We start from the raw sequence: 141,033 nt of genomic DNA on the forward strand, positions 1-141,033 counted from the left end.
ACCCGGGTCCTCTGCCAGAGGGACAATACTTCTAGCCATTGGGTTCTCTCTTCCAGCTCCTCAAGAACCTGTTTATTATGGGGGGAAAGAAAAATAATCACTTTCAGTTTGATGGTTCGATTGTATGACGTCCATTCACCTTGCTTAGGTCTCACCCTACACCTCTGAAACGCTGGACCCACTGAACGACGCCTCATGCCCCCCTAGCCACTGGCAACTATTATTGTAGTCTTGGAGGGGTTTTTGCCTTTACCTTTGCGAGCCTGGGGAAGGAGCCCCCAGGCCCCACAGGCTAGGCAAGTCCCTGTTACTGGTTTATATCACAGGACCCATGACTGCAATTTCAACAGACTTCATTAAGATCTTTCAAGTAGCGCTCTACCAAATAGGCTATGCCCGGAGCCCAGCCACACAACTATCATTCCCATCATTGCCTCATCCGAGCACCCTTCATCCCTTCCCCACTTCTTGGCCTTTTTTCTTCTGAGCTTGGCCAAGAAGCTGGAGAGAGTTGGGTCAAGTGGGAGATCAAGGCCATTCCCAGGAGGAAAATAGGTCAGGACAAGAGTAGTTAAGAAATTGTGTATTGGGGGCTGGAGGGATGGCTCAGTGGTTAAGAGCACAGACTGCTCTCCTAGAGGTCCTGAGTTCAATTCCTAGCAACACAGTGTGGCTCACAACCATCTGTAATGAGATCCGATGCCCTCTTCTGGTGTGTCTGAAGACAGTGACAGTGTACTCATATACATAAAATAAGGGGAAAAAATGTGTTACCAGGGAGAACGTTTGGAGGTCAAAGGGTAACTAACCCTGTGGAGTCAGTTCTCCATCCTTGCATGGGCTCCAGGGATCTCAGGTTACCAGGCCTGTGTAACAAGCACCTCTACCCGTTGACGCATTTGAGTCATTTAATGTCAAGTTTTCGTTTGGGCAAATGAGATGGCTCAGGGAGTAAAAAGCCCTTGACCTATCAGCCGGAATACATGAGTTCAGCCGCCACAAACCACAGAAGTTCAAAACAAAACTAACCAAAGAGGGCTTTGTTTTGGAGACTGGGATCCTTGACATGTAGGCCAGGTTGGCCTTGAACTCACAGAGCTCTGACTACCTCTGTCTCCCGGGAGACAGAACCATGACCTGCCCTCAAAATGTTTTGTTTGTGGTGGGAGGTGAGTCAGGACCTGTGTAGCTCGGGCTGGTTTGGAACTCAGTGGCCCGGACCTACCATGAATTTGCAGCGAACTTCCTGTCTCAGCCCCAGCAGTGGGGCTGTGGTCACAAACCATTATGCCGGGCCTTTCCCTGTTGGTTTGAGATAGGGGTTCCCTACGGAGTCATGTCAGGGTGGGGTTTATGATTCTCTTTCTGAGATTTCACAGGCAGACAGCACACCTGGTCCTCGCGAGTCATAAACTTCCTTTTGTTGGTATTGTTTTTGTGTGTGTGTGAGCGCCTGTTCACCCACATACGCACACGAACAGAAAAGCAAGCTGTTTTCAAATAATTTATTAGGAATTTAAAACAAAATAAAACCTGGAAAAGAAGTTACAGATGCGGAGGGAAGACACCGAGGGGTGGAACTTGCTGGCTTCAAAACACCATGTAACATCTTAAAAAGAAAGTTTTTCTTTTTTTTTTCCTCAAACGAATGAATCAGAAATGTAAATCCAGGTCCCTGAACCCACTTAGGCCCAGTGGGGTGAGAGGGCCCAGGGATGGAGAGTAAAAGAAAAAAAAAAAGAGGAAGCCAAAGTCTCCTGGGGCTCAGCTCAGATGTGTAGAAAAATTAAAAGATAAAATCCGATAAAATGCAGCTTCTCTTTTATTAGGAAATATTAAAAACAAAACAAAACAAAAAAAACCCAAAAAACCAAAAAACCCAACAACAAACAGCCGTGCGTCTCGGTGATGAAGATTATTGCTTTGAGTTCCCGGGGCTTATTGGTTGAGTGAGCGCCTCACACGGACAGTGACTCTCCAAAGGGGGCTTTGAAGGCTGGGGGCTCTGCTGGGGAAGGCGGCTTGAACCCCCCCAGCCTCGGGAGGGACAGAGAGGGGGGTGACAGCAGGTAGACTCAGCCCTGCCACGCCAGGTCTCACTTCACGTTCACACCCTGAGCCCCTGAGCGTCTCTTTCCTCTGAAAGGGGCTCCAGGGTAAGTAGGGGGTTAGCAAGGGCTCTGGTCGCGGGACTGTCCTGGTGGGAAACTTCAGTGAGAATTTGGGGGTTCCCTGAGAAGCCCTTTGCTTTCCTGGTATCTACTTGCTGAAGCGTTTCCCAATGCCTCCTCCTCGTGGTGGGGGGCTCAGAGCAGAAACCATGAAGGTCCTACCCAGGCAGGGGCCAGGAGGGGCCTTTGGAGAGCTAACTCCTTCCCAGCAGTGGCTCTAGGCAGGCCCTCCTCTTCCCTGGCCCCTTGCCCCCCAACCGGGGTTTTTTGGGGAGAGTCCGCCCAAGGCCTTGAACCTGGGGAGGGCCTGAGAGTATGGACCTGCCGTGGCCAGAGCTGAGGTCTGCAAGCTTACAGTAATGGTGTCTGAGGAGGGAGGGACAGAGACAGGGAGGGAGGGGAAACCTTAGCCCTGTGGGGTCAGGCAAATGCTGTTACCCCAAGGGATCTTAGAGAAGGGTAGGGGTAGGGCTTCACCTCACAGTATTTACATATGATACAGGACGGGATGGTTCCAGGGGCTCGGCCTGGCCTACCCCGCAGCCCTGCCCTCCTCTCCCAGGCTGGAGGGAGGAGGCCAGGCACCCACACCCACATAGACACTTTCTTCTCAGCTGGTGGGGGGGCACCTGGCCCCTTGCCCCCTGCGGCCTGGGGCTTCACATTCACAAACCTAGAAATAGTTTAAAAACAGTTTCTTAAAAAAAAAAAAAAAGAATAAAGAGGGAAAAGCCAGAATAAAAACAAAAAAACGAAACAGGTAGGGGCCTCAGTCTGGAACAGGCCCCCTCTGCCAGCCCTCCAGCTATTCAGATACAAAAGCCTTCCTGGGGGGTGTCCTAAAGGGGGCAGCAGGGAGGGAATGGGGCAGACCCGAGAGGGCAGACCTGGTGCGGGGAGGGCAACTGGCTAATCCAAAATAAATAAAAGCGAACAGGGAGAGAGGTGGGTTGGTGGGGGGAGAAGAGGCAAGGTCAGAACAGGGGAGGTTAGTAGGGGAGCCAGACGTCAGGGATGGCAGGGCGGGGACTGGGCCCAGGGGTTGGGGGGCAGGCAGTAGCGGTCCGAGTTGCAGCGAAGGGGCTGGGCTGCGGCTGAGGTGTCCCAATCCCCTTGCTGTCTCACTCTGGTCCTCAGTCAGCTGCAGGCTGGGGTGCTGAAAGACAGTAGCAAGATGGGGGGGGGGGCTCCGGTCTGTCTGTCTGTCTCGGGCACGCATGCCTGCTGTCTTTCCTAATCCCTTCCTAATGAATTTTGTTCGGTTTTTACACTTCCTGTTACACGTTGGGATAGCACTGGGCACTTTGCCCTGATCTCGAATGACCGGATGTCCATCCTGTTCCCTGGGAAGCTTTATCTGAACCCCACTGGAAAAGCACCTCATAAGCTATTTGGAAGTATCTCGTTTGTTATGATCTTACTATGTGTTCACAGGCCTCATTATTATTCATTATGTGCTCAACTACGTTTGCTTGTGGGCGTGGTGGTGCACACCCGTTAGGCAGAGGTGGGCTGATCTCTGATCTGAGGTCAGCCTGCTCTCCACAGTAAGTTCCAGGTCAGCCACGACAACACAGTGTGATTCTGTCTCGAAAAATAGGATGTTCATTTGTGCATGCGTGTGCATGCGTGTACACACACACACACACACACACACACACACACACACACACACACAGAGAGGCACAAGTGGAGAGGAGAGAGCACTGTTGCTCTGTCGGACTACAGGAGCTTGGAGTGACCGTCCTTGAGCTACTTGATGTGAATTCAGCCCTCTGCAAGAGTCGCATATTTCTTTTTTTTTTTTCTTTTTTTTTTCGGAGCTGGGGACCGAACCCAGGGCCTTGCGCTCGCTAGGCAAGCGCTCTACCACCGAGCTAAATCCCCAACCTGTCGCATATGTTCTTAACCACTGAACCATCTCTTCTGGACCCAGGTGTTTTTACGCCTTTTAAAAGATTTAATGTGTGTGTTGTGACCTGCGCTCAAGCCTGTGGCACTCTTCCACCAGCCTCTAGGGTGCTGGGGTCACACACACAAGTCTAATTTATATCCTATTTTAGCAACTGTGTAGGGCTGGAGAGATGGCTCAGTGGTTAAGAGCACTGACTGCTTTTCCAGAGGTCCTGAGTTCAATTCCCAGCAACCATGTGGTGGCTCACAACCATTTGTAATGGGATCCCATGCCCTCTTCTGGTGTGTCTGAAGACAGCTACACTTACTTATATAAATAAAAAAAAAAATCTTTAGTAGCGTGTAATTTCCTATAGTATGCATATATTCTATCTACCTACACTTCTTCCTCCTCCTTTTTTCTTTTTTGAGACAGGGTTTCCCTCCCTGTGTATGCCTGGATGGCTTGGAACTCGCTCTGTAGGTCAGGGTGGCCTTGAACTCAGAGAGGTCCACCTGCCTTCACCTCCTCAGTGCTGGGATGAAAGGCGTGAGCCACCATCGCCAGTCAATCTGCAGTTTTGAAAATAAATGCCTAGAAGTGGTTATTAATGCGTCGAAGGATATGAATGTTTAAAGACCTAGCCGGAGAGATGGCTCAGTGGTTAAGAGCACTTGTGCGCGGCTCACAACTGCCCCTAACTCCAGCTGCAGAGGCTCTGATGCCCCTTCTGGCCTCAGCAGGCAACACACACACACACACACACACACACACACACACACACACACACTCTCACACGCACGCACACATACACACACACATGCATGCATGCATGCACACAGAGCGGGCATATATATATGTGTAGGCAAAATACTCATACAAATACGATAAATTTAAACAAAACCAAACCTGGTTAGGCCTGGGCTGTATCAGTGTAGCTCATCCAGGCAGACATAAGCCCTGCTTGGGTTCAATGCCAGCACAAATTAAAAATCTCCACACATAACACTGTCCCTTGGGAACACAGAGCCAGTTTACACACAGAGCAGTGTTGGGTGACATTAATTGTAAAAGAAAAACTTTGTCAGTCCAATAAAATACGATTAACTTGTAAGACAGGGTTTCAATCTGTAGCCCTGGCTGCCCTAGAAATCGGGGATCTTCCTGCCTCTGCCTCCTGGAGCGCTGAGATTAAGGGCGGGTACCACCAGTGCCACACACACCTCGCTGACACTGGGCTCTTAACACAGGCCTGTTAGGCACATCAGGCTGATTGGCAGCTTACGTTGTAGCTCAGTCTGGCTTTGAACCTGCCTCTGCCTCCCTTGTGCTGGGCTAATTGATAAGCGTTTTTTGTGCAGATGGCATGTGGTATATGCGTGTATGTGCGTGTGGAAGTCTGAGGTTGATGGCCACCTGTCAGTGCTGGGGTCCCAGGGACGGGTTACTGTGCTTATCTCTTTGAGGGGGTCTAGGGATCTGAACTCAGGTCCTCTTGTTCGTTCAGTAGGTACCTCCCCAACACGGACATCTCCCCACAGCTTCCCTGTGTACCCCTAGCTGGCCTAGAACTCAAAGTAATCCTCCCACCTCAGCATCAGATTATAGATAGGTGTGTACCACCATATCTGGCTTAATTTAAATCGGACTGTGGTAGGCTAAGTATCTCTCGTGTTTGCTGGCCGCCTCTGCGAGTGTCCGGGCCCATCTCCTGCTGTGGTCTGTGAATTCTATGGAGCGGGGAAACGGGGCTAGCTTTTGAGATGACACTGCTGAGGCTTGACGGCCCAGTGTCTCCACCCCTCCTCGTCTCCTCACCTCCTGCCGCCTCCTCCCTGCTTCAGTGGTACCCATTGGTGAAGGCTGTCGCAATCAAGGGACCCTGAAAAGAAAAGAGTTAGACTCCTAGGATCCTGGGGTGAGTTCAGACAAACTGGGGGCTACTGCCCTTCCTGGAGGACCCCGTGGTGAGACACAGGTTTTTCTGGCTGGCATGGGTTGCCCTGGCATGGATCGGATGATGATATAGTTCTTTGTGTGTGCAAGGCAGGGCCTGGGAACCTGCATAGAACCGGTGTCCCAGGACGCTCCCATCCCCGGCTCTGACCATACAGAAAGGAGATGGTGTTGCATTTGTACAACATCCTGGAGCCACTGGACAGTGTCCAGGGTAAAGGACACCCTCTTGTTCTTGTGGATACTTTCTCCTGTCACCCTCCCTCAAGCCCCTCCAACCCATAAGACATACAAGGCTTCTCCCTCCCCCAGTTTCGGAGGTCTCCCAGAATGAAGGTGAGGTGGAGGCCATCGGGCCTGGCCACTCACCCCAAGACTGTGGCCAAAACCAGTGCTGGGGGCGGGGCTGGCGGCGCTGATGTAACTGCTGACCCCCGAGTCCTGGTTGGCTGCCCCGTAGAGCTCAGCCATGGGGCCGGGGCTTGTGGTCCCCAGGAAGCCCCCTGTGCGGCTGGGAGTAGAACCTGGAGGGGGAGCCATCGTCCAGGGGTGAGAGCCTGGTAACCCAGAAAGAACAGAGTGATAGCCCGGGTGCCCGAGGCCTCCCCACGCACCCACTCCAGCCCTGGACCGGAGACTGCCCTCCCTGTAGATTGCTCTCGTTCATCTTCTCTGGCCCCCAACCACGCCCCGTCTGACTGCTGGACAGTCTCCTCTCCCTCTGAGCCTATTCAAGTTTTCCTCTCGGCCAAGTACATTTCCTGAGGATGACCTATGTCCCTGTCCCTTGAGACTTCATTTGCCCACTCCCTGTTCCTATGACTGACCAGTGTAAACTGCTGTCCCCTGGGCTACAACAACCCTTGTTTCTTCGTCCATCTGTCTCCCATAAGTGTTTCCTCAGCCTTCCCTGAAGCAGCAGCTGACAACTCTTCTAGTGCCCAATGTCCCCAGAGCCACAGCCATGATCTGCAGGGTCAGTTATACACGCCGACACCCCATGGTTTGTATGCTCTGGGGGACACGGCCAGTGTCACTCTTTGCTGGCTTGTATGCTCAGTTCAGCCAGTACTTGGGCATTAAACAAACCCCTTTGTCAGTGGCGAGAAGGAACCCCTTTTCTTCCTTCTGGACTCCTCTGTCCCCACCCTGTGCTCCCTTCCCAGAAGGCCTCACCTGTCCCTCGGACTACAGCCGCCGCTGCCGCCGCCGCCGCCATCGGACCATAAGCAGTGAGAGGGATGGCTGGAAGACAAAGCGCGTGCACTGAGCTGGAGGAAGAGCGGATGAGGAGAAAGGACCCTACTGCCTGGTAGAGCTTCTCCCACCTAGGCCTCGAGTGGAGAGGGGGTCAAAAGCACAGGAAGCATGGGCAGCCATTCTATACCCCAACTCAATGGTTCCCAGGGAGCAGCCCAGCCTGGGTTCCCATGTTGGACCCTAGAACCCATCTGAGTAGCCAGCATGAGGAAAACAGTCCTGACCTGCTGTGGACAAGGCATTAATTAGTACCTTCTTCACAGGGCCCTCGGCAGGACAGTGGCCATCTGGCTTAGAGGGGCCGGGTGTTAGGTCCCCTTTCTTTTCTTTTTAATTTAATTTTTTATGTATTCACTTTACGTCCTGCTCACTGCCCCCCTCCCTCGACCCTTCCCCCATCCTTCCTCCCTTTCCCCTCTGAGTGGGTGGCAGTCCCCCTGGATATCCCCCCACCCTGGCACTTCGGGTCTCTGTGAGGTTAGGCGCTTTCTCTCCCATTGAGGCCAGACAGGCAGCCCAACTAGAAGAACATATCCTACGGACAGGCAACGGGTTTTGGGATAGCCCCCTACCCTGTTCCGGTTGTTCAGGACCCACATCACCACCAAGCTGCACATCTGCTACATATGAGCGGGGAGGCTTAGGTCCAGCCCGTGTATGCTCTTGGGTTGGTGGTTCAGACTGTGAGAGCCCCAAGGGTCCTGGTCAGTTGACTCTGTTGGTCTACATTCCTTTCCAGAGCTGGTCACTGACTGGCCCATGGCACAAAATCCCGGCTTGTCGTTACAAGCAGGACGGCCTGAGGGCTGTGAGCTAAGAGCTCTCCTCGGGGTCAGGCTAATGAGGTTCCAGCTCTGCCTTGTCCTGCTGCTGTGTGTCCTACATCCTCTCACGGTCCTTGGGGCTTCCCCGACCACTAGGCTAAATGACGAGTGTCCCCTCCAAGTCCCTCAGCCCTTCTTCTGGCTTCCTGTTTTCCATCTACAGCTCATGTATACAATAGGCACTTAATAAATATCTGCACTAAAAGGCTAACAGAGACCTCTGCTTGCTTGCTTTCTTTCTCCCTCTTTCTCTTTCTTTCTGGGTCTTGTTTTTGAGACAAGGCCTTGGCTGGTCTCGAATTCACTTCTCATTCTCCTGTTTCCAACTCTCCAGGGCTGGGATACGGGCATGTCCCACCATGACTAACCGGTGCTATACAGTGAGTGCCAAAGCCAGGGATCTGTGCATGTGAGGTAAACAGACTACCAGGTAAATGAATCCCCTGAAAACATTTAGCAGAGTTGTCCTGCAGGAGACCCAAACCCATGACACGGTGGTGGCCTGAGTTCTGGATTCACCTTCCTCTAAACCCTAACCGGCTTCTCTCTGAGACTCCGCCCCCTCGCCTGCTCTAACCACTCAACTTCCCACAGAACTTCCATGTACTTAACTAATCCAGCCGCCTCTATTGGCTCCTGCAGGACAGGGAAGGGGGCGGGGAGGGGGCTTATCTGCTCGTTTATGTGTGTGTCGACCCCCACCCTCCCCCCAGATGCCTGGCCAAGCGTCGGCACAATAAATATGTACCAAACACATAAAAGAAATACTCAGACCTCTGTTCCAAGCCAAGAAAAAAAGCTCAGACGCCACACTCCAAAGGGCCGCAGAGGCTGGAGTCCCCGTGTGCTCCTCTGCCAAGACACCTTTCGGCACTGACACTTCCTGACTCAGGCCTACGGGGCGGACAATGGGCACCAGGGTCCTGGGGTTCTAGCCCTTCCTAAAGCAAACTCCTAAGTAGCCAACGTCGCTGAGCGCTTATCGCAGAGGATTATTTTTGGCATTAATAAATATTTGTTAGCCTCGCTGGCCTGTACATTTGGTTAAGAGTGGGGCCCCGGGCGGGCCTGCTTTCGTGCCCAGTAGCCTGGCGGTGCGTGCTGCACACAGAAGGTCCACACACAGAGGTCTTACCTGAGGAGAGAGGAAGCCCCGCCCCCTGCCCCCAAACGCCAGGACCCCCCCTTTTTTTTCTTTTTCGGAGCTGGGGACCGAACCTAGGGCCTTGTGCTTGCTAGGCAAGCGCTCTACCACTGAGCTAAATCCCCAACCCCTCCAGACCCCCTTTGATCCTTGCCCTGCTCCCTCTTCCCCTTCCTTCACCCTCCTTGTCTCTCTTCTCCCTCAGAAAGAAGATCTGAAGCAGCTCCCCACACACAGCCAGGGTCGGGGCAGAGTCCGCAGGTAGGGTGGAAGAGAAGCGGGTTGGACAGAGAAGCCCCTCGTGGCCCACCTCACGTGCACACCACTCGGCCTGGCCCAGCTCCACAGAGGAGGTGTTTTTCCCTCGTGGCCAAACGCTTTGGCCTTATTTTCCTAGAAGGAGCCCCCGGGCTTCCCTGGGGTCAGATGGGGCCATCAGATGCATGTCACTTGGGCCCAAGTATCTCGGTAACTTGGGGTGTGTTAACAAAACGAACAAGGACTGAAAAGTTCTCACGAGACTAAAGTTGGAGGCTCTGGCTTCTCGGGAGAAATGAGATGTGAATGCTGTATCTGCGGGCCCCCTCGAGGGTGGGCTGGCACTGGGTCCAGGCACCCCCGGTTCTGCGTATCAAGTCCCTCTTAGCCCACTGTGCTCCACGTTTGTGACCCTGGCCTGTTCACCACTGGGTACCAGAGCCTCCATGGTGCCTGGCACACAGGAGACACTAGATAAATATTTGCCAAAAAAAAATGAGTGACTCTACCCCCATCTGTCTGGCTTGGCCTCCCGTCCCACCCTCAAGGGCCATGCAGCTGAAGCAACTGGCCAGTGCCCAGGTATAGCCTGCCGCGTCCTCACAGCTGTGGGGCTGGTGGGCAGGAGGAGGTCCTGCCAGCTCTACCCCGGGAAGGGAAGGCCCCTCTCCCCTTCTCTCTCCCCACGTGGCCCTACGAGATGTACAAGATCCGAGCCACTGACCTGTAAGCTCGGGGAGGACTGGGGCGCTCGGGAGAGGGGTCCGCTCTACACGGAATTCTAAAATGAAACGTAAAACAGCTTAGGAAATCGTACGGGAGCCCCTCTGGCATGGCCGGGGGTGGGGGGGAGAAATGCACCCACAGGGACCATGGGCGAGGGGGATAGGCCATGCACAGGACTCAAGAACTGGGGGTGGAAAGTGCACAGTCCCAGTAGGTGAGGTGGGGCAGAGGGGTGACAGACAGACAGACAGACAGGGAGGAAAAAGGGAGAACTAAGGAAACTTAGAGGTGCCTCCTAATCCTGGACTCAAAGCAACGCCAGCAGTGGGATTCCCGAGGTTTGGCGCTGAGAACTGAGCCCAGGGCTTTACGCAAGGTGGAGAAACTCTGTTGCCGATCTGCACCTGGGGCCTCCACTCTGTTTTGTTTTCAAAGGTCTATTTTTTTAAAAGATTTATTTATTTATTATATATAAGTACACTGTAGCTGTCTTCAGACATACCAGAAGAGGGCATCAGGACTCTACAGATGGTTGTGAGCCACCATGTGGGTGCTGGGAATTGAACTCATGACCTCTGGAAGAGCAGTCAGTGCTCTTAACCGCTGAGCCATCTCTCCAGCCCTTTAAAGGTCTATTTTATTGTATGACTGTTTCCGCCAACAGGAATACATGTATACCATGCGTGTGCCTGGGGCTTTTGGAGTTCAGAGGAGTGCTTTAGGTCCCCTGTAAAAGGAGTTAAAGGCAGCTGCAAGCCACCGTGGGGGTGCTGGGAATTGAACCTTCGTTCTCTGGAACAGCCAGTACTCTTTTTTTTTTTTTTTTTTTTTTTTTTTTTGGTTCTTTTTTTCAGAGCTGGGGACCGAACCCAGGGCCTTGTGCTTCCTAGGCAAGCGCTCTACCACTGAGCTAAATCCCTAACTAGCCAGTACTCTTAACTGTTCGTTCCTAGTGATACCACTCTCCAGCTCAATCTTGGTAGCAATTCTCCTGTCCTCTGAGTGGCACAATAGGATCCCCGAGAGGGTTGAGCATCACGTGTACCAAGGACTTCAAGCTAAGCAGTCCAAGGGCAGGGGACGTAAATGCTTAGGGACCCCTCCAGTAAATGAGACCCAAATGGGCTGGGCTGGGTAGCTCAGTGGTAGAGCCCTGGCCTAACATTCCCGAGGCCCTGGGTTCAAGGCCTGTGACCGGTCACAGCACGGAAGGAGTACAAGGTGGACCTGAGGCCAGCCTAGGCTCTGTTTCAAAGACTGATGGCCAGTGCTCGGGATGTGGTTCTGCCAGCACGCTGGCTTAGCATGTGTGTGAGGTTCAGAACAGTCCCCGGGGGAGCTGAAAATGACTTGACACTAGGTCTGGGGTTATCTTTATGCTGGCACTTTAAGGTTCAGCGTGTAAGCTCTCGGGCTCTCTCCAGCACTCGGTATCTCGTAAAGACTCAGCACAGCACCTTTAAGTACATTTGTGAGGATGGGACTCCCAGTGGCCCTCGGGGAAACCCCCACTACGAGTCCAGTGCTGCCTTTGGAGGGAAGGGCAATTCTGGAGTTGGGCAGGGATGGAGAAAGTCAGAAGACAGGCAGAGAATGAAAGACCTGGGCGAAACTGCACCATGCAGGGCTAACACCAGGAAGCCCACGCTCTCGACGTTGGTGGAGGGGGTGGGAGGATTTTTTTCTCCTCAGACATGCTCTTCCTTCCAAGCATCCAGCCATGCACTCTAGACGCCACCACCCCGAGGGGGTCACACTGTCTGGAACTGGGGACATGCTGGTGGTGGAGAGTCACCCTCGGGGACTTACCGGGGAACTGGTAGGTGTAACCAGGGGCAAGGCCTGTGTAACTCCGGCTGGCGTAGGTCGTGGCTTGGAAACCTGGGTAACCTGATGGGACAAAGGGGCCGTGTGACATACCTTGCCCTCAGCTGGGGCACGGCCAGCTTGGATCTGAGGTTGCTCATAGCCTCCCTGTGGCTTGTCAGAGAAAATCCTCAGGTTTGCACAAGTCGTCTGCACACCAAGCCCCGAGCTAGGCACGGTGTGTACATTTTATAATCTCATTAAACCTCGCAAGCACTGTAGCAGGGAGCACAGTGAGGGGCCTCAGTGTACAGACGAGGAAACTGAGGCACAGAGAGCGGACACTGGACAAGAACGATACAACCCTGTCAGCCAACTCTTCCCACTCCGGCTCCCGTCTTCCTCTGCTCCTCGACTCTCACACTCCGCTCCTTCCAGCCTCTGCACCCTGACTTGCTGCTTCCCCAGTGTGCAGAGCTTGGCCCAGGGCCTTTGTACACACTGTGATCTCTGTCTGGGGCACCCACACGAGACCACTGAGGGCTTGCTATGCTAGTGACTGACAGATCTCCCCACGCAAGGCCTTCTGCACGGAGGCTACAGTTCCTCCAGTGTGTCATCCCACGATCTGTCTGAGGGTGGATATTCTATCACCCAGAAGAGAAACCCTGTCATGGGGCTGGAGAGATGGCTCAGGGGTTAAGAGCACTGACTGCTGCTCTTCCAGAGGTCCTGAGTTCAATTCCCAGCAACCACATGGTGGCTCACAGCCATCTGTAATGGGATCTGACGCCCTCTTCTGGTGTACCTGAAGACAGCTATAGTGTATTCATATGCAATTAAATAAATAAATCTTTTTTTGTTTGAAGACTTATTTACTTTATGTATATGCTGCACTGTCCTTGACACACCAGAAGAGGGCATCAGAGCCCATTACAGACGGTTGTGAGCCATCATGTGGGTGCTGGGAATTGAATCCACAACCTTTGGAAGGGCAGTCAGTGCTCTTTTTTTTTTTTTTAAAGATTTATTTATTTATTATACATAAGTACACTATAGCTGTCCTCAGTCACACCAGAAGAGGGCATCAGATCTCATTACAGATGGTTGTGAGCTGTAATGCGGTTGCAGGGAATTGAACTCAGAACCTCTAAGAAGAGCAGTCAGTGCTCTTAACTGCTGAGCCATCTCTCCATCCCGATAAACAGATCTTAAAAAAAAAAAGAAAAAGAAAAAGAAAAAGAAAACCACCAGCTTCATAAGTTCAGCATGGGCGGTGCGTGGATGGGTGTGAATGCACTCAAGGTCTCAGAAGCTCACCAGAGTGTCCTTGCCTGTCACTCTCTGCCTGATTTTATTTTGAGGCTGCGTCTCTCACTGAGCCTAGAGCTTTCTCACTGTCTACACTGGGTGGCCAGGGGACGCTCAGCACAGAGGTTCCAGACGTGTTTCCAGGATAGAGCTGGGGAGAGGAACCCACTGTGACTGCCAAGCACACGCTCTGCCCACTGGGCTGTCCATCTCCCCAGCACCGACGGACCGACCGCACTATTACTTTTCCCCTAAGTTGTTGGGAATCGAGTAAGCCCAAGACAACAGACGAAGGTGTTTCTCAAAGTGCTGGGGACAGCGACCTGCCTCATTCCAGCCCCAGCAGGTCAAGGAGGACCAGGGGCTGGGGAAGGAGCTCATTGGGTAGAGCACTTGCTAAGCAGAAATGAGGTAGTCAGAGTAGGAGGAGCCAGAGTTTGAGGTGAGTTCTAGGCTACCCTGGGCTACATGGGTCCAACTCAAAAAATGAAATAAAAGAGAGCCAGACATGGTACTGAACACCTTCAATCCCAGCCCTCTGAGGTAGAGGCAGGTGGATCACTGTAAATGTGAGGTCAGAATCGTGCAGGACAGCCAGGGCTACAAAGTCTCCAAGCAAACAAATGAAACATCATAATTTTAAAGAAAAGGCCTTCTCCTCAAACGACTCAGGAAAAACTCACACACGCTGGGCCGGAGAGATGGCTCAGAGCTTTCTTTATAAAACTTATTCTATTACTATTATTACTTAATCTTTTGAGGCAGGGTATCAGAATGTAGCCTTGGCTGTCCTGGAACTCGCTCTGTAGAGCAGGCTAGCCTCCAGCTTTCAGAGATCCACCTGCCTCTGCCCCCTGAGTGCAGGGATTAAAGGTGTGCACCACCACCACCGGCATAATTTATATTTTTATACTTATACTTATATTTTATATTTTTATATTGTAGTTTAATTAGCGTGTGTGTGGTATGACTGTGTGAGAGCCCTCAGATCTCCACAGAGGCCAAGAGGCATCAGATTCACAGGCATGAGCTGTTAGATGTAGGTGCTGGGAACCAACCTCAGGTCTTCTGAGGAAGATTGAACTCTGAGCCACAAACCCATCTCTCCAGCCTCGTCCTGGACCAAGCCGGCCACTAACTCCCCCTGGCCAGATGTTCATCTTTTCCACGTCTGTCCTTACATTTATTAATGTGTCTGTGCGCGTGTGTCTGCTCTGTGCACACTACCTGCATGGAAGTGAGGGGCTGCAGGGTCCCCCGGGACAGGAGGTGACAGCAGGTGTGAGGGCAGGGAACGAGACCCAGGATCGCTACAAAGTAGCTACTACAGAGAGCTGGGCAAGTTCTCCAGCCCCTATTTATTCTGTGTGTCTGTGTGTGTATGTATATGTGTGCATACATGTATGTGTGTCTGTATGTGTGACTGTGTCTGTGTGTACATGCATGTCTATGTGTCTGTATGAATGTCTCTGTGTGTGTATAAATGTGTGTGTATGTATGTAGGTGCGAGAGTGTCTCTGTGTTCGTATCTGTATGTATGTGTCTGTCTCTGATGTATGTATGTGTGTATGTATGCGTGTGTCTGTGTGTATATGTATGTGTATGTATGTATGTGTGTCTGTCTCTGTATGTGTGTGTGTCTCCTGTGTATATGTATGGGTATCTGTGTCTATGTGTCTGTCTGTATATCTCTGTGTGTGTCTGTGTATGTATGTATGCATGTGTGTCTGTGTATGTCTCTGTGCGCATATGTGTATGAATGAGTGTGTCTCTATGTTTATGTGTGTGCATATGTATGAGTATGTGTATGTATATGTATGTATGTATGAGTATGTGTACGTGTGTGTGTATGTACGTATGTATATATGTGTGCATCATGCCCTCTCACATGTGCTCCCTAAGGGCTGGGCATACATATAACACCTCACAATCTAGGCACTTTTCTTTTTGAAATTCACTTTTTTTTTAAAGTTTTTTTTTTTAATTTAATGTATGAGTATCTGCATGTACACCTGTGTGCCAGAAGAGGGCGCCAGATCCCATTGCAGATGGTTGTGAGCTGGGATTTGAACTCAGGACCCCTGGAAGAGCAGCCAGTGCTCTTAACCACTGAACCATTTCTCCTGCCCCTCCCCTTTTTAATTAAAAAAATACTTTTATGCAAATATGATTTCTTTTGTGTGCATGAGTGTTTTGTCTGCATGTCTGTCCATGCACCTCAAGTGCACAATGCCATGAAGGCTCGAAGGAGTCAGACCCCCTAGAAATAAAGTTACAGATGGTTGTGAGCTGCCATGTGGGTGCTGGGAATTGAACCTGGGTCCTTCGAAAGAACAGCTAGTGCTCTTAACCACTGAGCCATCGCCCCAGCCCCTTGGGTGCTTTTCAAAGTGCAGCTGACTCTTAGCTGATTTTCAAGGCTAATGGCCAGTCCCATCACCTATTCCAGGGAGCCTCCTATGGTTGTTTAGGTGGCTCCTTGATCCTCCCACGGCCTCCAGTCCCTCTATGGAGACTCTCCTGTCTTTCAGTTGGACCACAGCCCTGTGACGACAGATCCTACCACTCAAAAAACCAAACCAAACCAGACAACAACAACAACATAAAAATTAGCTGAGTGAGGCGAGGAAGCCTTCTTCAAGCCTCTGTAAATGCTACTCTTGGTGTGCGGTACCCTCTCTCTTCCTCCTGCAGCGGGCATCCACCCGACCTGCAGACTCAGCTTAACTCTTTTGTGGTTTCTGGTTCTCCAGAGTCTTGGTCCGATTCTCTATGCCCACACCCTCTTAGTAGCCTATACTTCATCCTGAGCTCAGGAAAATCATTGCTGGAATTCCTGGCGGGCATAAGGCACTTAACACCGGATGGAGACAGAAATCCTGAGTAGACAGGAGGCCAAATAATATGGAGCGGCTGCAGTACATCAGAACTACCACAAGAGGGCAGTGCTCCACATCGATCTGCCCACCTTGGGCAGGCCGGCCAGATCTGTGACACAGTTTTCTTTACTCTGACTCAGACAGAAGGGCAGACCATGGAGGAGAAGTCACACCCACACAGCCTGCCCCCCCACCCCCACCCCCCCGTCCCCCGCAGAAGCACCAGAGGCAGGACTAGGCAGGAAGAAGCCACAGGTGTAGGCTTGGCACCTACCTAACATGCCAATACCCAGCATGAAGGCGTCCATCCCGTAGGGCATGACTCGAGACCGGCCCCGGGCTGAGCCTGTCGGGGACATCACCTCCTTTGGCTGAGCTTTCTTGCATTCCACCTGCAGTGAGAGCTGAAGGTCAGAGCTTTCCTTCCTATGCAGGCCTCTCTATCCTGATTCCAGTTACCGTTTACAGAGCTTGCTACAGAGTGCTTGCCACGTCTAAAGGGCTTTACAAACGTGGTTTTGGCCGCTTAAGGATTGCGCTGGACCTACGGTGATAACTGTTTGACTTATTCTTAGTTTTGATTAACTTTAATGATTTTATGATATGGTCTTATTGGGTAGCTCTGGCTAGCTTGCAACTTGCTATACAGACCAGGCTGGCCTTGAACTTGTAACAATCAATTCTCTTGCCCGGAAGGCTGAGATTATAGCTGTGTTCCATCACAAGGAGCTGCGATTCCCATCTCCTCTCTCCCTCCTTTCTTCCTCCCCTCCTCTTCCCCCCCCACCTCTCTCTCTCTGACACAGGGTCTCTCTGCATGGTTCTGGCTCTCCTGGAACTCGCTCTGTAGACCAGGCTGGAGTAAAAGGCATGCACCGCCATTGCCACCAGGCCAGGGATTCCCATATAAAAGCAGAAACCTGAGCTACCCCAAGGTACTCACTTCCTGTCTGCATCCTGAAAAGTTCAGGATGAAGGATTCTGCTGATTTCTGGGAGAGCCCCACCTCTACCTATTTACAGAACCCCAGAGCTTCCCTGACTGCCTCCTCCTGGATCAACGTTCTCCCCGAACCCCAACCTCTGAACCCCGATCCGTCCCATCTCACCATTTTGTTGTTGATTTCGTGGAAGTGGATCTCACACACTTTCTCTACGATGTCCTCACTCTCGAACGTGACAAACCCGAACCCTAGAGGGTTGGACCAAGGGCGGGGCAGGGTCAGAAGCAGGGCTCATGGTCATTGCCCAGCCCCACGCCACATACACCACGGCTCATCTCTTGCGGGCAAGTGTCTGAGAGTTAATGAAAGGCTCTGCCTGTAGCCTAAGAGCATCTCAACTACTGGCTGAGTCAAGGTTTCAAGTCCCAAATTACAGATGAGCAGGCCGGAGGCTCAGAGAGGTGAACTAACATGTCCAAGGTCACACAGCAAGTTAGACAGAGGTCCCAGTGGGGCTGGAGGGACAGTGGTAGCTAAGAGCACTTGCTGCTCTTCCAGAGGCCCCAAGTTCACTTCCCCCATGCTCTCATGCATGGGACAGCTCACAACAGCCTGTAACTCTACAGAGAGAGAGAGAGAGAGAGAGAGAGAGAGAGAGAGAGAGAGAGAGAGAACACACATGCGCACGCACACGGCAACATGGCATACGTCTACGCAGACACACATACGTAAATAAAAATTTTTTGGTTTCTCGAGACAGGATTTCTCTGGGTAATCTTCACTATCCTGAAACTCGGCTCTGTAAACCAGGCTGGCCTTGAATTCAGGCCATCTGCCTTCCTACCTCTGCTGGGATTAAAGCCTTGCCCCACCACTGCCTGGACAACCTTTTTTTTTTTTTTTTTTTTTTAAAGCGGCAGAGCCACCATAAAAAGAGTCATCCATTGCAATTGGAGCACTAAAGGGTCTTAGGTGCTCACCCCGACCCTCAATCTCTATCCAAGCTGTGCTCGAGTTCCTTATACAAAATGGCATGTTTGCACAGAATCCACGCACGTCCTTCTGTGAACTGTGAGCGTTTCATCCCCGCCACGAGGACTCCATACATCCTATTACACTCCGAGGTTCGGAGAACGGAAGCAAGAAAAACATCTGTACCTGCAAAGTACAGATGTAACTCGGCACTTGGGAGCTTTCTCCTTCCTTTTGTGGAAGACAGAACTAGGGTCTGGTATCTCTTACATTCTCAGCCCTTTAGATACCATTTTGGGGGTGGGGTGGGGTGGGGGTGGAGGGGGAGTCATTTCAATCCGAGATTGCCTGACCCCGAAAGAGCAAAATCCACAGAAACAGAAGGACGGCCTCAGCTAACAGCCTCTTATCCCCTCAGCTTCCCACGCACAGCCCTTCCTATAGTGTACACGGAAACACCATTTCACAGACACTCGGGGCACTCTATAGGCAATGCTTGCCCAGTCCCATGCACATTTAGCCGCCCCTGCCTCCCACCTCTTACACAGCCATAGCTCACACCACTCTGCTCCAAGAAGCTAAAAGCCACTGAGAAACCATTCCTCTTCAGGGAGTACCCCAGGGGCTGGAACAAAACATCCAGGCAGGACACAAACAGTAGAGAGGCCCAGAAGTGATCAGGTTGGGGGCCAAGGAAGGGGTCGGAGGAGGCTGGGCTTGGCTTGGTGTGGAAGCAGTGGTGAGCCAGACTGCCTCAGGCTATAGAGTGGAGCCTGACCCAGGGGCAGCCAGGCCTCAGCTCTGGTTTCTAGGGATAAGGTAGGCCCATGCGGGAGCAGGGCCTGGCCAAGGGGGGTGCGGGGCCCCGTTCGGGGGGGGGGTGTCCTCAGCTCCTCTGCAATTGGCAAGGTTTCTGATGCAGGAAAGGAGGACAAAAGCCTTCTGTAAGGCCAGACCCTGGAGAGGATGCAGATCCTCGGGGGATAGGGTGTCGGGAGGCAACATGAAAGGGCAGCTGTGACCTGCAGCCCCTGGCTGACCAGGGCCCTGGCCCAGCCTGGAAAGGAGGAGGGGCCACTCACCTCTGTGCCTGTTGGTAGTTTTGTCGAACATCAGCATGGCATCATCCACCTGAAACACAGACTTCTGCGTTGGAACCACAGACAGCAGCCCCCCGCCCTTGTCTACCCCTCCAGGAGACAATATCCTAGACTCAGATTCTCAGCACATCAATCTGTATTTATTAGACTCCAAAAGGTACACTCCCGCCTCTACCATCCCAGCAACCCCTGCAAAGGCTCGTTCCCACTGCATAGCTCAGAGAGGTGAAGTCGCCTGCCCAAGGCCACACAGCAAGTCCTGCATGAAGCCAGGGAGGGAAAAGGCACAGACCGAGGTGCTTGAGAGAGGGGTACGGGGAGCAAGACTATGAGGCGGGGAAACGAAAGCCTCTTCTCTTTTTGGAGGCCAGCAGCCAGACTCCCTTCTGCTACAGCCCTGTTCTCTAATTGAGGTTTCCTCTGGCTAGAGGCTGTAATTAAAGCTAGTAGAGTTCACTGACTGAGCTGCCTGCCTTGCACTGGCTGGGGGAGGGGAAAGGGGAGGGAGGGGGAAGGGTCTACATTAGCCACACTCCCTTGAACCCCAGCCGTGGCTCCTAGCTACTCCCTCCTGGCATCCTCTCAGACACAGGGACAGGCAAGGGCAGCCTCACCTTCTTGGGGTACATCTGACCTCCCCCACCGCACCCCTCTCCAACCACTGGCCTGACCCCAAATGGTGGAGGGAAATCCTTAGACCAGGAGGCACAGCCTAGTCCCACAGAACTCCAGGATCCTTCCTTATCTGTCTTCTGTCTTTCAGGTCTCACCAAAGCAGACCCAGAACTAGCGTGGGTCTCCTTGGGGAGCCCGGAAGCTCTCCTTAGCGGCCAATCTAGACCAGGACACACTGAAGTAGGAGGCAGTGGGGTTCCTGGAGAATCTCAGAGAAAATAGCTTCCTTCTTCCTGGTGCAGAACGCCATCTTCCACTCTCAAGCAGACGACCACACTCTTATCCCTGACCCCAAAAAGGCAGTTAACCCCAGCTTCTGTGTTTGCTGGCTGGGTGTCCTTGGGTAAATGGCTTTAGGTTTCTATAGCTTTGATCCCCCAGTCTGTAAAATGGGTATATTACTGATTATTTCCTACAAGAGCTAAGAGTAAGGCGTACATAGGATACTCGACTCCCAGGGCTGGGGTTCAGGGTGCACTCAATACGCAGCAGCTGCTGTCTTTATTGTGCAGGGACCCGCCCACAGTGGCAACAGAGGAGGATCCCCAGGTTCCACCAGGACAGGGGCTTCAGTTCTTATCATCGCTATTCTACTGAGCATCCTGACTGTTGCTCAATTAATTACTTTTTGAATGGATAAGTGAATGAACAGAGAAACCAGCCACACCTTCCTCCTTAATCCAGCAGTTGAGTCTCTTGTCTGACCCACAAACTGATTCAGGTCAAAGCCAGTCCTTCCGGTTCCCTTCCACTCAACATCCCTGGTCCCCAACATCCTTCAAGCGGGGCTTGGCTGGACTGACCCCCATTGCCGTGGTGGGGTTGTGGCCAGAGTAGACCCCCTTCCACACGAGGAGACTGGCTAAGGGGTCCAGGGTACCCCCACCCGTGGTGTCCCCCTCCTGAGGCCGGCTGAGGGGAGGGAGGCTCCCGGCCCAGTGTCCTTAATAGGCTTGGTCTCCATGGGAACCTGGGGGCAGGGGGGCTCGGAGGGGGGAGGGGAGGCGACCGAGGCCTGCTGACCAGTGGGAGCCGCCAAGTTCGGCGGCGGCTAAGCCTGAGTGGCAGCCATGGCGGCTGACCATTGTTCCCCCCTCGGTGGCGGCCCCTCGATCCGGGCGGGGTGGGGGGGCAGCCGCGGGGCCCTTGGCATTCCCGGCTGTCCCCCTCGCTCCCTGGCAGCCTATTCTCCAGCTCCCCCTGGCCTCCCCGGGCCGGTTTCACATGCCAACGCCGATTTAGGCCCGAACAAAAGACGCGGCCGCTGACGGCTTCTCCTGGGGCCCGGTTGCCATGGCAACGCCGGCCCCGGGGGCAGGCGGCCTCCAATCACAGCTGCTGGATCAGATTAGTGCGGGCTCTAATGCTCGGTGCTCAGACACAAAGACACCCCGCCGGAGCCGAGCTGGGCCTGCAGCTTCCCAGGAGCACCCTTCCCTCTGGGGCCCAGGCTCTGCTTGCCCTGCGTCTTGGACCCAGATCCCCAAGGAGGGGCCTGAGCCAAGGCCTCTCTGGCCTCAACACGTCAGCATCCTCTGGCCTGCAGACCCCCCACCCAGCCACCGCTCGCTGACGATCTCCCATGCCCGGTCCAGCTTGGCCTGATGGGGAATCCACGTACTACCAGGGAGAGCACGGGACCCGGACCACCTGAAACACTCCTCCTTCATCCACCCCTGCACTTCAGACAGACCCCTTAGCCATTTCCCCCTCGAGGCCCTGAGGTTTACCCTGCCTGCTTTTGTATAGATACCTTTATTGTCTGGGTGGTACCACACCCGCCTCCCTTTCGCGGACTACCTCTTCCAAGGCCCAGAAATTAAACCTCGACACACCCAGGAGCCGAGAGCTAGCGACCTCTCTGGGCTGGAGCACACTTGGAGTGTTTTCTTCACTTCCCATACCTGGAGATCAGAGGCCACCCCCAGCTCCCCACCTGTTTAAGCAGGGTACCCCAATGCAATAGGAGTCTTTACTGCTCTCTTATCATTCTCCCTAGGGAGGAGAAGGGGGGGGGGGAAGGTGCAGCTGCCTGTAGCTTGGACAGGTGCAAGCTCCCAAGAGGGCAAGGGGAGGGGAGCGCTGGATTGAACTGGCTACAGAATCGCCTCCTCCCTCGGGGGAGTGAAGAGAGGCAGGAGAAAAATACAGAGGAAGGGTAGAAAGGTAATGAGAGACTATTGAAGAGGCCCAGAGTCTGAGGCCCACACACGGGTCCAGATCCCAAACTGACTTGGTCTGACCTCACCTGCAGGAGGAGCCAGGCCCTTGTCTGCCATTTACTGTAACTGGGATGATCTGACTGCCACCCCCTGCCTCCTCTGGGGCTTTCCCCAGCTTCAGCCAGGCACCCACAGTGAAAGACCTACCTTTCCGAACTGCTCAAAATAGTGCTTCACGTCCTCCACCGTGGTGTTCACAGACAGCCCCCCCACAAAGATCTTCTTAGTTCGAGTGACCATCTGTCGGGGAAGGAAGGAGAAAGTGGGCATCTGAGTCCCGTGGCCTACCGCCACCAGCAGGGGCTGTGGAGGGGGGGTTCCCCCCTGCCTGGACGGCAGCTGACAAACTCTCTGTGGCCCCAACTTCTCCAAGGCCCCCTTCCAAGCTCCCCCTTGGACTCCTGCCTCTAGGCCTGTCATAGGCAGCTGTGTGCCCCACACCCTGGCTGGCTTGAGTGTGCCTCCCTCCCTGGGGTCTGTGTATGGAAAAATGCCTTCCCTCAGGAACTGTACAAGGAAGTGGTGGTGTGGGGCGGGGGGGGGGGGGGGGAAGCAGGCCAAGGGCCTAGACTCACTGCCTAGCATGAAGACTGCACAAGTTCTCCCAGGAGACACCAAAGCCACCAAGGGGTGTCACCAAACCTAGCACCAACATTTCCCTCATCAACCTTCCTCCCAAGCCAACCTCTGGCAGCCCCTGTTTTAGGAAGACCACATGGTCCTAATTACCTCAGGAGCGCATGGCTAATCCGAGGCAATTCCCAGCCCCATCCTAACACTAAGGCACCTTCTGTCACCAAACTGCTTAATGGAATTAACCCAATTCTGACCATGTGCTCCCTGGTGTGGTTTCCTTCGAATACCTGCCCCATAATTGCTTTCAGACCCTCAACTGGACCCTTTCCAAGGATGCCCCCTTTCTTGTCTCCTAAAACCTGCTCCTTTCTCTCTGCCCCCAGCAGAGACCTTGATGGAATTCAGGGCTCAGAATCTCAGAGGACCTGGGTTGCCATCAAGGGAGAAACTGAGACCTCCAGGAGAAGGAACATCCAGTCTCAGGGTGACCTCAACCAACAAACATTAGGGTCCAGACTCCTGGTACTGCAACTTGCCCTCTTCTTCCAGTCCCCATTTGCTTAAAACCTAAGATGTGGCCAGTTGCCATGGCGTCTGGGATCAAATCTAAGGTCCTTGCCCTGCATCACAAATCCTGCAGGCTGTCTGCTCAACGGCCCAGAAATCTTTTACAGAGCCACAGAGGTTCGAGTTAAAAACACAACAGGTGACCAGGGTCTGAAAGTCTCCGGCCTCCCTTCCCCCTCTGAAAGCCCAACGCACCTCAAACCAGAGACAGGAGGGTAACATGGAATGATGAGGCAAGCTCCCCCACCCAAGTCTAGGGCAAGCCCGCCCTGTGTGTGTTGTGCTCAGCACCCACAGGTCGTGAGCTACTAGGCTAGAATCACACTCAGTCCAAACTGTACTGGCTTCAAATACAGGACAACAAAGCCACCTCCCTCTGTATCTGCTGTCCATCCCGGCACACGGGTGGAAGGAGTAGTGTGTCTTAATTCTGTGCAACAGTCATCCCCTCTCCTTAGCCCTGCCCATTCGAGAAACACTCCAATACTCCAGAGCATGCTGGGAAAACCACTACCCCCCCCCAGCTTGCCCAGAATAAAGGAACTTTCCCAGCAACCTCCTCCCTGCCCCTTAGCCCCATCACACACCTACCTTAGGCTGTGCTCTCCGAGGAAAGGCCACCTTGGGGTCAATCTGTAAGAGAGGGGACATGTTTGGAGTCTTGGGGATCGCGTATAGCCTCGGCGGCCACACAACCTCCAGCTTCCTTCGTCTTAGGACACAGAAGTAAGAGAAACCACAACAGCTTCAGGTAGGACGACACAAGTTGTGGGGTCCTAACGCCACACACACACTACTTTCTAGCTGGGATGAGACCCTGGTTTAGTTATTCAACTCCTCAGAACTGCAGGGTCAAGTCCGCCTGCTAAAAGGACAACTAATACCTTCCCCACCCCAAAGGTCCGTCTGCAGATTACTTCAGACAGCGCTCACTGAGCATGTGACACGGTGTCTAGCCCATAGCCGAAAACCAAAACAATGTGGCCCAAGTCTTATTTCACCCAATATCGGACACACCGGAGGTCTCGACAGACTCCCTCCCACAAGGGTGCATCATTACCCACTGCCTAAGTGGCGCGTGTAATTCTGACGTCACCAACGGGACTTTTGCAAGACTATCTAGTCTTTGCCTGAAAAGGACAAGGTCAGAGCTCAGACCCACCAGGATAAGGCTTAGTTCTGTCTCCCTACTACCTCCAACCGCTGACGGCCCTCCTTAGGGGCTGCAAGCAAACAGCTCCTGTTGGACATCGAGGCTTCCAGGGGAAGCAGAGAACAGGGAATGAGACTTAGAAGTCCTGGGCTACAGGCCAAGTTTGGAATCTTGGTAGCTGCATGGGCCTCTCTTAAGCCTCAGTCCACCCATCTGCAGAGTGGGGACAATCACACCCACTCCGCCGAGGGCAGCTGCGGGGGAATCAGACGAGATAAAGGGTGAAAGCGGTCCTTTGTCAACGTCCCCTTCGCTGCACAAACAAAGGTGCCATTACCAGGTTACCTTTGCCCTTGACAAAATCAGGACGCACCTGGGTACCGATCCTAGGCGCTTCAAGCCACACTGACAGACAGTAAGGAACAGAACACGAGACGGTCTGTGACCGAGACAGGGCCTGCGAGGCCTGGTCCTGAAAATCCTTGCCGTTCACATGGACGGACATCATTTAGAAGTTACCAGCCAATCACAGGCGAGATCTATCTTTTCCCCAAAGTTCCTTCTGTTCAAAACTCAGTATTCTAGACAACTGGCCCTAGCTTCCCTCTGCCCACATGGCATGAACCAGGAAGCAGCCTTCTGCCAGCTCCCTTACTGGAATCCGCCCAGAGACGGATCTCCAAAGCCCGTACTAGGGCAATGTCCCCCCTGTAAGCAAGGCCCTGTGATCTCTAGGGAAAACCAAACCCACCCACTGCTCATCCGAAGTTGTGATTTCATACCTCCTCACCCTACTTCTTCCAGATGCAGCCTCGCTCCCCAACCACCTACCCACAAACCTCAAACAGCCCTCTGCACAGACCCTGATAGAGAGATAGTAGACAAATCATACTCCCCCAGACCCACATACAGCAAGTCCCCAACACACCACACACACACACACACACACACACACACACACACACACACACACCACCTCCACTCTGACTCACAGCTGGCAACTTAAGTAAAGACCAACAAGTAAATAAAAGGTGAAATTCAGAACCCAAAATAGACTCTTTTCCCGCCCCCTTCCCCAGCCCAGAGATGCTAAACACAGACAAAGCCCTTGCAGTTGGCAACTTCCATATCCTAAGGGATGCCCACCTCAGCATCCTCCCCCTACCCCCTTATCAATCTTGGACTCCTCCGGCCTCCCGCCCTAGCACTCAGCTTCCTGAGAGCAGCAGAAGCCATCGGTGCATTCTGAGGACAGGGGACTGATGGTAGGAGAGCAGGCAGCAGATAATCGCCAAAAACAATAGGCCACTGTCTCTTCTTTCTCAGCCTGGGTCACTCGGGCTGAGCCAAGAAGATCCTTTTAGAACAAGCAAAGTGGAGGCCTGGCCTCCTTTGCTCATTACTGTGTGCAGGAGTGGGAGCCACTGGGCAGAGATAACAGGAGCGGGGACAGACAGTAATTTAACAAATTCTTGGGCACAACCAGCCATTGTTGCAGGTAAACAGGAGCCAGTAACTGGCCCAAGCAGGGAGGCCCAGGGCTGGGGAAGAATGGGGGAGTGTGGAGAGAGGTCACATTGTCCCGGCCCCACTGGCAGACAGACACCCCCCCCATCATCAAGTGAGCCTTCCTCTGCTTTTCTCTTTTTCCTTCTGGAACCCCAGAGCTGGCCTCCGCCAGCGCCCCCTGCAGGGTCCAAGACACTGGGAACATGGGGGAAAGAATCAAAATGTTCCAGGAGTTTGAATGACAAACAGGCAGGGTCTCCTAAGATCTGGTCGGCAGAGCACTTTTTTTTTTTTTTCCTTCTATGCAGGCTAGCTCCCTGTTCACAAATCCCCTGTAAGGATAAAGAAGGTGTGTGTCCTCTACAAAATCGAGGAGCTCATTGACCAAAGTCCGGGAAGGAGGAGAGGGGAGTGCGCACGGGGGTGGGGGGTGCTCTGTGATGCTTTGCCATTGGTCTGGAATGGAAAAGGGGGTGTCACAGAGTCAAAGAGTAGTTAGATTTCAGAGAAGCCACTGTGGGTTTGTAACTGTAGCCCTGACTCACTCAAGCTGGGGTAGGAGAGGGACCCGGCCCCACCCCAAAGCCAGAAGTACCAAGATTAGCACTCACAGAGAAAGGGTAGTAGTTGCTTCGTCCCTCACCAATACTCAGGTGGCATCTTTTCCCAGGCCTGAGATTTTTTTTTTTTCCTTTCCTCCCTCTGTCCCCAACTCCACTGACAAACTTTCAGGGCATGACAGCTCTCGCACTCAGAAAACTCCATCCAACTGTCCCCACGAGAGAGAGTCCAGGATCTCTCTCCTCCGGCAGCCTCCCTCTCCCAAAGGACCCCCGAAACCCCGAGGGCCACTCACTGTTTTGGAGTCGAGCTCGTGCCGAGATTGCGCCAGCACTTTATCCACCCCCGCCTGGTCCATGAAAGTGACGAAGCCGAAACCCCTGCGCCGCGTAGTGAGGGAGAGGCAGATGGTTACAAGGACAGCGAGTGGCCGCGGCGGGAGGGGCGAGCCCGGTGGCAGGAGAGGTTTCCGGGACTCACCTGGATCTTTTGGTCAGGGGGTCCCGCATCACCAGACACTCTTTCACCTCCCCGAACTGGCCGAAGTATTCGCGCAGCCCTTCTGTAACCACACACTCGCCTTCGGACCAGCCCAGGCCCGGAGCCCTTCCCCCTCCTCCACCGTCCTTTGCCCCCGGTGACCCCGGCGCGGCCCCGCCGCCCCCGCGCCGAGCTGCCCGCGCGCGCGCTCTCCGCGGCCGGCCCCCCCACCCCTGCCCTCGCCGGGGGGTTCCCGCGGAGCCTTCCTGGCGCCCACCCGGGCCTCGGCAAGGCAAGGGCCGGGGCCGGGCTGGAGTGGGGGACCGCTCCGGTTGGGTTCCCGCCGCTCCGGGAGCAGCCTCACAAAAGTTTGAGCCGCAGGTGCGAGCGGAGTTGGAGCTGCTGCCGGCGGGTCCCGGGGGCCCAGCCCGCCCCCCGATGCCCCCTGAACCTCCCCCCCACCCCCACAACTGCTCCCCAACCCGCGCCGGGCCCGTGCGCGCTCGCCGAGCGTGCTGCGCTCTCGGGGTCCCCGGGGCGGGGCGCGGAAGAGGGCACGAGGGCGCCCGGGGTCAGCGGGGCGCGGGGCCGGGCAGGGGTGTACAGGGTTGGGGCGCCGCAAGGGGTGCAGGGTGGCGGTGCGGGGGCCGGCGGGCGATCCCCGGCTGGCTCACCCTGCGTGGTCTGCCAACTGAGTCCTCCGATGAACATCTTGCTGCGGGAGGAGCAGAGACACAAAGGGCCCGCGTGAGCGCCGGGCGCCAGGGAGCAGGGGGCGCGGGCCCGGGCCCCGGGGAGGCCCCGGCCCGACCCGGATCGGCCATGTTGGCGGGGCCGGGGCGGACGCGGGCTGGGCAGGCCGGGCCGGGCCGGGCCGGACCGTACCAGGGGTCGTGCGGCGAGTCCGGGGAGGCGAGGCCGGGCTGGGGCGCGTCAGTCTCCATCGGGAGCCGCGGGCGGCGCGGGCAGCGGAGCGGCGGCGGCGGCGGCGCTCGGCGCGGGGCAGATGAGGAGCGCGGCGAAGGGGGCCGGACGGACAGGCCATGCTGCCCCCTCCCCCGACCCCGCTCGGGCGGGCGGGCGGGGACGGCCAAGGGGAGGGCCCGCCGGGGGCCGACCTGCCGGCTCCTCCCCCCGCCGCCCTGCGCGCATAAAGCCCGGCGCGCGCCCGGGCGCCCGCGGAGGCGGCGGCGGCGCCGGGACCCCCCCTCCCTCGGGGTTCCTGTGTGTCCAGGGGGCGAGCGAGGTCCCCTGATTCCTGGTACGGGGCTCGGGCCTGGGGCGCGGCCGCACCCCTCACCCACGGCGGCGCGGGGGCCCAGCCGCTGGGAACGCCCTCCCGGGATGAAGCGCTTCCCGGTGCGTTCAAGGTAGCTCGGCTTTGGATCGGGAACCCTCCCTAGTCCTTCCTCCCTGGTCCCCGCTATTCAGAAGATGTCCCTAATCATCCTGGGTCGGGTTGGAGATAGCCCAGTGCCCCCCAATCCCTACACCTTCCAACTGGTAAGAACCTCTCCTCCCAGTTCGAGCGAGAAGCCGCCCTTGGACCCCCCCCCCCAGTTTCTTCTAATTTAGAGTGCCCTGACAACGGTCTCCAGTCCATTCCTAGTTTCCCACTTCCAATTTGGGGAGCCCTCTCAGTGCCTCGCGCATCCCGAGTGGGGAGCATCTATCAGTACACTAGTAGAATCTTTCCCAGTTTTGTTTGCCCCTCCTCAGCCCTTGCTGTCCAAATTAAGTGTGCCTTGCAACTCCCTAAATCCCTTCTCTCCACACTCGGGACCCCTATGGTCTGTTGAGAGCATGCCCAGCTTTGAGCCAGGTTTCTCAGGTGGTCACCTCTCCGCCTTTCTGTGGGCAGCTCCTCCTGTCTCACTCCCGGCCCCTTTCGGACTCTCTGGAGTGGGGGGTGGGGGTGGGGCCTGATTCCAGACACTCGCTGGTTGGGACCCCAATGAAGCAGAGAGAGAAGCCAGTGTCTCAGAGATTCCAGTTTGGGATCCCGGTTGACGCATTTGTGCACCTTCCCTTCCGAATGACCCTCTTCATCTGGGGTCCTAGCTCCCTTCAGCCTGATTTGGAAGAACCTGGGCTGCCTATCCACCGAGTTTAGAGTTAACTTTCCTCAGTAACTCATTTCCCTCTATGAAGCCAAACTCCTGTCTTCTTCCCTCTCACGGCTCTTTAGCATCTCCTCTGAGTACTTTAATCCCATGTCTTTTCAGTCACCCCCAAACTCCTTATCTCCAGCCTGGGAAGACCAAGAAAATCTCTTAGACATGGTGAGAGGCAGGTCTACCCTTCTGACTCAAGGCCAAGGGATACCTTCACTTCCCTGGTTGAAGCCACGTTAGAAATGGTCCAAGCAGGAGGCTAAGGTGTCTTTACAAACCCCTCCCTACCACCTTGCTTGCATCCCTGCCTCCTCTCTTCCTTACACCCTCCCAGTGTGACCTAGTAGTCACCTCTGTACCCACCCTGTACTCGTTCACCCTTGTGATAATGTGTGCCCCAGCCCCAGCCCGGCATCCCAACCTGGAGGTGCTATCCCGGTCCTCTTAGTAAACGCCCCTCCCCCACCCATCACACCGGGGAAGAGAGTGAACCCCTTTTAAGTTTCCTTTGGAGCCTTGTGAGAAAGCTCAGCAGGTACATCCTGCCGGGTACAAACAAATGTCCTTCTTCCTACTTGTCTCTTCCTACCCTCCCAGTGTCTCAGCATCCCCTGGATTGGGAGGTGGGAGGTGGGATGGGGAGCACCCTATACTTACTTACCTGAGCTGGAACTTGAGGTGTGTCACGGGAGAGAGAGAGAGAGAGAGAGAGAGAGAGAGAGAGAGAGAGAGAGAGAGAGAGAGAGATGAGGGTCAGCAGGTAAACCACTCCCTGTGCCCGGTGTCAGTGACCTGATTCTTCTTAGAACTTCCGGTTCCTTGTGTATAACATGTTCTGAGACGTGCCAGGAAGGGCAGATCTGTGAACACCGGTGTACTCCCGCTCTTGGCAGGTGGCTCAGAGGCCGGAGAAATAGTAGGCATTGTTTGTTCGGAGCCAGCCATGAGTGTGACGTAGCAGCTTGAGAGAGCATCCCTGGTTGGTATCTTCATTCAGTACCTTGGAGCAGAAAACCTGTATTTCCTTGTGTCAGTAGCTAGCTGGTGACTCGAGTCCACTCCCACTGCAGGATCCCTGCTAACTAACTGGTTCAGTTCACTTTGCTACCAAGGGGCAATGAATCCTTGGCAGGGTGGCCCTTCCGGGACAATGTATGACCCTTATAGTAGATTAAGGGTCTGGGCAGTATTAAGGGGGAAAAAATGATCCTTCGATCACTAGGGCCCAGACTCGACTTGGGAGATTAGAAGCCATAGCCCCAGGTCCTTCTCTCCAGTGCTGCGTACACAAGCCTACTCCACAAATGAAAGAATTTGCTCTATAATGCTTTTCAATCCTCTTGAGAGAGACATCTCTCTTGGACAAGTGACATCGCACCCAGCAACCGAGATGGTGTAACCAGTATCAGATATTTACAGAACACCCACCTTCTAGCCACTACCCCAAGTATAGAGATCGCCACAAGAAAATAAAAAAAAAAAGAAAGAAAGAAAGAAAGAAAGAAAGAAAGAAAGAAAAAGAGATCGCCACAGCCACAGTTACGATGGTTGATTTGTGCCAACAGATACCAGATGAACACATAGGAGCCCTGTTAAGTGATGTGGAGAAGGAATGGGGAGGTTGGGAGGTATGGGGAGATTTACTTATTCATGTAGCCTGGCCTGCCCTGGAGTTCATGATCCTCCTGCCTCAGCCTCCTGAGTGCCAGGGTTACAGGCACGAGACACCATACTTGGTTCGATGTCCAATTTTGATTTCTTATGTCTTATTTAGTGTGTGAGCGCACACCCCGTGGCCCACAGAAGGAAGTCGGAGGATAATCCTCAAACGTTGGTTCTTTTCACCGTGTGGGTCCTAAGGACCAAACTCAAAGTCAGGTTCGGCAGCAAATGTTTTTTGGTGTCTTTGCTGGCCCTAGTTCATTTTAAGCCAGCAAATGACTCATAAGGGGATGACTACGTGAATCTACTGTGTTATCTGGAACTTTTTGGTTTGGTTGGTTTTGGAGACAGAGTTTCTCCTTGTATCCCCGGATGTCCTGGAACTCACTCTGTAGACCAGGCTGACCTCAGACTCAGAGATCCGCCTGCCTCTGCTTCCCAAGTGCTGGGATTAAAGTGTGTGTCACTACCACACAGCTCTTTCTTTCCTTCCTTCCTTCCTTCCTTCCTTCCTTCCTTCCTTCCTTCCTCCCTCCCTCCCTCCCTCCCTTCCTTCCTTCCTTTCTTTGTTTTTTCTTTTGGGCAAGAGCTCTCATGTAGTCCAGGCTGGCCCAAGGAGCAAGGATAACCATGAATTTCTGACTCCTCTCTACTTTCTTCCCAAGTGCTGGGATCATACCCAGGGCTTTGTATAAGGCAAGACAATGCCATCTACCGAGAACCATCCAGAGTGCTGCCCCCAACTTCTTTGTTGGAGACAGATTCTCACTCTTTGCCCAGATTGGTCTGAAAACCGCTGTGGAAGCCAGGCTAGCCTCAAACTCGAGGCAATGCTCCTGCCTCACGATTCAAGTGGCTGGTATTACAGACACCGTGCCTGGCCGCAGACGTCGAACGTCAGCACTTATTTTAAGGAGGTGGCCATCGGATGACGCTGATAGCTGGGGTCCACCTAAGGCAGGTTTTAGGGAGACATTACTTTAAAATAAACTAACAAACTTTTTAGAGCAATTGCCAGACTGAAGGCTAAATCACAAGGTTTGCTTTCGGTTTGTTTGGGTTTTTTTATAGGAATTAGTTTAAAATGTCTTTGATTTATTGTTGTGTCTTGTGGGAGCTTGCGGGCACACTGTGCCACACATGTGAAAACCGAAGGGCAACTTTAGGTGTCCTCTCCAGAGCTAGCCCAGGGTTAGCACCCCCCCACACACACACCTGGCATTTTTTTTCTCAACTAATGCATTTATTCACTTTCCATCCCGATCACTGGCCCCCACATCTGGCCTCTTTAAATGGTTCTTGGCTAGAACTCAGATCCTCACGATTGTGTTAGCAAGTACTTCACTGACAGAGGCGTCTTCCCACCCCCTGCCTTTCATCCTTCTGCTCTGTCTCATTTTGAGACAGGGTCTCACAGAGCCCAGGCTGGACTTGAGCTCCTGATCAGCCCACCTCTACCTCCCAAGTGCTGGTATTACATAGGACCAGTTCATTTTACAACCTCCCCTCATTTAAGAAAGTACAAGTGGGTATGATTTTTAGAGTGATTTTGGGCTCACAGCAACATTGATCAGAAGGCACAGAAGCTGGCCTATACGCCTGGGCACACAGGACAGCACCACCCATGTCAACATGGCCGCCATGGACTCTTCGTTTGTAGCAACAGGCGAATGTGTACAGACACAGTATCAGTGGAACTCAGGTCTCCCTTGGTGGTCACTGCTGGGTTGCAATTCTAGAGGTATAGAATGCACAGCTGTGTATCTGCCAGCGTAATATCAAATAAGGTAGTTTTGCTGCTCTCAAGAGTCCTCCAAGTTCTGCCTTTTACCCTTCCCTTCTCTACACCTTCGATCTCCTCACTGCTTCCACGGGAGTTTCTCCTCTAGAACGCCTAGCGCTTTCTAGAAGGCATATGGTATACATTGCCATCCTTGAAGTAGTAGCAGGCATTTGAGGTCCCTCCATATATTTTCACTTGCTGATATTCATTCATTCACTCATTCATCATCCACTTAGTTTTAGATAAGACCTCATCACGTAGTTCACCTGACAGGGATCTCTCTGTAGACCGGGCTGCCCTTGAACTCCTAGAGATCTCTGCCTCTGCCTCCCGAGAGCTTCGAGAAAAGGTGTGTGGCACCAAACCCAGCCCACTCCTTTTTGGTGCTGAGTAATATTCCATTTCCTGCTCGTTCCTGCTTATTCACTGTGGCTGCTTTCAAGTTTAGGCAGTTTATAAAGGAAGCTGCCGGAGTAGCTGTGTACAATTTGGAGGGGAGGGGTGTTGTACAGACATAGGTTTTTAATCTGCATTTTGTTGTTCTAATTTTCCTCTCCTATTTTTTCTTTTTCTCAAGTTTCTGGACCCCACCAGGAATTAATGAGCTGGGATAGTAAGAGCAGGTCACCGGGAGTCAGATGACCCCGTAAGGTTGGTCTCAGGATCCCGGCTGCCTTGGATGGGTCTAGAACTTCACGAGGAAGCCTCCTAAGCTCGGTGTCTTCCCAGGGTTGCTTTGGTGCTGAGATCGTGTCTTTGGAAGCACCCCGAATCTCTGAAGTGTGTGGGAAGAGAAGGGAGCTCTCTGTGCATTCCCTGGTCCAGTTAATCTGGTCCAGTTCCAATTCAGTTACTATCAAGACAGAAGTGGACAGCTCCCAGGAGTCCCAGCATGTACAAGTAGCCCTCTGGGTTCAATCCCCAGCACCGAGGGAAAAGAAGAGAAAGAGAAAGGGACCATGTGTAGCATTATCCTACCTCGAGATCTACAGATCAATAGGAGAGAGCTGACAATTTAGCAGTAAGCTCTTGTGGGCTGCACAGAGGGCTCATCCATTAAAGGCACTCGCTGCTCTTCCAGAGGACCTGAATTCGATTCCCAGCACGACGCACATCTAGAAGCTTATAACCACCTGTAACTTCAGCTCCAGGGATCTATCTGACTTCCCCGGTCTCTGAGGCCACCTCCACTCACATGTACGCATGACACAACACACACACACACACACACACACACACACACACACAGATTAAACACACAGATTAAAATAAATATTGTTTAAAAGGAAATAAGCCCTTGCATTTACAGTCTGTTCATATCTGACAGGGGTATCAAGATAGAGATGGTCTCATCTATAAATGATGCTGGACAACTGGGTATCTGTGCACAAAGAAATGAAGCAGTGCCTCACCCCACTGCACCCTCAGATGCTGATCCCAAATGGATCAAAAACCTAAATGTTGGAGCTAAACTATAGCAGAAAAGTAAATCAATTAAACAACATCAGAACTTAAAATTAAATACCCGTGCATCACAGCAGACACACACAAAACTGTAGGAAACTACATAGCTATGCACAAGTACATGAATTTAATTTCACTTTTTTCCCCCCTGATACAGCCCCGGCTGTTCTGGGACTCGCTCTGTAGACTGGGCTGGTCTCAAATTCAGAGATCCTCCTGCCTCTGACTCCTGAGTGCTGGGATTAGAGGCATGGGTTTTAATTTCACTCTTTAAAAGAATGTGTGTTTCAAAGAACTCCATCAATAAAATGAAAAGACAGTGGGAGGATCTAAGAAGATGGCCCAGAGGGCGGAGTGTTTGCAGCCAGCCTAAGAAGATCTGGATTTGGGTCACCAGCTCTTAGGTAAAAGCGCGGTGGAGAGGGCAGCTTGCTTCTGTAACCCCCGTAGGGGGATTGGGATAGATATCAGCAACCTGAAAGTTCAAAGTTCAGAGAGAGAGACCCTGCCTCGAAATGGGAAGTGAATGACAGTCAAGGCAAAATAACACAAACCTTTAATCCCAGCACTCAAGAGGCAGAGGCGAGCATATCTCTGTTTGAGGCCAGTCTGGTTTACCTAGTGAACTTGAGGAAGACTGCCAGGGCTACTTGGAGAAACCCTGTCTCTAAATAAATACATAAATAAATAAGCAAGCAAGTAAAAAAAGAAAGAAACAAACGGAAGAAGGGAGGGAGGGAGGGAGAAAGGAAGGCGGTGACAGCCAATAGAAAACATCCCGATGTCAAACTCTCGCCTTCCTCTACCCCCACACCTGCACATACATGTGCGCTTATGCATACATATGCTACACATACACATACACACTAAATAATTGCGTAATACAGGATTCATGTCTAGAGTGAATGTACAACTCATTAACAAAAATGTAAACGGCTCAATTAAAAATAGGCAGGCCCTCTCATAGGATAGCGTCTGCGTGCCCCAGGGAGCTTGCGGGGATACCTAGTGAACTTGAGGAAGACTGCCAGGGCTACTTGGAGAAACCCTGTCTCTAAATAAATACATAAATAAATAAATATATCCCCACATGCTGTCTATCCCAGCATGCCCCGCGAAGGACAGCAGCTAAGGGCTGAGGATGGGGGCCAGCTGCTGTGAGGAAGGAGCTGGAAGTTCACAATGCCATCTCTGGGCAGTTTTATTCCAGAGATACCATCTGAGCTTGGGGGCTCATGAGGGCCGAGGTCCTGTAGGCTGAGAATTCGAACTGCCATTCTGAATGACTTACCATGGACGAGGTCTTCAATGCGCACAGACATTTCAGCATGGACCACAGACCCCACCCGTGTCACCGACAGCAGGGTCCGTAACAGGCGCCAGCCTTTGAGTTCCTTAGAGGCAGTGAGTGGTGGAAAGTGTTTCCTGAGAGGCCCTCAGGGGCCAGGCTACTGTCCAAATAGCCGAGTTCAGGGTTCGAAGCTCGGTGCTATAGCATGTGCTCGGCATGGGTGAAATCCTGGGTTTACCTCAGCATTAAAAAACAAACAGAACCCCCCATCCCCCGGGTCAGCAAGGTGGGTGAGGAGGTAAAGGTACTTGCTACCAAGCTCAGTCCCCCTAACGGTAGACAGAGAACGGAAGCCTGCAAGTTGTTCTCTCTCTCTCTCTCATTTCTCAAATATATATATATATATATATATATAAATTTTTTTCTTTCTGGCTAGCCTGAAACTCATTGGGTAGATCAAAGAGTTCTGCTTCTGCCCCTGAGTGCTGGGTTATGTGACATATCTTTTGTTTTGTTTTGTTTTTGAGACAAGGGCTCTCACCATGTAGCCTTGCTTGGCTGGCCTAGACCTCACAGACATCTACCTGCCTCCACTTCCTCAGGGCTGTTCTGTTTGTTTTTTTATCATAGTTTTTGAGACAGGATCTCGAGTAGCACAGGCTAGCCTCTTCCTTAAATTTATGTTTTATGTGTGTGTGTGTGGGCACACATGCGCCCACATGCGCTCGAGTGCGTGTGCATGCATGCACATATATGTAGAGGTAACATAGGAGTCATTTCAAAACTTTTCTCCTTCTGCCTTGTGGGTTCAGAGATGAATCACAGTTCATCTTTGGCCACGTCGAACTGAGCTGCGCCACTGGCCCTCCGCTGGCCTCTTACTCACTGTGTCCCTGAGAGTGACCTTGAAAATGCTGCCCTTTCTCACACCAGAGCAGGGGGATTCCAGGGACGTGCCACCACACCTGGCTTCAGCTTCCTCTCTGGAGTAACGAAAATGTTCTAAAATTGATTATGGTGGCGTTTCAAAACGCCACCGGTCTATTTTAAGAGTGGAAGTAGGTGAATTGGGTGGTACGGGAGTTACGTTGCAGTAAAGACGTTGCCAAGAAAATGTCCTTTTACCGACCCTTTCCCTAATCCAGCGCCTATCAACAGAATTAATGTGTGGCACCCTTACCACGGCGGCATGCTTTTTCCTCGTTATTATTATCTGAGCATGATTAGGACTTGCTCGCCCACCAGACACGCGGTACTAAGCACCTCCCAGGATTTTCCAATTCCCTCCTCCTGGCAGTTCTATTCTCTTTTTTATTTCACTGAACAGGAAAACAAATGGTGGAAGAAGTCATATAACAAATGATAACATCTCAATGCAAGGATTACTGAGCGATCACGAGGTACCAAGGCCCGGACCGCCAGCACTTGCATTCATTCAACGCTGACAGCTACTCTGAGAGGGACTCATTTTACAGACCGAGAGACAGAAGCATGAAGGGGCAAATATACCCCTACAGCTCTGGTTGGCCAGTTGTGATGGTTTACATCTGTAACGTCAGTACTTTGGGGCAGAGACAGGAGGATCATTAATTTGAGGCCAGCCTGGGCTACATAGTGAGACCTAACACCAAACAGCAAACCTCAGAATGACAGCACGTGGGTGAGCGGAGGATGTCAGACATGTTCGTGATGCCTTTATTTCTATCATAAACCACTATACCATGTTATCCACCTCTAAAGAATACACAATAAACCTGTTAATTATAGATGGTTCTGGACTGTCTATTGTGCTAGAGCGAGAGCCACCGAGAGCGGGGACCCCGTGCCAAGCACATTTGAATCCTTCCCCCTCTCCATCTTTTGGACCAGTGTACTTAATGCAACATACTTCGTTAAGAATTAGCCCAGGGGTTGGGGATTTAGCTCAGTGGTAGAGCGCTTGCCTAGGAAGCGCAAGGCCCTGGGTTTGGTCCCCAGCTCCGAAAAAAAGAACCAAAAAAAAAAAAAGAAGAAGTTCAAGGTCATCTTGGGTACCATGGGGTGGTGAGGGAGCCCGTTACGGCCGCGCTCTCCAACGGAAGCGCAGATTTACATCTGTCCATGTGTCACTTAACAAAGGCAGAGGCAGCACATTCTGCGAAGTGAGTTGTCGAGGAGTTTGTTGTGTGGATAGCAACGTAAATCAACGGCTCCCAACCATCCTAACGCTGAGACCCTTTAACACAGCACCTCAGGCTCGGTGGTCCTGTCATTGTTACTTCATAACTGTAATTTCCCTACTGTTACAAATCATTGACCCCAAAGGGGTCAAGACCCACAGGCTGAGAACCACCGATCATAATGGTATAGCCAATCTCTTCATGAGTTTCTTTGATGTGGTCAAGAGAGTCAGGCCCCGGCGTGAGAACACAGCCAACTATTTCAAACTTTAAAAATAGTTAATATCCACATACGTGTGTAATTTCTTTCTTTCTTCTCCTTCCTCTTCCTCCTCCTCCTTTTGGTTTTTTTGAGATAGGGTTTCTCTCTGCATCCCTGCGGCTGTCCTAGCATTTGCCTGTAGACTAAGCTGGCCTCGAAGTCACAGAGATCCACCTGCCTCTACCTCCCAAGTGCTGGGACTAAGGGTGTGCACCACCACCACCAGGTGTGAGTAATACCCACTTCCCATTCCTTCCCTTTCAGTTCCTCCCCTCCCGCACACCACTGTCCTTTCCCGATCTCAAGGGCTCTCTCTTAACACCTACTGGGTCCCTTAGTGCCGTGGTTCTCAACCTGTGGGTCTCCACCCCTTGTCAAACCTCTGTCAAGAAAAATATTTACATTATGAATCATAGCAGCAGCAAAAGACAGTTATGAGGTAGCAATGAAACAATTTTATGGCGGGAGTCACTGTAGCACGAGGAACTGTATTAAAGAACTGTGTTCCCGTCTTTCTGCCCCATCTTCTGAGATGATCCCTGAGCCTTAGAGGATGGAGGTGTAATACAGGTGTCCCACTTAGAGCTGAGCACTGCACATTCTCATCTTGTCTGCACGTTGGCTGGCTGTGGGTCTCTCTCTCTCTCTCTCTCTCTCTCTCTCTCTCTCTCTCTCTCTCCATATAAATTTAAATAGAAGTTTCCTGTATGGGTGGATACTGCTTATAATACATGAGATCCTGGATACCTTTCTATGAGTTGCCAATCAGGGGAACACCAAAGGCCTCTAAAACATACAGACTATGGCCATTGTTCTAGGTCGCCTACCAGACTAGATGGTAAGACCTTATTGCTAAAGATACGTTTGTTCACAGAACACAGAGAAATCGCACTAGAGCTGAGCTAGACACCTCCTCCCTGCTGACTAGCCTGCGTCATGCTGGAAGTGATATTCAAGCAACTGGAGAAGAGGAGTCATCTGTGGTCTTACTCAGGGGTAGACTCCGCATGCTCTGAAAGTGACCACCAGGCAAGATGCGCAAAGTGCGCTAGTGGTTCAGCTGTCTGGGGAGCAACCAGTCACTTTCCGATTGGCTTTGAGGCCTGTTCCACAGGAGGGATTTATGCCTCCTACTGTGGTTCTGATCAAGAGTCCAACGCTGGGGAGATCACAAACCTCAGAGGGAAACTATTACTGGTGTTTTACTAAATGCATGTCGTCAAACTTCCTTCAGGACATGAATGTTTCCATCCACAGATTGGTGATGCTCTTAGAGAAGTTGCTGTTTCCCCAGTCAGAAGTTAAAAATCGAGATTCCTAACTGGTCAAAGTGGTTGTTGAGTAAGTGCTTATTCTTTTTTTTTTTTTTTTTTTTTTTTGGTTCTTTTTTTCGGAGCTGGGGACCAAACCCAGGGCCTTGTGCTTCCTAGGTAAGCGCTCTACCACTGAGCTAAATCCCCAGCCCCGTAAGTGCTTATTCTTAAATGGGACTTCTCCATCATGCATACACACAGGCACAAGCATACACATGCATACACACAGAGACACACATGCACGCACACAGACACACACATGCACATGCACACCACACACAGGCAGGCACATACAAATGGACACACACAGACACACACATGCACATGCACACCACACACAGGCAGGCACATACAAATGGACACACACAGACACACATACATGCACACATGCACACATGCACACACACAGACACACAAGAACATGCACAAATACAGACACACAGGCAGGAGTACACACAGATAGACAGGCACAATCTCTCTCACACACACACACATACACAGAGGCAGGCATAAGCATACACATGCATACACACCCTGACATATATGCACGCACATACACAGGGACAATCATACATATGCATACACACACACACACACACACATACACACACTGACAGGCACAAGCCCCCTCCCCACAGACTTACAGGCACACAGGAACACACACACACACACACACACACACACACACACACACACACACGGCTTGGGGAACATCTCAGAACACCCATCCCAGCACAGATGGGGGAGCCTCATGAAATCCCACCCCAAGCTGAGGGGCTATAGGCAGTGGACAGATGCTGGTGCTGGGGGGGAGAGGGGAACTGTAACTATTGATAAGTTTCCCTTGATCCATTAGATAACTCTACACCAGTGTACGAACAGATTAGATTAATCAGCAACGGGGCTGCCAAGTGTCCGTGGGTGGGAAGACCCTGAGTTCACTCTTCAGTGCCAAGAAATGAGTGAGTAAATTAACCAAGGGCAGCAAGAGGTTCAGTGCGGCACAGCGAACAGCAAGCCAGCAGCCTGTCAAGATCCTGCTTAGGAAGCATGCATACTACACACGTGTGAGACGTAACACGTGTGCCGTGACCCTATAATGACTGGCTGTTCTGAGTAGGGTGGCGCACCCCTGTAATCTCACCGCTTGAAAGGTGCAGGCAGCAGGGCAGGATCCAAGGCCTACCTGGGTTTTACCAGACCCCGTCTCAAAGACAAAAGCAAAATAAAGCTGGCGGGGGTGGGGGTGCTTTTAATCCCCGCACTGAGGAGGCAGAGGCTGGCAGATCTCTGTGTTCAAGGCCAGCCTGGTCCACAGAGTGAGTACCAGGACAGCTGAGGATATGAAGAGAAGCCCTGTCTTGAAAAATATACAAAAAGCAAAATAAAGTATAATAAATAAATAAATTAATATAGCAGAGCTTGACGGCACTTTTTTGTACAAGTCAGGTTTGCACAGGGTCTCTTTTGTGTAGCTCAGACTGATCTTAATATCCCAATCCTCCTGCCTCAGCTTTCTATGAGCGTGGAAAGAAGGGTGTTTCAACCAAATAGCTGCAACTGTACTTTTTTTTTTTTTTAAAGATTTACTTATTTATTTTATGTGAGCACACTGTAGCTGTCTTCAGACACACCAGAAGAGGACATCGGATCCCATTACAGATGGTTGTGAGCCACCATGTGGTTGCTGGGAATTGAACTCAGGACCTCTGGAAGAGCATTCAGTGCTCTTAACCTCTGAGCCATCTCTCCAGCCCTGTACTTTTTTTTTTTTTTTTTTTAAATCAGGTCATTGAAAAAAATCACTGCAATGTAGTAGATTCTCTCTCTCCCCCCCTCTGTCTCTGTCTCTGTCTCTCTGTCTCTCTCTCTCTGTCTCTCTCTCTCTCCCCTTCCCTCCTTCCCTTCCTCCTTCCTCTCCTCTCTTCTGTCTGTCTTCTTGTCTTCCTTCCTTCCTTGTCTTCCTTCCTTCCTTTCTTTTTCTTTGTTTCTTTGTTTTTCTTTCTTTTTTTCTCCCATACCATTCCAATATTCAGTGGAGGCAGAGGCTTTAACGAGATTATTCAGGGAGTAGGGCTCTGCCCGCTCTTGCAGAGGACCAGCGTTCAGCTCCCGGCACCTCCATGCTGGCTTACAACCACCCGTAACTCTAGTCCCCATGAATCCGACACAGTCCTCTGGCCAACAAGGTGCCCACACGGCACACAGACCTACCTGCAGGCAAAGCACTAATACACGTAAAATAAAAACAATCTTTTGTTTGGGAGACAGAGTCTCACTATGTATCCCTAGATGATCTGGAGCTTGCTGTGTGGACCAGGCTGGTCTTGAACTCACAGAGACCCACCTGCCTCTGTCTCCTCAATGCTGGGACTAAAGGTGTGCACCACCACACCCCACCTTTGTGTGTGTGTGTGTGTGTGTGTGTGTGAGAGAGAGAGAGAGAGACAGAGAATTGCCTAGGTTTTCATGCCTGTGTACATGTGTGTGTCTGTGTGCATGTGTGTGCCTGTGTGCATGTGTGTACCTGTGTGAATGTGTGTAGGCCAGAAGTTAGCACCTAGCATCTTCTTCAGCCACCCCCACCTTGTATCACTGATATGGCAAGGCTGGCTGATCTGTGAGTGTCGGGGAGCTAACTGTCTCCCATCCTGGGAGACACATGCCCAAGGTTTTCTAAGAGTGCAGATGATCTGAGCTTAGATCCTCATTGCTTCCTGGAAAACACTACCAACTGAGTTGTCACCTCAACCCTGGTGTCTCATTATGTAAGAATACTTCCCACCCATAGGTGGTACATGCCTAGCATCCCAGCTCTTGGGAAAGTGAGGGGGAAGGACTGTAAATCTCAGGCTAGCCTGGGCTACATAGTAAGATCCTGTTTCAAACATTTCCTTTTGATGGAAGCTTCACCCTGATTTCAAGCCTATGTACCTGTTCCTTCCTCCACAAGATTAAGCAGTACTGCACCTTCTCACAGATTAGAACTGTGTTAGAACTTCACACACACACACACACACACACACACACACGTACAATAGATACTCGTTGTGTATTTTGTGTTAGCATAAATGTGGATTTTGTTTTTCTGTAAATGTGGGTGCATCCTAGCGTCTGAGTAAACATAGTAAAAATGATTTGAACCGGGCTATGAAAGTATAAAAATTACACTTGAATTTTTTGCAAAATTTTTTTCTTTCTCTGGGGTGTGTGTGTGTGTGTGTGGAGTGTGAGTGTGTGTGAGTGTCTGTATGAGTGCATGAGTGTGTGAGTGTGTGAGAGTGTGTGCATGAGTGTGTGTGTGCATGAATGTGTGTGAGAGAGTGTGTGTGAGTGAGTGTGTGTATGTGTGTATGTGTGTGAGTGTGTGTGTGAATGTGAGTGTATGTGTGTGAGTGTGTGAGAGTGTGTGAGTGTGATGTATGTGTGAGTGTGTGAGAGAGTGAGTGTGAGTGTGAGTGTGTCTGTATGAGTGTGTGCATGAGTGTGTGAGTGTGTGAGTGTGTATGAGTGTGAGTGTGTGAGTGTATGTGTGAGTGTGTGAGAGTGCATGAGTGTGTGTGAGTGAGTATGTGAGAGAGAGTGAGTGTGATGAGTGTGTGAGAGTGCGTGAGTGTGTGAGAGTGAGTGTGAGTGTGAGTGTGTCTGTATGAGTGTGTGCATGAGTGTGTAAGTGTGTGAGTGTGTGAGAGTGAGTGTGAGTGTGTCTGTATGAGTGTGTGCATGAGTGTGAGTGTGTGAGTGTGAGTGTGTGTGAGTGTGAGTGTGAGTGTGTGAGTGTATGTGTGAGTGTGTGAGAGTGCATGAGTGTGTGTGAGTATGTGAGAGAGAGTGAGTGTGATGAGTGTGTGAGAGTGTGTGAGTGTGTGAGTGTGTGTGTGAATGTGTGTGTGTCTGTTTGTCTGTTTATGTCTTCTTTTGTTTTAAGCATACTGTTTTTGAGATCTACCTGTACTGTGTGAGCCAGTCATCCGTCCTTTTCCTTCTGTGTAGTACTCCATCGCATAAGAATGTTATTCTTCACTGGTTCTGCTGATGGACGCTTGTCCTGTTTCTCATTTCTGGCCTTTATGAATACTGCTGCTGTCGAAGCTTTTAGGCAGTCTTTAAATACTCTGGTTCAATTCATTTTCACTATGCTTTTTGTTTGTTAAGACGAATCCATATTTACAGGAAAAAAATCCATATTCACGCTAAAACAAAATAAGTCCACTTTACCCTCTGCAGCCCCATGGTAATGGTTTGTCAGTCGATGTAAATCTTCCCAGGTACTTCCTTTGTGTATAGAACCATATATGAACCTTAATGAGATCGTCGCCCCTCTGGCCATTCCTCCCTTAGCAATTCCAGGGGATACTGCGGAGTTTTTTGTTCGGTTTGGTTTGGGGACTTTTTTTCTTTGTTGTTTCTTTTGAGAGGAGTGCTCGTGTAATGAGGGCTGGCCTCAAATCCACCATATAGCTAAGAGAATGACACTGACCTTCTGACCCTCCAGTCTCTATGTCCAGATTCTAGGATTACAGTAGCATGTCGCCCTGCCTCACCGCAGAAGCACGCTTGCTTGATTTGTTATTATTAGCTATTTGTGTGTGTGTGTGTGTGTGTGTGTGTGTGTGTGTGTGTACATCACAGGGCATGTCTGAGTTAGGGTTCATTGCTGTGAAGGGACACCATGATCATGGCAACTCCTACGAAGGACAACATTTCATTGGGGCTGGTTTACATCGACTGAGGTTCAGTCCATGTACATCATGGCAGGAAGGATGGCATCGCCCAGGCATGGTGCTGGAGGAGTTGAGAGTTCTCCATCTCGTTCCAAAGACAAACAGAAGACTGGCTTCTAGGCAGTTAGGAAGAGGGTCTCAAAACCCACCCAACAGTGACACACTTCATCTAACAAGGCCACACCTCCTAATAGTCCCACTTCTTATGGACCAAGCACTCAAACCACCACAGGGCACATGCTGAAGTGAGAGGACAGATTTCCTCTTTCTACCATGTATTCCAGGGATGTCAGGCTTGCGGGTCAAATGCTCTTACACTCTGTCTTGTTAGGGTCTCACTGCTGTGAGCAGACACCGTGACCAAGGCAACTCTCACAGGGACAACATTTAATTGGGGCTGGCTTACAGGTTCAGAGGTTCAGTCCATTATCATCAAGGTGGGAACATGGCAGCATCCAGGCAGGCATGGTGCAGGAGGAGCTGAGAGTTCTACATCTTCATCTGAAGGCCGCTAGTGGAAGACTGGCTTCCAGGCAACTAGGATGAAGGTTTTAAAGCCCACACTCACAGAGACAAGCCTACTCCGACAAGGCCACACCCACTCCTAGAGGGCCACACCCCATCCAACAAGGCACACCTCCAAATAGTGCCACTCCCTGGGCCAAGCATATTCAAACCATGACACCTCTGAACCATCTCACCAGCCCTAACCATGTAATTCCTCTCCCCATCCTCTCCCCAGGGGAGCTGTGTGATGGCTTTTGCCTATAATCCCAGCACTTGAGAGGCTGAGTAGGAAGATAGCAGAGAGTTTCCTGTGAGTCTGGGCTACACATAAGTTCAAGGCCAGCCTCGGCTACAGAACGAGACCCTTTCTCAAAAAGAAAGGATGGGGCATAGAGGATATATGTGTTTCATATGGGTGCTTGCTTAACATGCACGAGGCCCTAATTCCCAGCAGCAGCAGCAGCAGCAGCAGCAGCAGCAGCAGCAGCAGCAGCAGCAACGAAAATATGCAAGCGAGCACACACATACACACACACTCAGACACACACAGACACACACACATGCACACACTCACAGACACACACAGATACACACACACTCACATACTCACACACACTCACACACACATATACTCACATGCACACTCACACAGACACACACATGCACATACACACACACTCACAGACACACTCACAGACACACACACAGACACACACAGACACACACATATACTCACATGCACACTCACACTCACAGACACACACACATGTATACACTCACATGCACATACACACAGACACACATACACACACACACACACACACGTACACACACACACTTTTAGGCCATGGTCCGTAAATTCATGCATGTAAAACCTTTAGATACTGAGGGCTTACTGTATTAGGCACATCTTGCCCTATCCCCCAATTACCTGTATCCATGGCAGACATTGATAATCGATCATAGATTTCCATCCTCGCCCAGCTGCAGCCACTGCCAGTTAGTAGAAAAACTGAATTCAATTTCCCATCTCGAGTATAATTTGGCCACTTTCCATTTTGCCCATGAATAAACTAGGACTCTGGGAGGGGAAGAGCCTGCTTCAAGGTCAGAGACAGAGCCCCAGGCTCCGGTCTCCCTGTCAAATGCTCTTTTCACTGTATTCACTGACTCCTAAAGCTATTTTCCCTGGGACCACTGAAAACCTGGTCTCTAGGGAGAAGGCAGAGAGTAGGGGACCCTGCCCTCTGGCCAGCCCCTTCATCTCCAGGCCCTGCCTGAAGTGTAATGGGAGCCCCTGCCAACAAACAAAACATCGTGGCAGCCCCTCCCCCACAGGCACCAGCAACAGACCTGTGGTTTCTCTTCAGATTCCCAAAATAAACACTGGAAAAAAAATTTTTTTTTAAATAAAGGAAGTGTGCTTTTAGCATCTTCGTGTTCAGTCCCTGAACTGTGGGATTATTAATTGACCAGACTAAATCAAATAATTACAGGCAGGAGGCAACTTCAGTGCTGAATTTCGAAAGCACTGGCGCATGTGCACACAGGCACACAGGCACACACACCCGCCCTCACCGACACATCACACTCGCTCTGGTTGTCATTGAAAGCGACGGTGAGAAAGTGGGAGAGTCAGCAGGTCTGGGCAGACTGGGTGTCCTCACCTGGGTGAGCAGAGTCATTGAATTCCCTCACGTCAGGATGGGGCAAAAAAGTGAAGGGGGAAATTTGTGATGCTTGAGTCTGATACACGTGGGCTCTTGAGAGGGCAGGCTTCGTGACCTTACCTGGCCTGTCTCAGCCTCAGTTTCTTCACCTGTAGGATGGGCACAAGAACATACGCTGTATGTTCATATACCCATAGGTATATGTCACCATAGACCAGTGAGACAGCTCAGTGGGTAGGGGTGCCACAAAGCCTGACCAACCTGAGCTCCATCCACAAGTCCAACATGTCAGAAGGACACGAATGACTCTTGGAAACTGTCCTCTGATCTCTGCACACGCAGTGTGGTACATGTGCCGGTGGGTGGCATGCATACATGAACATAAAGATGTGTACAATTACTATGCGTCAGTTAAAGCTTAAGTCACAGAGCTAGGGGTTGTGGTCGCTGATGACGGTGTTGGTATAGTGTGCTTACCCCAGCTACTGATGGAGTTAAGGCAGGAGGCTTGCTTGAGCCAAGGAGGAGTTAAAAGCTCACCCACCCCGGAGCAATAGAGTGCGACCTCTTCCATCTCAACCAAACTTGTATGTGTGCACACAACACCTGGGTCTGTGGACTATCTCAGTGGGACAAAGAATTTCCAGTGTGTGTACTTCTATGGATTTGATACCTGCAACCAATAAAATAAGGTAAACCTAAAAAATACTTTGAGAGAGAGAGGCAGAAAGAGATAGAGGGAGGAAGGGAGGGAGAGAGAGAGAGAGAGGAAGGGAGAGAGAGAGAGAGAGAGAGAGAGAGAGAAAGAGAGAGAGAGAATAGAAACAAATTAGGGAGAGCAGAGCAGTGTGGAGGTTATGTCCACTAATGAGGTCACTCCTGCCCCCCGGCCTTTGCACAGCTCTTCCGATGCAGGGATGGGAGATGAATCTAGGGTTCCTTAGAACTCCAGGTTCTCTCTCTTTTTTTTTTTCTTACTTTTTTTTTTTGGTTCTTTTTTTTCGGAGCTGGGGACCGAACCCAGGGCCTTGCGCTTCCTAGGTAAGCGCTCTACCACTGAGCTAAATCCCCAGCCCCCCCTTTTTTTTTCTTTTTTTTTTCAGGTTCTCTTATTGGACCCATGGCTCTGTATCCCAAGGAAGGTTGTCTGGTCTTCAGTGTACCAGTTTCAAAATGGTTGAGCCATGGCCATGGGGGAGGCTCTGCCACTTCCCCTGACTTACAGGAGGACCCAGATGAGGAAGGGTCCAGTCCAAGGTGGCACGGCTAGCTTGTCTGGAGACCCCATTGCTGCATCTTGAGACTTTCCATTCAGGGGACCGATTTCACCTTTCCTACGCCGTGACAGCTACGTCAGCAGAGTCCCACCCCCCACTCTCACCCCGATTATCTTCCCACCAGTTCTTACGGAACTTAGCCTCCAATTAAAGAACACTTCGTATAAATTATAACAGAGGGTCCTCGGGGAACCTGAAGGCTCAGAGGAAGGAGAAAACGCTGGGAGGGAGAGGAAAGAAGGAAGGCATTTGAGCAGAATCAGAGAGGCAGATATGGAGGACAGAACACTCCTTGTGGCTTAGCGGAACTGGTGTTCTGCCCTGCTTCTCCCCCTACACACACTCTTGTCGCTAGTACCCGCCACGGTGTCATGGTGCTCTGTCTACAAAACTCAGCCAGGGTCACTGACTGGCACAGGATGTAATATATTCCAGCAGAAGATGGAGACCGTGGTCTTGGCTCTTGGGAAGTGAAGGGGGAAGCCTTGTGCGTTCAAGATCTTCCTCCACTGCATGGTGAGTCTGAGGCCCGGCTACAAGAGACTCAATCTCAAATGAACAAACAAACCTCAACAGAACAGTGCTAACTGCTGTCCTTGGGAGTTGACACTGCCAACCACCACCAATCCCATCTTTCCCTCCCCTCTTCCTGACCTGGGTAACTCTAGCAGACATTTACAGAATATCCCATGGGCCTGCTAGGCAATTTACACCAACTGGTCTGGTTAGTTATTCCTCAAAATAAAAAAATAAAAATAAAAATAAAAAGGCTCGGGGGAGGGAAGTCTGGGACTCAGAACCCTGTACACCGAGTCTGTCCTCCACTAGGGACTGACACCCTCAGCTCCTGTTACCTTCACACAGCAGAGGATAGCCAATCCCAGAGAGCAAGCAAAGAATCCCGAGGCCACACAGCGAAGCAGCAGGGAGCCTGGATATGAGCGCCCACTCTAAGTCACACTTGAATCCAATTGCTTCTGTCTGTCTGTCTATGAAGTGAATCCAGGAGCTGCCATCCATCCATGATTTTAGCCTAGTGTGGCTACAACTGGCCGGGTCCATGAATGAGCCAAAGGTGTGAGAACCTCACTTTGGTTCCCTAGCAACTAAATAAAAATCAAGGTTGGCCGTGCACGTCTTAGCACAGGGGAGGCAGGGACAGGGGGATCTCTGGAGCTCCCTCACCAGATTGTCTTCCTGAATCAGGGACCTTTGGGTTTTGTGCACAGTTTGCATCAAAAATTAAGATAGAGGGCTGCAGAGATGGCTCAGGGGTTAAGAGCACGGACTGCTCTTCCAGAGGTCCTGAGTTCAAATCCCAGCAAACACACGGTGGCTCACAACTGTCTGTAACTCATATTTTGGGGTATCCTACACCCTCACACAGATGTGTGTGTGTGGGAGTGTGTATGGGTGTGTGTGTGTAAGTGTATGTGTGTGTATATGTATATGTACACAGTTATATATAGTCAAACAGCAATGTACATAAAATAAAAATACATTTTTAAAAAATTAAGATGGCGAACGATAGAGGTGGATGCTTGAGATGGGCCTCTCGGCTGTGCACACACACAAATAGGTACACAGGCATAAACACACACACACACTCACACACTCACACACACACACACACACTCACACACACACAGAGATAGAGAGAAGTAGGGAGACTACTTAGTGAGATGGGACAGTAGGTGACCTTCCGGTGTCATTGTGCTGGCTAGCTGAAACCCCTCAATAGCTCCCTTACACCGTTAGAGCAAATCCCAAACACTGCCAGTAGACGACAATCCCCATGGCCCCACCCGTGCCTCATCTGCCCTGCAGCTGTTGACCCACCCCCCTTTAATCAAGTGACCTTGTAGAGCCTGGAAATCACCAGACGCATCCTTGACCCAGGGCCTTTGAACAACCCTCTCCCTGGATAGAACATCCACCCCTTCCATTTGGGGCAGACACTACTCTTCTTCTGGATTTTCTGCTGTCTGCCTAGAGCCGTGGTTCTCAACCTTCCCCAATGCTGCAAGTCTTTAACGTAGTTCCCCCGTTGTGGCGGCCCGCCAAACATAGTTATTTTCCTTGCTACTTCATAAGTTTGCTACTGTCTTGAATCGTGATGTAAACATCCCCGTCTCCTGATGATGGTTCTGGGAGACCCCGTGAAAGGATCGTTCAGCACCCAACGGGGTCACAGTCCACAGCTTGACAACTGCTGGCCTGGAGCACCCTTCCCCATTCAGCAGTATCCTCCTGCTGTGGACAAGCTCCCCTTAGCCACATCCCCCCTCGCCTTTCTTTCCCTAGACTGTGCCTCGCAGACTCCCTCTGCCTTTTCAGTGTCCCGGATGAATATCCCTTCCCCACAGAGACCCCTCCAGGCCTTCCCTTCTGCTCCATTTTCCTTTGCCCCTTTCGTTTCCCAGGAACCTTTGCTGCAACTCTGTGTTTCTGCACCCATGTGAGTGTAAGCGTGTCACATGATCCGTGAATGCCTGTGATTCTCTTTCCTCCTGCTCCCCTCCAGCTCCTCTACACAGTCTCGATACGTAGCCCAGGCTGGCTTAAAAACCCAATACGTAGCTGAAGATGGACTTGATCGGGATCCTTCTCTCTCTATCTCCCCACTACAGCGGCAACCAGTGGGGTGGGACGCAGGGTTCGCATTAGACAAGCGCTCTACCAGCCCAGCGACATCTCGGCCCCTTTAAATCCTTCCTGAAAGTTAGGGCTATTTTCTCCTGCTCCCCGTGGCGTGGGCTAGCTCGTTAGGCACTCTATCCATCTTGAAGGCACAGTGCGGTAGACACATCGCCCTCCTTAAGCCTTTGGACGTAATAATAATGACCGCTGTGCTTTATTGAGCCCTTGGAGCGGCCGGAGCAGTTTCTCATGCGATTTCATTGGCTCATCGGATAACTTATGATGCTGTCTTAATTACTAGTATATCCGTAGGACGGATGAGTATCTGGGGCTCAGAGGCATGCCACCCCTTGGCTAAAATGACAAAGCCTCTAAGAGGAGGAGCAGGGCTTCTGCCCAGGGCTCTTCCACACCTCTGCACTGGGCCTACGATTTGGTGCCACCTCACAGAGGGTGGGGCCGGCTGCTTCGGTCCTTGCCGTCCTCTCCTGCCCTCTCCTACACCCAGGGGTTTGTGCCTTGAACTCTAGAGCTGCCATCGGGGGATCAGCAAGCTTGTGAGAACAGCTCCTTAATTTAGTATCACAGCACTAAGAAAGAGCAGGCAGCAGGGTCCAGATACCTGCCCTTCTGACTGTGACCCAGAAGAGAGATGCCGGGGCCAAAAAGTAGAGACTTCCCAGGTCTTCTTTACTATAAGTGACCCAGCTGTCCCCACAGCAGTGCTGATCTTGCTGGGTCATCAGCAACAGCAGGCTCCAGAGAAGCCGGGAGCCACGCAGAACGATCCAGCAGGAAAAGCCTAGGTCGTTGATTATATATATATTAAAGTTTGTACAGTCATACTTTTTACAGGTTTCACGTTTGGTGAGAAAAAGCAAAACCAAACAAGAATATGGATATTTTGGGGGGGGGCTAGGGTGTGGATGTGCACATCTGTAATTATAGCATTTTTGGGAGGTGGAGGCAAGAAAATCAGGAGCTTCAAGGTCATCTTCAGTGAGATAGCCAGAGTGAGGCTAGCCTGGGCTACACAGCAAGACCCTACCTCAAAAACAGACAGAACTACAGGCTGGAGGAGGAGATGCCTACTGCACAGAAGTGCTTAACTGACTGTGTGAGACCAGAGTTCAAGTCCACAGATCCCACATCAAGCCTGGGAGTTTTTATAAGTCTCTGTAACCCCAGCTCCTACAGAGGTGTGAGAGGTACCAATCAGAGGCTCCTTGGAAGTTACTCAGCTGGCCTGACCCACACAGCAGGCAAACCACAGAGACCCTGTCTCAAACAAAGGGGAGGTGGGCGCTCACATCCAAGTTGTCCTCAGACAAGCAATGGCATGTGGGCGCCCATATCCACATGCATCACACACATGCACATCGTATACATACATAGAGACACACACACACACACACACACACACACACACACACACAGAGGCATGTGAAACAACTTCAGAATGCAAGAATTTGGTTTGATCCAGACAGTGTTGCTGCACACCTTTAATCCCAGCCCTTGGGAGGCAGAGGCAGGTAGATCTCTGAATTCAGTCTGGTCTACAGGGTGAGTTACAGAACAGCCAGAGCTACACAGAGAAACCCTGTCTTGAAAAACAAACAAACAAACAAACAAACAAACAAACAAACAGAACTTAGGTTAGATTCCCCAGCACTTTAAAGTTTCTTTTTCCACTCCATCAACAGTTGCTCTGTTTTAAATTTTTCAAAGTAACTTAGCTGCCGTGGTACTGGGGATTGAGCCCGCGGCCTCACCAAACATTTTGCCGATTTGAGTTCTATGTTCCAGCATGAGAGAGGAAAAGGCAGTGTGCTGATGTTTGCTGCACATAAGCGGGGGCTACAGAGACAGCTTGACCCGGGAAATGTCCGCTTTACAAGCTAAGGATCCAAGTTAGAGCCAGGACACCTGTGTAAAGCTGGGCCTAGAGGCTCAGGCCAGTGATTGGAGTACTGTGGAGTCAGAGACAGGAGGATGCCCGGGGCTTCCTGGCCAGCACATCTGGTTGAGTCAGCAAGCTCCTTGCTAAGGGAGAGACCCTTCTCAGTGAGGCAGAGGGACTGAACAGGCAGCTCAGTGGATAAAACTCTTGCCATGCCAGTGCGAAGACAAGAGGTAAGGTCCTCAGAGCCCACGTGAAACCTGGCGTGCCTGGACAAGTCAGAATAGCCAGAATGTGTGAGTTCTTGGTTCATGTGCAGTCCCTGACTCAGAAAATAATGTAGAGAACAAGTGAGAGAGACATCTGATGTTAGCTTTAGTGTACGTGGGCATGTGCACACACACACACACACACGCACACGCACGCGCGCACACACACTTGCACATGCACACACACATGCACACTTGCAAATGCACACACATACACACGCACACACACAGGTAGGCATGCACACATACACATACACACATATACACACAGGCATGCACGCACACACATTCGCATACAAGCACACTAGCGCATGCATGCACACGGGCATGTACATATACACATACACACAGATGCCCATGCAAACACACATACACATACACATATACACATGTACACAGGCATGCACGCACATGTGGGTGTATACACACACAAATACACATGGGCACACACACGCACCTGCGTACACACACATGCCAACTCACACATACACACATGCACATGTGCACACACACGGGCATGCACACATACACACACATATGCATAACACAAATTTGTGTCCACACATTTGTAAACACACACATACACATACATTCACACACTACACACATACACCAAAAAGCACAAACAAAAGCAACAACAAAAAAGATAAATAAAAGCAAAACAGGGATCAATGAAGACACTCAACACGGACCCCCTAACCTACACACACTTGTTAATGCACACCTGCACACACGTGTATACACACATAAACAAAAAACCAATGCGAAGCAAGCACAGATCTGCTTAGCTAGACAGAAAGTGCCACGCACTTCCGTCTACTCGAAATACCAAAACTGGGCTGAATCTCAAGAAGCAGAAGGCAGGTCAGGAGCTGCCTGGACTCGACGGGTTGGAGAAGCAGGAGCCATAGCCATCCCTGAGGTGAAAAGAGGTAGAAGTGGAAGGAATCGGTGCTGCAGAGCACTGGGAAGAGGCCACGAGGCACACTCTGAGGTGGCTAACTAGGGGCTGAGCATGCACAGCTCCGAGGTAGAATGCTTGCCTAGCGTGTCGAAGACCCTGGTTCAAAGCCCAGTAGCAGAAAGAGGGGGAAGCAGCCCTGTTTGCCCGGTATGCTTGCAACCCTAGCAACAGAGGCTGAGGCAGCAGGAACGGGTTTGGGGAGGTGGGTTACAATAAAACGTGTACATGTGACTTCAGGTGCCCACAGATGCCAGAGGCATTGGCTGCTCTGGTGGTCCAGGCACTTGTGAACTGTGCGTGCTAGAACAGAATCTTACACAGATGGGATTACACTCTACTCACCAACCTTCCTGGTGATTAACATACCAATTAAAATCTCAGATCAATAGATTTTCCTCCCTTCCCTTTTCATTTTGGAGCTGGGGTCTCACTAAGTAGCCACGGCTGGCCTGGAACTTGCTATGTGGACCAGGCTAGCCTTGAACTCACGGAGATCCACCTGCCTCTACCTCCTGAGTGCTGGGGTTAAAGACGACTCAAGTATCCACTTAGCCTATTCTCTCTGGCTCTTCCACAGTGGTCCTGACCGACCCACGATTTCCCTCGATTTCCCTCGAAGATGAGACTCCTTCTTGTCTGCCTCAAGGCTTAGCCATGACTGTGACCTCCTCCCTGCGGGTGACTGACCCCACAGGCTGCCTGTCTTGACTTAGTCCCCCCTGTCTTTAGGACCAGCTAACTGTCCAGACTCCCTTTCTGGCAGGGATAGGCAGCTACCTAAACTCGGTGAGCCTCAGTCTCCTCAGATGTCTTGAGGAGGTGAACAGAGAGAGAGAGAGAGAGAGGCAGAGCACGCAGGGCACAGCCCAGGGCCAGATGGTGTCATCTGATCTCTCGGGGAGTAAAGGTGGGTCTGCGGCCACCTGCTTTGGGTAGGGCATTAAAGCTGAGGAGGGAAGGTGAGGCCGAGCTGGGCGGCCCTGGGAACCCGGGAGAGGCAAGGCTGGAGTGGAAACGTTTAGGAGGAGAACAAACGGCTCCTGAATGGGAGCTTTTATTCCTGCCGCAGAGGGCTTTGTTCCCCCAAACACGTGACGCACAAAAGCCTCTACTTGAATTCGGGAACCCAAATTGGTTCTCAGGTGGGGGAGGAGTGGGGTGTCCGGGATTTCGGGATTCCTTAAAGGGACAATGCCCTGGTTTGCCGGTCTCAGGGTTCAGTCCTCATTGTCTTGGGGGGGGGAGGGGGGAGGGGAAGGGAGGGGAAAGGGGTGGGTGTGAACTGGACCTGTGGGGGCGGGGCGGCTGTTCAGAAGAGGATGAAGAGGGGAGGGGGAGCGCGGGTTGAGAAGAAGCGGGGAAGACGGAAGACAGCCCTGGCCCCCTGCCTGAGAAACAGAAGGCATTGAAAGGGAGAAGAGAAAGGAGAAGACAAGTAAAAAAAAACGTGGTTAGAAAGTTCTTAGTGCATCCACCGCCCTGCCTGGCCCAGGCTCGCCCTGTTTCCCAGCCCCGCAGCTGCCTGCCCTGTAGTTTCCTCCAAGCCCCAAGCTGGATCTTGCCTCTGGGCCGCTGCAGTTGCCCTTTCTCCCCCCACCTGACCCGCTTCCCACCCACCCACAGGATTACACTGATCCGGTAATCCCAGACGCCACCCCCTCAGAGGGAAAGGAGAAACCTGCTATGCCTAGTCCATCTTGTGCCTAGCTCTCTCCTGGAGGTCACTGCAATGCCTCTCCCAGTGGTGACACACCAAGACACCACACCGGGGCCTGCCTGCCTGGCTAAGTGGCTGACACTGCTCTAGTCCTTTCTCCGTGGAAAAACCATTGTTTTTAGAGTCAGGGGGACTTGAGCCTGTCTATAAAACTTTGTAGGTGGGTGTCTTGGGCAAGCCTCTGACTTCATTTTCCCTCCCTCCCTCCCCTTCTATGTCCCTCTCTTTCCGCCCTTGTTTTGAGACACCATCTACCTACACAGCCTAGTCAGGCCTTGCACTCCTGATCCTCCTGCCTCAGCCTCCTGAGTGTTGGGATTACAGGTATGGAGCACCCTGTCTGACTTGAGAGGTAATTTCTGAATCAGGTTTTTGTTTGCCTGTGGTGCTGGAGATCCAAATTAGGGTCTTGAGTATGCTAGGCAAGTACTCTACCACATAAGCTATACACCCAGGCCTACCCTTGCCCTGAGCACGACTTGATCAATAGTATTTACAGATGATACAATTGTCTGAGGAAGGAAGGAACACACACAGGATTTGCAGCCAGTTCCTCACCCCAAAACTTGGGTTTTGTTTCTTTGACTCCTGGACCCTCTTTGGTTCCTGAAGCTTCGAAACCCAGGAGGCAGCACATGTTGAGACCCAAGGGTCACAAGGAAGAACTGGAGGGACTTACCCCAGACCCCTGCATCAGCATCGGCCCAAAGCCTTACTATATTGTAGGTAGAGAACTGAGTTCTACACCACTGACTCTGTGGTTTGATTACCTTAAAGTTTATAACCGAGACCAAGTTTCACGGTGTACACCTTTAATCCCAGCACTTTCCAGAGGCAGAGGCAGGGAGATCTCCGAGAGTTCAAGGCCAGCCTGGTCTGTGGAGTGAGTTCCAAGACAGCTAGAGCTGTATAGTAAGGCTCTCTCTTATTCTTTCCCCTCTGGGCTGGAGAGATGGTTCAGTGGTTAAGAGCACTGACTGTTCTTCTAGAGGTCCTGAGTTCAATTCCCAGCAACCTCATAGGGGCTCACAACCATCTGTAATAGGATCTGGCTCCCTCTTCTGGTGTGTCTGAAGACAGCTATAGTGTATTCATATAAATAAAAAATTTTTTTCCATCCAGTTGCATGTACACAAATTAAAATTAAAAAGCAAAAAGGTATTTTTGAAAAGCTATACTTGAGGCTGAGGATATGGATTGCTACTTAGTATAGACAAGTCCCGAGATTAATTTACAGCACCACATAGACCCAGAGGTCCTGGGGATACATCCTTGTGTTCCTAGCATTTTGGGAGGCGGGAGGATCAGAAACTTAAAGTCGTCCTTGGCATTACTGGGAATTAGAGGCCAGCTTGCAGTTACAGGCACTGTGTCAAAAAAAAAAAAAAAAAAAAAAAAAAAAAAAGGTTTTTCAGAGTCTCTCCTGTGTTTTCTAACTGCCTAGGGAGCTGGGGCAAGAGACTCCTTTGATCCCAGAACTGAAGGTCAGCCTGGGGTCAAAGTGTGTCCAAGCCCCTACCTAACTCATACAGGGGTCTCTGTCTGGATGGTCTGATGGTTGTGCCAGAAAAGAACTAAAGGTGGTGGAAAGAGAAAACCCAGTGAACTCTGTGCTGGGGGCACATCTTCAGCCTGGGGATGAGTTTCGGGGGTACACCACACTGGACTGAAGGGGAGACGCTGGAGCGCCCCCACCCACATTGTCTGAACTGAAGGAGAGAATCCAGGGTGCACCCATACTGTTCTGTGCTGAAGGGGAGACTCTGGGGCACCCCCATACTGTCCAGGCTAAAGGGGAGACTCTGGGTGCCCCAGACTGTAAGGGATTGTTGGCAGGTCATTTTCAGCCCGGAGCTCCAGACTGGGCATTGGGCGCAGAGGCCCTCTAAGAAGGTTGTGCCCCGGTGTCTCCTCCCTAAGTAGCTCACTAAAGAAAGCTGGCTCGAAATGGGATTGTGCAGACCCAGCTTTGGGATGCAGGATCAGGTCGGGATTGGTCCGCTAATCCGCTGAGATCATCAGTTTCTGTGCCCTGTGCTCTGTGCCCTTCAGGTAGCAGGTAGCGATTCCGAGCGGCTGCCACTGGAGGAGGGCCTGGCTTCTATAGGCCTTCTATAGGCTTTGCTTCCTGCTTCCTGCTTCCTCCCCTCTTCCTACCTGTTATCCTGTAGTCCTGTCCCCCACCCCACCCCAAAAGTACGTCTAAGCTCCACCCACCTTCCAAATAGCCACTCAGCTTTGAGGTAGGTACCAGTAGGGCACAGCGGTGGGAATGCGGAAGCACACAGTTCATCTTTATACCCTGCTCTGTTCTGTAGGTAGGAGCCACATCCCTCTGGGGCCAGGCTCAGGAGACCAAACTGTGAGGTACCTTTGCCCTTTATCATGCCTTCTTAGCAAGTGACTTGGCCTCCCTCTGCCTCTGTTTGCCCATCTGTGAAATGGGAGTGTGACAGTAGTATCTACCTCAAATGACTCGATCGGATGAGGCAGCCATCCGATGTGCCTGGCTCACCAGTTCGGGGTGAAGAACTTGATAGGAGGGCCTGTGAGGTGGCTCAACAAGCAAAGGTTGTGGCCACCCAGTGTGACAAACCTGAGTTTGATTCCCTAGATCCTGGTGCTGAGAGCAAAGAACCAACTCCCCCAAGCTTTCCTCTGACTGCCACACATGCACACCACAGCGCACACACGTCCCCTGTGATGAGTAAAGGAACAAATGTAAAGTAATATTGAAAACAGTCATAAAAGCCTGATAGTGACTCCCCATGCAGGCTAGCCTTGGTTCGTTTTTTTCTATTGTTCTTGATTTGAGACAGGATCTTATGTAGCCCAGGCTGGCCCGGAAATCACCGCTGCCTCATGGGGACTAAGATGGATGTCTTCGGCTTCTGGGTCTCTAGTGTGCTGGGATTACAGCAACACTGTGCCCTGCTGTGTATTTTTCCTAGTGTTATCCCATGTTGCCTCCTAACTACCTAGGGAGATAATTAACACCATCGGTGGACAAACCTAGGAGCAGAGGGTCTCTTTCGTTTGGGGTTCACTCTAAGCCATCCTGTTCTGCCTTCTCCCCACACCTGTGCTAGCCGAGACTCTGTGCATACTGGGCAAGTGCTCTGATGTTCTATCTCCAGTCTTGTTTGTTCTAGTAACTTCTAATCTCCAGTAAGGCTTAAGACGGTGGCTCTGCAGAAGAAGGCAGTCTCAGGACTCCCATAAATCCATTACAGTTTCAGGCAGAGTTCATGCGCAGGAGGAGAAATGAAAGTAGCAAGTGAAGTCTTTGAACCCGCCGTCTTTTTGCTTTGGTGAAATATATTGAAGCCGTGGCAGTGACTGGTACAGATGCAGTCATAGCCAAACTGGAAAGGGGAAAGGCCTTGTAGGGCACCTTTGATCCAGCAGGCAGAGAGGCGAGCAGATCTCTGAGCTTGAAGCCAATCTAGGTAAGCATAGTGACACCCTGTCTCGAAAAGAAAACCCTCCCGGGAAAGAGTTGTGGCTACCCATCCCTCGCCTGCAGAGTGGGAGAGCAAACTGTGACACAGGCAGGCAGCAGGAGACTCCTCAGCCAGTGACAAAGGTGGCTCCAACACGCGGCATGGAGAAAGCCTCAGCCGCTCTCGGCGCTGACGAAAACACCTGGACGCATGGTATGGACTGGACAATTCCACTCGGATGATGCCTCGAACCTTCTCGCAGAGGTCACTCGGGTGGCTGCTCCCTGGGAAGGGAGTTCCAATCAGTCCCCGGGAACCGTCTAGTGCAAAGAGAACATCCTGGTGTGGATGCAGTCCTCGGCAGCCCCCATAGGTAAAACTTGGCCAGCAAATTTGTCCAAGTTTGGGACGGGAATACCAGCTCCATGGTTAAGATGGCTTGCTGCTGTTCCAGAGGACCCAAGTTCAGTTCCCAGCACCCACCCTAGATGACTCACATCTTTCTGCCTGTAGTTCTTGCTCCGGGGTATCTGATGTACTCTTCTGGCCTCTGTGAACTTATACTAGGTCCTATGGCATTTGTGTGAGCGCACGCACACACATCCACATACATGAAGAATACATCTTTAAAAAAAATCCATTCACATTAGCATAGACATATATGTTATTTATTATATGACTGTTAATATTTTCAATCTAGCCAAATGTGGTAGCATCCACCTTTAATCCTCATACTCGGGAGGCTGAGGCAGGTGGATCTCTGTGAGTTAAAGTCCAGCTGACCTACATAGTGAGACCTGGTCTCAATAACAATAAAAGTGAGGGTGATGATGATAGTTGCTTATTATTTATTATTTTTTTTATTTTATTATTATCTGTTCTATAATTCTAGCACTTGGGAAGCTAAGGCAGGATCGTAGGCTAGCCTGGGCTACATAGTGATATCCTGTCTCAAACAGCAACAATTTTTTTTTCCACTTAAAAACAGAACCTGGGGGGCTGGGGATTTTGCTCAGTGGTAGAGCGCTTACCTAGGAAGCGCAAGGCCCTGGGTTCGGTCCCCAGCTCCAAAAAAAAAAAAAAAAAAAAAAACCAGAACCTGGGAAATGGAAACACGAGGACCAGGAATTCAAAGGCATCCGTGGATATGACCATGTCAGTTCCGGGGGGGAGGGGGGAGGTTTGAGAGGAAGGAGGGAGAAAGAGAGCGAGGAGGAAGTAATACATGATAGTTTCTGTCTGGAGGTGTGGTTCAGCGCTAATAGAGTTCAATCCCCAGCATAATAAAAAATTTGATTTCATTTTAGTCCAGCTAGGTAGTATTCGAAAGCCTATCATCCTAGCTCTTGGGAGGCCGAGGCAGCATGTTGAATTTGAAGCCAGTCCAGGCCACACTATAGGTACCAGGCCAGCCAGGTTTACACCGAGTGGCCTGGCTGGTGGGGGAGCGGGAGGCGGATGAGGGTGGAGTTCAGAGGGTGTGTGCAGAAGTGGCCAAAACACAAAGCAAGCTCACAAACAAAATCCCACAGGACGGTGGTAAACACCAGCCTCCCTGTCTCCTAGGACGCCAAATAAGATCCAAGATACTTGAGTGAAGTTTACATGTCAGACAACACGTGGTATAAGCATTCCCCCCCCACACACACACACACACTATTTGGGATTTTTTTCTTTTTTCTTTCTTTCTTTTTTTTTTTTTTTTCTTTTGCTTTTATTATCTGTTGTAAGCAAATCGGGCCTCCTCGATTTTCGCTTACTAAATCCGGCGATCGCCACCCTCCTGGGACCCCGCCCGGTCGCAAGCCCGTGCCCACCGCAGGGGGAGCGCCCCCGCGCAGCGCCACAGTCACGCCGGCCGCAGCCTGGCAACGCGGCCACAAAGGGAGCCCGGGAGGCGGAATCTTTCCACATGCCTGATCAATGGGGGCGCGGAGACGGCGGCGCAAACAGGCCCGAGACAGCCGCACAAAGAGGAGGCCCCTCGGCCGCTCCCGCCTCGCATTGATCCCTCTCCTTTGTGGCTCGGACAACGGGAGAGGCGCCTCGTGGGGACTCGGCCTATTCTCATTAGGGGCGAAGGCCCTCGAGGACCCTTGGCCCCCAGCCCTCAGCAGCATCCCTTCTATAGGCTCCGAGACGCGGGTCCAGGGGGTGGGGGTCCCGAGTCTATCTGGGGACAGGGTGGGGTGGAAAAGTGTCACTAGTGCAGCCACCCAGACTCCGCCTCCTGAGTGAGGACCCCCCAGACCGCTCTAGCAGGTCTGCTGTGTCCCCCTGGTTACTGGCAGCCCTCCTCAAATCGCCTACTTTTATTTATTGAGTAAATATTTATTGAGCGTTTGCTCCAAGCTGTTCCCATTCCCCTCCCACTCCCCAAACCACCCCCCCAAGACCACTTGAACTGGCCACAGTCCCTTCGGGAAAGTATCACCTCTCTGGGAAAGCATCTTTGGCCCATCTCCCACCTCAGGTTGGGCAGAGCGCCCCCTCCCCCTCTATGCCCTTTCTAGCTCCAGGCTCTTCAATCACAATAGGGGCAGCTAACAATTACCTAGCCCTTACTATGGCTACAGCTTCCAAGCGTTTGACATGGCTGGCTCTGGTTTTTTCTTTTTGTTTGTTTGTTTTTAAGATGGGACTTCAGTGTGTATGTAGCCTAGGCTAGGCCTGAAGCCTGTAGCCCAGGCTGGCTTCAAGTTGGTAATCCCCTTTGCTCTGCAGAAGTGTACCATACACCCTGCTCCGGGGTTCCTATAACTCATAGAACATCCCTCCAGATTTGAGCTGCTGTGACCTCCATTTTTGAGAGACAGAAATGAAGGCTGGTATGTTGGGGGAGGGGTGCGGGGGGGTTACCCAAAGCCACATAGCTAGTAAGGGGAAGATCTGTTATAATGGGCAGGGCAGCTAGTCCATCCGTCCACTTTTGTCTGTTCGTCCAACAGACCTGGTGACCTTGGCATCCAGCAAGACCAGAGTGGCCGTGTCCTAACTCTTGATCTTAACGACTTGGGTTTAAGAATCAAACTGAGGGCCAGGGCCTGAGGGTGTGGTGTGGCTCTGTGGTAGAAGTGCCTAGTATGCTCTGGCTCTGGGTCTGTCCCCAGCACTGAAAGGGGATGGTGGTGGCGGTGGTAAAATTGTTGCTGAGCCTGGAGTGGTGGCTCACACCTTTAATCCCAGCACTGGGGAGGCAGAGGGGAATCTGCCCACAAATGAGGTTGAAGTCAGACTCTCAAATAGTGTAAAATGCGTCGCAGGGATCCGGAGGAATCACAGCTATATACTTCCTTGTTGAAAAAAAAAAAAAAAAAAAAAGCAGCTTCGCTGAAGTATAATTTTCAAGCAAGGCAAGACACCCATTCTGAGTGTCCAGTTCGATGAACATTGACAAGTACATCCTCCGGAGTGGCTCAGTCAGATGAAAGACATTTCCATCTCCTTGAAACTACCCCGCGTGCCCCTGACAGCCTGTGTCCTTTCCTCCTGTTCCCAGGCAACCCTTCATCTGCTTTCTGTCACCATAGATTAGTGTGCGCGTTCTAGAACTCTGCAGACATGGAATCCTACAGGAACTCCTCCGCGTCTAGCTCGTTCTGGGGATTCGGTGCGGTGGCCGGCACTTGTTCCATCTCAGCTTCTCCATCCAGACAGCGAAGGTGGACACGTCCTGGTTTCGCTGAGAACAGGCTCACAAGAGAGCGCTAGATCTGTATACTGCAGGTGCTCAATAAATGCCCTCGCTTACTGTGCCTCTTCTGTTGAAGAGTTGGAGTTGCTATAAGTGTTTGTTTTGTTCTGCCTTCATGAATCCAGATTTGGGGGAATGGGAGGGGGAGGGGAGAGGGAGAGAAACTTTCCCAAGCTGACACAGTCTGGAAAAAGTCAGAGTTAACAGAGGAACCCAGGCAGCCTAGTCCTGGAGAACGTATTCTTTGTTTCTTTTCTTTTTTCTTTTTTTTTTTTTCCGGAGCTGGGGACCGAACCCAGGGCCTTGCACTTGCTAGGCAAGCGCTCTACCACTGAGCCAAATCCCCAATGCAAACATATTCTTTCTTTTACTTGAAGACAAGGTCTCCTTGAATTTGGTCTGTAGCTGAGGATGACCTTGAACCCCTGATCCTCCTGCCTCTACCTCTCATGTTCTGAGATTACAGGCACACACCAACCATCCCTGATGTACACAGTACTGGAGATCCATCCAGGGCTTGGTGCATGCTGGGCAAACACTCTTTTATCCACATCCCCATCCTGTCCTTATACTTTTAAAAGAATTATTATTGTGGGCCCGCTGTGGTGGAAGTGGGAACCCAAAATTGAGACCAGTGTAGACCACACAGAGACACCAGAGAAGATGTCCTTAGAGCGGTATCACTCGTGAAGACCATGCCGTCTTTCATTCTTCACTTTTAAACTTATATCATCGAGATGCTGTCTCACCGGGTAGCCCTGACTGTCCTGGAATTCACTCTGTAGACCAGGCTTGCCTTGAACTCACTGAGATCCTCCTGCCTCTGCCTCCTGAGTTGCTGGGATTAAAGGCGTGCGACTCCATGCCTGAGTGAAGGCCATTTTTCTTTTTCTTTAAGAGGTCTCTGGGGATGGAACCCGGAGCCTCACACATGCCAGGACTGCACTGCTGCACTCTGGCCAAGAGACCTCACAGAGAGGCCTCGTGCTAACTGCCTCCTGTCTTCTCCAGCAACCCCTCTCATGCTGCCTTTGGTCATCTGTCTTCTCTAGGGATGTGGTACAATGTAAAGAATATATATATATATATATATATATATATACATATATATATACACACACATACACATATACATATATATAATATGTGTCTACTGTTATATGCATGTGCTAACATATAACTGTACTATTGCTAATAAACATGCATGCATATGTATATGTGTGTACGCTCACCTGTGTGTACACTGTGGATGTGGAGGTCAGAGGTGGCTTTAGACAGCTTACTTTTTAGAAAACAGCTTCTCTTTTTCAACCCGGAGCAAACCTGTTTTGGCTAGACTTAGGACTTCCTCCATTCTCACTACCAACACCACACCGGTACTGGGATTATAGCGGCGGCCGGGGGGGGGGGGGCTGCCACACCCAGCCTTTAGGTGGGTGCTGGGGATCCAAACTCAGGTCCTCATGCCTCCATGGCATGTTCTTTACCCCCGTTAAGCCACCTCCGCAGAGGCTCCATACACTGCCCGTACATCAGCTCTTGCAACTCCCCAGGCAGGATGGGAAGAAGAAAGAGCTCCCATTTTACAGGTGAGGTCACTGCGAAGGAGCTGGCTTTGGCAAGCCGCGCAGATATTGCGGCCCAAGCAAGGACTTTGGCAAATCTCTGCCCTCCTGTTCCCGGGGCCCTCCCCAGAGCTCCCCCCTTGACCTGGCTTCTTTCTGGATGCATCCTCCTTGACCGCTCCTCTCCACAGGTTTGCCTCTTCCGGCCCATGGATTCTAAATTTCCACAGTGACCCCTCCCCTCCCCGCACTTTGTCTGGGCAAAGCTACAATTTCAAACCGGGTTGAGTTCCTCCGGTAAAGGGGCAGGGACAGAGGCCCTCCCCTCGGGTCTCGTCCCATAAATACCCCCTGTGTGCAGCGCCCAAGGGCGAGGGTGGGGGGGAGACAGGCAGGCTGATCTGTAATTAGAAACTTTTCTCCCTTCCCTGTCAGGAGAAGGGAGGGCCCAGGTCTGGCCCAGTCATCTTATTTGTCATGAATTATTCAGGAGATGGGAAGTGGAGTAGCCTCGGAGGGCCCCTCTGTTTCCCAGATCCTTCTCTGGTCCTGCCCTGCACGCAGCGCAGCATGGCTCACTCAGCCCTGTCCCTCTCACCCAGTGAATAAACAAACCCCCAGCGGGCAGGCAGGCGGCTTTGCAGACAGGGTTTGCATCAGGTCTCATGGGGCGCGGAGGATGTGGTGGGGGTGGGGATTCCCTTCTCACCTGAAAAGAGTTGGCATGGAAGGAGAGAGACAAGGCTAGGAAGAGAGAGGCTGAGCTGGATTTGAACTCAGAGCTCAGGGACTGAATGGCACTGAGGTCACGCAGTGTTACGAGAGCTGCTGGAGAGAAAGAGAAAGGCAAAAGGTACTTAGCCGCCATTTCTGCTTGCTCTTGCTAAGTCTCCCCAAGGAGGAGAAAAGGGATGGTGTAGGAAGCAAGGGAGTATTGGGGAGGGGGCTACTGGAGGACGAGTACCTATTAATTTGTTGAGACACGGACTCTCTGTACAGCTTTGGGTGGTCTGAAACTTCTTTTCTAGGCTGGCCTCGAACTTATGGTGATCTTCCTGCATCAGCCTCATAGGTACTGGGATTACAGATGTGAGTGGCCACACCTAAGAAACTCTTATTTTAAAAGAGTCAGCAGGGCTGGAGAGATGGCTCAGCGGTTAAGAGCACCCGACTGCTCTTCCAGAGGTCCTGAGTTCAATTCCCAGCAACCACATGGTGGCTCACAACCATCTGTAAGGAGACCTGATGCCCTCTTCTGGTGTGTCTGAAGACAGCTACAGTGTACTTATATATAATAAATGAATAAAAAAAAAAAAAAGAGTCAGCATACACTCGCCAGGACCCCAGAGAGGGAGGAGAGAGAGAGAGAGAGAGAGAGGAAAAAAAATAAGAGATTCCTATAAACCTTAAGGAAGATGCTACTGTGCCCATTTAATAGATGTGGAAATTGACAGACACTAGGGGAGTTTATTGGAGGACAAACTGGCTAGTAGAACAGGAAGTCAGCCCGAGCACGTCCCTGCATGGCACACCCTTGGCCACCAGTCCTGTGGGCGGCAAGGTGGTGGCAAGGAATGCAGACCCTGTGTCCTCACGGTCGGTCTTGGATTGTTCTTCCCTTGATGACAAACTTTGGGTGTGCAGGTGCCACCCTAAAACAAGGGCTCTGTGGTCATCGGAATGAGGCCTGCCATCTTCACATTCCATAAAGGCTTGCAAAGTGACCTCTTAGCAGGCCCTGGGCATCTCCTTTGACATGAAGCTATCAATTCCTAGAGAGACAGAGACAGAGAGAGACAGACAAGAGGCAGAGACAGAGACAGAGAGATACAGAGAGACAGAGCTAGAGAGACAGAGACAGAAAGAGAAACAGGGACAGAAACAGAGATAGAGAGAGACAGAGACTGTGCAGTTCCCAGAGAAGCCAAGAGTTTAGATTTGGAAAATAACTACCTAAGTCCACGCCTTACTATCTACACGGACTTGGGCCAATTCCCTGAACTCTGAGTCAAGATAAGGAGAAGTAATAAACAAGGGCTGTGAAGATACAGAGGACAATGCACACAAAGTATTCGGCTTGCCGAGCACATATGAGTGCCTAGCACATAGTGGGTGCTCAAACAATGAGGCCATCCTTGTACTGTCCTCTTTATTGGTGGCTTTTCCTTAGGAGGATTCACAGGAATGAATCGGCCCCTGCTGTTGCCTCTAGGAAACCCCTCTCCCCTGGGCCAAGCCCTACCTTCGCTTTCAATGGAGCTTCTGCCTCACAGTCTCCGCATCGAGGTTGGATGGCCCAACCTAGACACGAAGTTGGTTAGAGCCCGTGTATGTGATCGATTAGAGCCAATGCGAGGGAAACTGAGATTTAGCTCCGGGGAGCTGCAATTTTCCCACTGGGAAAGGCAGGCAGATCTGGTCAGGACACTCATATCTTTGAGCTCCTGGATCCGAGTGTGGGCAAGTAAGGAATAATAATTATTACAGTGTCTCACGTAGCCCAGGCTGGCCTCAGACTTGCTACGTAGCAGAAGAGGACTTTGAATAGCTAACTCTCCTGCATCTATATCCTAGGTACCAAAACCACAACCCCGTAACGCCACACCGGGCAGAATAATTGTTACTTCATTTATTTACTTTTGAGACAAGGTCTCACTAAGTTACCCTAGCTGCCCTGGAACTCACTCTGTAGACCAGGCTGGCCTCGAACTCACAGAGAGCTGCTTCCCTCTTCCTCCAGAGAGACCAGGACTAAAGGCGTGGGCCACCACCACACAGGGCTACGCTATTGATATTTTTGTCATCGTCGTTGTTGTTGTTGGAGTTATTTTTTCTCTCTCAGCCAACCAAGAACTCTGATGAATATACCTGATCCAGCAGTCTCACAGTCTCTCAGTCTCTCCACATATATACAGCAACAGATCGATATAAATATAAAAGCCATAGAGGCATCTTTCAAATGACAGTGTGCGTTGGGCAACTCAGTCCTAACTATTACTTTTGTTCCCCACGGTTAGGTCAGTAAAGAATTCACAACGCACAGGTACAAATTAAGGGCCTTTACTCACTAACGCAGGCTGTCACTCAGGCTCAGACCTAAGAGTCACCGCTTGGCTTTCTCCACAGTCTTCCTTACTGCTTTGAGGAAAACATTTAATTCCTACTCTGGGCGTAGGCTATGCCTGCTTCCCTGTATGAGTAGATGAGTTGTTCCTGTCTGCCTTTTGTCTGTGCGCTGGTGCTGCCAGAGCCCTAGTTGTTTATAGTTTGAGACAGAACCTTGATTAGCCTTTAGTATCTCCCACTTCTCTCTAAGACTCCCCATTCCCCAGCCCTGAGGGGTTAGTCACCTCTCTCCCACAGAGAGAAATGCTTGGTCTCCCCTCCTGGTCAAATCTGGCCACCTGCAAACCCAGACTTATCCTCTAAGTGCCTGGAGAGACACTGATGGAGACAGTAGTAGAAATCTGTAGAAAGCAGGGTGGAGGACAAGTTGCCCCAACCCAGAAGCTCCTGGGTCAGACACAGGGTGGTTGTAGGGTAGTAAAGAAGACATTGCTGTGTGACTTGGGGCAAGTTACTTTACCTTACAGGGCCTCAGTTTCCTTGCCTGTAAAATGGTCAGGATAGCATCTGCTTCTTCTTTTCTTTTTAAGGTTATTTATTTTATTTATATGAGTACACACTGTTGCTATCTTCAGACAGATGGCTGCGGGCCACCATGTAGTTGCTGGGAATTGAACTCAGGACCTCTGGAAGGGCAGTCAGTGCTCTTAACCGCTGAGCCATCGCTCCAGCCCCCAGCACCTACTTTTTTTTTTTTTTTTTCCGGAGCTGGGGACTGAACCCAGGGCCTTGCGCTTGCTAGGGAAGCGCTCTACCACTAAGCTAAATCCCCAACCCCCCAGCACCTACTTCTTAAGGCCAGCGCTTAACAAAATACTTTCCTCTAGATCAACGGCACTCAACCTGTGGGTTGTAACCCCTTTGGGGTCTACTGATCCTAAGAACACTGGGAAGCAGACGTTTACATTATAATTCGATACAGTAACAAAACTGCAGTTATGAAATGGCAAGGGAAATAGTTTTATGGTTGGGGTCACCAGGACATGAGGAAACCGTGTTCAAGGGTTAAAGCATTAGGAAGGCTGAGAAACGGTGCTGTGGAAAATCAAACTTCTCTGTGCTTCGCTCATCGGGAATGGGTACCGAAGTCTGGCGACAAACCCTTCAACGTTACGCTAAAAAATCCTCCCTTACATGGAACCGCAAAAGGACTCAGTTGGCAAAGGTGCTCGCTGCCTCAAGACGTCACTCCCAGGACCCACGGGGCAGAAGCGGGGAAGGTATCTCCACAAGGAATCCACGGTGGAAGGAGAAAATCAACTCCTCAGAGTCTTTTCTCATTTTGTTTTTGTTCTTTGAGACAGTATTTCTCCGCGTAGCCTTGGCCATTCTGGAAATCACTACTTAGACCAGGCTGGTCTCGAACTCAGAGATCAGCCTGCCTCTGCCTCCCCACTGCTAGGATTAAAGGCACGCACCACCACTGCCTAGATGAAAGTTGTCTTCCAGCCTCCACGTGCAAACTGTGGCACACGTGTACTGGGATTTGCACCAACGCATGTGAGCATGCACACGCATCATATTTATACAAACACACAGTGAACGACAGGCACGCCTGGCGCTATTTCTCTTCCTTCCCCTCTTTTAAGTACTGTTCTGGGAATTGAACCCATGGTCTCACAGGCATGAGAGGAGGAATTCTACCATAATTTCTTTCTCTTAACTATAATTACACAGCCTCCACTGTGGTAGGAGACACCAGCCCCCCTTGTGGAAGGCCAGATAGAACAAAGCCTAAGGTGGTTGTCAGCTTGGGAAAATGAGTCATTCCACAGTCCGCATGATACCATTGGTCAATAGAGAGCCTGATGCTCCAAGAATCCAGATCTGACCTTCTCTAAGGAGGTGACGTAGTGGGGGCAGGGGGGGGGAGAAGGAAGAGGATGAAATGGAGGGAAGACGGGCTTGTATGCAGTCTCAGTGGAGGCTTTGAAGCTCCGATGGGTCCATGAGGGTTGACCTGAGTGGATGTGAAGGGGCTGAGCAATTAGACCTGCGCGCGCAGCATCCATGGCTGTGAGTGACAGGGAGCAGGGGGCGTGGCTTTCTCCATGGTCGGTGAGTCACAGAGATTGACCTGTGTGAGCTGTCAGTGAACCAGCATCACCTCCAGGAAATGGGAAATGCGTGGCTCCGTCTAAATGATACCTCAGGTTCTGACCCGCGACGGAGTCATTCTTTCCTCTCATCCTCAGACGCTAGTGTCCCTTAAAAAACAAAGTCAGGGAACAGGAACCCCCGCGTTCTTTGACTTGATCTTCTACCCACTCTTTGCTCCTGGCGACTTGTTCCAAGCTCAGGATCCCATTAAGCACAACTTTGATTGATAATTCACAATATTAACAAGCATTTATCCCATAGATGTGATCCAACTATAAATACTTCAAATATTTTATAAGTATATAATATTTAGATAATATAAATATTTGCAGTAACCACTGAGATGGACTTCTGTGATTACGCCTCACAGGTGAAGAAAGCTATGTGAAAAGAGGTTGAGGGATTTTAAAGCTTGTTTTGAGACAGACTCTCTGTCTCTCTGTCTCTCTATCTCTCTGCCTCGGTGCCTCTCTGCCCCACCGACCCCCTGGGGTTGCTTTGAGTCAGGGTTTCTCTGTGTAGCCCTGGCTGTCCTGGAACTCTCTCTGTAGACCAGGCTGGCCTAGAACTCACAGGCTGGCTTCTGCCTCCCTTTAATCCAGGAATAAAGATGTGCGTGCCCCACAAGTGCCTTTAAACTCTCTGATCTTAACCACACAGAGGTCCCTCCAGGCTGCAGACCCAGGATCATAATGCAGACTGGCTACAGAACTCAGTCTTGGCTGGTCCAGTGCTGTTCCTTCAGAGTCCCAGTTAGTCAGGAAGCTGAGGCAGGCAAGACCAGCTTGGGAATCCTTGAGATCCCATTTGTAAAAAGACAGACAAGAAACACCAAGTGCAATTCCAGGACTTGGGAGATGGAGCAAGGAAGATCAGGGGTAGAAGGTTATTCTCTGTGACACACAGCAAATTCGAGGGCAGTCTGGGATACACAAGACTCTGCTTTAAAAAGGAAGGAAGGAAGGAAGGGAGGGAGGAAGGAAGGAAGGAAGGAAGGAAGGAAGGAAGGAAGGAAGGTAGGTAGGGCTGGAGAGAGGGCTCAGTGGTTAAGAGCACTGGTTGTTCTTCCAAGGTCCTGAGTTCAATTCCCAGCAACCGCATGGTGGCTCACAACCATCTGTAACTGAATCCAATGCCCTTTTCTGGTGTGTCAGCAACAGGATGCTTATATACATTAAATAAATAAATATTTTCTAAAAATCCCAACATTCAAGAGGCAGAAGTGGTGGATCTTGAGAGAGAGAGAGAGAGAGAGAGAGAGAGAGAGAGAGAGAGAGAGAGAGAGACTGGTAAGATGGCCCAGTGGTTAAGAGCACTGGCTGCTCTTGCAGAAGTCTTGGGTTTGATTCCTAGCACCCACATGGCAGCTTGCAACCATCTTTGACTTCAGCTCCAGGGGATCTGATGCCTCTTCTGGCCTCCTCAGACACACATGCAGGCAAAACACTGGTACACTTAAAAAGACAAATTTAAGAAAGGAAGAAAGGAAGGAAGGAAGAAAGGAAGGCCTGGATAGTGCATGCCTATAAACTTTTTTTTTCCTTTTCTTTTTTTCGGAGCTGGGGACTGAACCCAGGGCCTTGCGCTGGCTAGGCAAGTGCTCTACCGATGAGCTAAATCCCCAACCCCGCATGCCTATAATCTTAGTGTTTGCAGGCTAATACAAGAAGCCAGCCATGTTACATAGTGTCATCCCTTCTTAAACCAGAACTAGGGGGATAAGGAGAAAGCAACAGGTGAAGGGACAGAGAGAGGAAGAGAGGAAGAACCTTTAGTAGCAGTAGTAACAGTAGTACTTTGGTTCTTTTGTTTAACAGTCTCTCCGTGTGGCCCTTGCTGTCCTGGAGCTCACTCTGTAGACCAGGCTGGCCTCCAACTCAGAGATCCACCTGCCTCTGCCTCCCAAGTGCTGGGATTAAAAGCGTGCACCACCATACCTAGCTAAGAACTTTTTAAAAAGAGAGAGATTTATTATATTTTAAATTCTGTGTATGTCAGAGGGAGTTTTTTGTGTGCGTTTTTCCTCCCAGCCCCAAGCTTATGAAAATAATGTCTCTGAGAGCCCAATATATCCACAAATACCTAGGTCAGATAGCTAGATATATTCTCCGACTGGTGTATAACTTAGTAACCCAATGATTCTATTCTAAGTTCTGCTACGTGGTTGTTTTCCTGGCCCTCCGCTACATGCGACCGGCTTCCTCTATGTCTTGGGCCAACTACAGGCTTCCACTTTTTATTAACCAGTCAGAGAATATCGGGGAGCTTTCCTTACAGTACATAGGTTAGCACAGTGCCTCAATATCAGGGTGCTATCTGGACCACGGCACAGAACTCAGCTTCTGAACACAGATTATACAAAACTAACCGCAGTATGTGTCTATGTGCGTGTGTGAGAGCGGGTGTCCTGGGGTCCAGGAGGGCATCGGAGTCCCTGGGGCTGGAGTTACAAGTGGTTGTGAGCCACCTGACATATATGCTGGGAACTGACTCTGATTCTGTGCAAAAGCGGTTAAGTGTGCGGGAACCTTGGAGCCTAGGAAAATTCTTTAATTTTTTTTGGGTGGGGGGAGCGGTGTCAGCCTACCATGGTGCATGTGTGGAGGTCAGGGGTTGGTTCTTTCCTTCTTACCCTTTCAGGTTCTGAGGATCAAACTCAAGTTGTCAGATTGATGGAGGATTACCCAGTGAGCCGTCCCTCCAGCCTGAAAGGAAGTGCGTCAAGTGTAAGTGTCTTTGTCACGGACGTTATCACAGATGGTGGATACCTATGAATCCGTGGGTGGGAGAAGCATCAGGATACACAGACGATGGGTGACTACCTAGGCGGTGAACGCCCGGCGGCGTTCCTGGATCTTTCCAACCTCCGCTTGACTGTTCATCCTTGACACAAGAGCCACTGGGTGTGTATCTATAGGGAGAGCCACTTGGTCTGTATCTGTAAGGAGGGTGGCTCAGCCCTTATAAGAAAAAGATTGAGATTTTACCTCCAGCCTAAGAGCGATGACAGGACAGAGTGACAGGACAGACAGAGCTCGGAGGCAATAGTAGAAACCCAGACTTGCCAGCTGTGTAGCCCGAGGAAGCTAAGCCTGTTCTACTGCAAAAGCTGAGCCTGTTGCTCAGGTAGCCAAGTGTAAATCAGATGTGATAAATACACCCATAATCCCAGCACTGGGGAGGTTCAGGGTATGCCCTGCTCCATGGTGACTTTGAGGCCAGCCTGGGCTATATGGAACCCTGTCTCAAAACAATTAACAACCAGGAGTAGAAACTTCCAGGTCAGATGCTCCCTCTCCAACTCTCTGGAGCAGGAGCTCCCAGCAGGCATTTAACCTTTGCCCCTATGTGCGACCAACTCTCCTCCAGTCCCCATCGTCCATGAAGTTTCTCCCTCTTCTTCATAGTTTCAGGATTCTGCCCCAAATTCTGTTCCTCGGGTCTCTCCTCTTTCTTCCTTCACCTATGGGTGTCGGATGCTCCATTCCCTATGACGGGATGGTGGCGGCTGACCATGTTTATGGCTCTGAGATTCCTGTCTGGGCATGCAGTCCTTAACTACTTGGCTTTTTTACGATGGACAGGCAGTACCCAGCCCTGGAGGGGGAATGCACAACTGGGCTGTGGTTCTGAAAGACTTTTTTGCCCCCCAGCACAGGGGCTCACGCTGTAGACCAGACTGGATTCAGAGACCCTCCTGCCTCTGCCTCCAGAGCATTGGGATTGAAGGTTTGAACCACCACTGTCCAGGCTATAAGACTCGTTTTGGAACCTGAGGGTCACACAGGAAAATCTTCTGAGGGAGCGTTTGACAGTCTACTTAGGCTGCGTTCTTTCCCTGACTTTGAGCCCTTTTCCAGGCTTCGGTATTTCAACCTGTAAAACAGGAGTCTGAACTTGCAAATTCATAAAACGAGAGCTGGATTGCCTGATTCTAATCTCCGCCGAACCACTTGCCAACCACATGACTTTGGGAAAGGAGTTTCCGTCTCTGCCTCACTTTCCCCATCTGTAAAATGGGGATGATAAGATCGCCAACTTCACAGAGTTCTTGTGGGAAGCAAATGACTTTGTACACGAAGAGTGGAAGGCATCAAGCCAGGAACCAAGGAAAGGCCCAGTAATTGGTGGTGGTTGCTACAGTGTCAGAGAAGAGGAAGCAGGCAAGTTGGCAGGAGGATGGAATCATTTAAATACTAAGTGTTCCCTCCAGCATGCCAACCTGACCTCCCTGACTCTAATTTCTTGCCATCTTGTTACATAGCCCTCACTGGGTTGGGACTCACCATGTAGACCAGGCTGGCCTCGAACTTTCAGCAATTCTCTGGTCTATTGCCTCTCAGCTAAGAAGCCTAATATTCTTGGTTCTTTTTTTTTTTTTTTTTTTTTTTTTTTCGGAGCTGGGGACCGAACCCAGGGCCTTGCACTTCCTAGGCAAACGCTCTACCACTGAGCTAAATCCCCAGCCCCAAGAAGCCTAATATTCTTGAGAAATGATTTTGCAAAGGGTCTCACCAGGCTAGTACCCCAGGCTAGCCTTGAACTTTTTTTTTTTTAAAGATTTATTATTTTATGTATGTGAGTACACTGTTGATGTCTTCAGACACATCAGAAGAGGGCATCAGATCTCACTTCAGATGGTCGTGAGCCACCATGTGGTTGCTGGGATTTGAACTTAGGACCTCAGGAAGAGCAGTCGGTGCTCTTAACCACTGAGCCATCTCTCCAGCCCTAGCCTTGAACTTAATACCTAGCCAGGGACGACTTTGAACTCCCGACCTTTCTGCTTGTAGCTTGCAAATTTTAGGATTACAGGTATCCACCACCATGCCTGGCTTCCTTGGCTTTTCTCCCTGCCGCATCTCCATTCCCCCTCCCCTACATCCCCTCCCTCTCCCCCTCCCCCGCTCCCACCCCATAAAGGTTGACTATGTATATATGCCAGCCTCGAGCCTGAGATTTTCCTGGCTCACCTGCCCAAGTACTGGAAGACAGGCATGAATGACAACCGCTCCAAGCCGGACGATACTTTTTACGAGCCCGGAAAAAACATTGCTTGTAATTTTGACAGACGGCCTTGAGGCCAGTACGTGGAAAATGGAAGCAAGACAATCAGTAGTCCGAGGTCATTCTTGGCTACATTAGGGAGTTCAAGGCTGGGGTGAGACTTAAGACGCCCTGTCTCAAAAGAAGTAAAACCACTCTAACCCCTTTCACCCACTGTCCTCTGTGAGGGAGGACACTATTTGCCATGGAGAAAAGCTAAGTGGACTTAGACTCCTGAGTTGGCTGCAGTCACACAGCCTTAGAAGCAACTTGGTGGTTCATGAATGGGGGTACACGGAAGTAAAATGCTAACTGTTGTTGCCCTAACTTAGAGTGACTAAATTGTTTCCCCAGTTGCTCATCAAACAACTGAAAAACGTACAAACATATCAAATGACCTACAGTAGCAAGTGCAAGGCAACTAGGTCTGTATGTGGAAGGGATCGGATTGTAAAAATAGCAAAAGATTGGGCTGGAGAGATGACTCAGTGGTTAGAGCACTGGCTGCTCTCCCAGAGGTCCTGAGTTCAATTCCCAGCAACCACATGGTGGCTCACAAACATCTGTAATGGGATCCGATGCCCTCTTCTGGTGTGTCTAAAGACAGCTACAGTGTACTTATATATAATAAATGAATAAAAAAAATAGCAAAAGAGTGAGTCTCACACAAACCCAGTGGTTAACGGTGCCCGCTGTCCTCCCGGAGAGCCTGGAGTTCCGTCTCCTGCACCACACCACACAGCTTGCAGACGCCTGGAAGACCAGTTAAGACCAGCTCCACATCGTTCGAGGGCACTACACTCCCTTGCACAAAGCCACAGACACATACACACGTAATTAAAAATAAAAATAAAATCGTAAAAAAAAAAAACCCAAACCTCGGAAGAAGATTCCATTTATACACAAACATTTTAAACAGCGACGACTGGTAACGGGTGAGTCGTTGGTGGCTTTAGGTTTCTAACTTTGTATATTGGGGTTATTTATGTGCATTTTTTCCATTTGCTTTTTTTTTCTTTTTTTTGGAGCTGGGGACCGAACCCAGGACCTTGCATTTGCTAGGCAAGCGCTCTACCACTGAGCCAAATCCCCAACCCTTCCATTTGCTTTTTAAAATTTTTTTGGAATGGTAATGATGTAATTTTCTCTTCTCTTTCTCCCTCTATGCCCTACCAAAAACCTACCCCTCCTAGCTCTGTTTCAAGCTCATGGCCTCTTTTTTCATTAACTGCTCATATCTACACATGATATACATCACACGCATATACATCAGGTGATACATACCCACATGTATATACATCATATGATACACACATGTATATATGATACACACTGCACATATATATCATATGACACACACCATATTATATATATGATACATACCATATGCATGTACATATGATACATACTACATGTATATACATCATGATACACATCACATGTATATACATCATAGGATACACATCACATGTATATACCTCATAGGATACATATCACATGTATATGCAATCTATATACATATCCCTACATGTAGAAGCAATGACAGACTAAATGGTGGACTCTTCACTAAGGAAGACTATTCTCCTGCTCTTGGTGTTAGTCACCTGTGATTCCTTGTGTGGGGTCAAGGCCTCCCAGTCTCCCATGTGCCTTCCACTTCCTCCATATCCTGTCTATTCAGGTGCTCCTTGTTCTGTTTGTGTGTAGGCAGCCATGTTGGTGAGACTTTATGGATGTAGTTTCTGACATCGCTAGGAGACGATCTCACAGAAAACTCCCTGCTCCTCTGACTCTCACCAATTTCTTATTGTCCTTTCTTATGTGATGATTCCCGAGGCTCTGAGCCTTAGGCACAGGAGTTGTATTTTGGATGTATCCATTGGGACTGGGCTCCACAATTCCGAATTTTGATTGGTTGAGGTTTTCTCTAATGGCTTGTTATGATGAAACCTTTTACTTGATGCAGTGTGAGGACTACATTTATTAGGCTAGGCCCTAGAGAAGAAGCTCTATTTTTTTTTAAAAGTTAAACTCTGAGAAGTTGGTGATTTTACCATCCCCATTTTACAGATGGGGAAAGTGAGGCAGAGAGGGAAATTCCTTTCCCAAAGTCATGTAGTACAGTGGAGATTAGAAAATCAGACAATCCAACTCTCAATTTGTGAATCTTCAAGTTGAGACCCCTGTTTGACAGGTTGAAATACTGAAGTCTGGAAAAGGACTCGAAGTTAGGGAAAGAACATAGCCTAAGAGGACCTCCCCCTTATGTTCCGAAGTCTCTTGCCAAGATACAGATCTAAGGAGACTATAAAACGCTCCCTCAAAATTTTTTCCTGTGAGACCTTTGAGTTCTGAGAAGAGCCTTTCAGGCAGGTTGGTGGCACAAGCCTTCAATCCTAGCACTTGGGAGGCAGGAGCAGGCAGATCTCTGAATTTGAGGCCAGACTGGTCTACAGAGTGAGTTCCAAGACAACCAGGACTACACAGAGAAACCTTGTCTTGAACCCCCTCCCCCAAAAAAGGAAGAATAAGAAAAACAGAGACAGAGACAGAGAGACAGAGAGACAGAGACAGAGAGAGAGTGTGTGAGTTGGGCATGGGCATGGTATACACTAATAATCCCACAACTTAGAAGTTGGAGGACGAAAGATTAGGAATTCAAGGTTCTCTTTGGCTACATACCAAGTTCAAAACCAGCCTGGGCTACATGACATGAGACCCTTCCTCAAAAAAGTGTATGTAAGGAGCTGGAGAGGTGGGTCAGTGGTAAGAGCACCACCGGATGATTTTGCAAAGGACCTGGGTTCCCAGCACCCACACGGAGGCTCACGGCATCCCAGGGGATCTGATGCGCTTTCCCGGCTTCGGTGAGCATCAAGCACACAGAACTGTCTACAGACCAAATACTCATACACATAAAATAAATATGTTAGAATTAATATGCATGTATGTGCATGCACGTGTGCACGTATAGAGGGTGGGGGCTGGAGATATAAGGGCACAGTAGCAGAGAGAGCCCTGGGTGCACAGACATACTCGACCAGAACACCAATAACCAAACAAACAAACAATAATAATAAATTTTAAAGTAAAAAACCATTAGCAATGAAAAGTCCTTGCTATTAGTGAGGAGACAGAGATATCTTTATTGGGTTTTACTATTTTATTTTATTTTATTAGACAGGGTCTCACTATGTAGTCCAGGCTGCTCTGGAACTTGTTATAAGCTAGGCTGGCTTTAAACTCATAGAGATCCCCCAGTCTCTGTCTACCATGTGCTTGGATTAAAGGTGTGCCCTGCCACCCAGCAAGAGATATATTAATAGAAGAATCTAGAAAGAGATCCATGTAACAAATCCATGCAAAAAATGCATTCAACTGTTTTGTCTTATTTTATTTTTTAATGTATACATTTATTGTATATAAGTACACTATTGCTGTCTTTGGACACACCAGAAGAGGGCATCAGATCCCCTTACAGATGGTTGTGAGCCACCATGTGGTTGCTGGGATTTGAACTCAGGACCTCTGGAAGAGCAGTCAGTGCTCTTAACCGCTGAGCCGTCTCTCCAACCCATTTTATTTTATTTTTAAGACGAGATTTCTCTGCAACAAACCTGGCTGTCCTGGAACTTGCTCTGCAGTCCAGGCTAGCCTCCAACTCACAGCTATCCACCTGCCTCTGCCTCTGCCTCCTAAGGGTTGGGGCTCTAGGTGTGTGTCACCACCATTCAGCTGACCAATTCCTTTTTTTTTTTTTTTTTTTGGACAAGGAAACATTGGGCTGCAGGCAGGGTTTCGAGGTAAAACTCTAGATTTCATCCCGAACATTATGTAAATAAAAAACACCTAGTACATGTACTGATACAGGAAGAAAGGAATGATGGTGTATTACTTAACCCCAGTTCTTGAGTGTGCGGGTAGGGGACAGAGGCGGGGGTCTCTGAGTTCAAGGACAGCCTGGTCCATGTAGGGACTTCTAAGCCAACCAGTGCTATTTAGTGAGACCCTGTCTCAAAAAAGAATATCAACTAAAAGATGTGTGTCAATTACAACTTAAAGACACGGTCTATAAAGAAATCCTGAAAACACTTCAGCTGTGTCTGTCTCTTACTGAACGGCTGTGTGTCTGTCTGTGGGTCTGTCTGTGTCCTGTTGGTTCTCAATCATTCCTTAGAATCTTCATTGGTCTGCCTGGCCGTCAGTGTCTGTGTCTTTGTTTGTTCCAACTAGATTTCATTCACTTGATGAACTTCTAACTAATGTGTGAGGATGGCAGACTTCATTCAGTGTTAACCCTCCAACGAGCTGGGCACAGAGGGGCATGCCCGCGACCCCTAGCACCTAGGGGCTGGGGATGGGAAGAAAAAGAGGTCACGGCCAGTTTGAAGTATTTGAAACACGCATCTCCATACAGGATCGGTGTCCGGGATGGAGCTGCTACAGAGCATGCGCCCTGCGGCAGATTTGCAACTTTACCGAAAAGAATGGAAAAGGAAAAAGAGAGGAAGTTACCTACGGCAGATGTGGTTTCTCAACATTTCACAATCTGGATTACCGGCTGGAGATTTGGTTCTCCGGTAAGGGCCAGGACCCCTATCTTGCAGAGGACTAGATTAATTCCCAGCTCAGAACCTCAACCGCCTGTAACTCCGCTTCTAGGGCATCCCCTCACCCTGTTCTGAACTCTGTGGGGCACCTGTACTCACAACACACACACACACACACACACACGAACAGCACTGTGGCTCAGTGGTGGGGGGCTGAGGCCCTGAGTTCCGTCGCCAGCACTGCAAAAAAAGAAAATCAAGAGGAAAAACGAGCTAAAAAAAATTTCAGAGGGTGCTCCTCCAGACTCACCCTGGGGTCAAGGGTGCTAACTGTGCGATGGGAATGAGTCCATGGTTTTTTTTTTTTTTTCCCCCTAAAACGTGTTATTTGTACTTCGGAAAAGAAACAATGAGAGGCTTTAAACAAACAAACAAAACCGTAATTAACACACGCATACACACGCCTCCTCCCCTTTCCTTGGCTCAATCGGCAACATCCATTGATACCGCCCACTCTTCCAAACTTCTTGCCCCCCAAAGAAAGCCACTTGGGAGCTCGCTCCGGGCAGCTGCGCCATGCTCGCCCGGCTTCACAGACAGCAAGGCTGGGGCGGGGGCTCGCCGCCCTGCCCAGGGGAGCGGAGCAGGGGGCTCTCGCCCGCCCCGCCGCTTTCTCTCGGAGTAATTAAGAGTGAAATCCCGCTCCCGGTGACCCCGCGCTCCAGGCCGGCCTGATTTACACATGAAAGGTCTACCCCAGGCTGCGCTTTCTCTCTTTCACGTTCACAATGAGGAGCCGGCCTATAAATAAAACCTCTGAGAAACAAGAGGCTTCAAAAATGTCTTTGTGTGTGTGTGTGTGTGTGTGTGTGTGTGTGTGTGTGTGTGTGTGTGTGTGTGTGTGTGTGTGAAAGAGGGGGGTGGAACGACAGACAGACAGACACAAAGACTGACTAGGAATAGTTTCAACAAACTAGAAAGAAGACTAGAGAAAGCTCGTGAGATAAACATCCAAGTGAGTGAGATAGCCCAGGCTCTGGAGAGCCTGTTCAAATCCCAGAACGCACAGGATAGTAGCAGAAATCAGAACTGACTCCTAACTTCCACACTGGGGCACACACAAACTCATAAACAAATGAAACTTTGTGTGTGTGTGTGTGTGTGTGTGTGTGTGTGTGTGTGTGTGTGTGTTTAAAGGGGGTCAGAAACTCGGACTTGAGGGGAAGATTTCTCCAAGATAACCCACAGAATTAAGGGCTCAGACTTGGAAGCACCTTGGGAGCAAAAGTGTCCCAAATTAGCCCTTAGACGGCTTCACAAGTCACATGATTCACAGAACTGTTCTCTGACTGGAAGAACTTTACTCTTACCCTAGTTTTATTTAGGGTTCCCCCCCCATGATTATTTCTGCATTTTTTATCTGTTATCTGAGAATTTTATTTATTTATTTATTTATCTTGTGTTTGTTTCCCCAGTACAGGATAGCCCTGGCTATCCTGGAATTAGACCAGGCTAGCCCCAAACCCACAGAAATCTGCCTGCCTCCGCCTCCTGAGTGCTAGGATTAAAGGTATATGTCCCTATACCTGGTCTGTTCTTTGGAGATTTTGTATGAAGTGTTTTATTTAGCTTTTTTTTTTTTTTTTTTTTTTTTGAGATGGCGTCTCCTATAACTAGGATGGCCTTGAATTCCTGATTTTTTTTTTTTTTTGTCTCCTCTGTCTACATACAAAGGAGGTGGGAATGTGGGAAGGAGGGAGGGAGAGAGACTGTGTGTGTGCATCTGTACTGCTATGCTCAGCTCGCATAGCCCAGGCTAGCCTCCAATTCCCCACGTAACTAAGGATGATCTTGAACTTCTGACCCTTCTGCCTCTACCTCCTATGTGCTGGGACTACAGGGCATCACAGCATCTCCAGTTTATATGCAGCGGTTGAACCCCCTGTTAGCACAACCAACTCCCCCCAACCATGAAAACGTAAGGTTCCTGCATTCACTATGTGTTGTTGTATCTGTGCGAGCATACATGCAGAGCTTTGAGCGTGGAGGCCAGAGCCAACCCAATGTCTTTCTAGCCTGTGGGTCTTGAGGATCAAACTCCGGACATCGGGCTTGGTGGCATGCACCTTTCCCAGCTGAGCCCTATTGCCAGCACAAACCTTTCAAACACAGTTACAAATAATCCCCTCGACTCCCCACAGGGCCTCACTATGTAGGTCTGGCTAGCCTGGAACTCATTATATAGACCAGGCTAGCTTCAAAGCCCCAGAGACCTGTCCACCTCCATCTCTCAAGTGCTGAGATTAAAAGATGTGTACAGGCCATGCCTGCCTTGGCATGGATTCTTGGCCGTCCTGCCTAACTATTCAACCCATTTGAACAAAACAAAAATGAGGTTTCCCGGGAACCTCATTTCCTATAACAGGCAGACACCAACAATAGCATTGCTAGAGCAAAGATTCGGTGAAGCTGGCTTTGAACTCGGTATGTAGCCCAGGCTAACCTTGAAGCTCTTATTCTCTTGCTTCAGTCTCCCCAAGCTGGATTTACAGGGTAAGAGCTACCCTGGTCTCCCCAGGCTGTATTTACAGGAACAAGCTGCCCTGTCTAGGTTATAGAATGAATGGGATCAAACCCTGGGCTCTGTGTGTGCTGGGCAAGTGTTTGCCAAGTGAGCCTCAGCCCCACGAAAGGCTTTGACCCGTGACTTCTAGAGCTCCGGAAACAACCCCGCTGCTGCCATTGCCTTAGCAAAGTCCAGGCAAGGGGCAGAGACCGGCAGATTCTGAAGGGCAGATGGTTTGGAGAGAGCCCTGGGGAGCAGACAAGTCGGCCTGCATCTGCTTGAGATGGGGGCGGGGCGGGGCGCAGGGTGTGGATGGGTCCCCGCCATGCTGCTTCACAGCTGTCTGTTAGCCCCAGTGTCCATGTCTGCAAAGTGGCCGGTGACTCTACCCCGGAGCCTTCTGCTCTGGTGCACTCATTAACTGATAGAAGGGCCTCAATGGGGCTGCTCCGGACTAGTTAACTCTCCAATACCTTTTCTGCTTTCCTCTCAAACGTTTACTGCCCGAATTCAGATGCCAGTGCCGAGCTCTTAATAGCAAACAACGGCCTCCCCCACCCCCACGAGTACACACGCCCCCGAGAGCGCTACACACACACACACACACACACACACACACACACACACACACGTATCTGGGTGCACCCACTCTCTGCATGGCCCGTCTTTTTCTGTTGTTCTTTTCTAGAGAAGAAATGGGTCCAGAGAGATGTTCACGCAGCCTCGAGGTGGTACATGAGTCTGGGATGTGAACTTCCGTTAACTGGAGGGCAATGCTCAGCGGGCATGTTGGGGCACACACCACCAGGCTCACACACACACACCCCTCCAAAGGGCCTGAGGAAGCAGGCCTGGGGTGGAGCCCCAAAATTGACATTTCTCACCAATTCCCAGGTCATGTTGCTGTTGCTGGCCCAAGGTATACTGAGAATTCCCTGACACCAAGATTTCCCCACTGTCATTATCCCAATTAGGCAGGCTGTATCCTGCCCAGCCGGGTAGGGAAGGCTGGACTCCTGGAACTGGAAGGTTGTTAGAATTCTTTTGGCACTCAACTTATATGATCCTGTAGCCTTAAAGTCTTTACAAAGAAAAGCAGAGAGGGAAAGAGAGAGAAAACAAGAACAAAACCAGAGCCAAAACAAAACCAACTTTCCAGGGGAAAACGAACTTTCCAAGGGAGTTGTTCTTAACCTTCCTAAGGCCCTGACCCTTTCAATAAAATTATCCCTGCCAATACTTTATTATAACTGTAATTCTGCTACTCTTGCAATCTGTAATGTAAACATCTGTGCTTTCTGATGGTCTCAGGTGACCCGTATGAAAGGCTTGTTTGACTCCCAAGTGGCTGGTAACCCACAGGCTGAGAACCCCCATTCTAGGAGCTGGGACACAGCTCATTAGTAGAGTGAGACCATTCTGACGTCCAGCCCTAGCACCAAGCAAAACTCCTGCCCGCTTTAGAGGTGTTGAAGCGAAGACAGGGGAGTTGTAAGGCCAGTGTGCTGGTACTTTCCACATGTAATCCCAGCCCTCGAGATGGGGACAGGAAAGCCAGGAATCAAGGCCAACCTCAGCGACCGACATAATGAGATTGAGGTTAGCCTGGGCTTCATGAAACCCCGCCTTCAAAACAAAAACAACAAACCACAAAAATAAAAATCATTTCAAAACAGGGAAGATGGACATGACGTAGAGGAGGAGCAGAAGGCGGGGTGATGGCGTGTGTGCGCTTTGTACCCCTAGGTTCTCAGAGACGAGAGGAACATTTCAGTCAGCTGATAAACTTTGTAACAAAAGGCCAGCCACACACAGGGGCTCGGTTCTGTGAGCTCAGCTACCCTGGGGGCTAAGGCAAGGGGATGGAGAGTTCAAGGCCCACCTGGGAGAGTGAGAGATACCCTACCTCACTAAGAGAAGGCTGGAGAGTACGGCTTACTGGACAGTGTTTGAATAGTATGTTCGAGGGCCGAGGTCCAATTCCTAACACTAAAAGGGAAAGAGAAGGAGTGGGAGGGGAGGAGAAAGAAAAAGAATTAGAGAGGGAAGGAGAGACAGAGGGAGGGCAGACCATTATGCTGTTCTGGTCACCCTAACTATCCACGGCAAAGGCTTTATGGTTCTAGAGTAGAAGTTTGCTAATTCGAGTAAGAAATCACCACAGGAGTTGGACATGATTTTGTATGTGTGTGTGTGTGAGAGCGTGTGTATGTTTGTGTATGTGTGTAGGTGTGAGTGTCTGTGCATGTGTGTATGTATGTGTGAGAGTGTGGATGTGTATGTATGCATGTGTGTAGGTGTATGTCAGTGTATATATGTGCATATGTGTGTAGGTATATGTGAGCATGTACATGTGTGTGCATGTGAGTGTGTATGTACGTGTGAGAATGTGAGAGTGTATGTAGTACCAGTACTTGGGAGGTAGGAGGAAACAGGACTGGGAGTTCAAGGCTAGCCTCAAATGCATAGAGTTTGTGGCTACCTCAGGCTACTGGAGACCCTGTCTCCAGAACAAAACAAGGCTGGCAAGATGGCTCAGTGCTTAAGGCAGCTGCTGCAGAGCCTGATGACCTCGGTTAAGACTGCGGGCCCCAGTGGTGGAAGAAGAGAACCAACCTCTACACGCATGTGTGCCTGCGCACGTGCGCAGGGAAATACATGTAAATGAGAAACAACAGAAGGAATTTGCTTGCTTACTACGTCAGACCACGCACCGGCTCTCGTCTGTATCCTGTGCATTTCAGGACGATGCGATGCTCACAGGGCTGACCGGTTCATCTCCAGTGTGAGCGGCTGCTGATTTCAGATGTGACTTTGTGTTTTCCAGACGCCGGCTGAATTGGGGCTGTTATCAGGTCCCCGTTATTGAATCATGGAACCGTATATGACGGATTGCTGAGACACAATTGGGGAAAAGAAAACGAACTTTTCTGCAAATGGAGTTGGATGCTCTGTGGAGATCAGAGGACAGATGGCCCCAGGGCTTGCTGAGGAAGCAGCAGAACCTCAGTTAAGCTCCTCGGCATCCACGTAAAACCTGGGGACAGCCACATGTGCCTGCAACCCTGAGCGTGGGGGGAGGGGGCTGCGACAGGATTGCTTGCACATGTTGACCAGACAATCTCCCTGCCAACTGTCGGGGGTCCGGGTTCACTGGGACCTCGAGGAACAAAGCGGGGGCGGGGGGATCCCAACATCCTCCTCTGGCTTGCGTGTGCACACACTGAGGCTAAGGGTCTGTCCACCCTCCTCTGATCCCAGCACTCGGGAGGCAGAAGCAGGCAGACCTCTGAGTTTGAGGCCAGCCTGGTCTACAGAGCTGGTTCCAGGACAGCCAGGGCTACACAGAGAAACCTGCCGTGTGTGTGTGTGTGTGTGTGTGTGTGTGTGTGTGTGTGTGTGCGCGCGCACGCGCGCGCGCGCATGTGCATGTGTTAGGGGAGGGATCTGAGAATGGTGCCTGCAATCCCAGCGCTGAGGAAGTATTAACAGACAGTTCCCTCCCCAGGGCTCACTTTGCCCAAGTCCCAGCAAGAGCTCTTGTCTCAAAAACCAAGGTAGGGCTAGGCATGCAGCTCAGTAGGTAAGATTGCTTGCCCAGCAGAGTGCTCGCCCAGCATGAGCAAAGCCCTGGGTTCAATCCCCAACACCACATAAACCCTGTGTGGGGGTGCATGCTGGTACTCACAGCAATTTAGAGGAGAAGGCAGAGGGGTAGGAAGCTCTAGGCTATCCTTGGCTACATAGCAAATTTAAGGCAAACCTGAGTTACACGAGAACCTGTCTCAAGAAGAAGAATGAAAATAAACTCGAGGTGGGTAGTTACTGAGGAACGCCACCTGACGTGAGCTCTGGCCACACACGCACACACTTGGGAGAAACTTGGGGGTTGGAGAGATGACTCAGGGGTTAAGAGTGCTGATTGCCCTTCCAAAGGACAAGGGTTCAAATCCCACATGGCAGCTTACCATGACTTCCAGTCTCAGAGGATCTGATGCTCCTTTCTGGCCTCATGTAATGTACACACACACATACACTCACACAGATACACATACATACACACACACACATGCACACACACAGATACACACACACATACACTCACACAGATACACACACACATACACTCACACAGATACACATACATACACGCACACACACACAGAGATACACATACATACACATAGATACACACACAGACACACACACAGATACACATACATACATATATACACACACGCACACACACACAGATACACGTACATACATATATACACACACACGCACACACACACAGATACACGTACATACACGCACACAGATACACACACAGATACACACACATACACACACATACACACATACACACACACACACACACAGTTCAGCCTGGCATGGCTGACCTTGGCTGTCCATTATCTGGAATGAACTAAAGCCTAAGCAGCCGGGCACCCCTGAGAAGAATTTTTATTTTTATTTATTTATTTGACTGGATCATCTAGGCCACATCTTACGGTGGCAGCCCATGCAAAAAGACCTGGTTGGTGGAGGCTGGGGTGGCTCACACTTTTGATTTCAGCACTGGGGAGGCAGCAGCAGGTGGGTCTCTATGAGTTCAAGGCCAGCCTGGGCTACAGAGCCAGTTCCAGGATAGCCTTGGCTACCCAAAAGCTTTTGCTCTTTGCCTGCCTGCCTTCACTCTTGTTGGCAAGCTCATCTACCTGAGCTTGATACAGAGACATCCCTTTGCTGGTCCCAGACCCTACTTCTTCAGGATCCCAACGTAAACTGAGGATCAACAGCTAGGATTTCTCTGGGCCTCCAGGAATAGATATGGACCACTCAGACATCCAGTTTCCTAGACTGAACAACTACCAGATACTTGGACTTTCTCCTGGGAGACAGTCACTGTTGGGCTCCAGGGATCACAGCCTGTAAGCCACTCCAGAGACTCCCCTTTTAGTATAGATTCATTCTAAAAGTTCTCCTGTAGAACAGTGGCTCTCGACCTTCCTATTGCAGTGACCCTTTGATACCGTTCCTCATGCTGTGGTGACCTCCAACCATAACATTTTTTTTTTTTGGTTCTTTTTTTCGAGCTGGGGAACGAACTCAGGCCCTTGCGCTTCCTAGGCAAGCGCTCTACCACTGAGCTAAATCCCCAACCCCAACATTATTTTCATTACGACTTCATAACTGTAATTTTGCTACTGTTATGAACCGTAATGTAAATATCTGATTTGATAGTCCACCCCTGTGAAAGGGTCGTCCAACCCCCAAAGGGGTCATGACCCCCAAAGGTTGAGAACTGCTGCTCTAGAGAACCCTGACTGTGACACCCATACACATAAAAAATAAAATAGCGAGTTAAAATGAAAAGACACAAAGGCTGTAACAGACCCCCAGTTGACACATGATGGATACACTATGAAGGTACCCACATTCACACTGTGTGACTATGTTGTGTTTGAGTGTGTGTGTGTTGTTTTTGAGTGTGTGTATTGTGGTTTAGTGTGTAACTATGTGCGTGGGTTGTTGTGTGTGTGTGTTAATGTGTGAAGTGTGTATGTTGTGTATTTGTGTGTAAGTATGTGAGTAGGTTTTGTGTGTGTGTGTGTGTGTGTGTGTGTGAGTGTGTGTGAGGGATAGCGGCTCATCACTTCACAGTTTATAAAGCACTTTGTGGTTAATGAAGCATTTTCTAGTCATTTCCTTTCATTCTCAGACAGCTCCAGGTGCAAGGACTAGAGCTTTGTGTGTGTGTGTGTGTGTGTGTGTGTATGTGTATGCATGCACATGCATGCATTAGTCAAACCCTTGATCACAGACCCACACTACCTGTCCCATTTCGTCACACCTTTCTTACGTGGAGAGAAATGGCGGAGGCATGCAGAATAGCACAGCCTTTAATCCCATTGCTCAGAGGCCTGGTTTATACAGTGGATTCCAAACTAACTAAGGCTTCATAGTGAATCCTCATATATAAAACAGAAAGAAACATTTCCTGCAGACAACCAGGACTGTGTCTTAGGGTTTTTAATCCCTCCGATAGATATAACACAATTAAAAGCAAGCTGGGGACAAAAGGGTTTATCCAGCTCACACTTCCACTGCTTGGCCCTCCACTGAAGGAAGTCAGGGCAGGAACTCAAACAGGGCAGGAACCTGGAGGCAGGGGCTTATGCAGAGGCCATGGAGGGGTGCTGCTTACTGGCTTGCTCCTCATGGCTTGCTCAGTCTGCTTTCTTTTTTTTTTTTTCTTGGTTCTTTTTTTGGAGCTGGGGACCGAACCCAAGGCCTTGCGCTTCCTAGGCAAGCGCTCTACCACTGAGCTAAATCCCCAACCCCCTCAGTCTGCTTTCTTATAGAACCCAGGACCACCAGGCCAGGGATGGCCCCACCCACAATGGGCAGAGCCCTCCCCACATCAATCTAATTAAGAAATGTCCTACAGGCTTGCACACAGCCCAATCTTATAGAAGCGTTTTTCTCAGTAGACGTTCCCTCTTCTCTGGTGACTGTAGTTTGTGTCAAGTTGACGTAAAATGTGTCAGAACAAGTGACCCTTGCCAACATGACACACAAGCACATCACTGTTAACCCTCAATCTTTCCTTTCTTGTTCACCTTTGCACTAATACCATCGCAACGTAAAATATTCCAAGTCTTAAAACCCCCACAGACTTCACAAATTCAAGCAGTTTAAAATTCAGTCTATTTAAAACTCCAAAGCCTCTTTTAGGACCTAAAAAAAAAAATCTCTTTAATAATTCAGTCTTTCAAGGGTGGGCTCCTGTAAAATAAAAAATAAATTAAATACTTTCTTACTTCAAGAGAGCAGAACCAGGGCGCACCCCCAATCAAAGCAAAGCAAAAACAAACTCCAACTATAAATAACCCAGCATTGAAAGTCTGAATCAACTCCTGGCCTTCTGGGCTCTTCCGAAGGGCCTGGGCCGCTTCTCTGGCTCCGCCCTCTACAGCACACACAGCTGGTCTTCTGGGCTCTGACCCGCTCCCCTCCACTGCTGCTGCTGTTCTTGGTAGTCGTCCCATGGTGCTGTTTTCTCATAGAACCCAGGACCACCTGTCCAGGGATGTTCCCACCCACAGTGGACGGGGCCCTCCCTATCAATCACTGATTAAGAAAATACCCTACAGGTTTGCCTATAGCCTGCCATTATGGAGACACGGTCTTAATTGAGGCTCCCGCCTCTCTCTCACAACTCTAGCTTGGGTCGAGTTGACTTAGAACTGTCTAGCACAGGCCTCAGCTGACTACGCTGCTTCCTGCTTGTCTAGGTATTATCTCTCCATTGTCAAGAACACCTACTTCACACAGAGGCTCAGGAGTGCCTCCCACTTGAAACTCCCCTCAAGGCCACACTGAAGACTTCTAGGCCCCAGACAACCTGGATTCAAATCCCGACATAGCCATTTTCTCATGTTCTCTTTGCTTTTCATTTTATGTAGACAGTGTCTTGTTATGTAGCCCAGGCTGGACTCAGAATCCCAATTCCCCAAACTGGGGATAGTGAAGGAAATCTTCAATCCCAGCCCTCTTGAGGCAGAGGCAGGTGGACCTCTGGTGAGTTCAAGTTACTGGTCTACACCATAAGTTTAGGGCTAAGCAAGGCCGCATAGAGAAACCTTTTCTCAAAAATAAGCAAAGAAGGGGTTGGGGATTTAGCTCAGTGGTAGAGCGCTTGCCTAGCAAACGCAAGGCCCTGGGTTTGGTCTTCAGCTCCGAAAAAGGAAAAAAAGAAGCAAACCATGGTCCTGCTCTTGGGGCTGGGGGGCTTCAGGACTTCTTGCAATTCAGGGATGGATGGGATTTAGCTCAGTGGTCGGTTGCCAGGGAGGAAGGGGAGAAGGAAGAAGGGGAGGAGGGAAAGGACGAGAAGAAGGAGAAGGGGGAGAAAGGAGGGGGAAGGAGGAGGAGAAAGTAAGACCACTCTTGACTGAGAGAACGGCATGAACAAAGGCCCTGGGGTTGGAAAGGGCTCAGGAAGGTTTTAGACACACAAGGAAATTTACTGCCGAGGACAAATGAGTGTCTTGGGCAGTGATGGACAGGACTAGAGAGATTGTATGCATCAGGACTTGGAGGTCAGAGTCTATGGCTGCTGTATAGAGAACAGATGGGAAGGGGTGAGGCTCTATGGAGGGAGACGAACCTGGAAACCACTGTCGTGGTCCAGGCAGAGAGAGGAACAACAGCCAGCCAGCTGTGGCTAAGCAGAGGTGGGCTGGAAAGATCTGAGAGACACTGGGGGTAAGAAACGCGTAGGACTTGGTTGATGAGATCGGGGTGAGTGAGGAAAGAAAACACTGGTCCCCAGTTGCTGGAAGGAGAACACTGGTGCCGTTATAAAAACCATCAAACCAACGGCAAGAGAGGCCCAAGGCTAACACTCGAGGGGAGGCAGGCATAGAACACACAGCCCTGTGTTTCCCACAGCAACACGAAATGTGAGAAAAATGTCGGCCGAGGCCCTAGGAGGCTCTGGCTGAGAGTCATCGGGGTAAGGAGATTTCAGTAGATGAGGCCCTGGCAGAGACGCAGGAGACTAAGGAGCTGGGAAGGTGACTCGATACAACGTGCGCTCTCTCTCTCTCTCTCTCTCTCTCTCTCTCTCTCTCTCTCTCTCTCTCTCATTGTCTTATTTTACTTTTATGGATCTTATTTTTAGATTTGCTTATCTTATATGTACATATCTTTTGCCTGCACGTATGTATGTGAACCACCTGCAGGACAGAGAGCAGTTTCAGGTCATGAGCAGCCATGCTGGGAATAACCACTGAGCCACCTCTCCAGCCCTCCTCCTCCTCCTCCTCCCACTCCTCCTCTTCTCTTCCTCCTCCTCCTTCTCCTTCTTCTCCTACTCCTTTTAAAAGATTTTATTTATTTTATGCATATAAGTACACTGTAGCTGTCTTCAGACACACCAGAAGAGAGCATTGGACCCCATCACAGATGATTGTGAGCCCCCATGTGGTTGCTGGGAATTGAACTCAGGAAGAGCAATCAGTGCTCTTAACCACTGAGTCACCCCTCCAGCCCTCCTCCTATTTTTAAGGTTTTGTTTACTCGGTTTGGTCTGGACTCTGTTTTTCTGTTTTTGTTTGTGTGTTTTGAGGCAGGGTCCCATGTAACTGAGGATGGCCTCAAACTCTTTGTATCGCCAAGGATGAGCATGAACTCCTAATAGATCTACCTTCTGAACCCCAGGGCTACAGGGGTGTGCTGCATTATCCAGCTCACAGCATCTTGTAAGGAACACCTCTGAGCTCTGCAGGGTGGGCAGTGTTGCCCAGTGGATAGAGCACTTGCCTAGCATGTATGAAGACTGGGTTTGCACCCCAGCACTGGGGAGTTGGCAGCAAGAAGATTAGAAATCCAAGCTCATTCTCCGCTACAGTTGAAAGGCAAGCCTGGGCTACAGGACACTGATGGGGATGGGCTTCTGTTCTTCTGTTTGTCTGTCTCTTCTTCGTTTTAACTATACACTGTCTTATCTACAATTACTGTGCATGTGCAGGTGTACGCAGGGTGCACAAGTGTGTGGGGGTGCACAGGTGTGTGTGGTGTACAGGTGTGGGGGTACACAGGTATGTGTGTGGGGTGCAGGTACACAGGTATGTGTGTACAGGTGCACAGATGTGTGTGTGTATGTCTGTGCAGGTGCACAGATGTGTGTGTGCAGGTGTACAGGTGTGGGGGTACACAGATGTGTTTCTGTGCACAGGGTTGTGTGTGAGTGCACAGGTGTTTGTGTGCAGATGCACAGGTGTGTGAAGGTGTATGGGTGTATGGGGAGGTGCACAAGTGTGTGTGCAGGTGCAGAGGTGTGTATGTGTGGGTGCACAGATGTGTGGGAGGGATGCACAGGTGTGTATGTGTGGGTGCACAGGTGTGTGCAGGTGCACAGGTGTATGGAGGTGCACAGGTATGTGGGGGTGCACAGGTGTGAGAGGTACACAGGTGTATGGAGTTGCACAGGTGTGTGTGTGCAGGTACACAGGTGTATGGAGGTGTAGAGGTGTGTGTGGGTGCACAGGTGTGTGTGTGCAGGTGCACAGGTGCGTTTGTGCGGGTGCACACATGTGAGCACATGTGACTAGAAGCCTGAGGATAACGTGGGTGTTGTTCTTTAAAGACTGGGGATTTTTCTTTCCCAGGCCTGAATGTCACAAATCTCACCTACTAACCTAGGCTGCCCTAGGAGTCCTCTGGTCTGATTTCCCAAGTGCTGGAATTATATGTTTTCACTTCTCTTCGTTTCTTTTTTATTGTTTTATTTTATTTATTTATATTTTTTTCCACATGGGTTCTAGGAATTGAACTTGGGTCTGAATAAGGCAAGCACTTTATTCTTTTTTTTTTTTCTTTTCTTTTTTTCGGAGCTGGGGACTGACACTTTATTCTTTATTACCTGAGCTATTGCCCAGATCTCTGACCTATACTTATTAAAGAAGGGGGAGGGGTGAGATGGCTCATCGGCTAGAGGTGCTGAGCATCGAGCCTAAAATTCCTAGCTGGATTCCCCAAGACTGACATGGGGGAAGAGACCACCAACTCCCGCAAGCTGTCCTCTGACCTCCACCTGTGACTTTGGAATCCCTTTCTCTCACACCACAGAGATAGTGCATAAAAGTTAGAAAGAAAGAAAAAGAGAAAGAAAAGAGGAGGAGGGAGAGGAGGAGGGAGAAGAAGAGGAGGGAGAGGAGGAGGGAGAGGAGGAGGGAGAGGAAGAGGGAGAGGAGGGGGGAGAGGAGATGGGAGAGGAGGGGGGAGAGGAGGGAGAGACTCAGGAGGCTAGGGCAGAAGGATGGAATTCAGGTTAGCCTCAACTATGGAGTGAGAGAGACCCTGACTTAAAAACAAACAGGGCTCAGGCGGATCGGTGGTTTATCCTGTGTGGGGCAAAATGGAGCTCGAGGCCATGAGTAGGTATACCAGCCCAGTGAACCCGGCTGTCTTCCCTCACCTGACTGTGGTACTTCTGGCATGTTCTTTTCTGCCTAGTTCTTTGTTTATGAGGTCACCTCTACCAAGTACACGTGCCATATTTACAAAGAGCTCCTCATTTCCTTGGTGACCGCACTCTTCATGGGCTTTGGAGTTCTCTTCCTCCTGCTCTGGTTTGGCACCTACGTATGAGTCTCCAAGGTACCCACCAGGCAGCTCACCGAGCCTCTGCTTTTGTAAATGAATTTTTTACCATTGCTACATGTCTCACCTGTTGTTTATAATAAAGGCAGTTGTGGGTTGGGGATTTAGCTCAGTGGTAGAGCGCTTGCCTAGCAAGCACAAGGCCCTGGGTTCGGTCCCCAGCTCTGAAAAAAAGAAAAAGAAAAAAACAAAACAAAAACAAAAACAAAAAAACAATAAAGGCAGATGTGTGACATAACAAACAAAAACAAAAACAAAAACAAACAAACAAAAAAAACCAAACAGGGCTGGAGAGATGGCTCAGTGGTTAAGAGCCCCGACTGCCCTTCCAAAGGACCAGAGTTCAATCTCTAACACCCACATGGCAGCTCAGAACTGTCTGTAACTCCAAAGGATCCAACACCTTCACACAGCCTCACACTTAGGCAGAACACCAGTTCACATGAAATAAAAACAAGTAAGTCATTTAAAAAAACAACCAACCAACAAGCCAGAAGCTGAGAGATGGCTCGGGCCGCTGCTCTTTCAGAGAACCGGGGTTGTTTTGTTTGTTTGTTTGCCCCAGTCCCCACTTCAGACAACTTACCACTACCTGAAGCATCAAAGGGAATCCCAAGTAGGGGAGAGAACTAAACTGTCAAGTGAGTTCTGAGTTATGCAGAATTTCAAAAAAGCTTCCTTCCTTTTGCTCTGTGTCCCAGTTCCAGGAGGAGGGGAGGGGCTTTTAGTATCTACCTCCCACTCCTACGGGACATGAGGATTCCCAGATCTCTCCGACAGGCTCTCGAGTAGCCCAGGCTGGCCTTGGATTTGCTATGTAACAGTAAATGCCCTTGAGCCCCGGATTCCTCTGCCCTCACCTCCTGAATGTTGGGGTAACAGGTATTCACCACCTCGGCTGTTCGTATACAGTGCTAGGGACAGAGCGCAGGCCTTGTGCAGTTGGGCAACTCTGTGCCAGACGAGCTTCGTCCTGAGCCCTTTCATTGTTTATTTATTTGCTTGTTTGTTAATTTTTTAAAAAGACTTATTTATTTATTTCATGTATGTTGGTACACTGCCACTGTCTTCAGACACACCAGAAGAGGGAGTCAGATCTCACTTCAGATGGTGCTGAGCCACCATGTGGTTGCTGGGATTTGAACTCAGGACCTCTGGAAGAGCGGTCAGTGCTCTCAACTGCTAAGCCATCTCTCCAGCCCTGTTAATTTTTTTTAAAAGATTTATTTATTTATTACATATAAGTACACTGTCGCTGTCCTCAGACACACCAGAAGAGGGCATCAGATCCCATTACAGATGGTGGTGAGCCACCATGTGGGGGCTGGGATTTGAACTCAGGACCTCAGTGCTGTTAACTGCTGAGCCATCTCTCCAGCCCCAATTGGTTAATATCTTGCACTGCCGGGGATTGAACCCAGGGCCTCCCACATGCTAGGCGGTTGCTATAACGCCGAGCTACATCCCCAACCTTCTTTATTGTTGTTTGTTTGTCTCTTGTTTTTGATACAGGTCCTTCCCAGGAGGCCCCAGCTGGCCCTGAGTTTACAGTGTTCGTTCTGCCTCTGTCTTCTGTTGCTGCGTATAAAAGCACGAACCACACCGTGTATTGCTTTTACTTGTTATTTTGAGACAGATCTTACCAAGTTGCCCACACCTGCCTGGCACTCAATCTATAGCCTAGGCTGGCCTTGAACTTGTGATCCTCTTGCTCCAGAATACAGAGTAGTTGGAATTACAGGCCTGACTAGAACAATTTAAGATTCCCATCCCTCACACATCCAGGGATTCGCTATGTAGACCAGGCTGGCCTCACACTGACAGAGATTCTCCTGTCTCTGCCTCCCCAGTTCTGGGATTAAAGGCGTGCGCCACCACAACCGTCTTCCCCTGGAATTCTTGCTTCTCCTACCTTAGCTTCCCAGGTACTGGGATAACAGGGGTGGAGGTGGGGGGAACACCACCATGCCTACCTTGAAGACTTCTTGTTCCAATGTGGGGAAGATGAGAAGCCTCAGAAGAAGGCCGGAAGAAAGAGTCCCCGAGGTTGAGCTGGCCTCTCTCTCCCTGTATTCCTTTCTCAGGTTTCACTTCCCTCCATCTCTCCTTCCAGGAACCTGAGAGGAGACCAGCCACGTTGAAGGTCGAACGCAGGACTTCCCTGGCCCCGGCTTTTGGGCGGCGCCCGCATATGAGGAGCCTGCCACCCACTGGGAGCGAGCGGTACTGCAAGCGCACATGCTCGCGGCCCGCCCCTCCCCAGTTCTTCGCCTGTTTTCACTCTGCCCAAAGGGCTCTTGTCCTCATATGACTTACAGTCTAAGGGAACTGACAACAACGACAGAAATCCTGGTAGCAGCTTAACAGCCCGTTTTTTTTTCCCCCTTTGGTGGAAGGATTTTTTTTTAAACGACACAAAGTGTATACATTCGTAGCAGAATATTTAAAAAGAGAAAGCCCAAATATAGCTTTCACTAAAGTGTGCGTGGATGCACAGTATTCCTCTTTATGTCTTACAAAACCGGAGGCATTCGTGATATCTCATAGGCAGCCTTTCTGTTTAAAAAATGTTTAAATACAATTTGGTGGGTGCTCATTCAATGTATTTCCGTAGACCATATTTTTTTTTACATCTTTTTTTTTAAATTTTTATTTTGCTTGGATATTTTATGTCTTTACATTTCAAACGTTATGCCCTTTCCCCCCTCCTCCATACCCTGACCCCTTTTACATCATTATTAATTTTATCTAGATGAGTGTTTTGCCTGCCTGTGTACCGTATGCATTCACAGTGCCCATGGGAACCAGAAGAGCACGTTGGGTTCCCTGGAACTGGAATTGTGGACACTTCTGACGCACTATGCACGTTCTGGGCCCTTCATTATCCTCTGTGAGAGCAGGAATCGGTCTCTACCATGGAGCCACACCGCAGTGCTGCAAAACAAACACATCCTCGCATGCCGTCTATTCAATTTTGTTTTCTTTTTGAGACAAGATCTCACATAGGTTAGGCTAGCCATGTAGCTCAGGATGACCTTGCATTTCTGATCATCCTGACCCTTGGAATGCTGGAGTTGCTGCACCTTGATGCCCAGCTATGGTAAGTGCTGCGGGTCAAAAATCAGTGCTTCCTGTACAGCGGGCAAGCACTCTACCAGGTGAGCCACATCCCAGGTGGGCGTGGTCTTTCACTGATTGTAACTGTCCATGGTTAGCAGTAACAGTGTGCATCTGGAGGCTCGGTCAGGAGGATGTCACAGCAAAGCCAGCCTGAATTGCATAGTTATTTTAGGCTAGCCTGGGCTACAGAATGAGATCCTGTATCCGTTGGGCAGTAGGGGCACAACGTTTAATCCGTAGCACTGGGGAGGCAGAGGCATTGCATCTCTGATTTCGAGGATAGCCTGGTCTACGTATCGAGTTCCAGGACTGCCAGAGCTACACAGTGAGACTCTCAAAAAACTAAAAACAAAACAAAACATAGAACAACAAAGAAAATAGCTGCTATCATTTACTGAGCAAGATACCAAATGCTTCACATAAACCACAGTGAGTCCTGCGAACACCAATAAGCAGGTGCTATCCCGTCTTTTGTTCCATGAAAGAATCCAGGCCCCAGATAAACGATTTATTCAACAAAAGCAGCAGAGCCAGGATCTAAATCCAACTCCATCTTCAACCCTGTGTTATACCTGCTCTGTGCCAGTTCCCGCCACCCTGCCCCCCGGGGAACTCAGGAGCTCAGGTGGACATGAGGACACAGACTCTTCCTACTAGAGACAGAGAACTTCGACATCACTGGGGCCTAGAGGGCAGGAAGTAATCCGGAGAGGCTGCCTGTAGGAGGCGGGGAGCTGGAGACTGGCTGGAAAGACCAGGCAGAGTATAGAGTATCAAGTACACGTCCAGAGCCGCTGAAGGGATTCAAGAGTGGACAAGTGTGAGGACCTGAATGGCAAAGGGGGAGGAAAAACAACTGAGCAAGACAGGGGCACACTGCGTAGCCCTGGCTGTCCCAGAACTTGATATGTAGACCAGGCTAGCCTCAAACTCTGACAGATCTACATGCCTCTGCTGCCTGAGTGTTGGATTAAAGGCACTCACTACCACACCCTGCTCACTGTATGTATGTATGTATGTATGTATGTATGTATGTATGTATGTATTCTTTTGAGAGAAGGGGTCTTGTCGTATGGTGTGGGTTGGTCTCAGACTCACGCAAGTTTGAGCTCTTACTCGGCCAGACACTCTTCTGAGGACCCTTGAGTTACTGACGTAGTGTTTCTTTAAGGCGCTATTAAAAATCACATATTTATTTGTGGGCACACACGTGCACAGCACGCATGTGGAGACGAGGGGACAATTTTCAGGACTAGCTTCTCTCCCTTCCACCACTCGAGTCCCAGTGATCAACGTCTGTTCATCATGCTTGGCGGAAAGCACCTTCCCCCCTGAACCATTTCAGTTCGAATCTTGGGAAACAGTATTTATCTGTGTGTGTGTGTGTGTGTGTGTGTGTGTGTGTGTGTGTGTGTGTGTGTGTGTATGTGTGCTGGTGGGCAGGCAGAAGAGGGTGTCAAACCCCTTGGCTGTGCAGTTGCAGGTGCTTGTGGACACCAGGCTTCTTGGTTAAGAAGTCCAGGGGGGGGGGGCTGGGGATTTGGCTCAGTGGTAGAGCGCTTGCCTAGGAAGCGCAAGGCCCTGGGTTCGGTCCCCAGCCCCGGAAAAAAAAAAAAAAAAAGAAGTCCAGGGGGTTGGAGAGATGGTTCAGGGCTTAAGAGCACTGACTGCGGGGTTGGGGATTTAGCTCAGTGGTAGAGTGCTTGCCTAGCAAGCGCAAGGCCCTGGGTTCGGTCCCCAGCTCCGAAAAAAAGAAAAAAGAAAAGAAAAAAAAAAGAGCACTGACTGCTCTTCCAGAGGTCCTGAGTTCAATTCCCAGCAACCACATGGTGGCTCACAACCATCTGTAATGGGATCCGATGCCCTCTTCTGGTGTGTTTGAAGATGATGACAATGTACTTATATATAATAATAATAAAAATATATAAAAAAAGACGTCCAGGCCTGAGATTGCACAGGTGCTCTCACTGGCTGAGCCAACATCAGCCCGTGACACAGTAAATCCTCAGCCCACAAGCGGGTTTTCCCAGGTGCCTTGGGAATGAGTAGACATGTGGCAGACCTGAGACTTGAACTTGATGTCAGTGGTCCACGTCGTCCTGTCTCCTCGCTACAGAGCTCATCACATGAGCTGTCATACCGGTTAACTTGTACTTCCTTCTAGACTGGCCACTGCTGGGTCCCCGTTGAAGGGGTATATTGAGACCGTGAGGAATCATAACCATGGGGTCCAGTTCAGTTACACAAGGACGAAGGCGGTGGTCACAACGTGCATGTTTCCCTGGGGACCTGCTGGAAAGAGGCCTCGGTACCTTCCAGGATCAGTCTCCTGGTCCGGGAATTTAAAAGTGCTCTTAGCTCTGAGAGGCTGTAGTAAAAATAACAGGCAGGATGCCCCAGATAGGATTTCCTCCTAAGTGAGGGCTGTTCTCAGCCAGGGTTATCCCAACATCCTCTTCCACCATCATGAGCTGCCCCACCACAGAGCTATTCCCCTACTGGCTCCCCATTGCAGAAAACCTTACATCAGAAAACATAGCCGGCTCCAGCACGGGTGGAAACACCACCGGCCGCTGGAGAGGATGATGTCAGACCCGAGCCTGCCTGGAAATGGCCTTGGGAGGCTCCGTACACGGAGAGGCCAGGCGGTCCCTCGGGAGGCATCGAGAGATGGCATTTGTGCAGAACTGTCACCTCAGTGCCTCGAGAAGACATTTGATGGCCCGGTCCCTTCTCAAGGGTGACCCGAAATATTTCCCGCAGAAGTCAGAACATTTTTTTATTGGATTTTTTAAATTTACATTTCAAATGTTATTTCCTTTCCCAGTTTAGCATTTTTAAATGGTTATTTTGACTGGCTTGTGTTAATGGTACCTACTGGTAGGGTTCAGTGTGATATCTCCACTTGAGTACACAGTAGGCTCTTATCCATCTCTCTTTATCCCTCCACCACCCCTGAAAACCCACATCCTTCTCTGTCTCTAGTAACTGACTTTTCTCTTAAGTTCATCCTCCTGCCTCAGCCTCCCAGTGCTGTGGCTGTAGGCTCATGCTACCAGGACCGATTTTGCTAAACCCTCCCAGTTCTGATGTGCATATCAGCTCAGCAAAAGGTTGGTTGCATGAGCTCCCGGGAGTTGACCCTGTGCTCCCTAAAGCAAACCCTGTGTGGTTCGGAGGGTAAAAGAACAGGCGGGGGCAGCTTCCCTGAGTCCGACCCTTAGCAAACACTGAGGTCTGGGGGTGATTCTCTGAGTCACGGTCTCAGGTCTCTGTCTCATTATCTGAACCTATGAGAACAGCATTTATCGATCGGGTGGGGACTAACATAACCAGTGAGGGCCTGTTATGTGACAAGCGCTGGGGATCACACCAGTAAAGAACTCCGAGTCCTGGTTCCCATGGTGTTTAATAGGAAGGCAGACACTAATTCTATAAATATTTAATGTAACAGACGGCAGCAAGTGTGACGGGGTAGGTAAGGTGCTGGAAGGCAGACGGACGGAGTGTCAGCATAAGGAGGAGTTGTTTTGCTTAAGGATGGTCAAGGAAGGCCTTCTGATAAGATGCTCGCAAGCACGGGGAAGGTGGGTAGCACACACACGTAATCCCAGCACTTGGAAGACTGAACTTTATGAATGGGAGGCTGTACAGTGAGACCCTGTCTGTCTCAAACACAAAGACAGCAACAACAGGCCCACACGATCGGCTGTTGTGGGGCCTCTGACCTGTGATCCTAGCACTTGGGAGGCTGAGGCAGGGAGACTGCCTAGAGCTCAAGATCAGCTGGAGCTGCATAGTTCCGGGTCATTCTGGCTGCCGAGGGGACTCCAAGTTAGCCTGGATTACAGAATGACACCCTGTCTAAAAAAAGCTCGAAAGCAGAATCAAAAGTGACCTGTCTAAAACAAAGCAAAGGGCAGGCGATATGGACGAGCAGTCAGGAGTGCTTGCTGCTCTTGCAGAGGATCCAGGTTCTATTCCACGCACCCTCAACCATTGAGGGTCACCGTGGCTTGTAACTCTAGCTCCAGAGTGTCTAGTGCCCTCTTCTGGCCTCTGTGAGCACTACACATACATGGTGCACATATAGATAAGCAGGCGCACACACAGAGATATACATACATACACATATATGTCTACATGTGTATATGTATATATGTACACATAAAATAATATAATTTTTTGAGACAGGGTTTCTCTGTGTAGCCCTGGCTGTCCTGGAACTCCCTCTGTAGACCAGGCTGGCCTCGAACTCACAGAGAACCACCTGCCCTCCGACTCCCAAGGGGTGGGACTAAAGGCATGGCCACCAAGCCCACCAAGTATAAATAAGTAATTTTTTTAAAAATTTTTTTAGAAGAATTGTTTATTGTATGTATATGAGTACACTGAGCTGTCTTCAGACACACCAGAAGGGGGCATCGGATCCCATTACAGATGGTTGTGAGCCACCATGTGGTTGCTGGGAAGTGAACTCAGGACCTCTGGAAGAGCCATCAGTGCTCTTAGCCACTAAGCCATCTCTCCAGCCCTAAATAAGTAATTTTTAAAAAGAATAAAATCAGGGTGGGCTTCAAAGGCGAGTCAGTGAACTAAGCATGTGGTATGTATATATAACAAGGTTTAGATCCGCTTCATCAATGGTGACGCCATTGCTCTGTGGTGAGCTCCGTAGGCTTAGGTTTTTTTAATTAATTAATTTATTTTTATGTATATGGTGCTCTATCTGCATGTATACCTGCGTGCCAGAAGAGGGTATCAGAACTCATTACAAATAGTTTTTTTTAAGATTTATTTATTATTATATTTATGTGAGTACACTGTACCTGTCTTCAGACACACCAGAATATGGCATTGGATCCCATCACAGATGGTTGTGAGCCACCATGTTGGTGCTGGGAATTGAACTCAGGATCCCTGGAAGAGCAGGCAGTGCTCTTAACCATCTCTCCAGCGTCAGGCTTAGATTTTTCTAATCACACTTTATTTAGGGTTCTTGAACGCTCCGAGCTCCCTTCTAACCCACTGACTAGCGGTTGGGGAGAAAGGTTAATGGGAAAGGGGGTTGTGGACCTTTTAGTAGTAGCTCTTTGGGCGACTCAACTCTTTGTTGTCAGGATACCAGCAGTTCAGTCCAACAGCAAACACCAAAGAGGAATCGTGGGCAGCGGCTTAATCCGCAGGAATCATAAGACGCTGCTGAGTTGGCAAGAGTGGACAGAAGCGGCAAGAATTGGCCAGAATACTACAAGTTCTTTGGTGCCTTTCGCTGGCGGAGACCAAGGAAGCATTGCATGGTGTCGCGACGCAAGAGTGACCTCTCGCTGTTCATGGGTTTCCATTTATACACTTTCTTAACATCATGTGTTCTTTCCAAGCATCTGTTTCCGCAAAACATCCTCTCTCAAGACAGCTTCCTGAAAGACATCACGAGGAGACACAACTGGGTTTCCGCTTCAAGCCGTTATAACCGCAGGGCGAGGAGTCACGGGATAGAAGAGCCAGTGGCTCGATGGTCAGCTAGCTGAAACAGCAAGCGTCCGTGAGACCCCCCTCTCGCTAATACGAAAGGAGAAGAGCCTTAGAGGAAACCTTGACATCCGGTCGCCATTCAGGCACCGTCCCCCAAGCCTTGAGTTTAATAGGGACCGATTAATATGACTCTCTGGGGCAGAACTCTTTTTTTTCCGGAGCTGGGGACTGAACCCAGGGCCTTGCGCTTCCTAGGCAAGCGCACTACCGCTGAGCTAAATTCCCAACCCCTGGGGCAGAACTCTTGCAGACAGAGAAATAAGTATGCACAAAGGTCCCCCGGAAGAGCATCCCCCGGAATGTCTATGGAGACATAAAGGATCTAGTGTAGCAAGAGAGAAGAGATCTGACTCCATGCACAGTGGATTCACTGATGGACTGCACAGCAAAGGCATTTATGTGCAGGGCTGACGTGAGGAGTTCAGTCCACAAATCCCACAGGGCGGCAGATCAGAGTTTAATAGACACACACACACAGACACACACACACACACACAGACACATAAATATGTTTTTAAATATATATGTAGTGAGTGACGGAATAGCAGTGACAAGATCTAAAAATGATGGGGAGTGCGACAGGAATAGAATTGCCAGAACAGAGCAGGTAGAGTAAAAGCATCCTGTTCCAAGGCTGGCGACATAGTGAATTTGATGCTGGCTTGGTACACTTGAGATGCTGCCTGAAACAAAATAGAATTTTAAAATGTTTACTATAGGGCTGGAGAGTGGCTCAGTGGTTAGGAACATCAACTGCTCTTCCAAAGGTCCTGAGTTCAATTCCCAGCAACCACAGGGTGGTTCACAACCATCTGTGATCGGATCCCATGCCCTCTTCCGGTGTGTACTCAGTAAAATAAATATTTTAAAAAGCTGTTTACTATAGATTTAAGCACAAGAGTGAGGGCTCAAGATAATACACATTCAGTAAGTTCGATGAATCACACCTCTAATCCCAGCACTTGGGAGGCAGAGACAGTTGTATTACGGTGAGTTTGAGGCCAACCTGGTCTATGTCGTGAGTTCCAGGCCAGACAGGGCTACATAGTAAGACACACTCTCTCTCTTTTTTTCTTTTTCTTTTTTTCAGAGCTGGGGACCAAACCCAGGGCCTTGTGCTTGCTAGGCAAGCGCTCTACCACTGAGCTAAATCCCCAACCCCAGTAAGACACTCTCTTAAAACAACAACAACAGCCGGGTTGTGATGGATGCATGCCTTTAATCCCAGTGAGAATTAGAGGCAGGTAGATCGATCTCTAAGTTCGAGGCCAGCCTGGTCTACAGAGTGAGTTCCAGGTCAGCCAGGGCTACACAGAGAAACCTTGTCTCAAAAACAAAACAAAAAACAAAAACTACTCCCCATTCTTTGTACCTACAGTCTTATTTTTCTTGACTGTCTAAGTTCAGTCATCCGAGGCTATGCATAGATTGTCTGACGGTTCCTGAACTTAAGGGCTCCTGTTCAACCTTCACACCTTCCAGGATTACAGGTGTGATCCACCATACCTAGCCTTGCCAAGAGTTCTTAATCTGAGGCATAAGGACCCAAGGGGGCCTGACATATAGTTATCTTTCTCCCTGACACTGCCTGTTAAACTATGAATGGATTTTTTTTTCTTTTCTTTTTTTCAGAGCTGGGGACTGAACCCAGGGCCTTGCGCTTGCTAGGCAAGCGCTCTACCACTGAGCTAAATCCCCAACCCCGAATGGATTTTTTTTTTTTTTGGTTCTTTTTTTTTTTTTTTTTTTTTTTTTTTTTTTTTTTTTTGGAGCTGGGGACCGAACCCAGGGCCTTGCGCTTCCTAGGTAAGCACTCTACCACTGAGCTAAATCCCCAGCCCCCCGAATGGATTTTTTTATAAAGCTTTTTTTAAAAATTTATTGGAGACAAGGTCTTATTGTGTAGCCCCTCCCCCTGACCTCCCCCACTAGCCAGGAACTTGCTTCATAGACCAGGCTGGCCCAGCATTTCTTTTGTAGACCAGGCTGACCTCCAGCTCAGAGAGATCTGCCTACCTCTGCCTCCTGAGTGCTGGGATTTAAGGAACGTGCCACTATACTCTGCAAGAGTTTTATTTTTTGCACACAAGTACATGCCTTTGCGCCATATATGTACATGTGCACTCAGAGACCAGAGAGAGTGCGATTCCCCTGGAGCTGGAGTTAAAGAAGGTTATAAGTCACCATGAGTATGCTGGGAGGGACTAGAACACAGGTTCTCTGGAAGAACAGCCAGTGCTCTTAACCACTGAGCTATATCTCTATGGCTCTGCTATGAATGCATTTATGTAGGTGAGGTTTAGGGGCTCGAGATGGCTAAGTTGGTAAACAGCACTTACTGCTCTTGTAATGGAGTGTAGTTTCATTCCCAGCACCCACGGGAATGAGCTCACAACTGTTTGTATCTGTTCCAGAAATTCTTTCGCCCTCTTGTGGCATCTACAGGTACTACACACACATGATGCACATTCACGAAGCTCAAACAGTAAGACACATATACATTTAGATAAGTCTTTAAAAAAAGAAAAAAACCTAGTTCAGGGGGTTGGAGAAAGGTGCTATAATTTAAGGTATTTTAAATTATTAAATACTTACAGCTGGAAAGATGGCCAGTGAAGGACCCTTGCTGCTCTTGCTGAAGACCAGTTTGGTTCCCAGCACCCACATGTGGCAACTTACATCCCTTCATAACACCAGCTCTAAGGTACCTGGCACCTTCTGCCTCTGAGGCACACACACACACACATGACCCAATACACACAAGATCCAATACATAATTAAACGTACATCTTTTTGCTGTATGTATGTGTGGGTTTTTGAGACAGGGTTTTGTTTGTTTTTTTTGTTTTGTTTTTTTGTTTTTTTGTTTTTTTTTTTTTAGAGCAATACGAGGTTTTAATGAATGCCCCTTGAAGAAATCTTCTTTCCTACCATTCCCGATGTACCAAGGAGGAAACCAAAGCAAGGCAAAGGGCAGGGGTTGCCCAAGATCACACAAGCAAGTGAGGGCCAAAGGTGGTGCCGGAATTCTCCACCTTTGAGACAGGGTTTTTCCGTGTAGCCCTGGCTGTCCTGGAACTCACTTTGTAAATCAGGCCGGCCTCCAACTCAGAGATCCACCTGCCTCTGCTTCCTGAGTGCTGGTATTAAAGGTGTGTGCCACCACCATCCAGCAATACACCTGTTTTTTTTTTTTAATTGTTCATATAGTTCAGTATGGCCTTGAACTCATCAAGCATGAGTCTGCTGCCTCTACCTCCTTTTGTTATTTTGAGATAGGGTCTCATACCATAGACAAGGCTAATCACAGACTCTATATGTGGTCCAGAGTGGCCTCTAATTAGAGATTCCCTCCTCGGTCTCTCAGAACTGTGCCATATACACATACATTTTAAACTTGGGGGTGTGTGGGTGGAGACAGGGTTTCACTTTACAGCCCAGGCAAGTCTCTAACTCACAACAATCCTCCTGACCCATCTCACTCTTGCTGGGATTATGAGCCACCTGCCACCATGCTTCCCGTGTTGTGTTGTTTTTGTTTCATGGAGAAGGGTCTCACTATGCAGCCCCTGGACAGCCTGGAACTCTCGGTAGAAGAAAGAGGCTATCCTGGGATCAGTCCCATCGTCTTCCTCCAAGATGCCACCACACCTGGCATTCCAGCCTTTTTAAAAAAAAAAACTTTTATCTTTAAAAAGGCGTTTAGACAAAAAGAAAGAAAAAAGAAAGCAGATATTTAAAAAGTTCTACAGACGAAATTTAACAGATGTTTGTAGAATTCGAGGGAGAGAGCAGGACCATTGGCCAATCGCTGAGGATATGGAGCTGAAACAAAGTCCAGATTTTCTGGCACCAATTCCAGGGTTCTTTCTGGGTCCAGGAGCTATTCATTGACTCATTAATTCATGGATTCATAATTCATATATTCATTAAATTGCATAAAGCACCTGCTACTTGATTTCGGGTAACTCTGGGAATGCAGCGCTGGCAAAATCTAAGCACCACGGACTTTACAGTCCATATAGGGCGTCACAGAAGAGAATAACAACGGTCTTTAAGAGTGATGACAAGGGTGTCGGGTGCCTTGGAAATCGCGGAATTAGAAGTCAGCGAGGAAAGGAGAATGGCGCTTCCGATAACGTCATTTGTTCTCGGCATTTCAGATCCTGTCCAGGGACTCCAAAGAAGGTAGCAGTTAAAAACAAAACAAAAAAATATCTCACAGAAGCTCTATTCAGCGAACATCCTCACCCAGCAGCAGAGGAGGGAGGTGGGGCACAGGTATGAAGCGCATGCGCAATCTCACTCGTGCCGCCCCGAGGGTTTGGACCAGGACCGAAAATGTGCGCAGGCGCTACAATTCCTGGCCAGTGAGAAGGCGTTGCCCAATGGAAACTTCGTTTGGCGTCTCTGTCCCGCCCCCTTCGGGGACCCCCATTTCCGCTTCCGGCGCGCCGGGGTAGTTCCAAGATGGCGTCGGCGGTGCTGAGTGCGTCTCGAGTCTCTGGGCTGCTGGGCCGGGCCCTCCCACGGGTGGGGCGGCCCATGTCGAGTGGCGCCCACGGCGAGGAGGGTTCAGGTACCGGGGCTCGGGTGGGCGTGGGGGCCTCAGTGGCTGGCACGCGGCCTGGCGGGGCCGTGACCTTGGCGGGAGGCCTTGCGGGAGGGAGCGGCCGAGGCTGACATTCTGGCCCCGCTGCAGCTCGTATTTGGAAGGCCCTCACCTACTTCGTGGCGCTGCCCGGGGTGGGAGTGAGCATGCTCAACGTTTTCCTGAAGTCGCGACACGAAGAGCACGAGAGACCCGAGTTCGTCGCCTACCCCCATCTCCGCATCAGGACTAAGGTACGCGCTGCGCCTCTGCTGTCCTTCAAGCGTCCGTTATTTCTGGGTTGTCCACTCCCCAGTCCCAGCCCTTGGTGCGCTAGGATCTCGGCTGCCTGTCTATCCGCGCAGACTGAACATTTTATTTACTCTCGTTTTACATGAGGGAAGCCAGTTTGTGGGTCGCGGCTTAATTTTCTTAAAAAGCCGCACAATAAATGGTCCTGGATTTTCAACTCCCCCAATTTGTCATCTTTTGTCTTCTGGTGCACTTCAGATGCTGTTTCCTGAATGAAAGCTTGTAGTTTTGGGGTGTCCTTTTATAGAGGCAGATCCTGAAGGTGATTTACAATCCGGGCGTTAGGCTTGAGCACAGACTGCCGGTTTGTGTAGACAGTTTTAATGTCTCTCGATGAATTTTTTTTTTTTTGGTTCTTTTTTTCCGGAGCTGGGGATCGAACCCAGGGCCTTGCACTTCCTAGGCAAGCGCTCTACCACTGAGCTAAATCCCCAACCCCTCTCGATGAATTTTTAACAAGGCTGTTTATTTGCTCCTTAAATTGTATCACCTAATTCACATAGGACTAGCCTTGCAGAAACTTAATCTAGATTTTTACATCCCACGAGGCTCGATCCCACTCGTGTACAGCCTCAGCACTTGGGAGGCCAAAGCAGGCATATCTCCTGAGCTCAAGACCAGTCTGGTCTACATAGTGAGCTCCAGGGCAGTTATGGGTGAGAAAAAGGTGCTTCACAGCATCCTTGCCTTGGCCTCTGCCCAGTAGGTGGCAGTAGTACCCCGGCCTAACTGCCTCTAGAAAATGCGCATGTCTCGCCCCTGACACTTGGGGGCTGAAAATAAGAGAATCAGTAGCTCATGGTCATTCTCTGCTTCGTTATGAAGTAGGTTATCTTGGGCCAAAGAGGTTATCACAGATAGCCAAAAATGGTTGTGAGCTATTGGCCAAGAGCAGTGCTTTTCAAACATGGTGGGAAGGAACTGGAGAGATGGCTCAGTGGTTTAGAGTGGTGCTGCTCATACGGACAGAAGAGCCAGTTTTAATTTCTAGTGCCCAGGTGGGTAGCTCACAACTTGCTTTAGCTCCATATGGGGGTGGGACTGGTGTCTTTGGCTTCTGTGGTACACTCATACTTTTGTGCATATGCCCACAAAGGAGGAGGAGGAGTACTAATGATCGTAATAAAAAATAAAGCCGGCATGGTAGCACAGGCCTTTAATCTCAGCACTTGGGAGGCAGAGGCAGGAGGATCATTGTAATTTTTAGGTCAGCCTGTCTATGTAGGATTTAAGGTTAGCTAAAGAAACCCTGCTTCAACAAAAAAAAAAAAAAAAAAAAAAAAATCAGGGCTTCAAAGATGCTCAGCAGGTGAAGGAGCTAGCAAGCCCAAGACGGTGCATCAATGTCTGGGACCCACTGCAGAAGGGGAGAACCTATATAACCCACACACAAGTGGTCTCTGACAGTGGCCGTATACATGCACACTCAAAACAAAAGGTACTGAGGAAAAGGATAGAATCTTGGTTGCAGTTTTCTGGTCCTGCATTAAAAAGCATCCACGTCTGCCATCGCCCTTCTGATACAGGAAGGGCCACACCTTGATGGCACAATCCTGGCTGGAGCAGTTTCCAGGGGAAGCTAGGAACTGCTTTTCTTATATTAAAAATGTTGATTATGGATAGATACCTATGTGTGTACATATGTACCTGTGAGTGCAGGTGTCTGTGGGGTCAGAGGTGTGAGATCCCGGCAGCAGTTGTGAGACACCTGATCTGATGTCTGAGAATTTTGGAGGAGCAAGTCTGATGAACGGAGCCATCTTTCCAACATCTTATGTTTTTTAAGGTTTAATTTCTTTTAAATTACGTGTGTGCATGTGGATGCCCAAGGGAGCCAAAGAGGGCTTCAGGTTCCCTGGGGCTGGAGTAGTAGCAGTTATGAGCTGCCTGGTGTGGATGCTGGGAACCAAACTTGTTCTATTCATGGGCAGAGCAGTACATGGCCTTAGCTGCTGAGCCATCTCCTTCCCTGGAGCTTGCTTTACTACTAGCCACTTCAGAGGAGAGATGGCTCGGTGGTTAGAGCACCGGCTGCTCTTCCAGGGGTCCTGAGTTCGATTTCCAGCAACCACATGGTGGCTCACAACCATCTGTAATGGGATCTGAATCCCTCTTTTGTGTGGGTGAAGACATAGTGTTTATACATAAATAAATTAAAGTACATAAAAAATTTAACAAGAAAAACTATGGGACAGTTGAAATTATGCCAGTAAAGGACAAATTTCCGTTTGGATTTTGTTTTATCTGTTTCAAGCAGTTGGCAGGCAAGTTGTTTGTGAGCGTTTTCGGGAAACATCTAATTGCCATCTTCACTCCACAGCCCTTCCCCTGGGGAGATGGTAACCATACCCTCTTCCACAATCCTCACATGAACCCGCTTCCGACTGGCTATGAAGATGAGTAAAGAGAACCTGGCTCTTCGCCCAGGCGACAAGGGACCACAGCACTGATTTGGACCCTGACTCTTGTGTGTGGACCACGAAAGCCCATTGGATGCTCAGCTCATCTTTCCTTTATCAGATGGTGACCATTACTTTGCTCCTCCATCCCTTTGCTCGTAAGAGGAGATGGCTTAAATAAATAACTTGAACTGAGATTGTCCGTGGGCTGGATGCTGCATTTTTATTCTCAGATTAATTGCTTTGCTGCTTTGTAGATCTGGTTTAGCCCACTGAATACAGTTTATGGCTGGCTCCCTGCTGGTTTCTTGTGCTTAGGGTGGGCAAAGCCAAGTGACCAAGAACATAGAAAGGTAGAGTTACCATTGGGACTGGCTCCCTGATCAATAGATGATCAATAGAACTGCTGGTTACCAACACTGGGCTACATAGCAAGTTCTAGGTCAGTCCAGGCTGCGCAGAGCCTGAACAAAGGGCCTGAGCTTCAGTCAGCTGTCCTCTGGTCACAGCAGGCTTCTCTCGCAGTCTACAAAAGGAGCCAAGTTTAGGTGAAGAATCATTTCTCAGTCAGACAGTGATGGTGCAGGCCTTTAATCCCAGGACTCAGGAGGCAGAGGCAGGCAGAGCTCCGAGCTCCAGGCCAGCATGGCTACAAGGGAATCCCTGTCTAGGAAAAACAAACAAGACTCAGCAGTGGCAGTTTCAAAACAGTGGCATAGCCGTCAACTGCTTGTCAAAATGGAAGACCTTTAAAAGTAGCTGGAGTCAGTCTTGGAGAGGATGGCTGGAGTCAGGTAGGATGAGTGATCATTATGGTCTTTGCGGCTCTCTCGTCAGATATGCTGTAAAGGAAGCTATGAGTAGCTGCTCCTTTTAGGTGGCTGTAGCCTTCCTTCGCCATGGGGAGTAGCCGGGTTAAGGCGTGCACAATGCCATTATTTCAATGATTCTCAAGGCTATTCTGGAAGGTAAGTCTCACCTGAGCTGAAAATGACCATCACCATCCCAAAAAAGAAGACTCGGGCTGGAGAGATGGCTCAGCGGTTAAGAGCACTGACTGCTCTTCCAGAGGTCCTGAGTTCAAATCCAGCAACCACATGGTGGCTCACAACCATCTGTAACGAGATCTGATGCCCTCTTCTGGTGTGTGTCTGAAGACAGCAACAGTGTGGTTATATATAATAAATAAATCTTTTTTTTAAAAAAAAAAAGAAGACTCAAAAAGGCCATGGTGGTGCCTACTTAACGACCTTTGAGACGTCAGAAGAGTAGTCAGAGGCCTGAGGACAGCCACAGTTCCAAGCTACCACCACGAGCTAATTCTAAAACGAAGCACACACCAGGAGATGCTCAGCAGCTGGTGTGCTTGCTACCAAGCTGTCTCATACCCAGAACCTGCACACTGGAAGGAAGGAACTGACTTCACTTGCACACGTGAGTTAACTATAATTACTACCCCAGTGTGATTTGAATGGGAATGGCCTCAGCAATACACAGGTTTAAGTCCTTGGTCCCCATTTGGTAGAACTATTTGGGAAGCATTAGGAGGTATGGGTTTGTTGGAGGCAGGGAGACTCTTGGGGACAGGCAGGCTCTGAGGTTTCAAAACCCCACAGCATTCTCAGTGAGCTCTCTCTCTGCCTTGTGTCTATGGATCAGGACTAAGATCTCAACTACTCAGGTTGGGGATTTAGTTCAGTGGTAGAGCGCTTGCACGCAAGGCCCTGGGTTTGGTCCCCAGCTCCGGGGGGGGGGGGTGCGGGGGGGAGATCTCAACTACTGCCCTACCTTCCTGCCTGCCTGCTGCCATGTTCCCTGACATGATCATGGAACTGTGAGTCTCAAACTTTTATAAGTTGCCTTGGTGAGGGTGTCTTCATAGCAATAGAAAAGTAACAGACGCCCAGTGTGGTGACACACACCTGTTAATCCCAGTAGTTGGAGGTGGTGGCAGAGGATCAAGAGCTAGCTCCTCAGCGGGCAACTCTGAGGCCAGCCTGGCCTACATGAAACCTTGCCTTAGACAAAAGTGATCTGGGATTGTAGCTCAGATAAATGCTGGAATGCAAGAAGTCTTGGGTTTGACCTCAGCAGTACAAAATTCAGGGAAGACAGATGGCCCAAGTTACATTCCAAGGACATAAGGCTCCAAAATCTCTCCTGACATTTCGGACAATGACCCCCTAACCAGTTGAAAAATAGGGTTTTTTTTTTATTTTTTTTGGTTCTTTTTTTCGGAGCTGGGGACCGAACCCAGGGCCTTGCGAGGGTTTTTTTTACAACCACATTTTTCTAAGAATGTTTTGAAATGGCATTAGGGTTGTCCAAATTAAAACAAAGTAATTAGTAACACAGGAAACAATGTCAACCTTTTGTACACCAGCTTTCATCTGTCTTTAGGGACATAATAAATCCTGTTGAAGGTAGGCAGGTGTGAGGACTACGTAACATTGGTTTGGAACCACACTGAATAATATTTAAAGGGGCTGTTTATATAGGTGAGTGTGATAGTGAACTCGTAATCCAGTGTGGTTTCAGCAAAGGTGGGAGGCCAGCCACAAAGTCAGATTTCTAATCTAAGTGCTGATCAGTCACCTAGGCTTAAACCAAGTTCAGAGCCAAGCTGGCTCTGCAACAAAATGAGATACACAAGACAACAGGAAATACTGTTCAATAGAGGGCAGGTTTCAGAAGTGGAGAGTAAGATGTGATTTTTAAGATTTATTTATTTCATGATTACAGACTTAGGGCATGGTAGGCAAACAAAAATCAGTAAGCACCTTTCCCCCACTTAGCTGGATGCATTTTGCCTTCTATGTGATAACGCATGTTGATGTTAATTCGTGGAGTTGAAAGTTAGCAACAGCAAACCTGTAATGCAGGTGCCTCTTGCTCAGCTGGGTGCTGGAGTTATGAGCAGCAGTGCTGTGAGCTCCAAAGTGGTGTTGATGTCATTTCCAAAGCTTCTGAATGTTAAGGTGACACCTCTGTTAAGGCAGGAGCTCAGTAAAGCTGTTTTCTACTCCCATAACCCAGGCCACCAGCAGTTGAAACTGTTACTCTAAAAATACAATCATGTTTCCAAGCAGTGATTGAAATGGAGGTTGTGTCCGCATCCCTTTTCAGAGCATTAGCTCCCTGAGAGGAAAAAGAGGCCAACCATTGTGAGCAATGCCTCCCATAGGGTACACCCAGTGTCCTCTGCAGCAAACGCTGTCAGGCAGCCTCGGTCCTGACCAGTTCACCATATTTACATCCGAGAACCAGTTAAAGATGATTCCACGCCATGTTTTGCAACCTAACCCCACCCCCCAAGAAGCTCTCCCATTGTAGCACGAGGAGTTCAGCAAGATGTCAGCAAAAGTGAAGTTGCCTCAAAGCAGGAGTGACAGCTGCTCCTTCAGAACACCAAGGTGGAGAACTCTCCTCTAAACTCTTCCAATCCCAGATTAGCTTCACAGCCTTCCCTGACAAAACCCAGAGGCCCCTCAATTTACTGACTTCTTCCAAGTGACAGGCAGGTCAAGAGGAGTTTTCTGGCTTTTCTTTGCCATGGCCCATGAACTCCAGTCCTTCAATAGGAATCTCTTTCTCCTTGATTGCTTTCTGAAGGAGGAAGAAAATGTACTATAAGTCCACGGAAGCTTGCAGTCCATGTTTTGTAACTGAAGTATAATGGTACAGAGGTAAACCAGACTGAACTGGAATGGCTTGAAACCCACAATACAAGGGGCACCCTTTATTTGAGACAAGGTTTCATTGTGTAGCCCCGGGTAGTCTAGAACTCACATCTGCCTGCCTCTGAGTCATGGGATTAAAAGTGAGTACCTCTAGCACTGGTTTACCAAGCAGCACCGACGTGCAGACTGTCATGTAAGTCCTGTGTGGTATGCACGCCTGCTCTTGGGAAGGTCAGTTCAGGTACCTATCTCTATCTTAGTGACAGTGTTTAATATGAATCTCAGTTTAAGCGGCTATGTGACCTTGAGTCACCTTCACTGTCTGAGAACTGGCTAAAGGTAGCTTCTGGAATCCAGGGGATGGTTTTAGGTTAGAAGTGCTGATTTGAGGGCTGGAGGGATGGCTCAGTGGTTAAGAGCACTGACTGCTCTTCCAGAGGTCCTGAGTTCAATTCCCAGCAACCACATGGTGGCTCACAACCATCTCTAATAGGATCCGATGTCCTCTTCTGGTGTGTCTGAAAACAGCTTCAATGTACTCATATAAATAAAAATAAATAAATCTTTTAAAAAAAAAAGTGCTGGCCTGAAATCAAACCTTATTGGTACAACAGGTGGAGGAAAAACAGAGCAACGAAGAGATCGTAACAAAACGGGACCTCTGCAATTCCTTAGCAGTCTAAAACATACGGTAAACACATCCACTCTTAACAGTGAAATGACACCACCAAAATAATCGAGGTCACCAGACTCCAGTGCCTTTGAACAATCACTTCCTATTTCTGAGTACGAGTTTTTCCATGTGTAAAGTATAGATAACAGAACGTCTTGTCACCAAGCCTGGTGTCCTGAACTTTATCCCCAGAACCCACATAAATGTGAAAGGAGAAAACTGACTCCGTTAGTTGTCTCCGACATTATCCCGGACGGGAACACATATCCCGGACGGGAACACATACATTTTTTTCCGCCCAGAGACGGAGTTTTTCCGTGTAGTCCTGGCTGTCGTGGAACTCAACTCTGTAAACCAGGGTGGCCTCTTACTCAAGAGACCCGCCTGCCTCTGCCTCCTGTGTGCTAGGATATTAAAGGTGTGCGCGATCACCGCCCCGGCCACGGCAATTTTTAAAGATACGAATAATTATGACTACTTGCAAGGTTGGAATAAGTACCAAACAAATGAGCAACAACAACAAAATACTAATGTACTATGTAAAAAGCAAAGCACCGCGAAAACATCCCAGTGTATCAAGCGGCGACACCCAAGCAATTTCGGTGGGATGGCGGAGAAGAGGGCTGCTGCAGCCCTGCGGCTGGTCCGGGCGAAGCTCACCTGGACACACTGTTGGTAGCGTTTGAAGAGGTCGGTGCACGGGTCCCCCGAGCCGTCTCCTTTGAGAAACTTCTCAGCAAACCAGCGGTTAAAGCATTGGTCGTACTCGCGCTTCATGTCAGTGCAAGCCTCCCCGACGCTGTTCATGGCGACCGCAGCTGCAGTGACGGCGACGCACTCTAATGTCGTCACGCGCGCGCACGTCGCCCCACCGTTTGTCGCTACGGAGGCCGAGAAGCAAAGATGTGGGCACAGGCGGCGAGGGTGCAATTTCGGGCTCCTCTGGACCGGGGCCGAAGTTTTGCTTCCAAAGTGGGTCCACGCGGAAAGGTCCAGGCGGCGGACCCGAAGACCCAGGCTCCACGCCTAGTCCCGGAGGGCACCGATCGCGTGTCCGCCGCGGTAGTCGAGCATCTGGAGCGGCTGGCACTGGTGAACTTCAGCAGCCGCGAGGCGGTGGACCGGCTAGAGAAAGCCGTGGCCTTTGCCGACCAGCTGCACGCCGTGGACACCGACGGGGTGGAGCCCCTGGAGTCGGTTCTGGAGGACAGGTAAGCTCCCGGCTGCGGCCTCGGCGTCTTGACTCGGGCACCTTGGAGGCTGTTTCAGATTCTTTGCATAATTGGAAATTTGTCAGGTCACCGCGAGGATGGCTTCACTCTTCCCCTAGTTCATTATAGATCCTGTCACTCCCGTTTAGAATCCTCTAGTCTTCCCAGTCTCGATGTAAATAGGAACAAAGTCCGAAAATCCCCTACTTCATAGAGCCCCTACCACCCTCTCGGGTGTACTGTTCCTTCAGGACCCGCCTCCAGCCTGTACCGGCTTACTAACCACGTTCATTCCCTCTAAGGTGTTTTCACTTGCCTACCTGAGCATCAGATTAAATAGCTGAAGAAATATATATATATATATTTACACATATATACATATATATATTTATATATATATATATACATACATACATACATATACATATATGTATGTATGTATGTATCTTCAAATCAGTTTTATGCTAATATGGGACATCCAAATAACAAGTTATGCTTCACCTGTTTTTGGAGATAGAATCTGGCTGTTTCATCAGTGCTAATTATAAACCTGTATTACCCACGTAGCATCAGTTTCAGGAAATCGGTGAAATGCTTTGCGAAGTTTAAATCGTGTTAGTCACCTGTTCTTCTCACCTTCCAGTCTGATTCCTTCCGGTCTTTGATCTGATGCTCAGATGCAGAGAAGTTATCACTATTTGCCTAACATTACCCCGCACCTCATTACCCAGTACTTCGCAGCGGTTGACCTGATGTCATTTCCCCATCCAAGATCTTCAGAAGATGTGGCACTGCTCCTGAAGCCAAAAAAAGTTTGCTTGAGGCCTGCAGGCTCTTGGTTGTCAGTCTCTGCCCATCTCTCCAAGCCAGCACTGTCATGCTTTCAGCTTCCAGAGTTCTCCCTCCGTTACTTTTTTCCCCACAATTTTCAGTCCTTGCTTTTACCAGCTCCTTATCCCACCTACTTTTCTCCTACTAATTCTCCTTTCTTTTTTTTTTTTTTTGGTTCTTTTTTTCGGAGCTGGGGACCTAACCCAGGGCCTTGCGCTTCCTAGGTAAGCGCTCTACCACTGAGCTAAATCCCCAGCCCCGGATTTTTTTTTTAATGTCTAGCACTGCATAAATACTTGATAAATGCTCAAATAAACATTTCATTAATTTATTTGGGGAGAAAATAGAATCAGACAGGAGTCGGCAGTGGTGGTGATGGTGTGGTGGGTTCAGCGGGTGAGGGCAATTGCTACCAATCATGATGATCTTAGTTTGATCCTTAAGACCCACATGGTGGAAGAGAACTGACTTGAACAAGTTGCCTTCTGACTTCCACATACACCATAGTACACATCTCTGCGGCATACAAAATTTTAGAATTGTAATTTTCAAGAGTCAGGATTTCTTGTCTTCTAGGAGAAACTAAAGAAATGCACTTGCGGGCTGGAGAGATGGCTCAGTGGTTAAGAGCACTGACTGTTCTTCCAGAGGTCCTGAGTTCAATTCCCAGCAACTGCATGGTGACTCAAAACCATCTGCCACAGGGATCCGATGCCCTCTTCTAGTGTTTCTGAAGACAGCTACAGTGTGCTCATATATAATGAATAAATAAATCTTTTTTTAAAAAAAAAAGAAATGCAGTTGCTAAAAAGGGAAAAGTAAAAAAAAAAAAAAAGACAAGCAATATTTGTCATGTAGTGGCTGGAATTTGAGCTTGTTGTTTTATTTTATTTTTTTTTTTTTGTTCTTTTTTTCGGAGCTGGGGACCGAACCCAGGGCCTTGTGCTTCCTAGGCAAGCGCTCTACCACTGAGCTAAATCCCCAACCCCGAATTTGAGCTTGTTATTGTCACTCAGTGGCCTGAATTTCTTACCATAAATTTTGTCGTTTTAGGTTAATGAGTCCCACTGGTCATTTTAATATGACATTTGTAGGACTACAAAAAAAATAGGCCTCATGAGTCCCAGCCTCTCAGGCTATAGACTTCAGTGCGCTTTTAATCTTTAACTGTATGTGCCTGAGAGTCTAGCACATGTGTGCAAGAACCCACAGAGGTCGGAAGAGGGTGCCTGTGCAAGCCCCTGGAGCTGGAGTGTCAACCTCCAGGTTGGTACAGGAACCAAACCCAGGCCCTCTGTAAGAGCTACATGCTCTTACCTCATAAGCTGTCTCTTGAGCCCCTGACTTGTTTTAAATGCTTGTCTGAACTGGACACATCCTAGTAACGATAGGAGATCAGCAGTTTTAGCACCAGCCATAATTGCAGTAAAAGCCCCAACTGGCTAGTAGACGTCTACATATTAATAATGTATTATTTGAGTTGATCTAAAAGGCCTTAATGTACCTGTGTTATAGGCTAGGAGTTTGTATGCAATATCTCAGTTATCATATATGACTTAGATGATTTGGGAAAGCAAAGAGTGCCAATTCCATACAAGAAACAGGCTCAGAATTTCACTGGAAAAGCCAGGACTTGGGACTTAGAAGCCTTAACTCTCAAATGCAGGGACCAGCTTTACTGACATCTCACTGCAGTCAACTACTTCAATACTTTATTCAAACACACACTAGGCGGCTCTGTGGATGAAAGCACCTGGGACCCGAGTTCAAACCCTGGAAACCACAGCACATAGTGGAAGGAGAAAACCAACTCCTCCAAGTTGTCCTGATCTCCATATAGGTACTGCAGCACGTAAACACACACAGAACTTTTAAAACAAGCTTTTTTTTAAAAAAAAAGATTTATTTATTTTATATATGTGAATACACTGTCATTGATTTCAGACACCAGAAGAGGGCATCGGATCTCATTACAGATGGTTGTGAGCCACCATTTGGTTGCTGGGAATTGGACTCAGGACCTCTGGAAGAGCAGTCAGCGCTCTTAACCGCTGAGCCATCTCTCCAGCCTCAACAAGCTTTTTGCAAAGGAAGTATTCTACCTCTGAGTTTTGGCTGGAACAAGACAACTAAACTATCATTCTAAGTCTGTAGCAAAGTAAAGACAGAAATGGGAGGGGAAGCTTTGCAGATACAAGTTGCAAAGAGGCCATGAGTCGCAGAAGCAGTGATCCAACTGTTGGGACAGTTCAAGACCCAGCAGCACATGCAAAGTCAACCTCCTCTCTCTGCTGCCAAGAACTTCCTGCTGCTGGGGTGAATCACTTGTCTGCACTTTCTTTTTTTTCGGAGCTGGGGACCGAACCCAGGGCCTTGTGCTCGCTAGACAAGCGCTCTACCGCTGAGCTAAATCCCCAACCCCTTGTCTGCACTTTCGTGAATGGAGACAAATAGTTCCTAACCTCTTTTCAACCAGGATTCCACACTAGAACTAGGACACTGAAAGAAAGAAAACTAGAAAACACTAGTTTTCATTCCTCACAGGAAAGTGCATAGCTTGTGTTAGTCTAGATGCCAAGGAAAGATGATGGTTGGACTGGAGAGATGGCTCAATGGTTAAAAGCACTGTTCTTCCAGAGGACCCAAGTTCAAGTCCCAGCAACCACATGGTGGCTCACAACCATCTGTAATGAGATCCAATGCCCTCTTCTGGTGTGTCTGAAGACAGCTACAGTGTACTCACATATATGAAATAAAATCTTTAAAAAAAGACAATGGGTTATGCCCTTAGAGCACTGAAACTCATTACAGTGTGATACGGCTGCCGCTGTCTTGAGCTGTCAGCAGGTCAAACTAAAGGAGCCTTGCCCGCCTCAGGCTCCGTGACTTTGTTTTGAAGGAGGTAGTTCACAAGGTCCTATCTGTCCCCAAGACTTACCGCCCGTTAACTGTTGCTGGGAGAGGCTTTGTTTTTCCTTTCCTGTGTTGTAACTGTCCATAAAGTTCTTCGTGCTCCCATAAGTAACCCGTTAAACCAGTTGCTTCACTAACGAGGCTTGGGTCTGTCATGGTGATTAGGTGTTTGCTGCTCTTCCTAGGAAATCCTCACTCAGCAGCTGTCTGCCCTCCACCCGTGATGCACCTGCCTGAGCCTCATGTGTGTGCCACCATACCTGCCTATGACATTTACTGGAGATGGGTGTGAGTGCATGTATGGAGGGGGGACTGCGTCTCTTCCATTTGGATCCTAAGAATCAAACCTCACTTTGCCGGAGCCCCTTTCACTGCTCCACTTTGTTTAAACAAACGTTTTGAGGCTGACTGGATGGCTCAGTGGTTTAATGTGAGAACTGTCACGCAGAGCACCCAGCACCCAAGCCAGGCAGGTGGCTCACAACTGTCTCTAACCCTGACTCCAGAGGATCTGATACCTTTGGCTTCCATGGGCACCTGTGCTCATGTGCACACACCCACATAGACACATACACACATTAATAATAAAAATATAGGGGTTGGGGATTTAGCTCAGTGGTAGGGCGCTTGCCTAGCAAGCTCAAGGCCCTGGGTTCGGTCCCCAGCTCCAAAAAAAAAAAAAGAAAAGAAAAAAAAATAAAATAAAATAAAAATACAAAATTTTAAACGATCACATTTGATGTTTATAAAGAAAACTTAAATCATAGAGGTGATAAGTACTCTGTGGTGTTAGGACTTGATTTCATTGGATCCATCCATTTGATTCAAAGATCTATGCTCTTGGCCATTCTCCAACAGAACCCAAAGTCCCATAAAGACCAGGGCCACCTCCACATGGTGCACCTACAGTTTTGATGCTTTCTCTCCCCTCTGTGTTAGGGACTGAAGTCAGGGCCTCACATACAGCAGCAGTCATTGGACCACTGGCCTGCCCCAGCTCTCTGGTCTACTTCTACCACAGCACTCCTACACAGGAACAGTGACCACAGCAAAGACTGCTCTGCCCTCCCCTCCCCAAACACCCATCTCCTCCTTAGGGGTCCTGTCCCTCTGTGCTCTAAAGCCTCAGGTCTATCAAACTAACTCAGGCCTTTGGGTGTTGCAGATGTCTCTACCTGAGATCTGACAAGGTAGCCGAAGGCGGCTGTGCAGAAGAACTACTACAGAACTCAAATCACGTTGTGGAGGAGTACTTTGTGGCCCCCCCAGGTATGTTACCCAGAGTGCTTCAGACATTCTTGCTGGAGACATACTATCTGAACGCAAAAGGACAAAGTGCACAGTGGTGGCATTGTACATGACAAATGTCCAGGAGTCACACTGAAAGAGAGGTACAGGAGTAAGGGTGTGTGCAGCGGACAGCACGTCTCTCTGCACCTGGAAGCCTATCTACAGGCACAGCCGGCCTTCCCTGGTGCTGTTCTGGGGCCGGAGTAACCGGAGCCTGTTTGCTTGGAGAATTAAGTATGTGACATCTGTCTGACACTTCAACTTTATTGCCAATCATTTCAAATAAGAAAACAGTGCCACATGAGCCAGCCAAAGCATGCCTCCTGGTGTAGCAACCTGCATTTCCAACCTCACTGTACAGAGTTTAAAACTGTTTATCTCCTGTGCATGAGTCCTCACTCAGCCTCCACATCAGACACCAACACCAGACAGTCAACAATAAAGCCTATTAGCAGAAGGATGGAAATCTAAGCTAACAGGCTGGAGAGGTGGCTCAGCGGTTAAGAGCACCGACTGCTCTTCCAGAGGTCCTGAGTTCAATTCCCAGCACCCACATGGTGGCTCACAAGCATCTATAATAGGATCCGATGCTTTCTTCTGATGTGCCTGAAGACAGCGACAGTGCACTCATAAATAAAAATTAGTAAAAAAAAAGAAAAGAAATCTAAGCTAACAAGCTTATGGGCTAAATTCTTAACTATACTGTGTTTGCCTGGTTTGGCTAATTACAACCTTGCCATCTCAGGGCCAGCAGTTGCTACTACTTCGTGACATGTCCTGGCACGGAGGTTGTCTTTCCCTCCTTTTTTTTTTTTTTTTTTTTTTCTTTTTTTTCGGAGCTGGGGACCAAACCCAGGGCCTTGCGCTTCCTAGGCAAGCGCTCTACCACTGAGCTAAATCCCCAGCCCTGTCTTTCCCTCCTAAGGCATGGATGTGGCTCCGCTCTGAACGGTCCCCAATGCTTGAGTTAGGAAAAAGGATGGCAACTTACTTCTGCTTCGCCATGAGATCCACGTGACCAGTTAGTGCAGGAGAGCCAGCTGGACAGCAGCTCACACTAATCTTCTTCTTTTCAAACAGGTAATATTCCTTTGCCAGACATGGTGGGCAAGGTCCCTTCTTCCACAGCAGAGTAGCTGTTCTGGGAGGGGTACCCTGTCAACATGGTGGACTCACATGGGTGGCCATCTGCTACTGTGAATTCTAGCATAATGGACATTTACCACTTCCCCGTAATTGATCTGAAGACAAGAGCTAGAAAACTCAGCTAACGGAAAACTACAAGCCCCCTTCGTGGATGTGGATCAAATGCTCAGGCCTGTTCTGTATGGAAAACATCTTCCTCCTTTGTCTGCCCCTAAAAACACTACCTTGTCAAAACGTATCCATGTGGACTTTTCTGTTTACATGTAAGACACAGATGACCTGTGTTGCTTTTCCACCACCCCGTGGAGAGCCAGCCCATCACCATCTGTTTCTGGGTACCCACCCACCTTATTCCTACATAGGGCTTGTTTTATGGCTAGATTTGAGTAATATCAAAGTAAACTACAGCGTGGGATCTCCTCATTCAGAATCATCTTTCTTTCTCAGAAAGCTATCCAATCCCCACTTCACACTCAGTGTCCATGAACAGAGACCCTCTCACACACTGTGTACGTGAACACCGGACACCACCCCACCCCCACCCCCATACACCATGCATATGAACACCAGCCACATAGTTCCTTTCTGAAAAGAGATCTTGTAAAACCAGCCCTGGGCCAGTTTTCATCCTTCTCTTTCCTTTATCTGCAAGGTCTGTGTCCCCCACCCCCTTGTTCAGATAGGGCCTCTGCACACATCAGGCTGGCCTTGAGCACACTATCTCCCTGCTGCAGCCTCCCAGCACAGGGATGGGAGGCATGAACCCCTCAGTGAACTAGTGCAAGCAGTTTCCTTTACAGCCTCAGTTCTGCATTGGAAGAACTCCACATCTGGATTAGAGATCCCTCAGTGACTGAGAACTTCTAACCCAGGTGTGGTGGCTCCCGTCTTTAATCCCAGCACTTGGGAGGCAGAGGCAAACAGAGCCCTGAGTTCAAGTTCAGTCTGGTTTACAAAGCCAGAATTATTCTAAGAAACCCTCTCTGGAAAAGAAAAAAGCAGAAAAACAAATAAATAAAAGCCCAGAATTTCCTGATCTTCGGTCTGAGCTGAGTCAGGCTCTGACCGCCTAGAATTCCAGCTCTGCAGAGGCTGATGCTGTCTTTCTGGTCTCTGAGGCACTAACACACATGTGGCATAAACATGTGAATAAAAACCAATCTTAAAAAGAGTCTGGGGGTTGGGGATTTAGCTCAGTGGTAGAGCGCTTGCCTAGCAAGCACAAGGCCCTGGGTTCGGTCCCCAGCTCCAAAGAAAAAGAAAAAAAAAAAAAAAAAAAAAAAAAAAAAGAGTCTGCCTGGGCTGGAGGGATGGCTCAGTGGTTAAGAGCACCCGACTGCTCTTCCAGAGGTCATGAGTTCAATTCCCAGCAACCACATGGTGGCTCACAACCATCTGTAAGGAGATCTGATGCCCTCTTCTGGTGTCTGAAGACAGCTACAGTATACTCATATATAATAAATGAATAAATCTTTAAAAAAAAAGAGTCTGCCTTTGGTGTTGAATTTTAAAATCACCATCGTTACTCCAGTAAAGTGATGGTGTCTCTGCTCCTTTCACACTGGTTTGACAACTCACGGTAGTGCTCTTTGGTCAGTGCCTGTCAGATGAAACCTATGTACTCAATCAAAGACAACTACACACAATTACTAAACATTTAAAATATATTTCTAAACACAGTGGGCGACTCGGCCGTGTGGCTGCTGATGTCCAGAGCAGAGCAGCCCATAAAGATGCAGCACTGATCTCTGTCCCATAATCAGGGGTGAAAAATATACAACTTGTCCCTGAACCAAAGCCATGACTTCTATCTCTGCAGTCTAAAACATGTCCCTGCTAGCACAGTGGCTCTGGTCGAAATTACGTAGCTCCTTAAAAAAGAAAAAAAAAAGGGGGGGGGAGGAGAAATTAAGGACTTTCCTAAGACACTAAGTTATCGATCTGGAATGTAGACACTGAGCACAAAGCAGCTCAGCTCTTCAAAAAAACCTGAAGAGAGCCCTCCCGCCGCCTCCTCAGTAGGGCCTGAACGGAGAGAAGTAGTGTGGCGAGCCCCGGCTTTGGTATGGAGAGTCACGGCCCCTGGACCCCGACCGCGACCTCGAGCAGCCATAGCTGGTGCCCCTCTCAGGATACACCCGGATGTACGAAGTCTCACCCTGAAATCCAAGCAAACGGAAAAGGGAAGAATCAGTAATGAGCAAAGGCCCTGGCAGTCGCCTCACTACACTTCCAGTGTTACACACACGGTGGTACCCGTACTCCCCACCTCAAACAGAGGATGTATACAGAGCAGCCCCTCCGCTCTGTTCACTGTGGACAGGCTTCAAGGTACCATCAAGTGGAAAAGCACCACTCATGGCCACTGCTGAATCAGACTCAATAGAGGCGCCACGAACCCACCTCGTGAGAGCGGAATTTGGTGTCATCCAGTTTCCGCAGAGCATATTCCATGTCTTCTTTCCTCAAATATTCAACCATCCCCATTCCGTCCTTCTGTACGTCTGCGTAACAGACATCCCCAGCTTCGCGCATGTGATCCTTCAGGTCCTGCCAGCTGCCGGATGGAGGAAGCCCTGGGCAGAGAAAGGAGACCTCAGCCATGTTAACTGCCCTGCTAAGCGCTGGAAATACCTATGGTGGTCTACGCTCTGACAGCACATAATCCTTAAGGGGTCCCAAGTCACAAATCCTTACAAGGGCAGAGAATCAGAGAAATATACTGAAGTATACGGTAAACCACCGTGAGAAGCGGTCCACGTTAATTGTCCAGAGACCAAAGCTTCCCAACAAAGCAGACAAATCCTCCTGTCACAGGTTTACAACCTCTGAGAATTTACCACTCTGTGCTTCACAATCCGTGTAACACTCCCAAAACCCAGGTCCAGGTTTCATCCATTATAAAATTTATTAGTACAAAGTATTTCTTGCTGAACGTATGTTCCCCAGACATGAGTTTTGAAACAAGCCAAGTGTAGCTGAGGGAACAGCCCAAGAATCCATGTTTGTTTTTTTACAGCGAGAATGGCCAACAGAGCACAGAGTGCCTCGTTAAGAGATCACCAACATTCCTCACTACAGTGGGGGAGGGGACACTCAGATGCTAGAGCTAGTTGGGAGTCATACAACCCTACCTGATGTCATGAAAGGGACATGTGCTCCTGCTCTCAAAGGCTGTGTTTACCGCTCACAGCTCAGGGCCGCAGTCATTTCCTAATAGTTTTCTAAGCAGGATTTCAGAGCAGCATGGAGAGAAAAGAAGATAATGTATGACGTCGTGAAGGAGGGAACAGAGTCCTAGGGTTAACAGTTACAGAGGGACAAAGGAAGACAGATCCCACCACTCTTAGGCACTACTGTGACTGTGGGACAGTCACACTTTAAAAGGTGCCAGGCTCAATGTACTTCACTCCACTCAGGCCCCTCAACTCCCCTCTAACAGTAGAGGCCTCGGATCTTAACACGGGCTTGCTATTTTAAAGACACACCTGAAATCTGCATTTTACACAACTTCTGTTGACACCAGTTATAAAGAAAAGCACTATGTCCTCCACCACAACCCCCATGCTTCTATGTTGTCTGCATCTGCTCCTGTGATGTCTATGAAGGAACACTTCCGAGAAAACATTTGTAGAATTCTAGAGCCAATGCTCTCTCTCCCATCACCTTGCCCTCTCACCAGTAAGAAGCTCTAAGAAAACATGCTTATCAGGCCACAGTGGTGCACGCCTTAATCCCAGTGCTCAGGAGGCAGAGGCAGGGGGATCTCTGTAAGTTTGAAGTCAGTATGGTCTACAGTGTGAGTAGAGATGGTTTCAAAACAAAAGAAGAAATAGGTTTCCGTCCCACAAGGGCTCCATTACTTGTACGATTTCAGTCGTAGGACACCTGCCTCCTTGACTAATCAGGACTGAGCTTTTGAATGCCCCTGAGCACTGGCTATGAGAGGCCAGCATGTCCCACATCCTCAGCACTAGGCCAATACTCCTTGGACGCTAGACTGAAGCAGTGCGCACGCACACACCACCTTGTTGAATGCAGCGAGAACATACCTGAAACAAGAACTCGGAAATCTGATCGTCTTGTAGGAGGCCCGTTCCTCGAGGCTCGGGGCCACCCTCCCCGACCTCCGTAAGCCCTGGGGAATTCCACCCGGAGTCGACACTGGCCGTAGTCATAACCGTTTCTTCCATAGATGGCATCCTCAGCATCTCTGCAAGGAAAAGACTGAAATTAGTGCTGCCCAAGAGGCTGCGTGACTTCTCAACGGAGGGCGTGAGGAACTGAGCAAGGCGGGAACAGGAGGTTGGACACTAGACACAAGCTTGCCCTACCTCCGCTCAGGGGGGAGGGCCCTTCACACTATTCAAAAGTTTTGCAGCTGGGACAGCAAGATGGCTCAGCCACGACATGCACACACTCTCAAGTGCAAAATATACTTAGAAACTGGGAAATACAAACAAAAAGAAAACCAACTTGACAGTTAATGGAGGGGTCTGAATATGAGCAAAAGATGTGATGTGTACATGAGACGGCAGCAAACCAAACTCATCGTCCCAAAGGCACAACTACAGCTGTCAGGCGCGTGGGTCTTTCTCCAGGGATGAGAAGTGCAGATAAACAGAGTGGCTATACAGAGCTGACTCAGGAGCTGGCGCCCCTGCTGAGCTCACTGTTCTTCCAGGGACCAGGCTTCGGTTCTCAGCACCTACATAGCAGCTCTCAACGTCTGCAGCTCCGGTTCAGGGGGATCCTGTGCTCCTTCTGACCTATGACCTCCACTGTGCATATGCCATTCGTACCAGTTGACCATACACGTACGAATTAGTCTTTCAGGGAGGCTGATCCACAGGATTAAAATAATTGTTGATAGGGGCTGGGGATTTAGCTCAGTGGTAGAGCGCTTACCTAGGAAGCGCAAGGCCCTGGGTTCGGTCCCCAGCTCCGAAAAAAAGAACCAAAAAAAAAAAAAACAAAAAAAAAAAAAAATAATTGTTGATAGATAACTGGTTTTGCCAATGAACCGGATTTATCAAAACATGACAAGCATTTTCTCCAAAGCAGTGGTTCTCAACCTGTCGGCCCCTCTGGCAAACCTTTATCTCCGAAATATATTACTACCAACAGCAGTAGCAAATTTAGTTATGAAGTCGCAAGGGAAATACTTTTATGGCTGGAGGTCACCACCACATGGAGAACTGTTTACAGGAAGGCTGAAAACTGCATTGGCCCCTTAATAGTCTTCCCCACAAGACAAAGCTTATGGGAGAAGCCAGGTATGATGGCACACTGGGGAGGCTGAGGCAGGGAGTTGAGACCACCCTGGTCTACAAAGAAAGACCGTCTCAAAAAGTCACTACAGGGCTGGAGAGATGGCTCAGCGGTTAGGAGCACTGCTCTTCCAGAGGTCCTGAGTTCAATTCCCAGCAACCACATGGTGGCTCACAACCATCTGTAATGGGATCTGATGCCCTCTTCTGGTGTGTCTGAAGTACAGTTAGAGTGTACTCATATACATGAAATAAATAAATAATTCTTTAAAAAGTCACTGCAAACTTAAAAGACAAATGAAATGAGGGCCCGAGGATGTCCCATCAGCCAAGAGCACTTGTTGGTCCCATCACCCACATGATGGTTCTGACTTCCCTGGGCAACAGGCATGCATGTGGAGCAAACACACACAGGTAATACACACACACACACACACACACACACACACACACACACACACAAATAAATCTTAAAAAATAAAGTAAAATAAAAAGGTAAACAAGGCTGGATTCCATGACTCACGTCACCAGCAATGGGAGCCAGAGGAAAGCGGATCTCTGTGATTTCGAGTTCCGGCCAGTCAGAGCTCTAAGACCGTGTCTAAAACAGACAGCAAAGGCATCAAGGAACACGACAGTGACAGCGTTGACTGCTGGAGCGCATGTATAATGGACCCGAAGGGTCAGGCGTATTAAGGACTAAAAGCAGATTTGTATGTAAAGAATTTGAGTTAGCCGTTGAAGCTTTTTTTTATAACTCTTAATTGAGAAAAAAAAAGCCTATGTAACCGAGTTATCGAATGGACTAAGCAGGACGCTAAAAATTTTAAGCACTTCCTTTAAAACTTCCCAAGTTGAGCAGAATATAGTTCTACTAAGACGAAAGGAAAAACACAAACCATGACCATGTAACATTAATGCGCAGTAGTAACTGGGTTCAAATCCTACCTAGCTCCTCTACAAACACCTACCAACTAACTAACCTCTTGCATTAACCACAATCGCAATCTCCTCATCTGGGAAATACGGGCAGCAATCTCTGCTTCACGGGATATTGAAAATGCTAACTACGCAGCATGGCACTTGACACAGAACTTTGACTGTTCGAAATACACAATGGCACTGTTAATTAGAGCCGCGATTTCCTCACATTCGTTTGTTTAAAAAAAAAAAAAAGCTTAGGGATAAAAGTTGTGTAAGTCGGGGTTGGGGATTTAGCTCAGTGGTAGAGAGCTTGCCTAGCAAGCAAGGCCCTGGGTTCGGTCCCCAGCTCCGAAAAAAAAAACAACAACAACAACAACAACAAAAAAAAACAAAAACAAAAACAAAAAGTTGTGTAAGTCGGGGTTGGGGATTTAGCTCAGTAGTAGAACGCTTGCATAGCAAGCGCAAGGTCCTGGGTTTGGTCCCCAGCTCCGAAAAAAAAGAAAAAAAAAAAGTTGTGTAAGTCTTCAACCATCGAAGTGCGGAGTACTTCTACCGTGAACCACATCGGGTCGGCAGGCAGAGATGAAGCTCTCCTCCCAAGGATGCTGAGAAGACAGGGAACAGGTCCTTACTGACCTTACCAGGGGCAGGGACCACTGCAGTGCGGAGCTTTTCTAACCAAAGCCTACTCTCCGGCCTCTTCGGCCCGAGGGCCAACAGCATTTTGCACAACCACAAAGACCAATCTTCGGCGCGCATTTGGGGGAACCCAGCTCTCCCACATCCCCGGTACAATTAACTTCTGGAGGGACCTCCCACATCAGACGGGGATGAAATCACAGACGGCGCCCCACCCCCCCTCCCCCTGCCGGTTCAATCCCATTCCTTCCACAGGAAACCAGGCTCAGCGGGGCGCCGAAGTGGGGGACCAGCTCCAGACACCCCTTTACAGCCGCCAAAGGCAACCAGTCCCCGCCGGTTGCGTGTTCCCCCGAAACGGCGAGGGCCCAGGACCCGGGGGGGGCGGGGTGGACGAATGTCGCCTTAGGCCGAGTCCTCTGCAGGGCGGGTACCTGGGACCCGAGGCTCCCAAGCTCTGGGCCGCTCCCCTTTCGGGGCGCTTCTCCTTAGGGCGCCTTCCCAAACCGAGGAAGGGGAAAGTGCCGGTTTTTAACCCTCGTCGAGGGAAGTCTGGCGGGTCGGGGCCCTCTAATGAAGGAAGTGACAACAGGCAAAGGCTGAGGAAAAGAAGCCGCCGCCGCCTCCTCCAGCCCGGGGCGCCGCGAGGGGTGGTCAGCGGGGCCCGGAGGGGGAGGGGAGGGAGCCAGGGGGAGGGGAGGAGGGGAGGGGGCTCGGGCCCGGCGCCGGCCCGCAGGAGGGCGAGACGCGGGGATCCTCACCGCGGGTCCTCGAAGCGCACGAAGGCGAAGGGCACGAGGCCGTGCCGGTTCTTGAGCTCAATCTCGCGGATGCGACCGTACTTGTAAAACAGATCCTCGAGGTCCTTCTCACGCACGTCGGTCGGAAGGTTGCCCACGTAGATGCGCCCGTCGCCCTCACCGCCGCGCTCGTCCGCCCAGCCCGACATCCGCACCACCCGACGCCGCGGGCCCGCCGCAGCCCACTTCCCGCAGCCGCCTCCTCAGCCCGGGTTTCTCCCCCCTTGCCGCTGCTCCCCCGCGGGCTCCGAGGCGCTCAGCCGCACTGCACTGTGGGAGCGCTGCGCGGAAGCTGCAGGGGTCGGAGGACTTTAAAGCTATCTTAAAGGGGCAGGGGCCGCGAGGTGCGCGTGCGCAAGGGCCAGTCTCCCAAGGGGTGCGAGTGGAAGGTCCGGGCGGTGCGACCCCAGCGCCGCCTCGGCTGGCAGGGCACTGAGCCCGCTTGGGCGTGCGACTGTCCTTCTGTGAGGGGGCGCCTGAGGAAAAGGATGCCAACCCCACAGAAACCCTCAGACTGCCTAGCGCTGGCCCTCAGTCCCAGGTCAGTAGTCCTTTCCTTAGACCCGAGGTGTAAGGCCGAGTGGATTGTCGCGTTTATGGAGAACCGAGCGTGGTGGTGCAAACCTTTCGTTCTAGCACTCCGAACAGAGACAGGAGGATGTCCATGAGTTCAAGGCCAACCTGGTTTATATAGGGAAATAAAAGGAACGAACACGACTGCTCCTAGGTATAGCGGAGAAGGTTTATTGTAGATACGTGGGAGAGCATACTCTGAGGGGGGCACATCTGGGAGAGTCCAGAGTGGACTTGACCAGGCTGAACCGGGCCCTGTGAGGAGAGGCGGGAGGGAGAGGGGAAACGGTGCAGCAGGCTGGAGGCCAGAAGGTACAAGAAGAGGAAGGTAATAAAAATGTCTGGATTATATAGGGAAGAGCCTCTAGGGGAAAGGCAGCCTAGCCCCTAGCCTGGAGGGCGGGGTATACGAGTCAAGCCGGGTAACAGTTAAGGACTGAAGGAAGCGGGGGGGGGGGGGGGGGGTGAGGGCGGACTGACCTAGAGACCAGGTCTGCTTTGATTTGTTAAACAGGCACCATAGCGGATTCTCGAGGTCTGAAGCTTAGCTGCCGGTCTCAAAGAGAGAAAAAAGAAATCTGTGGAGAATAAGCATATAATGTTTCATAATATTACCACAGCCATCATTGTAGAGTTTGCCTATTTGTGCATTTTTTTTTTTGAGACCAACCTCAAAAAAAAAGTGGCGATGATGCATGCAGGTAATCTCACTCTCTAGAGGCTAAGGTGAGAGACTTGAAAATTCTAGGCTAACCTGGGCTACATCCTGTCTTGAAAAATTACTCAAACCTAGATGCCTGGAGGGATATAAGGCAAAGATAGCAAGATGACAGTTAGCTGTAACCCTCGGCAGTATGTGTTCACCCTGATGTTGTTTCAACTGTTCTCTGTAACATTTTGGATCCCAGCCTAGGGCTACACCATAAAACTGTATGTCCAAGAGCTGGAGAGATGGCTCCAGTGATTAAGAGCCCTGGCTGCTCTTCCAGGGGACTGGAGTTCAATACCCAGCCCTCAAACGGCAGCCTAGAGCTGTCTGTCACTCCAGTTCCAGGTGGTCGACACCCTCAAACAGGCATATGTGCAGGCAAAGACACCAATGAAGATATAATAAATACATCTTTAAAAACAAAAAGTCTCAAATTGTGTATGTTTATGTTCTTCCTGTATTCTGTGCAGTTAAAGGGGGGGAGGGGCAGTTCAAAGGCAGCCCAGTCTACAGAGCTAATTTCAGGACAGCCAAGGATGCACAGAGAAAACCTGTCTCAAAAACAAACCAGAAAGAGAAATAATTTCTTAGAAAATAATAAAAGTTCTGGGCTTGAGATGGCTCAGTGGTTAAGAGCACTGACTGCTCTTCCAGAGGTCCTGAGTTCAATTCTCAACATCCACACGGTGGCTCACAACCATCCGTAATGGGATCTGATGCTGTCTTCTGGTGTGTCTGAAGACAGCTACAGTGTACTCATATAGAATAAATAAATAAGGGGTTGGGGATTTAGCTCAGTGGTAGAGCGCTTGCCTAGGAAGCACAAGGCCCTGGGTTCGGTCCCCAGCTCCGAAAAAAAGAACCAAAAAAAAAAAGAATAAATAAATAAATCTTTTTTAAAAAAATAATAAAAGTTCTGGGCTGGAGGCCTGGTTAAGCATTGAGAGCACTTATTCCTCTTGCAGAAGACCTGGGTTCTGCTCCCAGCACACACACGGTGGCTAACGGCCATCCTAACTCAGTTCAGGGAATCCAGCAACCTGTCTTGACCACCCTGCCTGGGAAGCAGGCATGAGCTCGGGACATGTGCACACATTCAGCAACACACTCATCCCACAAAATAAAGGAAGTCCTGAAAAATCTTTCCCATTAAACTCCTGGTAACACGGAGTCAACGAATCGGCACAATATCATGGACTGTTATACAGTCGTTAATTCATGTTTTTGATGTACCGACGTCATAATAATTTAGTTATAATTGAAGTATATTTGTGTTTTTGTTTAGTGCTTTGTCAAGACAGGGTTTCTCTGTGTAGCCCTGGCTGTCCTGGGACTCACTCCGTAGACCAGGCTGGCGTTGAACTCACAGAAATCTGCCTGCCTCTGCCTCCTGAGCTCCGGGATTAAAGGCATGGGCCACCACCTCCCAGTTAACTGAAATAAATTTAAATGGTGTTTAGAGCTGTATCCACATATGTACTCTGAAGGTAATCTATCCTGTTGTTGATCTCTTACTAATCTGTTAAAGGAACCTGTTAACCAGTTACCTATACAAATGCAGCTTGGAGGCTTCATTCCAAATACAACGTGCTTGCCAGCTGTGCCCGAGGCCCTAGGTGCCATCTCCAGTATTGCCAGAATAAGTGAGCGATAAAGCTCAAAATATACTTGTTAAAATACTTTCTGGGGCTGGAGAGATGGCTCAGCGGTTAAGAGCACCGACTGTTCTTCCAGAGGTCCTGAGTTCAATTCCCAGCAACCACATGGTGGCTCACGACCATCTGTAATGGGATCCGATGCCCTCTTCTGGTGCGTCTGAAGACAGCTACAGTGTACTCACATACATAAAAAAAAAAAAAAAATACATATATGTAACTAGGTATTGCTTCTAACTCCCCTCCCCCAAAAGCATAGAAACTTTTCAAAGCAATGTGAAGGTCTTTGCCCACCTGTGCTCCTGACCCTGGGGATGTGGGCGGAGAAGGTTCACCTTCAGCAGCACACGGCGGCGGCTGAGGGCAACCCAGCCTGCGTCAGCAAAACAAAACAAAAACCTAACTGAGCGCTAAAATATAAAAAGGGAGCAGGAAAATCTTCCAAATGTTCGTGGAACTACCTCTTTGCCTTTTCTCTCCTATATTTGGACAAGACATCTGCTCGTGGCAACGATCCTCTATTTCTGTACTTTTCCTGTGTTTACCGAACTGTAATTAGCCTGCACTCGGCTTATAAGTAGAATAAAACGGGATAAGTGGTCCCTCAAATCTAACTTGCGTGTCGCTGTGTCTGGAACATATATAATGCTTCTGACTGCTCTTCTCAGGGCCGGAAGACAAGCAGGAAAGATGCCTGGCCAGAGGGGATCTTGAATCTGGGTGTGTTTTAAAGGCCTTTGACATGCATCCTTAATTTCACGCTTGGGAAGTAGAGGCAAGTGGGTTACATAGTGAGTTCAAGGCCTGATGGGTTTCTGTCATGAGTTCAAGGCCCGACAGGTCTATGTAGTGCGTTCAAGGCCAGCCAACGGTACACAGTGAAATACTGTCTCCAAAAAAAAGGCATTCAAAACCGAGATTTTTTTTTCAGAACATGCTTAGATGTATTAATATGTTTCTCAATTTATCATTTCTAGGTAGTTATTACTTACAAATATTTTTTTGTTTGTTTGTTTGCTTTTGCTATTGGAGAAAACGGGTCAGCCTCCTCGGGAGAGAGACAAGTCAGCTGACGGGACTCCAGGCGGAGAGACTACTCAGGATTAGCTAGGTTGTTAGGAGACAGTTGCGACCCAGCGTGGAACATAAAGGTGGATTCCGTTCCCGTAAGCCAGACTCTGACTTTTAGATTCCAGCACGAGTCAGACCAAATCGAGGCTGCGTATTCACACTCCGCTGAGGCACAGACTGTAGGCAGGGAAACGTTTATCTGTCTAGTTATTCAACATTTCTGAATTCAAACTATAATTTAGGCCTTGTTTTTATTACCAAGAGGTTGCCCTTAAGCCGTCAGTTAAAGTCCTTGTTGTAGTGGAGAACACATTGGGGTGCTGCCTAACATGTCTAAGACACCCTAGGGGGAGGGGCTGGAGAGGTGACTTCATTGGTAAAATGGTCGCTGTGCAAGCAGAGAGCCAGGTTCAATCTCTAGAGCCTAAGGGAAGAGCTACAGTGAAAGCTGCTGCTGAGGCAGAGATGGGCAGGCCGGAGGGCTCCCCGGCAGCCAGTCTTGCTAGTCAGCGAGCTCAGAGTTCACTGGGAGAGCCTGTCAGGAAAGAACAAGGTAAAGGGTCGATCTCCGACCTCCACACACCGGTCCATACATGTACCCACATGCATGGGCACATACATAGAAATGTACACACATGTACAGTACACAGGCATAAGCTTTCGAAAAATAGATCTTAGGCCGCCAAGATGGTTCAGTGGGTGGAGGCATTCGCTGCCAACTTGAATTTATTCCCTAGGACCCCACATGGTGGTAGGAAAGAACCAGCTCCCACCAGTTTCTGGCCTGACCTACACATGTATGTTGGGGTAATCTATCACACACACACACCACACACACACACACACACACACACACACACACACACACACACACACTTTTTGAATGTATTTATTCATTATATATGAGTACACTGTAGCTGTCTTCAGACACACCAGAAGAGGGGATCGGATCTCATTACAGATGGTTGTGAGCCACCATGTGGTTGCTGGGACTTGGAACTCAGGACCTCTGGAAGAGCAGTCAGTGCTCTAACCGCTGAGCCATCTCTCCAGTCCCTTCATCTGTTTGACGACAGCATCTCGTTAAATTGCTCAGGCTAGCCTTGAACCTGGGGTCTTCCCATTTCAGCATCCCAGGAAGCTGGAAGGTGACCAGTGCCTTAGGGCTGGATAAGAAATCCCAGGACTTGGAAATGGACCAGGGATGAGGCCGCAGAAGAAGTGTGGGTTCCTGGCTCGGGGGATTTGTAGGGGAGAGGTGTCTGTCAGGGCAAGATAGATTGATGGCAAAAATCGAACTGATATAGAGACGCAGGAGGTAGTCTAAGGCATGGATGATGTTGTGAAAGACCACCGGGGTGGGGAAGACCCCCACTCAAATCTCGAGACGATGCAACCCCCAAGAACTCACGAGAAACTGATCTTGATGTAATAAACAAGAGGTGTATTTGAGGAACCAGAGCTCTGGGGACGACACATATCTCACACAGGAGACAGAGGAGTCAACCCCAAGCCCAATTAGGGGAAGGGATTTATAGGGAAAATTACATAGGTAGTTGGCAACAGTCACACAAAACAATTTCATTGGTTTGTAACTTGGGCTCAGTTCAACTCTAGGCCGCCCTGCTTCTGGGGCAAGCCGACCCTAATTCTCATTTTTCTCAGGACTGTTGAGTCAGGCCTTATCGAGGCCAGATGGTTTGTGGTGGCTATAGCCAGACTACATCCCCAAAATATGTTATGTTATTCTTTGCTGTGAGGTGCACTTGTCCTCACAGCAGGGTCAGTGGGGGATAGTTTAAAATCTTTATTCTTTCAGTTGGACTAAGAAACAGAGAACCTGAGGAAGGAAGGCTAAAAGTAGAAGGGCAGCAGACAACACACGCCCTTTGACGGGAAGCAGATTCACACTTACACGACTTAATGACAGTGACTAGGCATGCCTCTCACACTTGACCGCAGCGGCCCTCCATGCAGGGAGTCTAGAGAAGTATCAGGGTTGACAGCACATGCCTGTAGTCCCAGCACTTGAGAGGTAGAGGCAGGAAGATTGGGAATTCTTTTTTTTTTTTAAAGATTTATTTATTATATATAAGTACACTGTCTCAGACACACCTGAAGAGGGCACCAGATCCCATTACAGATGGTTGTGAGCCACCATGTGGTTGCTGGGACTTGAACTCAGGACCTCTGGAAGAGCAGTCAGTGCTCTTAACCGCTGAGCCATCTCTCCAGCCCCAGGATTGGGAATTCTTAACTATGTAGTGAGCAGAAGGTAGCTTGGCTTATGTAAGATCCTATCTCACAAACAAACACACAAAAATATATAATAAAATAAAATTATATATATACATATATATATATGGAAGTTTGATACTCATTCCAATAATATAATTGTCATGATTTGAATATGCTTGGCCCAGAGAGTGGCACTATTTGGAGGTATGTTGGAATGGGTGTGGCCTTGTTGGAGTGGGCGTGTTGCTGTGGGTGTGGGCTTTAAGACCCTCCTCATCCCCGGGGTTGGGGATTTAGCTCAGTGGCAGAGCGCTTGCCTAGCATGCGCAAGGCCCTGAGTTCGGTCCCCAGCTCCGAAAAAAAGAAAAAAACAAACAAAAGAAAAAAAAAAGACCCTCCTCATCCTAGCTGCCTAGAAGTCAGTTTTCCACTAGCAGCCTTCAGGCGAAGATGTAGAACTCTCAGCTCCTTCTGCACCATGCCTGCCTGGATGCTGCCATGTTCCTGCCTTGATGATAATGGACTGAACCTCTGAACCAAGCCAGTCCCCGTTAAATGTTGTCCTTATAAGAGTTGCCTTGGTCATGGTGTCTGCTCACAGCAGTAAAACCCTGACTGAGACAATACTGATATTAAGAAAGATTCCATGAATCAAGGCACGAGCCTGTAATCCCAGCACGCTGAGACAAGATGATCTCTAGTTTGAGGCCAACTTGGACAACACAGCCAGTTCCAGGCCCACTGAGACCTAGTCTGGAAACAAACAAACAAACAAACAAACAAACAAAAAAACCACAGAACCAAGGGGTGGGGACGTAGCTAAGTTGGCAGAGCATTTGCCCCACGTGTGATGGGGAACCCTGATTCTGTCCGAAACCCTGCAGAAACCAGCTATAGCAGCGCTCTCCTGCGATTTCAGTATGTGACAGGATCTCAAGCTCAGCTTGGGATACCTGAGATTCTGTCTCCAAACAGACGGGGCCAGGGAGATGACTCAAATCAGTAAAACTCTTGCCTCAAAAGCAGGATGACCTGAGTATATATCCCCAGCGCCTGTGTGTGTACAAGTCAGGTTTGAGATAGCCCACCGGCCCCGGTGCTGTTGGGAAATAAGAGACTCTCGGGAGCTGAGCGTGATGATTTGCCAGTCCTAGTCAGTTGGTGAGCTCTTGCCCACCCCTACCCCCACCCTGCTCCCAAAACAAACAACAACAACAACAACAAAAAAAAAAAAAAAACCAAAGACCTCAGGTAGAGGGGCCAGGGAGACAGCCGAGATGGAACCCTGCAGTGCGTACCTAGCATAAACAAGGTCCTGAGTTTAAGACCCAGCACCACAGAAACCGGGTGCAATGGCTCAAACCGGCAGTCTCTGGAGATGGGGAGGGATTGCTCAGAAGTTTACGGTCATCCTTGATTATGTAGGGAACTCCAGGTCAGGCTGGAGGGAGATACACTGGTGCACACATGCACATGCACATCGCACACATACACACACACACACACACACACACACACACACACACACACACACTACATTAGATATCAATGGCTTCAGAATGAAACTCTGTTGACCTTCCAAGCCTGCTAGGAGTCATGTTCTGAGTCGGGCTTAATGTCGAATGCCTGGAATCCCAGTATTCAGGAAGCTGAGGAAGAGGAGCTTGTGTTTGAAGCCAGCCTTGAGTGCATCTGGAGACATTACCTCAGTGAACGGTGAGGTACTTTCCATAAGAGAGTAGGGCAGTGTCCAGTTAAATGCATGCCAAAGGCATCATATCTTCAAATTTTTCTTTTTTCCTTCTTCTTTCCTGCCCCCTCTGGCATCTCAGTAAAATGTTTCCTTCTGTGTGAAGCTCAGTCATGAACTTCTCCCAGCAGTCAGGAGGGGGAGCGAGTGATAAGGAGACAGTTGGTGGGAAAATGAGTCACCCTGGAGTCTAGGCTAGCACCGAGAGTTGTGGGCTGGGTCACTAGAATGTGTTTTTGCTTGGGACAGCCAGAGGGCTTGCTGTCCGGTCACCTCGAGTTCCAGTGCATTTGTGAGACGAGTCTGTGACTGCAGCTCAGTACTAGAGCTCTTGCCTAGCACGAATGAAGTCCGGAGTTTGACTGAGGGGGGATGGAATCGTTGATTTCTGGAGAGCTGCATACTTATGAGCCATGAGCCACGCAGAGGAGGCTGGGAAGAACCAGCAGCGCAGCTAAATTAGGAGATTAGAGAGAGTTAGGAATGGGGAGCAGGCAGTTTGAGGAAGACAAGTGCCAAGTGTGGGAGGACGAGAAGACAGAAGGGAGAGAAAAATTCAAGAAGGTTTGCGGTCTGTTGTGAACATAATTCTCCTCTGGTGTTTTCTAAAGAGACAGCAGAAAGAAAAAAAAATGTTTTTCAATTATTGTGCGATAAGGAAGGGCAGTTTCTTTGCATGTGGCCAGACAGGTGGGGAGAGAGCCCCGCCTCCATTTGTATGAGGTTATTTTAAGCAAGGAGCGTCCTGAATTTGTAGCAGCTGTGAGCCTTGTTTTTGCTAATTTGTTAAAGACAGGGTCTTCACTATACCTAATGTTTATTTGAGATAGGGCCTCACTATGTAGCCTGGACTGGAATTCTTTTTTTTTAAAGGATTTATTTATTTAATACATGTGAGTAAACCATCTTCAGACACATCAGATCTCATTACAGATGGTCGTGAACCACCACGTGGTTGCTGGGAATTGAACTCAGGACCTCTGGAAGAGCAGTCAGTGCTCTTAACCACTGAGCCACCTCTCCATCCCCGACTGAATTCAAGATGTAGACCAGACTAGCTTGTTGCTCACAAAGACCTACCAGCTTCTGCCTCCAGACTGCTGGGATTAAAAGTATGGGTCACCATGCCTGTCTTTTATTTGCTTATTTTGGTTTTTCACTACAAGGTTTCTCTGTGTAGTCCTAGCTGTCCCGAAACTCACTCTGTAGATGAGGCTGGGCTTGAACTCGAAAAGATCCATCTACCTCTGCCTCCCAAGTGCTGTGATTAAAGGTGTCCCCCTTCCCCAAGGCATCTTTTATTTACTTTTTAGACAGAGACTCCCTGCATAACTCTGGCTGGCCTAGAACTCATTACCTAGATCAGATATGGACAATAAATAACTGTGGCCTCATTTACAGGACACATTTGCCTCCCAAGCACTGAGGTTAAAAGCCTGTGGCACCACGCCCAGCCTTTTTATTTATTTTAAATTGGTTTTATTCTTTAAACCCACATGGCAGTCGGAGGACACCATTATGCAGTTGCTTGTCTCCCTCTACCTTTATGTGGGCTCCAAGGATTGAACTTATATCCCCGTGCCCACCCAGCAGGGGCCTTCAGAGCCCTTACCCGCTGAGCCACCTCACTGATTCGGTTATGTCTGATCCTGGTCCTCTCGCAACTCAGGCTGGCCTCCAACTCCATAGATACTTGAGGTTGAATTTGAACCCCTGATCCTAGGGTCTCCATCTCCCAAGTGCTGGGATTACAGGTGTGTGCCACCACGACTGGTTAAGGGATGCTGGGTTTGAACCCAGCGCTTTGTACTGCGCGGCAAGCATCCTATCGAGTGAGCTGCCTCGCCAGCCTAGAACCTCACAGTGACTGAACTGTTCTGAGCCCCGTGTGGTTGGTCATGGGTCATCCCCACATCTAAAAGGGAGTGAACACAGAGAAATGGCTCAGCGGCCAAGCTGGCTGACCTCTCAGAATTTACATGTGGTACACTGGGCAGGGGCAGAGAAGAGGAGCCCTGGGGCTTGCCTGACAGCCAGTCCGGACCAGTGTGTGAGCTCCTGCTTCGAAAAGTAAAGTGAGGAATGACATGGAAGGTATCTAAAGTCAACTGCCGGCCTCCATAGGCACAAATGCTCACACACACACAGGCGCGTGCGCGCACACACAGAGGAAGTGTGCCTAGTGGTATCGAGAAACTGAGTTAAGAAACTTAATTGTACTTAGCTAATTTTATGTGCATAGGTGTTTGTCTGCATGTATGTGTGTGCCAGTGTGCAGGAGATCGGAGGGTGTCATGTCCCCTGGAACTAAAGTCACGGATGCTTGTGCACTGCCACTTGGGCACTGGGAATGGAACCTGGGGCCTCTGGAAGAGGGCTGAATGCTCTCCATTGCAGTCATATCTCCAGCCCTGCCTCATCTCGGGTGGGTTGTTCGTTTGTTTGAGACGGGGGTCACTCAGTAGCCCAGGCTGGCCCAGAATTCACCTTAGAGCTTCTGATCCTCCTGCCTTCATCTGTGTCGTCACCAGGGTTACAGACCTGCACCACCATACCTGTTTCATCCTGTGCCAGGGATCAAACCTGGGGCTCCCTGAGGATATGAGTGCTCTCGATCGAGCTGTGTCTCCGCTTACTCTGAAGGTTGTTTTAAAACTACACTTTTTAAAAACGAATGTATTATATGTGTTTACCATGGGCATGCAATGGCTTGAACATGGAAATCAAAGGACAACTTGTAGAAGTGGGTTCTTTCCCACTGCCATGTGGGTGCCAGGGATCAAACTCAGATGGTCAGGCTTGGTGGCACAAGGCTTTACCAACTGGGACATCTTGCTGGCCCCTCTTTTAGAATTTTGAAAGCAAAAAAAGGGGAGAGAGGGCTGGAGAGATGGCTCAGCAGTTAAGAGCACTGACTGCTCTTCCAGAGGTCCTGAGTTCAACTCCCAGTAACCACATGGAGGCTCACAACCATCTGTAATGGGGTCCAATGCCCTCTTCTGGTGTGTCTGAAGACAGCTACAGGGTACGCATAAAATAAACAAACCTTTTTTTTTTTTTTTTTTTTTAAAAAGCTAACCCAAAGCCAGGCTTTTAGGAGACACACATCACACATGCAACATGGGAGCACACACAGGCACATACACGCACTCGGGTAGCGGAAAGTCAGGGACATATGAACAGTGGCTGAATTGCTGTGTGTGTGGCTAAGACTAACTGGCTGGTTCTCCTCTTCCGGAGGCACATGACATGGGTGTGCATTGCTCTTGTGAATGTCACACTGACTAACATTCCCTGGAGTTAGGCAGCGAGAGACCTAGTTGGTTTTTCTTGTTTGCTTGTTTGTTTTTTTATTTACATTTTTATTGTTTGGCTTTTGTTTCAGCTTTCTCTCGCTATGGCAACATTCCATGAAGGTGTGGCAAATGCTCTGTAGCATGTATGATTATGGTATCTGGGATGTGAGTGGCTTCCCCATCTCTTGCCTATCCAACATATGTTCATTCACTCAACATTTATTGAGCCACACCATGGCCTGCCTGGGAGCCAAGTGCTGCGTGATGGGCTTACAACATTGGCTGAGGCCTGCTGTCTGGCCTCACCCCCTTCACAGACAACTAGAAAGTCAACTGGAGCAAATAATCCTTACAAGAAACACTGGGTATGCAGGTCTTCAGCCTGGCTGCAGGCAGCTGTCAGGGAGGACTTCTTTGGAGGGCGTGGCTTCTAAATGGAGACCAGAACAACCAGATGGTGTCAGGCAGGAAATGAGGGGAGAGGGAAAAGCTTCCACAGAAAGAAAACAGGAACAAAGAGAGACTCAGGAGATAGCCTGATGCCCCAGGGGCTAAGCAGTCGTAGGGTGGAGGTGGGGTAATGGTTGTTACTTAGAGACAGATGTAATTTAGGGTGCAATGCCTAACATAAATGAGAAGCCAGCTGGGTTAGAATGTATGTGTAAGTCTTGAGTGTAGAAGTCAACGGGCATTGCCTTTACCATACAAATGTTTATTGTGCGTCTCTGAATGGGATGATTGTGAAGGGGCCTTGAAGCCAGCCAGGCTGGAGGTGTGGAGGTGGGAGGAGACTGAACGGAGTCTGGTCTCTGAGTCTGCAGAAGGGAGCCGTGAGTAGCAAAAGAGTATTGTTAGAGGTCAGAAGGAGAGCAAAATCGCACTGACCAAAAGTCTAGGCAGCAGGAACGCAGTGCTGTAGCCATATTAGAACCGTGAGCCACTCCAAACTGAAAGAAACCTTAATTTGATGTCCTCTTCTGGCAAGCAGGTATACATGCAGACAGAGCACTCATACATAAAATATATAGATAAATAAAAGTTAAGAAACCTTAGGACCCACTAGAGAGGGCTTGGTGTGTGCTCCTCACAAAGACCATGCACAAGTGAATACATGTTCCGTATGTTTATGTATATTTATGGAAGTCTCCTGTGCACTGTGCTGGATGCTAGGGGCAGGGCCTGCTGCCTGCTGAGGCCCATCTATCACCAGACCCTTGCCTTGGTACTCAGGAGCCTCCACAGCTTTCCCCCTTGCCTGCCCCTCCCTCCCTCTCGGCTCCCCAGGCTGTGCCGGATGCCTGTGCCTTCTGGGCCTCTGCACCAGCTGTTTTCCCTCTCTGCTCCTCTTCCTCCCACCTCCCCATCTGCCTGAGCCAGCTCTCCTTGTGAGGTTAGAGGCGAGCAGACCTGTGTGGCCCACTCCATAATTTCCCTTTCAGCCTGTGCCTCTGGAGGCTTTGTTCCTTTACTGCCCTGAGTAGTTTTGCCTGTTGGCCTCTCTAAAATGCCCTATCTTAACACAGCTCTCTGTGGCGTTTTGTTGATACTAGATTGTGTTAAACATACACAGTGGTGCGGTGGGGGGTGAGGGAGTATTCCCGCCACTTTGGAGGCTATGGCAGGACCACGGTGACTTCACGGCAAAACCTTGTCTCTAAAATAACAAAACCAAAGCAAGAAAGCTGGGGGGGGGGGTAGTGGCATAAGCTTGTAATCCCATCTCTTTGGAGGCCAGAGGACCTGGCTTCTATATCCTGGGCTCGGTAAGACCCGATCTTAGAGGTGCAGACATAGCTCGGCCAGTATGGAGGGCTTGCTTGCTCAGCGTGCCCAAAGCTACGGGTTCAACGCCTAACACTGCAAAAACAAACTAACATTCCAAATTACAGGCTGCTAGGATGGCTCAGTCGGAACCTCCCATCATCCCCTGAAGCCATGATGAGAGAGAGCCGAAGGATGAGGCTGGAGAGCTCAGTGGTTCAGAACACTGTTTTTCTAGAAGACGTGATTCACTTCCTAGCACCCATATCAGACAGCTCAGAGCTGCCTCTAAAGCCAGTGGATGCAGTGCCTTACATACATACATACATACATACATACATACATACATACATACATACATACATGCAGGCAACACCAATACATATATAAAGTAAAAATTTAAAAAAAGAGATATCTGCTAATTTTGTATGTGTGCTTGAATGTATGTATAAGCATTACAAGAGCACAGGATCCTGCAGTGGACAGAAGGCAGCATCAGATGCCCTGGAACTGAACTTAGAGTCATGTGTCAACTATAGAATGGAACCCAAGTTCATGCTCTTAACCACTGAGCCTTCTTGCTAGCACCAGGTATGTTGGTTGTCTTGAATAGGAGATCCTGCCCACTCTTGGCGGCGTCATTCCCTGGGCCTGGGTTGTATATGAAAGTGAGCT

General features: G+C 49.6%; 5 protein-coding genes, 3 long non-coding RNA genes, 1 other non-coding gene and 1 pseudogene across 20 annotated transcripts in view; 6 read left to right on the forward strand and 4 right to left on the reverse strand.

Moving 5' to 3' along the window:
• Positions 1–1,491: 1,491 nt before the first annotated feature.
• On the reverse strand, positions 1,492–94,137 carry Msi1 (musashi RNA-binding protein 1). 9 transcript variants are annotated; one of them, XM_087577796.1, is made up of 15 exons: positions 27,873–28,061; positions 27,662–27,702; positions 26,988–27,069; positions 26,803–26,887; positions 23,876–23,917; positions 22,289–22,381; positions 19,227–19,275; positions 17,338–17,420; positions 16,504–16,621; positions 12,043–12,123; positions 10,232–10,288; positions 7,198–7,266; positions 6,391–6,545; positions 5,884–5,947; positions 1,492–3,327 (listed from the first exon to the last, which is right to left on the reverse strand). In XM_087577796.1, the coding sequence occupies exons 1-14, from the start codon at positions 27,929–27,931 to the stop codon at positions 5,906–5,908; spliced, it is 1,056 nt and encodes a 351-aa protein (XP_087433922.1). In that variant the 5' UTR covers positions 27,932–28,061; the 3' UTR covers positions 1,492–3,327; positions 5,884–5,905.
• On the forward strand, positions 28,166–33,836 carry LOC134481302 (uncharacterized). The gene is made up of 2 exons (XR_015634875.1): positions 28,166–28,357; positions 33,124–33,836. It is a non-coding gene; the product is annotated as an uncharacterized LOC134481302 (long non-coding RNA).
• Positions 60,148–61,917, forward strand: LOC102547958 (uncharacterized). The gene is made up of 3 exons (XR_015634876.1): positions 60,148–60,619; positions 60,871–60,974; positions 61,646–61,917. It is a non-coding gene; the product is annotated as an uncharacterized LOC102547958 (long non-coding RNA).
• On the forward strand, positions 91,694–91,956 carry Tmem258-ps2 (transmembrane protein 258, pseudogene 2; annotated as a pseudogene).
• Positions 94,138–99,866: 5,729 nt separating the features above from the next.
• LOC148002357 (uncharacterized) lies at positions 99,867–104,902 on the reverse strand. Its single transcript, XR_015634878.1, has 2 exons — positions 103,707–104,902; positions 99,867–100,508 (listed from the first exon to the last, which is right to left on the reverse strand). It is a non-coding gene; the product is annotated as an uncharacterized LOC148002357 (long non-coding RNA).
• A 169-nt stretch (positions 104,903–105,071) lies between these two features.
• On the forward strand, positions 105,072–108,121 carry Cox6a1 (cytochrome c oxidase subunit 6A1). The gene is made up of 3 exons (NM_012814.1): positions 105,072–105,202; positions 105,326–105,468; positions 107,847–108,121. The coding sequence occupies exons 1-3, from the start codon at positions 105,094–105,096 to the stop codon at positions 107,928–107,930; spliced, it is 336 nt and encodes a 111-aa protein (NP_036946.1). The 5' UTR covers positions 105,072–105,093; the 3' UTR covers positions 107,931–108,121.
• Positions 108,122–110,625: 2,504 nt separating this feature from the next.
• On the reverse strand, positions 110,626–113,119 carry Triap1 (TP53 regulated inhibitor of apoptosis 1). 2 transcript variants are annotated; one of them, XM_087579410.1, is made up of 3 exons: positions 112,939–113,119; positions 111,427–111,531; positions 110,634–111,063 (listed from the first exon to the last, which is right to left on the reverse strand). In XM_087579410.1, the coding sequence occupies exons 1-2, from the start codon at positions 113,083–113,085 to the stop codon at positions 111,448–111,450; spliced, it is 231 nt and encodes a 76-aa protein (XP_087435536.1). In that variant the 5' UTR covers positions 113,086–113,119; the 3' UTR covers positions 110,634–111,063; positions 111,427–111,447.
• Positions 113,120–113,172: 53 nt separating this feature from the next.
• Gatc (glutamyl-tRNA amidotransferase subunit C) lies at positions 113,173–121,158 on the forward strand. Of its 2 annotated transcripts, NM_001108339.1 has the most exon segments (3): positions 113,173–113,489; positions 118,399–118,502; positions 119,604–121,158. In NM_001108339.1, coding segments are annotated over 3 exon segments (468 nt in total). In that variant the 5' UTR covers positions 113,173–113,181; the 3' UTR covers positions 119,660–121,158.
• A 157-nt stretch (positions 121,159–121,315) lies between these two features.
• Positions 121,316–127,572, reverse strand: Srsf9 (serine and arginine rich splicing factor 9). 2 transcript variants are annotated; one of them, XR_015633939.1, is made up of 4 exons: positions 127,267–127,572; positions 122,804–123,882; positions 122,073–122,245; positions 121,316–121,828 (listed from the first exon to the last, which is right to left on the reverse strand). XR_015633939.1 is itself a non-coding variant. In NM_001009255.1 (4 exons), exons 1-4 carry the CDS (start codon positions 127,452–127,454, stop codon positions 121,685–121,687), a joined length of 666 nt encoding a protein of 221 aa, NP_001009255.1. In that variant the 5' UTR covers positions 127,455–127,517; the 3' UTR covers positions 121,316–121,684. The 2 variants fall into 2 exon arrangements, 1 of the variants encoding a protein (NP_001009255.1); NM_001009255.1 differs by having other exon boundaries at positions 123,722–123,882; positions 127,267–127,517.
• Positions 127,573–127,668: 96 nt separating this feature from the next.
• The window catches only part of LOC148002358 (uncharacterized), a 22,662-nt gene continuing 9,297 nt past the window's right edge, over positions 127,669–141,033 (forward strand). The window contains exon 1 of the transcript XR_015634877.1: positions 127,669–127,846. This is a non-coding gene — a transcript (uncharacterized LOC148002358). The remainder of the gene's footprint in view (positions 127,847–141,033) is intronic.

Source organism: Rattus norvegicus, chromosome 12, assembly GCF_021556685.1.
Source record: "Rattus norvegicus strain SHRSP/BbbUtx chromosome 12, alternate assembly SHRSP_T2T, whole genome shotgun sequence".
Taxonomy (NCBI): Eukaryota; Metazoa; Chordata; class Mammalia; order Rodentia; family Muridae; genus Rattus; species Rattus norvegicus.

Excerpts from the sequence above, each read along its gene's own strand:
- Msi1 (XM_087577796.1), bottom strand. The coding sequence starts at position 27,931 with ATGGAGACTGACGCGCCCCAGCCCGGCCTCGCCTCCCCGGACTCGCCG. Across the intron at positions 27,070-27,661 it reads CAGTTGGCAGACCACGCAGG|AAGGGCTGCGCGAATACTTC; the intron begins GTGAGCCAGCCG and ends GTGTGGTTACAG. Across the intron at positions 5,948-6,390 it reads GTTTTGGCCACAGTCTTGGG|GGTCCCTTGATTGCGACAGC; the intron begins GTGAGTGGCCAG and ends TTTTCTTTTCAG.
- Cox6a1 (NM_012814.1), top strand. The coding sequence starts at position 105,094 with ATGGCGTCGGCGGTGCTGAGTGCGTCTCGAGTCTCTGGGCTGCTGGGC. Across the intron at positions 105,203-105,325 it reads CCACGGCGAGGAGGGTTCAG|CTCGTATTTGGAAGGCCCTC; the intron begins GTACCGGGGCTC and ends GCCCCGCTGCAG. Across the intron at positions 105,469-107,846 it reads ATCTCCGCATCAGGACTAAG|CCCTTCCCCTGGGGAGATGG; the intron begins GTACGCGCTGCG and ends TTCACTCCACAG.
- Triap1 (XM_087579410.1), bottom strand. The coding sequence starts at position 113,085 with ATGAACAGCGTCGGGGAGGCTTGCACTGACATGAAGCGCGAGTACGAC. Across the intron at positions 111,532-112,938 it reads GCTACCAACAGTGTGTCCAG|AAAGCAATCAAGGAGAAAGA; the intron begins GTGAGCTTCGCC and ends TTCCTCCTTCAG.
- Gatc (XM_087578991.1), top strand. The coding sequence starts at position 113,182 with ATGTGGGCACAGGCGGCGAGGGTGCAATTTCGGGCTCCTCTGGACCGG. Across the intron at positions 113,490-117,418 it reads GAGTCGGTTCTGGAGGACAG|GAAATCCTCACTCAGCAGCT; the intron begins GTAAGCTCCCGG and ends TGCTCTTCCTAG.
- Srsf9 (NM_001009255.1), bottom strand. The coding sequence starts at position 127,454 with ATGTCGGGCTGGGCGGACGAGCGCGGCGGTGAGGGCGACGGGCGCATC. Across the intron at positions 122,246-123,721 it reads TTTCCGAGTTCTTGTTTCAG|GGCTTCCTCCATCCGGCAGC; the intron begins GTATGTTCTCGC and ends TTCTCTGCCCAG. Across the intron at positions 121,829-122,072 it reads CCAAATTCCGCTCTCACGAG|GGTGAGACTTCGTACATCCG; the intron begins GTGGGTTCGTGG and ends CTTGGATTTCAG.